Here is a 127492-nt window from a genome sequence, read left to right as displayed (position 1 = left end):
ACTCTTCATTGAACCAGGGTTGGTCCCCCGGCTTGATTGTAATGGTAGAGTGGGGGATATGCTGGGCCATGAGGTTACAGATTGTGGTTAAATAAGATTCTGCTGCTGCTGATGGCCCACAGTGTCTCATGGACGCCCAGTTTTGAGATGCTAGATCTGTTCGAAATCTCATTTAGCACAGTGTAGTCATAGAGTCATACAGCACAGAAACAGGCCCTTCAGCCCATCGTGTCCCTGCTAGCCATCAAGCACCTATCTATTCTAATCCCATTTTCCAGCACTTGGCCCATAGCCTTGTATGCTATGGTGTTTCGAGTGCTCATTCTAAATACTTCTTCAATGTTGTGAGGGTTCCTGCCTCTACCACCCCTTCAGATAGCGGGTTCCAGATTCCAACCACCCTCCGGGTGAAATTTTGTTTCCTCAAATCCCCTCTAAACCTCCTGCCCCTTACCTTAAATTTATGCCCCCTGGTTATTGACACCTCCGCTAAGGGAAAACATTTCTTCTTATCTATCCTATGTATGTCCCTCATAATTTTGTATACCTCTGTCAGGTCTCCCCTCAGCCTTCTCTGCTCTAAGGAAAACAACCCTACCCTTTTCAGTCTCTCTTCATAGCTGAAATGCTCCAGCCCAGGCAACATCCTGGTGAATCTCCTCGGCACCCTCTCCAGTGCAATCACATCCTTCCTATCGTGTGGCAAACAGAACTGTACAGAGTACTCCAGCTGTGGCCTAACTAGCGTTTTATATCACTCCATCATAACCTCCCTGCTCTTATGTTCGATGCCTCGGCTAATAAAGGCAAGTATCCCGTATGACTTCCTAATCACCCTATCTACTTGTGCTGCTGCCTTCAGTGATCTACGGACAAGTACACCAAGGTCCCCCTGTACTTATTCCCTTGCCTTGTTAGTCCTCCCAAAATGCATCACACCTCACCATTCCCAGGATTAAATTCCATTTGCCACTGCTCTGCCCATCTTACCAGCCCATCTATATCAACCTGTAATCTAAGGCTTTCCTCCTATTTATGGCACCACCAATTTTTGTGTCATCTGCGAACTTACTGATCATACCTCCTACTTTCACATCTAAATCATTAATGTACACCACAAACAGCAGGGTCCCAGCACCGATCCCCGCGGTACACCACTGGTTACAGGCTTCTAATCGCAAAAACAACCCTTGACCATCACTCTCTGCCTCCTGCCACTAAGCCAATTTTGAATCCAATTTTCCAAATTGCCCTGGATCCCATGGGCTCTTACCTTCTTGACCAAATTCCCATCCGGGACCTTATCAAAAGCCTTACTGAAGTCCATGTCGACTATATCAACTGCTTTACCCTCAGCTACACATCCAGTCACCACCTCGAAAAATTCAATCAAGTTTGTTAGACATGATCTCCCCTGACAAAGCTATGCTGACTATCCTTGATTAATCACTGCCTCTCCAAATGGAGATTAATCCTGTCCCTCAGAATTTTTTCCAATAGTTTCCTTACCACTGACGTTAGACTCACCAGCCTGTAATTCCCTGGTTTATTCCTGCTACTCTTCTTGAATAATGGTACCACATTTTCTGTCCTCCAATTCTCTGGCACCTCTCCTGTGGCCAGAGAGGATTTGAAAATTTGTGTCAGTAGTGTAGTATTACATAACACACTGTTGGGTATCCTCAATGTGAAGACAGGACTTGATCTCCACAAGGACTGTGCGGTGGTTACTCCTACCAATACTGTCATGGACAGATGCCTCGGCGACAGGCAGATTGGTGAGGACGAGGTCAAGTAGGTTTTTCCCTCTTATTGGTTCCCTCACCAGCTGTCGCAGTCCCAGTCTCGCAGCTAAAATTGCTGGAGTTTCTGTCTAGCTAGCAATGAAATAATTCTCAGCTGTATAATCTCGAACTTTGTCTGGTCAGTCAGACACTAATCCACTCTGGGGAGCAGGGACCTGAAGGTTGTTTAACAGAGCAGCACATTTGCAAACACTGGACTTTGAATGATTGATTTATCGTTCTCCGATATTCAAACTAAAGTATCTGCTCATGTGTAATCAACCACAGCTTGTGAACCAGAAACAAAAAGCAAAGTACAATTCAAGTTTGAAGAATTGTGCATATCACATGCTTGTGGTTTGCATCAAAAATTATATTTAAATGAATTTTTAGTGGGCATTGAGGACACCATGAAGTCTCATGGCATCAGGTCAAATATGGGCAAGGAAACCTCCTGCGGATTATCACTTACCTCCCTCTTTCAGCTGATGAATCAGTACTCCTCTATCTTGAACGCTACTTGGAGGGAGGCAAGAGCACAGAATGTACACTGGGTGGGGGACTTCAATGTCCATCGGTAGCACCACTACTGGCCGAGTCCTAAAGGACATTGCTGCTAGACTAGGTCTGCTGCAGGTGGTGACGGAACCAACAAGAGGGAAAAACATACTTGACCTCGTCCTCATCTATCTGTCTGCCGCAGATGCACCTGTCCATGACAGTATTGGTAGGAGTGACCACCGCACAGTCCTTGTGGAGATGAAGTCCCGCCTTCACATTGAGGATACCACCCATCATGTTGTGTGTTACTACCACCGTGCTAAATGAGATAGATTTTGAACAGATCTAACAATGAAAAACTGGACATTCATGAGGCACTATGGTACTCAAACACAATCTGTAACCTCATGGCTCGGCATATCCCCCACTCTACCATTACCATCAAGCTGGGAGACCAACCCTGGCACAATGAAGAGTGCAGGAGGGCATGCCAGGAGCAGCACCAGGCTTACCTAAAAATGAGGTGTCAACCTGGTGAAGTTACAACCCAGGAATACTTGCATGCCAAACTGCATAAGCAGCATGCAATTGACAGAGCTAAGTGATCCCATAAGCAACAGATCAAATCTAAGCTCTGCAGTCCTGCCACGTCCAGCTGTGAATGGTGGTGGACAATTAAACAACTAACTGGAGGAGGTGGCTCCACAAATATCTCATCCTCAATGATGGGGGAGCCCAGCACATCAGTTCCAAAGGTAAGGCTGAAGCATTTGCAACGATCTTCAGCCAAGAGTGCTGAGTTGATGATCCATCTCAGCCTCCTCCTGAGGTCCCCAGCATCACAGATGTCAGTCTTCAGCCAATTCGATTCACTCCATGTGATATCAAGAAATGACAGAAGGCATTGGATACTGCAAAGGCTATGGGCCCTGACAATATTCCAGCAATAGTACTGAAGACCTGTGCTCCAGAACTTGCCGTGCCCCTAGCCAAGCTGTTCCAGTACAGCTACAACACTGGCATCTACACAGCAATGTGGAAAATTGCCCAGGTATGTCCTGTACACAAAAAGCAGGACAAGTCCAACCGGGCCAATTTCTGCCCCATCAGTCTACTCTCAATCATCAGTAAACTGATGGAAAGTGTCATTGACAGTGCCATCAAGCAGCACTTGCTCAGTGATGCTCAGTTTGGGTTCCACCAGGGCCACTCAGCTCCTGACCCCATTACAGCCTGAGTTCAAACATGGACAAAACTTGAACTCAAGAGGCAAGGTGAGGTGAGTGTGACTGCCTTTGACATCAAGGCAGCATTTGACCGAGTATGGCATCAAGGAGCCCTAGCAAAACTGAAGTCAATGGAAATCAGGGGGAAAACTCTCTGTTGTTGGAGGTCAATCATCTCCGTTCCAGGACATCACTACAGGAGTTCCTCAGGGTAGCATCCTAGGCCCAACCATCTTCAGCTGCTTCATCAATGACCTTCCTTCAATCACAATGTCAGAAGTGGGGATGTTCGCTGATGATTGCACAATGTTCAGCACAATTCGCAACTCCTCAGATACTGAAGCAGTCTTTATTGAAATGCAGCAAGACCTGGGCAATATCCAGCTTAGGCAGATAAGTGGCAAGTAACATCCACACCACACAAGTGCCAGGCAATGACTATCTCCAACAAGAGAGAATCTAACCATCTCCCCTTGATATTCAACGGCATTACCATCGCTGAATCCCCCATTATCAACATGTTGGGGGCTTACCATTGACCAGAAACTGAACTGGAGTAGCCATATAAATACCATGGCTACAAAAGCAGGTCAGAGTCTAGGAATCCTGCAGCGAGTAACTCACCTCCTGACTCTCCAAAGCATGTCCACCATCTACAAGGCACAAGTCAGGAGTGTGATGGAATACTTTCCACTTGCCTGGATCGGTGCAGCTCCAACAACACTCAAGAAGCTTGACAACATCCAGGACAAAGCAGTCCGCTTGATTGGCACCCCATCTACAAACATTCACTCCCTCTCCCACCAACGCACAGTGGCAGCAGTGTGTACCACCTACAAGATGCACTGCAGCAATGCAACAAGGCTCTTTGGACAGCACCTTCCAAACCTGTGACCTCTACCAACTAGAAGGACAAGGGAAGCATATGCATGGGAACACCATCACCTGTAAGTTCCCCTCCAAGCCACACACCATCCTGACTTGGAACTATATTGCCGTTCCTTTACTGTCGCTGGGTCAAAATCCTGGAACTCCCTTCCTAACAGCACTATGAGTGTACCTACCTCACATGGACAGCAGCGGTTCAAGAAGGCAGCTCACCACCGCCTTCCCAAGGGCAATTAGGGATGGGCAACAAATGCTGGCCTGGTCAGTGACACCCACATCCCATGAATGAATGAAAAAAAGCAGCTTGCTCATTATAGCATTGTTGAAGCTTGGGCCAAAGTGACACCAGCAGTGGTCCTCGGCTAAAAGAAGGTGGTGGAGGGAGTGGCATTGGGCAACTGATGGCCAGGGTGGCAGAGGAGGAATAGGTGGGAGGAAATCGCTAGTCAGTGGGATGGTGACATTGGTCAGGGGGAGCGATCAGTGGCTGGTCAGTATGGGGGAGGTAGCCAGTGGTGGAGGATGGGGAAACTTTTAATGTGGGGTTGGGATAAGCACTCCTGCTTTTCCCAGTTTCACATTCGGGTAAACAAATTCTACCTTGACCATTGCTGAAAACAGACATTTTGTCGAAGCTTTTCGTCTTGCCCTCATCAGGACAATTTGCAAGAATACCAATGTAAGGGAAGCAACAAATTTATACTGTATGAGAAGAGAGTTCTGTTTGGTAGAGGCGTTGCCATGGAGAATGCACCAGTTTATGGTGACTGACCGTTAACTGCCAAGCTTTGTTTGAAATTTAAACCAGGCAGCTTGTCTCTGGTCAAGGCATTGCCTTGAGGAATGAACCAGTGAATGGCTGTCACACATTTGATTTAGCTGAAACAGGTGCTATGTACGTGATCTTTCTGTCTGCAAAGAACAGGGCCCTGTATATTAATATATGTATGTTCCAGTACGTGCACATGTGCCACACTGCGAGCCCAACTGACTACCTTTAATTGGTTGTCAATGTAGTTCTTAGCACATTGAGGATTATTTAGCAAATGTTGTCCAATTGCAGAATCACATCTAATATTGGGCACTGTGTTTTGAGATTTGCAAGCATGGACTGGTTGGGCATGGCCAAAAGACACACAAAAGTGATGTCCCTCTATGCCCTATCTTATCGATGACTGGTTGTGTACAACATGAATTGGCCAAGTGGTTGGGTGAATTGTTACAACCAGTTTTGAGCAAGTTCTCCACATACACGGTGAAGGATTCCTTCACATTTGCAAAGACCATACAGGACTTGCATATCGATAGAAATGCCATGCCCATGTGCTCATTGAAATTACTAGTCTTTTAACTAATGTACCACTTAAGGAAGCCATAGATATTTGTGCTGAAGCACTATATCATGGCAATCCAGACCCACCACCATTGCCTGAATCAGTATTCATTGAAATTATGAACTCAGCAATTCACGCAGTTGAGTTCCATTTTAACAACACCATGAATGCCCAAATAGATGGTGCTGCCATGGGATCCCCTCTAGGCCCAGCTCTCACAAACATCTTTGTGGGGTTCCATGAGAAATGGGTCTTTGAGGGAATGACACTTAACCTACCCCCTCTTGCATATTTCCAATATGTCGATGATACGTTTGCTATATTTGAATCTGCAGCTGCATGTAATAATTTCCTTACACGTCTTAATGGGCTCCATCCTGCACTCAAATTCACCTTTGAAATGGAGCAGTCAAATGAGCTCCCTTTCCTTGACGTACTAGTTGAGAAGTCTGCTAAGGGGTTCTCTACCATGGCCTACCGCAAGCCCAACTTTACTGATCAATACACGCGTTGGGATTCTTACAGTTCCACGTGATATAAGATTGGCCTTATTGGCAACCTCGTAAATAGGGTCTGAGCCATTTGCTCACCATGCAAGCTTGATGCTGAAATAGGGCGAATCAAAGGCATCCTGTGTGACAACGGCTACCCTGATCAGATCATTTCTCGCTGTATATCGCGCAAACTTATGTACTGGCCTCAGGCCATAATTTTCAGCTAATGATCCTCAGTGAGCTAAGAACTACGCTGACAACCAATTTAAGATTGCCAGTCGGGCTCGCAGTCTGGCGCATTTGTGTATACTGGAAGCTACATATATTAATACACAGGGCGCTGTTCTTTGCAGACAGAAAGAACATGTACACACATTGCACCTGTTTCAGCTAAACAAAATAAGTGACAGCCATTCTCTGGTTCATTCCTCAGGTCAATGCCTTGACCAATCAGAGTCAAGCTACCTGGTTTAAATTTCAAACAAAGCTCGGCAGTTAACTGTCAGTCACCATAAACTGATGTATTCTCCATGGCACTGCCTCTACCAGAGTCCACTTGCCAACCAATCAGCACTCTCTTCTCATACAGTATAAATCTGTTGCTTCCCTTACATTGGTATTCTTTCGAATTGTCCTGATGAGTGAAAGATGAAAAGCTTTGACAAAAGGTCTCTGTTTTCATGTTATGTACTACCAAATGATTGTTTGTTTATAATTTATCTTGTTGGTTGTGGTCTTTAAGATCCTTTTAATGACTGACTGTTAGTGTTGTAATACACCTTTATTTGGATGTGGTTACATTTTAAGTGTACCTTGCTAGAGAGGAAATGATGTAACATACCATGTGACTGAGTCTCACTCTCAGTCTGCTGCTGATCATCAAACAGACCAGATGTGTACAGATCTTCTCTTGCAATGTAATGCCATGCTACTACCCTCAATAAAGGAACCCACTATTTAACTGACCCCTGAAGCATGGTTAGTACCTTGATGTCCAAAGTTTTAAAGGAAAAGAAAACACAATAGGTAGTTCTGGTTTTTCTGAGTGCAGTCAGTACTGGTGCTGGTGCAGCTGCCTCAGTGCAAACCAGACTTGCAGTGGGGGGCCCTTCAAACTGGGGTTAGGGCTCTTGTACGCAAATGCAAAGGCCATTCTCAGTGGTGCCAACTTTTGGCTTAGATCTTTAACGGAGGCCCTGAGTGCTTGTTTGACCGGATGTATAAGATCCCACGGCACTATTAAAAGAAGAGGGAGGTCTCCCAATGTGTTGGCCAATATTTCTTCCTTAAGTAACATCAGCAAAGTCAGATTATTTACTTAGGCATACAGGAAATCAAAGAATGAATAACAGGCCTGTGCACGAATTAGCAGCTGCGGTTTTCTACATAACAGGGACTACAAAAAGTTAACCCATTGATAGCAAAGCAATAGAATACAAGGGGAGGAAGCTATGCTTCAGTTGTATAGAGCCTTGATCAGACCCCACTTAGAAATCTGTTTTATGGACACAAGGCAATGATCTTCTTATATCCATCTTATGATGACCACCAAAAGATAGGAGTTAAAATCTGTGCAAATGACTATCATTGTGTAATTTAATATGTAGAATGGGCACATTCAAAGACAAGCTTTGTTCAGAAAATTACAACTACAATATTAAATATGCATAAAATTAGTGACTTATTATATTATAGAAAATGCCCCAAAATTAGGGCTGAGGGGAATGTTTACTTTAGTGCACAATATGCAAATGCTAGTTTCCTTTTTTGCTTGGTCACATTATGATACGTTACAATGTTTGGTCCTAAAACAGTAGACCATAACTGCTCACCTATTGACACAATAGAAAGGCCATAGAAGCATCGAACATTTAGGGTACATAAGGAGGCCATTCAGCCCATTGTAGTAGGAGACATAGGGTCAAAGTGGGTAAATATTGCTAAACTAAACTTATTACTGTCCCCAAGGTAGTTGGAAAGGGTCACGCCAAACTTACTTTGAGATTTTCTTTCTTTTTCCCCTGGCACGTCTCCTTAAAACACGGCCCTGTTCTGGAGTCAGTGAGCCTGAACAAAGAGTGTCAGGCAGGAGGCTATCGTGACAGCACTCAGTCCCTCTCTCGTCAGACGTCCACACGCACATGCCTTTTCCAGGATTGGCTGAGTAGCAATCAGGAATGGCTGATTCTTTTTCCTCTCCCTAACATCTCGGCACTGGGGCCAACTGCTGCACCTCTGCTGGGGTCACCTGACTTAGCGTTGGCTGAGAATCAAACCTGGCATATTCCTGCTCTGCAAGGTACAGTTCTACACGGATAATAGCAACGGAACCATTGGAAGAGCAAGGATATTAAAATGACTTCCAATTAAACCTGATCACTTGCAAGTTTCAATATTTACAACAGAAAATAGAAGTCAACCACAAAGCAGGTTCAGATTGTATTGCTGTTGACTCTCTAACATGTGTCTTGTATTAAAGGAATTCACACCTTACAGTACTCAATGTTATACTTGGCTTGCCAAGGCCTTTCCTTATATTTGGCTCTCTCCAATGCATATCTCTCCTTCGCTGCTGTCGGACACACTAGTCCGGGTGAACTGTTCCAGTGGAATGGCTTTGTGTGCTTGCAGCTCTGTCATGGGCGCTGTGCTCAGTTGCATGCTAGAAGTTCTGGTATCGCTGTAGTAGGAGCTACTGCTGTAAATATAACTGTTGGACCTGGGTTTGGAGCATTCTCCCAGGTATTTGAAGTGCTTGCCAAAGACGCATCCGGTACATTCAAAGTGATTTGCCAACAGCCAGCACCTCCACCGCATTTTCAATTCTGCTTGGACCTGCCAGAAAAATCAAGAAAAAAAACAAGCGCTTGTTTTGAGATTCTGGACATAATTAATTATGCAGGGCATCAATTAAAATAAAAATAATTTATTAAACATGAATGATAAGATTATTGATGAAATTTAAATACATAATGGCTTTCTGCTTCTGCATTTACCAGTCCACAATTTCTACATATTAACAGAAGCAAGAAACTCTAGCTGGATTCTGTAGTAGGAATAATGATGCTATCAGCACTCACTGTTATTAAAACGTAAATGAGGCAGCAGCTTCCAATGACTGCACATATACAGCTAAACACAGAAATCTGGAAGTTGCTGTCCGAGTTGCTCTGCTCCTCCAGAAGCTTCACTATTAACAGTGCCTCGCCGACAGACGCGGCACTGAAATACATGCAATGGTGTAAAGTTGCAGTACGTACCTACTAGATACCCACTAAACATGCCAGAAAAGGATAGAGCAGGTCCATTCCAGTGTAAGTAAATTTTTAACAGCATGGTACGTTTTAACTGTTCCAGCTGGTGAAGGATAGAACTGGAGCCAACCTTTATATGCTTTTATAAGAATTTATTTACAGAGGTATACATTACAGACATGCAATTCCTGATCCAACAACCAGTTTCAGTCTGTTCCTAATTATAGCAGCAGAAGTGAAGCCCCAGTTAATCCCTACCACCTGCATATAATTAAATACAATTAATATAGAAATAGCATTAACCTCTCTGGCACTGAAAATTAACTTTAATAAGTGTGAAGTCCCATTCCTTCAGATTTTGATTCTTATTGCAGATTTTGAAAAAATAAAAACGTAAGTTTTTCTTTTTCTTTGTTTATTTTCTCTTAATCCCATCTTTCTTTCCTTACCTTCATTTTGCTTTTTGTACATGATTTTACATTGAATTAAATATTCTAATTTACACTTCCTAGTTCAAACTGTGCTCCCCAGTAACCATTCTTCAATCTGATTGGTTAAGGAGCACGCAGTTCTCACAGATCCCAGATCTTCTGTAGAGGGTGCAAGTTAAAGAGATAGCTTTTAAGGAGAGCCTTAAAGAAAAAAAAAAAGGAGAGGAAGAGAAATGAAGAGCTTAAAGGAGGGAATTCCAGAGCTTAAGGCCTTGACAACTGAAGGTATGACCAATGATGGAATGATTAAAATCGGGGACACTCAAGAGGCTAGAATTAGGGGACCACAGATATCTTGGAGGGTTGTGGGGCTTGATGAGATTACAGAGATAGGGAGGGGCGAGGCCACGGAAGGATTTGAAAACAAGGATGATAATTTTAAAGTTGAAGTGTTGCTTAACTGGGAGCCATTATAGGTCAGAGAGCACAGGGGTGACAAGTGAACTGACTTGGTGCAAGTTAGGACACAAACAGCAGAGTTTTGGTTGACCTCATGTTTACTAAGGGTAGAAAGTGGGAGTCTGGCCAGTAGTGCATTGTAATGGTCAAGTCTAGAGATAACAAAGGTATGGATGAGGACTTAAGCAGCAGATGAGCTAAAGCAAAGGCAGAGTCAGGCGATGTTACACACAGAGGAAGAAATAGGTGGTCTGAGTGATGGTGCAGATATGTGATTGGAAGTTTATCTCCGGGTCAAATATGACACTAAGGTTACAAACAATCTGGTTCAATTTCAGACAGTTGCCAGGGAGAAGGATAGAGTCAGTGGCTAAGGAACAGTGTTTATGACAGGAACTGAAGACAATGGCTTTAGTCTTCTCAATATTTAGATGGAGAAAATTTCTGCTCATCCAGTACTGGATGTCAGTCAAGCAGTCTGACAATTTAGAGACAGTGTCAGGGTCGAGACAGGTGGTGGTGATGAAGTAGAGCTGGGTGTCATCAGCCTGCATGTGAAAGCTGATGCTGTGTTTTCGGATGATGTTCTCTAAGGGCAGTATGTAGTTGACCAATAGGAAGGGGCCAAGGATAGACCCTTGGGAGACACCAGAGGTAATAAAGTGACAGTGGAAGAGAAACCATTGCAAGTGATTCTCTGGCTATGATTAGATAGATAAGAATTGAACCAGGTGAGAGCAGTCCCGCCCAGTTGGACGACAGTGAAGAGGCATTAGGGGAGGATGGCGAGGTCAACCGTGTCAAAGGCTGCAGACGGGTCAGGTGTGATGAGGGGGGATAGTTTACCTTTGTCACAGTCACATTGGATTCATTTGTGACTTTGATAGCTGTTTTGCTGTTGTGGTAGGGGCAGAAACCTGATTGCAGGGACTCAAATATGGAGCTCCGGGAAAGAGGGACATGGACTTAGGAGGCGGCAACACATTCAAGGACTTTGGGGAGGAAAGAGAGGTTGGCGTTGAGGTAGTAGTTTGCAAGGACAGAGGGATCAAGGGTTGGTTTTTTGAAGAGACGAGTGATGACAGCAGATTTGCAAGAGAGTGTACAATACCTGAAGAGACAGAACAATTAATAGTATCAGCTAACATTGGAATTGGAAGGGAAATTGGGTGATCAGTAGTTTAGTGGGATGAGGGACGAGGGTCAAGGGAGCAGGAGATGGGTCTCATGAACAAGATGAAGGCATGAGAGGAGGTAGGCGAGAAGCTAAGAAAGATGCAAGTTCAGGGCCAGAGCAGGGGGAAATCTTAGAGGAAGTTTGGCCAGGTGGGATAGGGAAAGGGAGGGAAGCGGCAGTGGCAGCTAATTGGATGGTCTCAATCTTAGTGCAAGGAAGTCCATGAGCTCTCCTTGGATTTCTTGTTGAAGGTGAGGATGGAAGTGGCAGGGGAGAGGGTTTAAGAAGATGGTTTGGAGTAGAGAAAAGAAGCCAGGGATTGCTTCTGCATTCCAGGATTATCCTGGAATAGTGAGCAGTGTTGGCAGAGTAAGAACTTTTTTTTTAAATCATACTTGGGTGGGTGGTAGAGAAAAAGGATTTACATTGAGAGGCAAGGGGATGGAACACTGAGATGCTCAAAGGAGCTGAAAGTGCCAGCGGAGTAGGGGAGACAGACCAAGGTGTGATTTCATGATAAGAGCCATCACAGTGGTCTTGGTGGGGCAAGTGGTGGACAGCATTGCCAGCCGGGGAGCCTTCATTTAAGGAGGTGTCATCATCCCTCAGCCAGGTTTCTGTCTGGGCCATGATGTTGATGCAATCATCCACAGTGAGCTCATAGATGGCAAGGGTCTTATTCACAATTGAATGGACATTCTGGAGGGAGAGGCGGAGAGGGGCAGTGACAGCTGTTCTGCTGGTGGCCCACAGTGGCAGCAGTGGGAGGACTGAGTTAGACTGGAAGGAGATTGGCAAGATTAGGCCCTAGTTGGTGCATTGGATGGGAAGGTCAGCAAGAGAGTACCATGGGGCAGTTGGGGGTGCTGCTGGTAGAGAGGCAGCAATGAGTCCCTTGATGGGCCCTTCAAAGGATGCCAAGAGAGGTGCAGAGACTAATCTAAGAGGGTGTCTGGCCTGGGATTGGGGCAGAAGAGTAGGAAGGTCAAGGAGTATTGAAGGATTGGATTAGGAATTTGGGAGGGAAGAGTACTCGAGAGGGGAAAAGTGAAAAGGAGCATTATGATAGGAGAAAGGGGTCAAGGAAGGATAAAGAGAAAAAAGGGCAAAAAAAAGGGGTAGCAAAATAGTGGAAATAGAAATGATGGGCTCAGGTCCTGATTGGCAGCTAAAACCCACACATTAATGGAAACAGGGAAAATTCAACTTACATAGGCCTGGCTATGTAGTAATTATTTGGATACATATATCCTGGTAATAAATGGGGAAGAGAGAGGAGATAATAGGATGGATTCCAGAGGTCCCATGGTGGCATAAAGTTGACCTCGGTAGGGTGGAGTCAGCATGGAGCACCTGTCTCCAAACTTATCCAAGTTTGGAGACAGGCGTCGTGAGCAAATGAAGTTCTGAAGCTATTTGAAGGGTAGAATATTGGAGGGCACACTGATCTCAATCCCATAGAAAGTCCATGGGCAAGTGTAACTATAGTGAACAGCTGGCGAAGTTTGTCCGCTGCTGAGAGCAAAACATCACCTATTAAAAGGCACAGGTATATGGGACATAATGAGCCGAGTCCTCTAGAGGGAGTTCTTGCACAGGACATGAAGATATACACAAAGAAAGAGAGAAAGGAATAGGATTATAGAGACAGGGGTTACAGAAGCAGGCAGACACACTATTATTTTTCTTAGAAATCACTGACAGTAAAATACTTTAAAATGTATTAGGAGGCTTGAATTAAAATCAGTAAATAAATACACTTATGAACCAAATAGAACCATACTGATAATGCATTTATGTTTTTGTGTTGTCATGAAGACCCCACCTGCCAAGAATGTGGCATATTGATTTCATCATTTGAACATTAATTTTAAACTGTTGCTGGAGTGAAGAAATGACTTGTTTAAAGAGATAACCAGACAATTGGCTGGAGGACATTTGCATACTAAGAGACAGTTGCCTAGGAAAAGACAATGGCAGTGCTCACTGATTCAATTAACAAAGGTTGGTCTGGGCAATGGTGATCTACATCTTGTCGGTGTAAGAGACAGCACTACACCCGCTCCACCGAGAACTTTGAAATCAACAAACCGCAGGAGTGGTTGTTCCCAAATCAGGGGTTAGTCACATGACGAACCTGCTGGCCAACTTGGAGTTTTGAATTGTGCTCACAGGACAGTTTGAAGACAGAGACTGCCAATTGCAACTGAACCTGGAACAAGAGAGCCTCTCTCCTGACTGACTCTCTCACTTTCTCACAAAAATCCGGACCCACTGAAGTTGCTTAAACTTCAAGAGAGAAAAGACTCTTACATTGGAACAAGTTAAAGCGCGCACTGGGCCCCAACGAACAGCAAGACTCACCGGCAACCAAAGACTCCACATCGAACTTAAAGAACTCTAATTACAACCCAGCTATTGTCTCAAACTTTTCCTCTTTATTCTTTCTACTTTTTCTTTCTCTATCCGTGTGTGTGTTTATCGCGTATGCATGTCAGCGTGGTTGTGTCATTTATTTGTAGTCGTTAACTGAATTAGAGTTTAAGATTAATAAACTTCCACCTTTCTTGTTTAAATCTAAGAAAACCTGTCTGATTTCTGTGCCTTACAATTGGAGAGCAGTGAACAAGGATTCACTGAGGTTGGGGTGTGGGGGGGGGGGGGGAGGGAGCTAAAGAGTGTTTTTAAAATTAAACCATGTTATGGCTAAACCAGGCAAAGGCTGAGAGGGAACTCCTAGACCCTTTTTCACCTGGTCGTAACAGTGCTATTTGGTCCATGTTAAGGCAACTTCTGGTCTATCTACAGCATGTCCTAAAATTGTTCCAAAAACTTGGAAGAAGATCTCAGTTCTGCTAAATGTTAATACAGATCCTGGCGTATGAGGCCCTCACATCTTGAGCATGTTGTTCTAACTGTTTTACTGACTCATCTCCCTATGTCTAACCCACAATACTGAGAACAGTTGCAGCACCTCTGCTGAAGTCAACTGATTGAAGCCACAAAAAACATTCCACTATCATGGAGACTTTCTTACAAGACTTTATTTGATCAGTTCCTCACCTCTCCATTGGCGAAACAGTAGAGCAAAGCCACCAGAAAACCCTGTGGAGGAAGAAAGGAGTATTGTTGAACTTTGAATTATTGACATAGATTCTCATTATGGTGCGCTAAAGCTGCAGTGAATATAGCACAGATTAGCCAATTAGGTGCAGATATTGTGCAGGCTCATGGGTAAATTAAACAAAACTAGTTTTCCTCAAACCAAATATATTAACAGTAATATATATTTGCTCCGTCACAGCCCACCAATACTTTCTCAGGGCACCCAGGGATGGGTAATGAATTTAGCTATGGCTGTGCACCCAACATCCCATGATTAATTTTTTAAAAATTGGTCTAGCAGGAATCAATCTGTTGTAATAGGCTTGCGTTGTAATTACAATCCAACCTTCTCTTTTTTAAAATCAGCCATAATAAAGGAATTGTCCCCCATCCTTTGGCTTTTCTTACATTAATATTGCAGTAAATATAATGTTCAATTTCCTGCAATCTGCAAATATAAAGCACAGTGTCATCTATCCCTACTTTCTGACTGACATGGTCTCCCGTTTAGGTGGGATGAGCCATCAACCGCAGATGTAATACATATCAGTCAGCAGCTGGCAGCATTTCTGACCCACTCGGAAGAGCTCAATGACGATGCACAAGATGTGAGGAACAAATTTGCCCCCAATCTTCATAATTCTAAGACAGTGATCAAACAGATACTGCAAAGGTATAATAAAAGCAAAATACTGTGGATGCTGGAAATCTGAAATAAAAACAAAGTGCTGGAAAAACTCAGCAGGTCTGGCAGCATCTGTGGAGAGAGAAGCAGAGTTAACATTTCAGGTCAGTGACCCTTCTTCAGAACTGGCAGATATCCACAAGGCACAAGTCAGGAGTGTGATGGAATATTCTCCACTTGCCTGGATGGGTGCAGTTCCAACAATACTCAAGAAGCTTGATACCATCCAGGACAAAGCAGCCCACTTGATGGGCACCCCATCTACCACCTTCAATATTCACTCCCTCCACCGCCGACGCACAATGGCAGCAGTATGTATCATCTACAAGATGCACTGCAGCAACTTCTTCGACAGCCACCTTCCAAACCCGTGACTTCTACCACCTAGAAGGACAAGGGCAGCTGATGCATGGGAACACCACCACCTGAAAGTTCCCTTCCAAGCCACACACCATCCTGACTTGGAACTATATCGCCGTTCCTTCACTGGGTCAAAATCCTGGAACTCCCTTCTTAACAGCACTGTTGGTGTATCTACACCCCAAGGACTGCAGTGGTACAAGGTGGCAGCTCACCACCACCTTCTCCAGAGCAATTAGGGATGGGCAATAAATGCTATCTTAGCCAGTGACACCCACATGCCAGGAATAAATGAAAAAAAAGGTTGCTTAAGGGACTGAAAGCACTTCCAGTTATTGTATGCTGTGGAACTGCTGAGATTTCACTGAAATAGCAATAAAGTTAAGGTACAATTGATACTTCACTCACATCTTAAAGACCTTCGTAAGTTGGCATAAGTTCTGATTGCAATGTCAACTTAATGTCAATGTTGATGTGTCAACCTTGGCTCAGTTGGTAACTCTCGCCTCTGACTCAGGAGGTTTTTGATTCAAACCAAACTCCAGTGATTTAACTAAATAGTCCAGCTGACATTTTGGTGCTGTACTGAGGTCGTGCTGCAATATTGGAAGTGCTGTCTTTAAACTGAGGCCCAATCTGCCTGATCAAATGGATGTAAAAGATCCCAAAGCACAATTCAAAAGAGAAGCAGTGGAGTTCACCAGTGTCCAACAATTATCCTCAACCAACACGACTAAAGCCGAATTTCAAATCACTTGTCTCATTGTTGTTTGCGAGACATTTTGCTGTTTGCAAGTTGGCTGCTGTGGTTACAACAGTGACTACACTTCAAAAAGTACCTCTTTGGCTGTGGGGCCCTTTAGGACATCCCGCAGATGTGAATAGTTCCATTTAAATGCAAGTCCTATCTTACAGAGTGAGCTGTGGCCAAAGAATGCATTAATCCCTTGTTTTACCTTTAACTACCAAAGGAGGGCAATATTAACTGATAACTATCCCTGCATCTCTTTACTTTGTCTAATAGGTTCCAAAATTACTCAGGATTTTGATGAGGGAAGTCAGCAGAGAGCCAGGTGTTTGTAACATGGTCACTCCGGGTCAAAAAAAAATCTCTAACTAATGCCTTTCATTTAAAAACTGTTTTTGACACTTTGAATTGTGACATCCGAACTGAGATGGACACTGTGAAAATGTTTATTTAAAGGGATGGATTATCACTACCCACTGAGACACTAGTTTCCATGGAGTACGTGTATTTTCTCAATGCTTTCCCACATGTCAGCACTGTTTGGCTGAGGCAAGAATCTCAATTTACCCACCTGAAATTATGGACTATAAGAGGACACTGTCCATTTATTCAATTGTCTCGATACAGTGGCAGCTGATTTCAGTGATTTATTTTTTAACTATGATTTTTTTTTGATTTTTCTCCAATCCCTCTGGATTTCCTTATCTCACAAGCACTCTGTGACTGACCCCATTTCAACGTGCTCCTTCACTATTTTTCAATTTATTTTCATACAGAGGATAATAATCATGTACCATCGAGGAACTTTGTGTCAGAATTAAAAGAAACTACAGCTACAGTCACTTGATCTAATTTTTAATGAGTTACTCCTTGCCCAACATTGCTTGCTTTGCCATTAAGATTGCAAGCCTCGTGGTTATCCCATCATCACTTGGTACTGTACCACAGCAACAACATGCAGGAAGAATATGATCTATCGAATAAATATTCCAGTGCTAATGCATTTCTTCAGTACTGGATCCCATAAGTAAACAAAGCTAAAGCATGAACATTCCACCAATTTAGTTAGGTTGCATCGAGCATGCTGTTCCATTTACATTCCTTTCCCTGCTGATGCTCAGAGATGATTGCAGAGGGTTTTAAAAAATACTTGTTCTTGGGATGTGGGCATTGCTAGCAAGGCTGCACCCCTAGCTGCATTGAAAGTGTGGTAACTATTGTATATTTGTCTGGTACAGTGCCACCTTAATATGCTTAGTTAGTCTAGCTTAGAGAGATTCCTTAGTCTGAAGTAATTAGAACATTAATCTTTATTACATTATAACTATGTAGAGCTTCACACCACTCTGTGTGACTCCTCTAAAGCCACGCTGCATCTTTCTTCAAGTCTTTCTCATGCATGATCTCTTACAGCATCATGGTAGGAAGTATTCTTTACACTCTCTCAACATTAGCCCTTTCAGATCATAATACTATAGTGACCTCTTTTATGTTTTAAAGCAGCTTGCTAGGCTACTTTAAAGGGCATGAAGAAACAACCAGTGTGTGAAACTGGCAGCATATATAGGCCAGACCAGGTAGGGGTTGCAGCTTTCTTCCCTAATGGACACGCGTGAACCAGTTGTGTTTTAACAAATTTTGTGGTCATTATTTTCCTGGTGCAAGCCTATAAATTACCAAATTTTATTGCATTTGGTTTCATTATTTGCCCTGGTTGTATTTGAACTTATGATCTCTAAGTTGCTGGTGCAGTACCATAGCTGCAGAACTACTGCACATCTGCAGTTTAGTCCCTCATTTAAGAATGGGCGGAGCAGTGGTTAGCACCGCAGCCTCACAGCTCCAGGGACCCGGGTTCGATTCGGGGTACTGCCTGTGTGGAGTTTGCAAGTTCTCCCTGTGACCGCGTGGGTTTTCGCCAGGTGCTCCGGTTTCCTCCCACAGCCAAAGACTTGCAGGTGATAGGTAAATTGGCTGTTGTAAATTGCCCCTAAGTGTAGGTAGGTGGTAGGGAATATGGGATTACTGTAGGGTTAATATAAATGTGTTGTTGTTGGTCGGCACAGACTCAGTGGGCCGAAGGGCCTGTTTCAGTACTGTATCTCTAAATAAATAAATAAAGCTTAAACATCAACTCCCTCCATTGTACTGTGTACTATCTATATGATGCACAGCAGCAACTTGTCAAGGCTTCTTCAGCTGCACCTTCCAAGCCAGTGACCTCTATCACCTCGAAGGACAAGGCAGCAGGTGTATGGAAACATCATCACCTCCAAGTTCCCCTCCAAGTCACTTGGACATATATTACCATTCCTCCATTGTCGCTGAGTCAAAATCCGACAACTCCCTACCCAGGAACACTATGGGAATATCTTCACCACATAGACTGCAGTGGTTCAAGAAGAAGGTCCATGACTACAATCGCAAGGACAACTAGGAATGGGCAATAAGTGTCTTGCCAGTGAAGCTGACATCCCAAAAATGAGTAAAATAAATAAATCACCTTCACCCCTGATAATATATTAGCCGAGAAACTATTGTTTGAAATGTGAGCTCATGAACCCTGAACAGAAAGATAAAGAAACAGCTCATCGCCACTCCTAAAATGGTGGACAAGGAATGAACACCCATAATGTGCACAGAAACACCCAGGCTATTATTACAGAAGTCTTGCTTGTACCTGGAAGGAGCTGATTGCTAGCTGAAGAAAGAGTCGGATGTGTCGCACGAAACCCTGAACTTGGTCGTCTGTCAGGAAGATGAATACAAACTCGTGGATCCCAAGTAATGGTATCAGCACCAAAGTCGATCTGGCCAATCTAAAACATTGGGGGAAAAAAAGGTCTTGGTTTCGGGGATTTTTTAATTTATTTTGGAAGGCTTCAATTCTTCTGCAATAGCACATTCTGAAGAACTCTGACAACTGCCAGTTAGTGTTGGGGACATGCATCACTTGTGTCATTGTCCAACTCTATTTCCTGAGCTGGTGAGTTGGTAATATGAGATCCCAAGATAATGATAACAATCAAACACCAAACATAAAAACACAATACAGAGAGATATCCTGAAACTCAGTTGAAGTAATTTTCTCTATAATTCATGGTTCTCATTCTTACCAATCATTTCACTGTAAGCATATTCTGCAAAACGTCCTCTACATGTTTTCATGCTAAATTGCAGATTCCCCTTGTAGTTTAGACATAGATAATAAATAGCAAGATAGTAATGCTTTGAGAACATTCCTTTCCCTCCACTTCTCTCCTCAAGAGGTTGACTCACTCCTGGGGCATGGTTCCATGATGCTGTGGCTGTTTGGCATCTCACATGAGTGGCCATTCTTCATACATGATCTTGAACAATGAAGTAAGCTATGAGGGGTGTTACAGCAAAGCCTGAATATAAAGTCCTTAAGTGTTTCCCATTTGTGCAATGAAATGTGATGAGAAAAGGGAGGCTGGCTGAATTTGCCCTTCCCAAGATCTGGAGTGGCATTTGAATTTAGCATCTTTTGACTGCTAGCAACAGAGTTAAGCTGGCACTAAGGCTATACAAGGTTAAAATGGAGGAAAAACACAAACACTGGCTCTTGCAGCCTTCGCTTATAAAGTCTTTGGTATTTGGTTTCTGGCAGTGACTTCATCAAAACATCTCTAAATTGTCTCTGTCTTTACTCTATTCCCATAAGGAGAGAACATTGCTAAGAAGCAATAAATCATATCAGTACACATGGTACAGGACAATTGGTATATGAAGCAGAGACTGTGGGGGGCTTAAATTCGAAAGCCCTAAAACCAGGCATGGGAATCTTGAATGATTAACCCGGGTCCATTGACAGCAATGCAGGCAGCACACGTTGTGCGGCCTGCGGTTTTAAATGATTTCAGCAGTCTAGCCAGTCCTAACTACATTGTTGGTTGGTTGGACGCTGGAGCAGGGGGCCAATATTGTGAGTGACTAGCACCAGTTAAAGCTAACCGGCACTGCTTAAAACTAGTCTGGATCTCTTAAAAGGGAAGTTGCATTGTTGCTGGACCAGGTACTGGCATTCCTGTGGGAGTAGAATCCGACTTGGGAAAGATAGAAGAATGGGGCTAAGTGGGATCCATGCTTTTTGGACTCTGCACTGCAGGCCTTTGTGCAAAGGAGGAGAAATGTTTCACATGCACGGGGGGTCAGGAGGCCCTCCAGACATATGCTGAGCAGGTAGTGGGAGCAGATAGCCATGGAGGTCAATGCCAGGAGTCAAGCCGCGAGGACCTTGATGCAGTACCGCAAAAAGTTCAATGATCTCAAACGAGTGGTCAAGGTTAGTGAATGCATCTTCAAATGCTACATCCTACCAACTGCACCACTAGTCTCAAACAATGCTCGTTTCATCACACACCCATCACTCAACTACCAACAACGTCTATCAATCAGGACTCTTGCCTGACATTCATATGATACGCCGACCCTCACACATGTAGCTCTGCTACAAGCCTCACGCCCACATCGCACATGACAGCCACATCACCCAAACAGATTGCAAAACACACTGCCCTCTCTCTTGAAGGATAAGGTGGCACACAATTGGAGATAACAGGAGCTAACTGGAGGGAGTCAGGCACACCTACATATCCTGACCCCCATGGAGGAGACAGAGCTGGCCATTATTGGGATGCCAATTACAGAGGGTGTGGCCAGTGCAAGCACTGAAATGATTGAAGATGACAGTATCCTCATACCTAATCCTCTTTCTCACGTCTCACCTTCCTCTCATCTCACACTCGCTTCTGATTTACAAGCTGCAGATGGTGTAAGAATGCATCTCTTATTTCCCCGGCACCACCTCACCTCCCAACTGCATCACAACCTTAACCTTGCACCTTTCTCCTTTCAGAAACCCAAGAAGTGCAGGAACAGCAAGAAGGCAGTGATGATGAATGCATAGCACCATCACTTGATCAGCTCAGATACTGACACTGCGTGTAATTTAGAGGATAACCTAGAGGTGGGATCTGTACATAATGAGACACCAGATACAAATGGCCTGGAGCCAGGACAGGTGGCAAGTATAGTGTAGGTGTCAGCTCGCTGGAGGGCAAGATCGCACTTGAGTTCTGCTGCAAAGGACTCAGATGAGCACTTTGATGGGGCAGTGCACAGAAGAAGGCTGATGAGTGTACACAACAAAATTGGGAAGCCTGACAGAAAGTTCAATTTCAAGGAAGATGAGGGACTATGGAACCAGCTTGGTGCAGGGTTTTGTGCACAGCTTGTGGCCCATCTGTTCCAGGATGGATTTGGTGGCCATCTCCATCAGCACACTTGTGGACCCACCCACGATGCACCATCTGATGGCCGATGTTTCAGCTTCCATTACAGCACGAGCATCTTCCACTAGAACTCTGATTGTTGCAGTGGAGGGTCACACTGCAAGGTAAACTTGCTGCTAAGCAAGCTCAGACATGGCTGTGGATTACAGTGTGTAAAGGGGCTTGCAGGGTATCACAGCAGTCCAGCAATCTGTCCTCCAACTAGGTTTGCTGAGGTGCTGCCCCAGGGGAGAGGCAGTGGCTCCATGGAGCATGAACCTGCTGTCTTCACTGAGGATGACAGCATTCGTCCTCTAACTGCTGCCACTCAGCCAGTGCCCATGCTGTTGCCTGTCAGCCAGCCATCCCAGACTGCTGCTGCCCATACTGAGATGGTGTGATTTGATATATATAAATTTGGTTTGGAATATTTATTTTTTATTTCTGCATTGTGGTCAAGTGGATGCTATGATGAGCAGTGACAGAGGAAAGATAAGGGACTGGATTTTATGGGCCACCCAAGGTGGGGTCGGTGGTGGAGGCCCATGGAATCGCGATGAGTGGGCCCATTGCCAACAAGTAATTTTGGCCCAGAGGCCAATTGAGGCGCGTAAATCGCCATTTGACGGCCACTTAAGTGCCTCTTCCTGCTGTGGGGGTGTCTCTGCCACATGGGGAGAGTACCTTGTAAAACAGGGCTCACTCCCTGTGGACTTGCTGGTGGGGGGAGAGAGGGGGGAGGTCCCGCATTCGTGGGCAATCTGTGGCCCATAGAGGACGCCCACTGGCAAAACCTACAATACCATGGACCCCCCTCACCCTGGATCTCACGTTCACCCTCTCATCGGGGCCTTCCGGACTGGCCCCGGCGATCCCTCCTCACTTACTTGAGGTCCGGGGTTCCAGTGCTGGGCCTGGGTCCAAGGCCTCTGCAGTACCAGCAATGGCCACTACTTCTGATGGCGCTGCCGATACTGCTGAGCTGCCGGCCCTGTGATTGGCTGACAGCGCTTGGAGGCAGGATCCCCATCCTTAAGGGTATGGGGATCCCGGCGCGGGACATTTAGCCTTGAAAACACTGGCGGATAGCTCCGGGGTGGGAGGGGGGGCACAAAAAGGTTTGGCCTGGTGCTGGGAGCCCCGCCTCCTCCACAAAACCAGCCCAAGGTGGGGGACTGTTGTTGAATGGAGAATTGGAGTTGCAGTTACTGGTGTCACACTCGGATGAGTTCTTCACAGACAGCCCAGGCTCAAAGGTGCTGTTAAGGTGGCCTTCTCTCTTTCTCTTCCTCCTCTTGCTCCTACTCCTGCCCCTGAGCTGTTCATCATATTGCTGGTGGCAAGGGCTGTCCCCTCATGAGGGCGTGATTATACAGCATGCAGCAAACCGTAACAAATCTTGACACCCGCTCTACAGAGTATGCAGGGCTGCTCCAGAGCAGTCTAGGCAGCAGAAGTATTGATTCAGTACACCAATGGTCTGCTCTATCACATTTTACACACTTCCATCGTATGCCTGTTGACCATGTGTTGCATACTGGAATTAACAGCCATGTGGTCAGTGGATGGCCCTTTTCTGTCCAGTTAGCTACCCTTTGGTTTGCTGTGGTGGCTCAAATCCAGAGTTTAGTGAGAGGGAGGAACTGTATGAAATCATTAGTAGTAGAGAATTGGTGTTGGGGAAATTGTTGGGATTGAAGGCTGATAAATCTCCAGGGCCTGATAATCTACATCCCAGAGTACTTAAGGAAGTGGCCCTAGAAATAGTGGATGCATCGGTGGTCATCTTCCAAGATTCTATAGACTCTGGAACAGTTCCTACAGATTGGAGGGTAGCTAATGTAACCCCACTATTTCAAAAGGGAGGTCGAGAGAAAACAGGGAATTATAGACCAGTCACCCTGACGTTGGTAGTGGAGAAAATTCTAGAGTCCATTATCAAAGATTTTGTAGCAGAAAACTTGGAGAACAGTGGTAGAATTGGACAGAGTCAGCATGGATTTACGAAAGGGAAATCATGTTTGACAAATCTACTAGAATTCTTCGATGATGTAACTAGTAGAGTTGATGAGGGGGAGCCAGTGGATGTGGTATATTTGGACTTTCAGAAGGCTTTCAATAAAGTCCCACATAAGAGATTAGCATGTAAAATTAAAGAGCATGGGATTGGGGGTAGTCTATTGCAATCGATAGAAAATTGGCTGGCGGACAGGAAACAAAGAGTAGGAATAAATGGGTCTTTTTCTGAATGGCAGGCAGTGACTAGTGGGGTACCGCAGGGATCGCTGCTAGGACCCCGGCTATTCACAATATATATTAATGATTTAGATGAGGGAACTAAATGTAATATCTCCAAATTTGCAGATGACACAAAACTGAGTGGGAGGGTGAGTTGTGAGAAGGATGCAGAGAGGCTTCAGGGTGATTTGGACAAGTTGAGTGAGTAGGCAAATGCATGGCAGATGCAGCATAATGTGGATCAATGTGAGGTTATCCACTTTGGTAACAAAAACAGGAAGGCAGATTATCTGAGCGGCTATAAACTGAGAGACGGGAATATGCAGCGAGACCTGGGTGTTCTCATACACCAGTTGCTGAAGGTAAGCATGCAGGTGCAACAGGCGGTAAAAAAGGCAAATGTATGTTGGCTTTCATAGCGAGAGGATTAGAGTACAGGAGCAGGGATGTCTTGATGCAATTATACAGGGCCTTGGTGAGGCCACACCTGGAATATTGTGTGCAGTTTTGGTCTCCTTATCTGAGGGAGGATGCTCTTGCTATAGAGGGAGTGCAGGAAAGGTTTACCAGACTGATTCCTGGGATGGCGGGACTGACATATGAGGAGAGATTGAGTCGGTTAGGATTATATTCCTTGGAGTTTAGAAGACTGAGGGGGAATCTCATAGAAACCTACAAAATTCTAACAGGACTTGACAGGGTAAATGCAGGAAGGATGTTTCCGATGGTGGGGGAGTCCAGAACCAGCGGTCATAGTCTAAAGGGTAAGGGGTAAACCTTTCAGGACTGAGATGAGGAGAAATTACTTCACCCAGAGAGTGGTGAGCCTGTGGAATTCGCTACCAGAGAAAGCAGTTGAGGCCAAAACATTGTATGTTTTAAAGAAGGAGTTAGATATAGCTCTTGAGGTGAAAGGGATCAAAGGATATGGGGCGAAAGCAGGAACAGATTACTGAGTTGGATGATCAGCTATGATCATAATGAATGGTGGAGCAGGCTCGAAGGGCCGAATGGCCTACTCCTGCTCCTATTTTCTATGTTTCTATTGTTTCTATGGCACAGCGGGCTGCCACAGAATTAAGGTATTATGACTGCTGCTGGGATACTGGGCATTAACCTGTATGATTCTCTGCATATGGTCGTACACCAGCTGGATGTTGAAGTAGTAGAATCCCTTTCAGTTGTGATCGAGGGCAGAGTTGACATGCGGTGTCTGCAGTGCATGCAGTGAATTGTACCCTGCGCCATGTGGAAGCCTGCAAACCTAGCAAGGCCATATGCTTACTCCACCCACTTCTCTTTGGCAAGAGAGAATAAAATGTAGCAGATTTTGATGCGGACATCCTTACTGAAGTGCAGATGTTGCACACACTGTTCCTTGCTGAGATTCAGTCAAGAGAATTGCTCCCTGTTTTCCTATTCCTTTGGCACTGATTTACTCCCTTTCTCCCTCCCCACCTTTGGAAGGCGTTGGCTTGTTTTTGGATTCCGTTCCACAGATACTGGTCAACCTTCAATATTAGGTCCAAAGGGTCTATATGAGCTAGGCAGTGAGTGTTGCCAGGCAACGCGCCCTCAAAGGGCATCACAGCTGAGCCTGGTTCCTCACCCAAACCTCAAACATATGCATTTCTACTGGATCATGGTCAATGATCAAGGCACAAAATCTGATCAATATTCCTCTCCTTAATCTAAGGATGCAGAGTACAATTACAGCATTCTTTCTGCCACCTCATTTAACTTGATAAACTGGGTCTCAGTTCCTCACTGCAGTGACCAGCTGAGCTTAGGATAGCCATATCCTTCTATTCTTATTACCAGACAAGGAGTGACTGGGTTGATAGAACAGCATGAATAACCTCGCAACATCAACCACCAAATTAAACAATTATGAGAAGCCATGAAACACTTAAAAGGACGAGAAAGAGCTGTTGATAAGTATAGTATCCATATAGGGCAGGAGGGTCTCAGTTTTGAACCCTGGTCTATGCTGAGTTAGCTGACCCCAGCCAGGGTCACTCAGCATTTGGGGTTAGAAAGGGAAGGAAAAAATCAGGGCAGATTGCTGCCCTGATTGTTATCCAGTAACCCCTTCTGGAAGATGCACCAAGAGGCATCTAGTGAGGGCAGGAATGGCGGAGATGCTCCCTCATCCACCCGTGATTTAACAGTTTACGAACACAGGGCGGCACAGTGGCGCAGTGGTTAGCACCGCAGCCTCACAGCTCCAGCGACCCGGGTTCAATTCTGGGTACCGCCTGTGCGGAGTTTGCAAGTTCTCCCTGTGTCTGTGTGGGTTTTCGCCGGGTGCTCCGGTTTCCTCCCACAGCCAAAGACTTGCAGGTGATAGGTAAATTGGCCATTATAAATTGCCCCTAGTATAGGTAGGTGGTAGGGGAATATAGGGAAGGTGGGGAAGGTGGGGAAGTGGTAGGAAAATGGGATTAGTGTAGGATTAGTATAAATGGGTGGTTGATGGTCGGCATAGACTCAGTGGGCCGAAGGGCCTGTTTCAGTGCTGTATCTCTAAATAAATAGAATAAATAAATAAATAAAGGATGGGCTGTTGGGCAAGATAATGGAGGGTAGCTAGTGCCTGAGGAACTATAACCCAGTAAAAGTTAGCATCTTAGAAAGTCAAGGAGGAGGTTCTTTGAGATTTAATTTATTGTACTGATGTAAGAATATCATAGTTTCTATTATAAAGACAGTAAACTACATAAAACCCTTTCGTTTAGATGAAGCCACCTACCTGTATTTGTAGTCACTGAATCGCATTTGTTGGGCTTTAAGTTTGGAAAGCAACATTTTTAAAATTTTTATGAAGATGTAGAAATTCATCTGCAGGAAAGAATAAAACACTCATCAAAATACAATTAATTGCTTGTAACTACAATTACTATTATTGTGCATGCAAATGAAGCAGCTACCATAAATAACTTGAGTAAATGGTGAGGGAGAAATATTGGTCAGGATATCAGGAGAACATTCTCCTCTTTCAGTAGCGTCATGGAATCTTTAATATTCACCTGACACATTGGAACGGATAAATGGTGCTTTGGTGTAACGTCTTATCCAAAGTAGGGATGTACCATCAATGCAACCCCTAATATTGGAGTAAGGCTCGAGGCCACAGTATTTGTCTCAGAGGTGATGGTGCTCACTCTGTCAAGTTGACACAGCTAATGTAAGGAAATAGTGCAAATATTTTGAGCTTTGTTTGTTAAATGCTAGATTCATTTGCTAAACTGCCAACAGTTTTTCTTTAATGGCACCTACAAGTTGTCACAAATTTGAATATATACATTATTTATGATAAAGTGGCAGAGCATTCTGATACACTAGCAACTGTGTAAAAGCAGAGTGCGATGCAAACTCAGGTTGGATCCAGTATTTTTTTTTTTTAGATTAGAGATACAGCACTGAAACAGGCCCTTTCGGCCCACCGAGTCTGTGCCGAACATCAACCACCCATTTATACTAATCCTACACTAATCCCATATTCCTACCAAACATCCCCACCTGTCCCTATATTTCCCTACCACCTACCTATACTAGTGACAATTTATAATGGCCAATTTACCTATCAACCTGCAAGTCTTTTGGCTTGTGGGAGGAAACCGGAGCACCCGGAGAAAACCCACGCAGACACAGGGAGAATTTGCAAACTCCACACAGGCAGTACCCGGAATCGAACCCGGGTCCCTGGAGCTGTGAGGCTGCGGTGCTAACCACTGCGCCACTGTGCCGCTCTGGATTTTCAAAAGAACCTTGCTTAACCTGTATCATGACAATGACACTTTCTCTGAACAGTAAGAGTAGAATAGTAAGTATATTTGGAATGATAATGGAGACTCAAACTTTAATTTAAAACTACTGCCAATGTTATGTGAGGGGAGAGAAAATCATACAGTGAGTGAATACACCATTTATGTACTTTACATTGGTGACTAACAAACAGGTCACCTCACTGCCCCTCCTGGTCATAGTTTGTGTCACTGAGGGTGGTTTATTGCAGGGGTTCACAAACAGTGGTCTGTGACCCCCCTAGAGGATTGACAGTAGATTTCAAAGGGTCCGCTACATTGTCTCATCAGAAGGACAAAGTTCACCACCAATTAAAACAGAAATACTTAAACCGAATGAGCAAGTTCTGAGCGTGAGCCTCTAACAACTGAAATAATCTTCATAAATGCTGCTGTTCAGTGGCATTGGTTGGTCAGTTTCCAGCCCGTTGAAGAGCTGCTGGGGAAGCAGATTGGCCAGAACACCTGTTACTCAGAGTGAAGGAGGTGGGTTCCTGTTAAGGTGCTCCTGGGGAATTAGATTGGAACAAAATGACAGGCTGCCATTTCTGAATGTGAGGGATTATATTGCAGATTAACTCAGTGAAACTTCACACTGTTTTAAACAACTGAGTATATACCTGCTGAATAATTTGCAAATGATGTAAAATAAAGTAAACTGGCAAATTAGGATAAGGGATAGGTCAGTAGAGATATTTTAGAATATTCAGAAAAGATACATTCCAATGAGAAAGAAAGACTCTGAGGGAAGGACACTCCAGCCATGGCTAACTAAGGAAGTTAAAGATAGTATCAAATTAAAAGAAAAAGCATATAATTCCTCAAAGATGAATGGCAGGTCAGAAGATTGGGTGGAATATAAAGAACAGCAAAGAATGACTAAAAGAGTAATAAGGAGGGAGAAGTTAGAGTATGAGAGAAAGCTAGCTAGAAATATAAAAACAGAAAGTAAGAGTTTCTACAGGTATTTCAAAATGAAAAAAGTAGTGAGCATTGGTCCTCTAGAAAGTTAGTCTGGGAAATTAATAATGGAAAATAAGGAGATGGTGGATGAATTGAACAGATATTTTGCATGTAGAGGATACAAATAACATCCCAGACATACTTATGAATCAGGAGGTGAAAGGGAGGGAGGAACTTAAAACAATTAAAATCACCAGGGAAAAAGGTACTGAAAAAATTATTATAACTAAAAGCTAACAAGTCTCCAGGTCCTGATGGACTTCATCCTAGGGTCTTAAAAGAAGTGGCTGCTGAGATAGTAGATGCATGTATTTTAATTTTCCAAAATTCCCTAGATTCTGGAAAGGTCCCATCTGATTGGAAAATAATGAATGTGACTCCTCTATTCAAGAAAGGAGGGAGACAGAAAGCAGGAAACTACAGGCCAGTTAGCTTAACATCAGTCATAGGGAAAATACTGGAATCTATTATCAAGCAGGGCACTTAGAAAATCTCAATGTAATCAGGCAGAGTCAAGATGATTTTATGAAAGGGAAGTCATATTTGACTAATTTGTTGGAGTTCTTTGATGAAGTAACAAATAACGCGGATAAAGGGGAACCTGTGGATGTGGTGTACTTGGATTTCCAGAATGCATTTGACAACATCAAATGTCACTAAGCAAAATAAGAGCTCACGGTGTAGGCATGGATAAAGGACTGGTTAGCTAACAGGAAGCAGAGGGTAGGGATAAATGGCCCTTTTTTGTGTTGGCAAGCTGTAACTAGAGGAGAGCCACAGTGCTGGAGCATCAACTATTTACAATTTATATCAATGACTTGGATGAAAGGACCAAATGTATGGTTGCTAAATTTACTGATGACAGGTAGGAAAGTAAGTTGTGAAGAGGACATAAGGAATCTGCAAGGGAATATAGATAGGTTAAGTGAGTGGACAAACATTTGGCAAATTTAGTATTTTGTGGGAAAATGTGAAGTTAACCACTTTGGCAGGAAGAATATTGAAGCAGCATATTATTTAAGTGGAAAGAGATTGCAGAACTCTAAGGTACAGAGGGATCTGGGTGTCCTAGTACATAAATCACAAAAGGTTGGTATGTAGATACAGCAAGTGATTAGGAAGGTAAATGGAATGTTGTTGTTTATTGCAAAGGAAATGGATTATAAAAGTAGGGATGTTTTGCTTTAGTTGTATAGGATATAGGCGAGACCACATCTGGAGTACTGTGTACAGTTTTGACCTTATTTGAGAAAGTATATAAATACGTTAGAGGCATTGCAGAGAAGGTTTATACCAATAAGGTCGCCCATTCAACATGGAGATGAGGGGAATTTTTTTCTCTGAGGCTTGTGAGTCTTTGAAACTCTCTTCCCCAGACATTGGTGAAGGCAGAGTCATTGAATATTTTTAAGGCAGAGGTAGATAGATTCTTGACCAGCAAGGGAGTCAAAGGGTATCGGGCGTCGGTGGTAAAGTGGAGTGGAGGCCACAATCAGATCAGCCATGATCTTATTAAATGGCAGAGCAGGCACGAAGACGCCAAATGGCTTACTCCTGCTCGTATGTTCGTATGTATGTTCAGTTCTGCTATTGTCACCAAACAAATCTTCTCCTACACTGTCTGCAGAATCCTGGGAATCCCCACAGCCTCAACAACAATAACTTGCATTTATATAGCACCTTTAACACAGTAAAACATCTAGAAAAGCTTCACATGAGCATCAAACAAAATGTGACACCAAGCCACGTAAGGAGATATTAGTACAGGTAATTAAAAGATTAATCAAATAAGTTTTTAAGGAGCATTTAAGGGAGAAAATAGAGAGAGCTCGAGCGGCAGAGAAGTTTAGGGAGGGAATTCCAGAGTTTTGGAACTAGCCAATTAAAGGCAAGGCTGCCAATGATGGCACAATGAAAATTCAGGATGCACAAGAGGCCAGAATTGTAGGACTGCAGAGATCTTGGATGGTTATAGGGCTGGAGGAGGTTACAGAGGTAGGAAGGTGTAAGGCCATGGAGAGACTTGCAAACAAGCAATAAGTTTCACATTGGTTTATTGTATCCAATATTCAACAGAAATCTCCTTTAATTAAATATTTGGAAGACTGTAGCTATTGTCTCTGTCACAAACTCCGTTCCCTACAATCTCCCTCCCTGGCAACTGTATGAGGCTGAACGAGTGAATGAGACCGTTAGCAATGTTGCCATTCTATTTGACTGAGTTTCTGACCCCATATCCTCTCCATCACTGTCTGTTTCCACCTCTGTAACTTGGCCCCTCTCTACCCCTGCCACCGCCTACCTGCTGCTGAAACCTTCATTGATGCATTTGTTACCACCAGATTGACTATTTCAATGCTCACCTAGCCATCCTCCCACCTATCACCCTCCATAAACATAAGCTGATCCAAAACTCTACTGCTAGTACCCTTTTGTCTACTATTGGCACCTGTATTTTCAGCTGCCTTGGCCCTAAGCTCTGTAATTCTCTCTCTGCACCTCCCCACCTTTCTACTTCTCTCTTCCTTTAAGTCACTCCTAAAAATCTACCTCTTTGACCAATAGTTTGGTTATCTGCCTTAGCATCTCTTAATGTGGCTCAGTGTCAGGTGTGAAGTGCCTCCGGATGTTTTATTGCATTAAAGATGCTAAATTACTACAAGTTGTTGTTTATGACTTCCAACCCAGAATTCATCATATAAATAGTTCATTCCCTTGGACACTAATCTCCCTCTGAAGTATGCATTTGTAGTTACATACTATAGTCTCAACCAGACCCCACCATAGATGGTAGGAAGCGATTGCATCAAGTCAATAACACACGATTGTTACACATTATAGATTCCCGCCAAATCACACACCATCCTGATTTGGAACTATATCATCATTCCTTCACTGTCACTGGGTAAAAATTCTGGAACTCTCTTCCTAACAGCACTGTGGGTGTACCTGCACCACATGGACTGCAGCGCTTCAAGAAGGCAGCTCATTACCACCTTCCCAAGGGCAATTGGAAATGGGCAATAAATGCTGGCCTTGCCAGTGACGCTCACATCACATGAACAAATTAAATAACAATTGGATGATTCCCAGCTAAAGTGAGTGACAGCACATTAAGGAGTCTCCTCAGCAAAGGGGCTGAAACATTCTGCAAAAACAATTTCATAACCAGAACAGAGAGGTCAGGTGATACTGGCACTTAAGATACACAAGTGACACTGTCCATCAATCAGAACATGAAATTATAGGATGGGTGATGATGAAAGTGTTTAAAAATTATTTTACTTCTGTATATACCAACAAAAGAATGTTTCAATACTTACTATAATCGCAAATATCACTGGTCCCCTGATGATCCACCAGATGCCCATGTGCCTGTTTATTCCCCAGCACCTAATACACAAAAGTATTCGTAATGAATATAGTCATTATTTCTTTTTAAATATTACATCTTAGGAATTAAAAAAAAATTCACTGTTTCATTATTGTTAATTTATTCAAATTTTCTCCCCATGCCTTTTAATCTCTGATGGTGAATTAGGTCAGTACTTTTTACATTGCTTTTCTTTCACTCTTTGGACCCTCAAGAAGGTGGAGTTGGGGTAGATCAGTTATGATCGTATTGAATGGCGGGGTAGGCTCGAAGGGCCAATGACCTACTCTAGCTCCTATTTCCTATGTTCTTTGTGTACACCCTTGTGTGTACTTTGGTGTGTGATGCCTACATGCCACAGCCAAGTTCACATGTTGTTTGGTACTTAGTACACCAATTTCACTGTCAATAATGTGAAAGAAGAATATTACTTTGTGAAGCACTGTAAACAACACCTTATACTCAAAAGTTTAGAAGGTCACTGTTGCATTCAACGGAAAACAGCTGGAAACATCTCATGTTTGGCATGTCAACTTGACGATTTAAGTTATTAAAAAAAAGTGCTGGAAATACTCAGCAGGTCTGTCAGCATCTGTGGAGAGAGAGAGAGTTAATGCTTCGGGGTCTGTGACCTTTCATCAGAACTGTCATCAATGTACTGGAAAAAAAGAGGTGAGGGAGGGGGCCTGAGTACAGCAGGAACAAAGAATGTTCCACATATCCCACAAAAGGAAACCAGAGCTAGGACACACATGGGCACTCATAGCAACACTTTTTATTTGGAGGAAGCGAATGGAGTTAATGGGAAAGTTGTTCAATGGGAGAACAGGTGTAGCCAGGCAGAGGAGGGTAATAGTGAATGGGGACTGGTTGAGCCTCCATTCAAGGAAGAAGTGGAGAGCTGTCAGAATGTCTTGGTGTGGATGGAGCTGCAGAGGGATTGGACATCTTGTTTCCTTCACTTTGTGTCCGGATGGCTGCTATGTTGCCATTCACACCTCTAGGCACATCTTTTGTTTCTTTACTTGTCCCATTATAAATCCCTTGGGCCTTGCCCCCTGAAACCTTTTGACATTTAATCTCTCCTGCCCTCCGCCATATCACAGACTTTCCCTTTTGTTCTTCTTCCCCCCTCCCCCCTTTCACTTACTGAAAACCTATTACATCTTTAACTTCTCCCAGTTCTGGTGAAAGGTCACAGACCTGAAACGTTAACTCGGTTTCTCTCTCCACTGCCTGACCTGCTGAGTACTTGCAGCATTTTCTGTTTTTATTTCAAGATTTCCAGCATCTGCAGCATTTTGCTTTTGTATCTGTGTTGCTGTTTAAGTTCCCTGGCAGGAGGCTGGGGTATCATCCCAAAACGTATCTTCCAGCTGTCATTGTGATCATGGCGCAGCTAGAAACCTTTTGGGAGTTGTCATTCTCCTGAAGAAAGTCATCAGCAACATCATTCAAAAGATGAAGGCAATTAGCCAACTGACTAACAGTGACAGGTCAGCATGTAAATATAACCGTGCTCTGCAAAACCTTGATCATTTCTTAAATTGAGGAAGATTAAAGGCTAAAACCCATAGAGTACATCATCACTAAGGTTGGAAAGAGTGGAATGTAAGGCTGGGTAAATCAGTGACTCGGCAATGTCAAACTTGAATTTCAAAATATGAAGATCATAGTATGAACAGAAGCCTCAAGGAGGTGAAGAGCTCTAGAATTTCAGAGGCTCTGGAAAATAATGAGACTGTCCAATGAATTTTGATTTCAACAGAGGGTGCGGGGGAAGAGGAAGACATGAGACAAGCCATTTTCAGTTGGATGTAATTGTGACCTTCAAAACTTTAAGTAAAAGGTCAGCAGGAACAAGAAAGAAATGCACAGAACAATACTGACCACAAGAATATTTATAACATTAAAGGAGTCAACAACATTTGTGATGGGGCGAGAAAGAGAGAGAGCAAAACAGAGAAAGTCTCAGTGTGAGAGAGGGATCACTGATCAGATTAGAAACCTTTTTTTGAGTCCTATTCAAGAGCCTGAGAGAATGTTAGAAGGTTGGAGTGTGTTTCAAGGATACAAAACAATACATTAGTCCAATGATTAACAGTGTTAAAAAGGAAAACAATTTCTTTTCAGTAAATCTTACCATTCGTTCTCATAGATAACCTTTGATATTGTCCAAGGTATAACAAACAATAGTGGGCACACTGAAAGAGAAAGAAGTTCACCTGTGAGTTGTGTCAAGACTTGCGACTGAGGTGTGGAAGCACACTACCCTACGACCACTTGGTGCTGGTGTGGAGATTCCGCTGTAGTGCACACCTAGGCAACTGTGACAATTTTATTCAATGGGTACATTTAAGGTTTATTTCTTAAGACTGGAGAACTCAAAGCAACAGCTTCAAGTGAAACTAGAAATTCCAACCCCAGGGGTTAGGGGTACAGAATCTCCATCAGTGTGGCACCAGGTTGCCAATCTAAGTTACTGGTAGCCAAGCATCTCTGCTGCGCCTTCAGAGGTGATTGGACAGCAACCCACCACTGTCACCCGCGCCCCCGCCCGGCCACCAACATCCTCCAATCGGGATTTGTGACAAGGTCATGGGAAGGCCAAAGCAGCATGCCTTGCTACACCTCCGCCACTCTGACAACACCTTATCTCCTTAGACAGCACCTTCCAAACCCACAACCTCTACCCCTAGAAGGACAAGGGCAGCAGATGCATGGAAACACCATGATCTGCAAGTTCCCCTCCAAGCCACACAACATCCTGACATGGAACTATATCACTGTTCCTTCACTGTTACTGGGTCAAAATCCTGGCACTCCCTTCCTAACAGCACTGTGGGTGTACCTACCCAACATGGACTGCAGTGGTTCAAGAAGGCAGCTCACCACCACCTTCTCAAGGACAATTAGGGATGGGCAATAAATGCTGGCTTAGCCAGCGATGCAGACATCCCGTGAATGAATTTTAAAAATCTCTGAATGGCTTTATGGCGTTTTCAGCCGAGCATCTCTAATTCTGCTGTTACTACTCTGGAGAAGTCTTATAAATGGAGGATATGATATAGGTTGAAGATCCTCCAATGTATCAGTATTCAAGGTCATCCTAACCTCCAAAATGGATTATATCATTGAAACACACAGCAGCCCATGTTAATCTATATAATACAAGTAGATGTCCTCTGTCATTGCTCAGAAGTCATCGGGCAATTTTCCTCTCTAGGCCCATGCTGAATGCTGTATAAGCACAGCACACTGCAGGGCAGGAATACAAAAACAGTCTGCATTTATACAACAACAACAACTTATATTTATACAGCACCCTTAACTTAATAAAACACCCCAAAACGTTTTCTTGAGTGTTATACAACAAAGTATGACACTGAGCCACAAAAGGAGATATTGGCGGGAACTTTATGGCCCCCTCAGTGAGCGGGCTGGTGGTGGGGGAGGGGGGATGGTGGGGTGGTGGCGGCATAAAATTGAGTTGGGGGGGGAAGGGTTTGTTCCCGACACCTCCGCTGCAACTTAATGCGGGGCAGCAGTGGCGAGATATGGCCTGCCCGCCCCAGGACAATCAAGACCCTGAAATGGCCAATTAACTGCCACTTAAGGGCCTCCTCCCGTTGGATGATTGCTTCTCATTACACCTCCTGCCACCACGGGTATTTCACCCTCGGCAGGTGGATGGCAAAGGCCCCAGGAACACAGCCAGGTAAAAGGTTTGGAGAGTTAAACACAAAAATGTGAATTTTATATTTGAGGCGGTGGGAGACTGGAATCCAATGTAGATCGGAGTTGGACTTGATAAGGAACAATAAGGATAACAGGTATCTGAAATTTGAAGCGAATGAAGGGATTATGGAAGTTGTGCATATTTTCTTAGAAGAAGAAACTTCCGGATAACCTAATTACATACGTCATGAAATATACTGGCTTCTGTAACAGATCAATTTCCATCCCCATCCCCAGTGAATTGACCTAACACAGAGGGAAGGATTTTTAAGCCTTTTCTAAAACCGGCAATGCCTGGAATAAAGAGTAGCTTGGTATCAGACAAGCAGAGAGTGCAAGCAAGGACAAAGAGCTAAAAAATGCCACTGAGGTAGTGTGGGTTGAAGCTGTGGAGACATTTGAAAGTGAGTGTTAGAGTCCTGAAATAGATTTGGAGTGGACCATGCAGCCCAGTGAGAATTGGTGTAATGGAAGTGCGGGGCTGTAAGTGAGTGAAGAGGGTAGTAATCCAGCAGTAATCTACATTAGTGGCAATTCACGCAAATAGAAGCAGGAAGCCAGCCAGAAGAGCATTGGAGATGTTGAATGTTGAGGTGCCAAAGGCATGGATTACAGCACGAGTGTCCAGTGTTTCTGTCTTCATCGGTTGTATGCTATATATTATTGTGCCTCAGACTCCAGATTAAAGTTTCTGGTGTCTCAATTGGTAGCTCACTTGCCTCTGAGTCAGAAGGTCGTGGGTTCAAATTCCACTCCAGGACTTGAGCACATAAGACCAGTGCAGTACCGAGGGAGTGCTTCACTAGCTGAGGTGCTGTCTTTGGGATAAGATGTTAAAGCGAGGCCCCGTAAGCATAAACGAACTGATGGCACTATTTAGAAGAGCAGGGAAGTCCTAGCCAATGTTTATCCCTCAACCAGCATCACAAAAAGAGATTATCTGGTCATTATTACGCTTGTGGGACATAGCTGATTGCAAGTTGGCTGCTGCGTTGCCTACATTCCAACAGGGACTACACTTCAAAAGTATTTCATTGGCTATATAGCACTTTGGGACACCCCATAAATGCAGTTCTTTTGTTCTTTTCTTACCCTGTTTTTTGGCTGTGGGGGTCAGGGGTTGCGACCCGCCCACCCTCAGTTCTGTTGAACATGTGGAGCAAGTAAATTTGGTGCTGCCACCTCATTACCATGAATGTAGCATTGGATCGAACATCTACTGCACTGCTGGCTGCCTCTGTGCTCCGCAGGGGGCCAAGCAGCATTGTACTAGTGGCATATGGGGTAGTCAGCCTTCTGCTCTTAAAGGCGGTCTATCCCTCATAAAAGGAATCTGCACAGAATATTGCTGCAATTTAAAAAAATGGAAAATGGAACATCAGGGCAGAAAGAGGGTTCCAGAGTACAGATACAGTGCTGGAGGCATTAGTGGTGGAGGTGGGCAGGAGGAGATATATTGTGGTTCTGGAAGCCCTCAAGGACAACCCTCAGAAGGGATTAGGAGCAGCTGACCAGGGAGGTGAATCCCCGGCATCTGGCCCCAAAGATCTGGCAGCAGTACCACAAGAAGCCTAATGACCACATGTGGGTGGTCAAGGTCAGTAAATGCATCTTCACATGACAACCCCTACCCAACACACCATCAACCACTCACACTGCTCAATGCACCACAGTCCCATCACTCACCCATGAGCAATCCCCAACACTCAGGACTCATACCTAACATTCAGGTACTCCGCCTCACCCACATACACATTCCAATGCTGCCAACCTCATACATACCTCTCGCTGCCTTTACATACCTCCAGCTAGTCAGCTGTGGCAGGCACATCACTGAAACACATTGCACCACAATCACTGACATACTGCCCTCTCTCATGCAGGACGAGGTGGTACACAGTAGAAAGGAGCAGAACCATCAGGAGCCTGCATCTTCTGAGCGCTATAGAGCAGATGACTCTCAGGGCCAGCTACGACAGAGCCCGTGTCATCCAGCGTCACTTGAGAACATCAAGGATGATGGTATGTTCCTGCCTTATGCCCCTTCACAAATCCCAGCTCATCCTTATCCTGCTATCTGGCATGATCAGCAAACTGCTGATGGTGTGGCCATGGACATTCTGCTTCTCACCTCACACCTGCTTCCCTCACACTAACCTTCTCCTTCTCATTTTCTGCTTTCAGACACCCAAGAAATACCACCTCCTCGAACACAGCAACTCCAGGAGAAAGGGAGAAAGCAACAGCACAGCACTGGTGAAGAGGCCCCATCACTTAGTCTGACACTCACAGCCACCAGCTAAGGACTGGCACCGCGAGTACCTTATCCGACAGTATAGAGATGAGATCAGCACGTGATGAATCACTGGGAATGAGTGGGCTACAGCCATGCTGGGGTAAAGTATAGTACCTTTGCCAGATATTCGGAGAGTAGACGATTTCTGCTACAGGGGACTCAGATGAGGACCTCCATGGAATGGCATACAGCACAGCACTGAGGGACATACTGACCAGAATTCTGGGTGCATTGTCTGGTCTGCCAGGCAGCCTTCAGTCAGTGTCAAGGAAAATGGAGGAGTCTGACTCCAGTTTGGCAGAGGGCATCGCATAGAGCTTTCCCTCTCTGCAGCCTGTGCTCCATCTCCTTGTCGTGCTGCAGAACCAGAGCCACTGTCACCCCACACCTGTTGCAGCCTTTGTCGGAACAGGTCACCCAATCCTCAGGCCTCCCTGTGAGGATGCAAGAACAGCATCTGCCAAATCCAGGAACAAACTACAAACGCTCTAAAAACGCTCCACAGTACTTCCAGACACTTTGCAATAGCAGAAGTTTTCCAAAATCAACTTAGCTCTAATTAACACTGGTGCAGGGCCCATCTTGCAGCTCAGCAACTGATCATTGGAGAGTGATGAGTGAATGCATTCGATGGACCTGTGTGGGCCAAATTAGGAAGTCTGGCATCACATCAGCCTGTCGGGCTGTGTGATGTCAGGATAGTGCCAAAACATTTGCTTCTGGTGCATGCAGGAGACACTTGCATGAATGCCCTTTTCTAGAATGTGCGCCAGCAAAGGGTGCAAGGCTTCCTCACCACCATCTCCAGTAGCTCCATAGAAACTCCAAATTCATGCACTTTGTCCATGTTAAGATCAATCTGCATCTATCTCAAATTGCTGTTACTAACAGACCTTGCTGCCCTGATGTAGCTTCAATCCACCAATGAGGCATCAGTATTAAGACCAACCCTTTTCAAACATTCAAAATTAAAACAAGAAAAAAACAGCAAAGAAGAAATATAACTGCAAATGGGTCTGAGTTGCCTGGTCTTTCAGGTCACCTATGTTCTATGACCTGTAGCTTTGACCTCCTGAATTAGAGTCTTGCTGGTAGGTGACAGGCAGTGTTGTGAAGGTGGGAAAATTGCAGACTTGGCGACTGAGCAGATATGGGGAAGGAAACAGAGAGATGCAAAATGCTCTTTTTCTAATCTTGCAACATCCAATTGTAAATGCAAAATAGACAAATTTGGCAACTTTCTAATAAGATCAAAAACCAGGACCAGGAATATCCAATATGACAAGAATCAGAACAGAGTCTTAGCCTACTTTAGCACTTGAGTAGGAATGAGCTTCTTAACGTATTAAGGTGGCCAAGCAAGTTTCTCTAGGGATGGAGGGATAATCAAATGGTATGTTAGAAAAAATGTTAAAGAACGTTAATTGATATAGCGTCTTTCACGACCTTTATAACCAATTCAGTACTTCTTTAAAAAATGTAGTCAGTTATACTGTGGGTAAAGGTGGTTGGCAATTTATGTACAACAAGCACCCATAAACAACAATGAAAAAATGACCAGGTAATTTGATTCAGTGCAGTTAGTTGAGAGATAAATATTGGTCAGGACACTGGGGAGAACTCTCCTGCATTTCTTCAAAATAATGCCATGGTTTCTTTTGTGTTGACCACAGGAGTTCTCATTTGCGAGAGGGCAAACGGGGCTTCATCCGACAAATGGCATCCCCAACACTTTAGCACGTCCTCAGAGCTGCAGTGTCAGCCTAGATTATATGCTCCAGTCTCTGGAGTGGGCCTTGGACATGCAATTATCTGACCCAGAGATGAGAGAGCTACCACTGAGCCAAAGCTAACACTTAGCCATTTCTCTTTGAGAAGCACCCGTATTGTTTTCAGCAGTGCTATTAATTTCCCCGTTGTCAAGAAATTAGAGTTGTATGATGAGAGGCCTCGGAAGGGGGTCACGTGCCTCAACTTGAACACTCAGGAGTGGTAACAAATATGCGTGGACACCACCAAAAGCAAGAAAAATAATTTTTAAACAGTGAATACGGGGAAGTTTTGAACTTAAGCTTCACTTACCCCATCCTATCAGGATGTACTGTTTCAATAGTCTTTTCTCTGAAAGGACAGCCAAGACTATCATTTTATGAAGATAAATTCCTTCCACCAAAAGCCAGAAGAAGTTGGCTCCAACAAAGTAGTGCATGAAAACCTGGGCCATCTTACATCCATTGGAAACCTGCAAGAGAGAAAGTGCAAACTTCATTACCAGCTGTTTCAATGAGACTTTAAAATAGGCAGTAAAGACATTTAGGTTGGTGATGTACCAGTACTTGCCAGTTTTACTTTTGAGGGTACTACTAGTTTGGGTGGACTAATTCCAGAAACTCAGTGGTTGTGCTGCAATGTTGATATGAGCTCGTCATACTGCAGCAGAATTTTAACATGGCTCAATATCATAGTAGGCACTGCGATTGTATCCTTCTTATAATCTAAGTCAAAACTTGAGTATTGCTGAAAATAGAGACACGTTGTCGAAGCTTTTCATCTTGCACTCATCAAGACAATCGCAATGTCCAACGTTAGATGTGATTCCGCAATTGGAGAACATTTGCTAAATAATCCGAAGTGTGCTAAGAATTACACTGAACCAATTTAAGATAGTCAGTAGGGCTGGCAGTGTGGCGCATTTGCGTGTACTGGAAGCTACATATATTAATATGCAGGGCCCTGTTCCTTGCAAACAGAAAGAATATGTACAAACATTGCACCTGTTTCAGCTGAGCAAAATAAGTGACAGCCACTTGATGGTTCATTCCTCAGGGCAATGCCTTGACCAATCAGAGTCAAGCTGCCTGGTTCTAATTTTAAACAAAGCTTGGCAGTTAACTGTCAATCACTGTAAACTGGTGCATTCACCATGACAATGCCTCTACCAGAGTTCACTTGCCAACCAATCAGCACTCATAAGTTGTTGTTTTCCTTTACATTGGTTAGTCTTGCAGTTGTCCTGATGAGTGCAAGATGAAAAGCTTCAACAATATGTCTCTATTTTCAGCAATGCACAAGACAAAACCATACAGAAAATATATTGTGCTACAAAGAGATGCTAGAAGAGTTTATTGCTAGTGAGGGAGCAACAGTTGCTGCATTAGAAGGTTTGGACCATCAGATAGCCTTATGGTGGGAGAATGGAATCCTTTGTATAACTGATTCCTGTATTATGATCAATAATGAACTAAATTTTACTCATTGGCTGTAGACTCTTCCCTTTAAAAGTCAGCATTGTACTTGGGACATTGAACAATCATAAAAGAGACAGTTGTACAAACAGAAAGAGAAGGAGAAATAGAGAGAGGGAGAGGAGAGAGGCAGATAAAAAAAATTGTGACTGATGGAGCAAAAGAGCGACAGACATGTATGATCATAATTTTATTGCTCTCGGATGGTTAAAACTCTGTCCCAGAAGACAAGGATATCAAGCAGACATCTGTCACTTACGTCAGTGTTGAAAAATGTCTTCCATCCCGTTTCATCATCTGGACGTTTTGAGTAAGTGTTATTCAGGAAAATATCTTTTATGAGGACTGCGAGTGCTCTCAAAATAAAGGAAGCAAATAAATTCATATGGATGTAGTTTCGAGTACAATGCAGCTTTCTAGAGAAAATGAGGAAAGAAACTAAGGTTATCAGAGCTCTCATTGGATTGCAACTAAAGTAGAGAAAAATGTAGCTTCCATAGAGACACACAAAACAAGGATTCTCTTAGAAATTCTTCCAATGTACTTGTTCCCACATTTTCCTATATGCTCTATTTTAATAGGTTAATTAACATAGACATACAGAGGAAGTCATTGCCTTGGCTGCTAATTTATGCAATAATCATAGCATTTGTTGGAGTGTCTGTACAGCTTGAACAGCTGTTATAAGGACATATTTGAGACTGTTCACTTCCCTCAGTTACATGTCATAACTTGGAGGCAAAGTGCACAAGTAGGATACAATTCTGTTTCAGTGGTGCGAACAGGAGGAATGTTTGTATTATAGGGAGCACTCTATACCTCCCTGAGATCCAAATGGGGAATATTATTTTAGAACATATCCAAGATTGGTTCCTAGATCAAAATATTTCTTATCCAACAAGGAAAACAAGCATTGCTTTATCTAGTCCAGAGAAATGAAATTGGACAAATAACTGTTAAGAGATTAGAACAAATGGAAACAACTAGCAACCAAAACATAGTTAAGTTCAATGCAAAAGCGGTAAAGCTTAATAAAGAATCAAAAGTAAGGACACTGACTGGGAAAAGGCCAAGATTAAAGAGGTACGAAGTTATCGGACTCTAACTGGGCAAAAAAATTTGAAAATGTGCAAGGGATCAGCAGTGGGGACTGTTCAAAATGAGCTGCTAGATTACAAAATAGATAAAATATTACAGAAAAAGATGGATCATCAAAGATTAGAGCTCCGCAGATAAATTAATAGATTAAAACTAAACAAACAAAAAACACTAAAGAAAATTGGTGAGGAATATCGAAAGTGGTGGTGAGGGCAAAAATGAGCTTAAGAGGGCAAAACAAATAAGGAACAAGGCCAGCAGATAACTAAATGGAAATAGTAAGAAATATTTACATTTATAAAGCAAAGGAACAATTAAAGAGAAGGTAGAACTGCTCAGTGATGAAAGGGGGATCTAGTTGCAGATGAAGAAGCTCTGGCAGAGATAGAACATAAATATTTGGCATCAGATTTTACAAGCGGAAGTGGAAGGTGGACCTGCAACAATTGTTTGAGGCAACTCTAAAAAAAGGACTGGTCTGAAAATATTAGCAGGTATGTCACTGGGTCCTGATGGCACAAACACTGCCCAGTTGATGTAAGTCAGAGAGGAGATAACAGAATCAATTACCACAATCTTTCAATCCTTCTTAGGTATACATAGTAGGACTGAAAGGTTAACCATTGTAACATCTTTGTTCACAAAGGACTGAGGCATAATTTGGGTAGACTAGCTAGTCTGAAGTCAGTTATGGCAAACTGTTAGAATCAATAATTCAAAATCAAGTCATTGAGCATTTAAAGATACATCAGCAGTCAGCAGAGATTGGCTAAACAAACTTTTGTTGGACAAATTTAGTAGATTTTGGAAGAAATGGAAAATTGGATAGTTGAAGGAATTCAGTAGATGCCATGTATGTGGATTTTTAGGAGTTTGATAAGGTATCTCACAGGAAGCTTATTGTAAAAAATTAGCTGTATGGTTTCCTCTGGTCCACTCCTCAATCATCCCCAACACTTCCCCCCCCCCCTTTCCTACTGCATCTTCCCATGCAAGCGCAGGAGATGCAACACCTGCCCTTTTACCTTCTCCTTTCTCACTGTCCAGGGCCTCAAACACTCCTTCCAAGTGAAACAGTGATTTACTGGTACTTCTTTCAATTTAGTATATTGTATTCACAATGTGGTGTCCTTAACTTTGAGGAGACTAAACGCAGAGTAGATGACCGCCTTGCGGAACACTTCCATTCAGTCCGCAAGCTCGACCCCAAGCTTCTTGTTGCTTGCCATTTCAATTCCCCACCATGCTCCCATTCTGACCTCTCTGTCCTCAGCCTGCTACAGTGTTCCAATGAAGCTCAACATAAGCTTGAGGAACAGCAGCTCATCTTACAACTGGGCACTTTACAACCTTTAGGACTCAAAAGAGAGTTCAATTTTAGATCATAACCTTTGCCCCCATTTTTTTATTTCATTTTTTTTGCTAGTTTGCTCCCACCTCCCCCCACCCCCCAGCCTTGTTTCTTTCCTTGTGCTTGGATGGCTGCTATTCGGCCATTTACACCTGACATCTTTTGTTTCTTCACTTGCTTTTGTACCATTAAACCATTTGTCATTTAATCTTTCCTGCCCTCCACCCTATCACAGACCTTCCCTTTTGATTTTCTCCACCACCCCCCCACCCCGATTATTTGAATCAGAAGAAGATGGAGCCATGGGAGAGAGCAACACAGAGGGATTAGTTTTGCAAAGCTCCAGCAAAGACGTGCATAGATTTGATGGACAAAAAGGTTCTAGATTGGTCATTGCAATTGGTATTTTTTGTGCTCATCAAGAACAGGAATGCCACTGCTGGACAATAGAACTCAGATTCCCAATTCATGTTGAAGAAATAAATTAAATTTATATGACACCTTTCACACGTAACACATTAGCACATTGCCATAAACAATATAAGTGCGCTACAAGCACTTTAACAATATTACCCAGACCCCGAAATGTGCCTTGTTGCACTGTGGAGTTTCACCTTTATAATAGCAGAACAAGTTACGGCTTTGTACCATTTCTTCATTTTTCTTGTTTCTCATCTCTGTTGCCATGCCAATTGGTCTGTCATGACGGACACAACAGACATTTGGTTCCTTTGTACAACACATTGTTAGGGTAGAAGTGATATTATCCATGTGATACTGTCAGAATCGGCAGTGGGGTTTATGCCACTGGCTGATGCATGGGATATCATATAGAGTCATAAAGTTATACAGCACAGAAACAGGCCCTTCAGCCCAATGTGTTTGCACCGACCATCAAGCACCCATCCAATTGAATCCCATTTTCCCACACTTGGCCCGCAGCTTTGTATGCCATGGCGTTAAGTGCTCATCCAAATACCTCGTAAATGTTGTGAGGGTTCCTCCTCTACCACCTCTTCAGATAGTGCATTCCAGATTCCAACCTCCCTCTGGGAGAAATTATTTTTCCTCAAATCCCCTCTAAACCTCCTGCCCCTTACCTTAAATCTATGCCCCCTGGTTATCAACACCTCCGCTAAGGGAAAAAGTTTCTTCCTATCTATGCCCCTCATAATTTTGTATACCTCAATCAGGTCCCCCCTCAGCCTTCTCTGCTCTAAGGAAAACAACCCTAGTCTTTTCAGTCCCTCTTCATAGCTGAAATGCTCCAGCCCAGGCAACATCCTGGTGAATCTCCTCTGCACCTCTCCAGTGCAATCACATCCTTCCTATAGCGTAATACTAATCATTTTGCAGTACAATGATTTCATTATACCCTGACTTCTTATGAAACAAAATCAAGAGATAGGACAGTAAAGCTATGACATTATTAAATTATTAAATATAACTAATTAAAGCTATAATAGTAACCAAAGCACACTCTAAGAATGTTCAACAAGTAATACAAGCAGAGAACAGACCTAAGCCACAGCAGTATCAGCACGGCCAGTGAAAGTGAAGCCAACGAGAGTGAGTAACCCACTGTGTAGAACAATTGCAGGGCTTTCAGTAACCCGTGCTGATTTTTCTGTAAAGAAACAACATGACAAAACAAAACAACATGTTATTATTAAGAACAGTACGAGTTGTGCTTCCCCGTAGTCCTGAATAGCTGATCCAACAAATGCAGTTTCATAGTTACAGAAGAGTAGACTTTTTCTTCTAAATAAAAACAAGAAATGCTGGAACCACTCAGCAGGTCTGGTAGCATCTGTGGAAAGAGAAGCAGAGTTAACGTTTCGGGTCAGTGACCCTTCATTGGAACTGACAAATATTAGAAAAGTCACAGGTTATAAGCAAGTGAGGTGGGGGTGGGGCAAGAGATAACAAAGGAGGTCTAGATTGGACCAGGCCACTTTTCTAATCTAGACCTCCTTTGTTATCTCTTGCCCCACCCCCACCTCACTTGCTTATAACCTGTGACTTTTCTAATATTTGTCAGTTCCGATGAAGGGTCACTGACCCGAAACGTTAACTCTGCTTCTCTTTCCACAGATGCTGCCAGACCTGCTGAGTGGTTCCAGCATTTCTTGTTTTTATTTCAGATTTCCAGCATCCGCAGTATTTTGCTTTTATTTTTCTTCTAAATGTTTATAGAGCAATCTAGGTGAGGGGACAAGACTCATGATTGTTTACATTAATGAGCATCCCTGGCAAAATTGGCATCTATTACCCATCCTGGAAGTGGTGCTGGTGGTCCTCCTTCTTGAACCACTGCAGTCTTTGTGCTGAAGGTATTCCTATAACGCTGTTAAGTAGTGAGTTCCAAAGTTTTGACACTGTGACAATGAAGGAATGGCAACATATGTCAAAATTGGGATGGTGTGTGACTTGGAGGAGAACTTGGAGGTGATGGTGTTCCCATGCAACTCCTGCCCTTGTCCTTCTAAGTAGTGGAGGTCGCATGTTTAGGGAGTCAGGAGGTGAGGCACTCTATGCAGAATACCCAAACCCTGACCTACCTTAGTAGCCAAGGTATTTATGTAGTTGGTCCTGCTCAGTTTCTGGTCAGTGGTAACCGCTCCAGGATGTTGGTAGTGGGGAATTTGGCAAGGGTAATGCCACTGAAAGTCAAGGAGATGAGATTAGACCCATTCTTGATGGGCATGATCATTGTCTGGCACTTGTGTAGTGCAGCATGCCAGCAAGGTTGAAAAGAGTGAGAGAGAAGATGAGGGGAATCAAGAAATAGTCAGGTGACATGAAGGTTAACTTTTAAAAGTAAATTGTAGGCAGGAATTACACTGTTCTAAGGCCATGAGAAAGAAAGATTTGGAATAGAAGACAATAAGTTTTAACTATTTTACTTAAGGGAATATATCTTCATGAAAAGGTGTTTAGGAACCTTTTCTTGTGTGGGACAGAGAATGATGGAGTATTTTCTTGCTGGTAATGTCCTGAGTAACTTTTAGAAAAGGTAATGGTGGCAGGGAATCTGCCTCCGTGCCCGCACATATCAAAAAACCTTGTGTCCCTGATGTTCCAAAGTACACTGGAGGTTGGCGAGGGTCTGTTCCATCAACACACACTCAGAAAATTACATCCACTGTATGCAAATAACTCAATAATAATATGCTGATATGAATTATCCCCTTTCATTTTGCAATTTTACAAACATATCATCAAGATACTGCTCGTTAGTAGATCAGTATGCATTTGTACAGTAAAATCCTTACACCTTTAAACATTAAAAGAAATCCTGAATCTCAGTCATGTTGGTGATAGGAATTACAAAATCACCATCACTGTGCTTGATAAATTCCCGCTCTTAATTGTTTTCTAGTGGCTCCTTGTGGAAAGTGTAGTCACAGGATTAAGTTAACACCAGTCAAATAACTTGCTGGCTCTCACTACTTTGACTAACACAAAAAAAAGGCCAATTTGTACTGAAGGGACATAGGAACATATGAACAGGAGCAAGCCCTTTAGCCCCTGGAACCTGCTTTGTCATTCAATGAGATCATGGCTGATCTGTGACCTAACTCAATGCCCGCCTTTTGCCCATATCCCTTTAAACCTTTGGCTAACAAAAATCTATCAACCTCAGTTTTAAAATTAACAATTGATCGAGCATTGTTTGTCATTTGTGGAAGAGAGTTCCAAACTTCTATTACCCTTTACGCCTGCCAACATCCTTAAACAGTACAGCAGTGGAACGGTACAGCAATACAGGAATGCAATAGAAGCATGTGCCAGCCAAACTGTACAGCAATGGAACTGTATAGCAACAGAACTGCACTTAGGATGTGTCAGCAATTTCATGACAGACTGAAAACAAATCTCAACAGATTTTTTCTGACAATAGAAGACTTCAGCAGATGTGGCTGAAATTCCACAGTCTGTCTGAACATAAGTGCTGGAACAAAGTTAACATTTTCAGAAGTCTTGGCAGGATGAAGTGCGGATAGAATTGTAGATTTTCTGGATCTGTAATACGGTTATCCTGAACTAACTAATGGCATTGGCCAGACATGCTCAGACTAACTCTGTATGCAGAACTGTTTTCATTTCTTGATGACTAAGCACAGTTGCAAAACAAATTTCCAAACATCCCGATGGTTAACCTTTTGCTGGACATCCTGGCCGTCTTCAGAGCATTCAGAATGATCCCGCCAGATAAAAGTAGAGTTTGTGAGTGTCATCCAACTACCATTGTCCAGGCAATACCTGTGTACCTTTCTTGTACTTCCTGCAAGGAAGGAAAATGAAGTGAGCTAAAAAGCAGTTTGGAGACACCAAGAATGAACTTTAAAAGTTTGTAGATTACAGGCAGAAGATTGATGAAGGTGAGGAATCACAATTCTAAGGTCCTGAGGAAGAGTTATCTCCTGGAATAGTTTTGATTACCTGAGGGGGTTGGATAGGAATTTTCCAGAGCATTTTTTTCCCTTACTAGATCTGGGATCTTTCCCTGTCTTCCCAGGAGATTACATGGCTCATAGCTGTGAGAGGAGGGGAAGGGGTTAGAAAGTGTCTAGTCCTAATGCTCCAGCCATCATTAGGGGTAAGGCAGGCTTGATGGACCCAGAGGAAATTAATCTGGGGTCGGCGTGGTGGGTGTGGGGTGATGTAGATGTCCATGGTTGCCTTATTTCTTGTTAATGCATGTGCAGAATGAATGTATTTTACACCAATATGTACAGACTAATTGTAGAGCTGCCTTTTCTTGTAATAAATTCTGCAATCAGACAATTGCTGATACAAAATGTATGAGCACTCCTACGGAGGATTCTGCATAATCTGAACATTAAATTGACAGCAAAACATATTTTGGAAATAATGACATTTTAATGCTGCAAAGTATTCTAAACTCAAACAGGCTGATGATGCAACTTATTGGAGTACCTATACATTGTGTCGTGTTGGGGGAAAGATGGGCTTGGTTTGTTACTCTACTGAGTTCATGATCTGAGTGGAATTTCTGAGGGTTAGCATTAAGGGAGGCCAGAGCCTTCTGACTGGGAGGGGAGGAAATCAAATGGACAGTAATCAGCCTGTTGCTTTATGTTTCCTGCCTGAGTGATATCGGTATGCAGTTTGTTGCCTCAAGGTGCATTGCCTGCAATTGGCAGAGAGCTCATTGGAAAACAAAGGAGAATAAAAGTGAGAAATACATTTTTCCTCAGATCCAGATGTGAGACTAAGAGATTTGTAGAAATAAAGTGAAAATTACTTGAAGATTACCTGGTTTAATCCAAGGGAGATACCAGGGGCAGGGTTCTGACACATTTCCTGGGTATGATTCTGGCCAGCAGACAAACTGGTCAAAACTTTGGTTGCAAAATATTCCTATGTATAAGCAAATATATGTCAATCATTCAAGCTGTTGCAGACAAGCTATTTCCAAAAATATAATTTAAAAGAGAAGAAATAAATTAAAATGTTTTATGACTAATAAGCTCCAAGATCTCACACTAGATTTTCTAACAGGTCTTTTATTGATCAGTCATTTTAGATTTCAAGTGAGGTATATTTGAACAGTCTCAGTCCAACTATAGAAGTGGCAAATCAACAGCATAAACTGCACTAACTGGTAGCAATAACACAGAAAACCCATGAGGTTGGCTATGGTAGGAAATGGAAAACTAGAGGGTGCTCTTCTGAAGTTGAAGCTAAGCTACATTGCGGGGGATATAGTAGAGCATGGCTACCTGACCCTGAAGAGACCTGATGACATGCGTCGGGTTCGAGTTGGGTTGGGTCGCTCTTCCGGGTCCAGGTTGGGCCAGGTCAGACACACTCTGTCATCACCTCCGGTACGTGGCGCCAATGTTAATGTACTTTTTGGACTTGAAAGGTTGTTTAGTTTCAGTTTTTTAAGCTTATGCAGATAAGCAACAAAGTGAAAAACGGAAGCTGATGGTCAGGTCGGGACGGGCGCTGGAAAAAATGAAAGCACTCGGGCCGGGTTGGGCTCAGGTTGGATGTGGTTCTGTCGGGCTGGGGTCAGGTTTCATTTGCAGACCTGAGCTGGCCTTTAGGACATAGTCGAGAAAGCTTTACGCTGCATTCCCTGTACCACAGTATACTGCAGTGTTTAACACTGAATTAATGCTTATATTTCTTCTGCTCATTAAGTTGATGGATATCAGTTTTGGGGATTGGAAGAGCTTTCATATTAAATATTCATTCTATATGGCCTTAGCTGGAGTATCAGGGAGTTGGATGTGGATACATTGATGAGTTGAACATAAAAAGCACCATACAGCACGACTATAAGTGAAGGAAAGCACAACGTAAATAGAACATAAGGAATAAATATTTCAGACGTGGATTTGTTAACTCATTGAATAGACTATTTACCAGTTTGACTTATATGAACATATTTTTAATGTTAGTGAAAGGTTCATCTATAGACCTTGAGATTTTGTTTAAATCTATTTATGTCTTCAGATGAAATACAGGGCTGGATTTTGTGTAGGAGGCAGGGCTCCTGGCACTGGCTGAAAAGGCAGGGGGGGGACCCCGCCTCTGCATTTTCATGGGGCCCACACCCCCCCACCTGCCCCTGGAGCGATCTCCCGGTGTTTATCAATGAAAGATTAACGAGCTGGGATTCCCATCACTTTAAATATGGGAATCCCACCTCCGTGAGCTGCTGGCCAATCGGGGCTGGCAGTTCAGCAATATTGGCAATGCCAACGGGAATGGTGACCACTGCCGGTACAGCAGAGGCCTCAGACCCAGGACCCCAGACAAGAGGCAGGTGAGGCGGGGTCGCCGGGGCCAGTCCGGAATGCCCCAGTGAATGGGAAGGAGTGGGGGGGGGGGGGGTGGTGGGTGTGAGGTCCAGGGGGAGGGAGTGGCCTGGGATAAACTTGTTCTCGGTGGGGTGCTCCATGGGCTACAAATTGCCTATGGAGGAGGTGCCCCCCCCCCCCCACCCCCCCAAGCCCACAGGGACGGCATTTCATGTTGCAAGGTGTCCTCCCCGTATGGCAGAGGCACCCCCCGTTGCTCGGTAACATCCCAGCGGCAGTGGGATCAGGCCCTTAATTGACTATTAATAGGGAACTTAAGGGCCTCAATTGGCCTCTGGGTGCGAAGGCCATCATCAGCCTATCCCGCCCCCGGGAAGATTTCTTGGTGACGGGAAGGTGATGGGCCCGTCACCCTGCCACCATCATCGCGATTCCCCGTGCTCCCCTGCCTCCTACCTCGCTTCAGGGGGGCCCATAAAATCCTGGCCGTAGTCCTAATTTTAGTTTATTGTTTTGTTCTCCAATTTAAGTTTTATTTAATTTTTAACCTGCAAGAAAGGTTTAGTCAATATTTTAGTTTTTCCTCTCCATACCTTTGCTCTAACCTTTTGAATAATTTGACACAGAATGGTGTCGAGCTTCTTGAGTGTTGTTGGAGCTGCACCCATCCAGGCAAGTGGAGAGTGTTCCATCACACTCCTGACTTGTGCCTTGTAGATGGTGGACAGGCTTTGGGCCGTCAGGAGGTGAGTTACTTGCCTCAAGATTCCTAGCCTCTGACCTGCTCTTGTAGCCACGGTATTTATATGGCTACTCCAGTTCAGTTTCTGGTCAATGGTAGCTCCTAGGATGTTGATAGTGGGGGATTCAGCGATGGTAATGCCGTTGAATGTCAAGGGGAGATGGTTAGATTCTCTCTTGTTGGAGATGGTCATTGCCTAGCACTTGTGTGGCACGAATGTTACTTGCCACTTATCAGTCCAAGCTTGGATATTGTCCAGGTCTTGCTGCATTTCTACACGGACTGCTTCAGTATCTGAGGAGTCGCGAATGGTGCTGAATATTGTGCAATCATCAGCGAACATCTCCACTTCTGACCATATGATTGAAGGAAGGTCATTGACGAAGCAGCTGAAGATGGTTCGGCCTAGGACACTACCCTGAGGAACTCCTGCAGTGATGTCCTGGAGCTCAGATGATTGACCTCCAACAACCACAACCATCGTCCTTTGTGCTAGGTATGACTCCAACCAGCAGAGGGTTTTCCCCCTGATTCCCATTGACCTCAGTTTTGCTAGGACTCCTTGATGCCATACTCGGTCAAATGCTGCCTTGATGTCAAGGGCAGTCACTCTCATCTCACCTCTTGAGTTCAGCTCCTTTGTCCATGTTTGAACCAAGGCTGTAATGAGGTCAGGAGCTGAGTGGCCCTGTCGGAACCCAAACTGAGCGTCACTGAGCAGGTTATTGCTAAGCAAGTGCTGCTTGATGGCACTGTTGATGACACCTTCCACCACTTTACTGATGATTGAGAGTAGGTTGATGGGGTGGTAATTGGCCGGGTTGGACTTGTCCTGCTTTTTGTGTACAGGACATACCTGGGCAGTTTTCCACATTGCAGGGTAGATGCCAGTGTTGTAGCTGTACTGGAACAGCTTGGCGAGGGGCGCGGCAAGTTCTGGAGCACAGGTCTTCAGTACTATTGCCAGAATATTGTCAGGGCCCATAGCTTTTGCAGTATCCAGTGCCTTCAGTCGTTCCTTGATATTACGTGGAGTGAATCGAATTGGCTGAAGTCTGGCATCTGTGATGCTGGGGACTTCAGGAGGAGGCCGAGATGGATCATCAACTCGGCACTTCTGGCTGAAGATTGTTGCAAATGCTTCTGCCTTATCTTTTGCACTGATGTGCTGGGCTCCCCTATCATTGAGGATGGGGATATTTGTGGAGCCACCTCCTCCAGTTGGTTGTTTAATTGTCCACCACCATTCACGGCTGGATGTGGCAGGTCTGCAGAGCTTGGATCTGATCCGTTGGTTATGGGATCGCTTAGCTCTGTCTATCGCATGCTGCTTACACAGTTTGGCACGCAGATAGTCCTGTGTTGTTACTTCACCAGGTTGACCCTTCATTTTGAGGTATGCCTGGTGCTGCTCCTGGCATGCCCTCCTGCACTCTTCATTGAACCAGGGTTGGTCTCCTGGCTTGATGGTAATGGTAGAGTGGGGGATATGCCAGGCCATGAGGGTACAGACTGTGGTTGAGTACAATTCTGCTGCTGCTGATGGCCCACAGCGCCTCATGGATGCCCAGTTTTGCATTGAGAGATCTGTTCGAAATCTATCCCATTTAGCACGGTGATAGTGCCACACAACACGATGGATGGTCTCCTCAATGTGAAGGCGGGACTTTGTCTCCACAAGGACTGTGCGGTGGTCACTCTTACCAATACAGTCATGGACGGAAGCATCTGCGGAAGGCAGATTGGTGAGGACGAGGTCAAGTATGATTTTCCCTCGTGTTGGTTCCCCCACCACCTGCCGCAGACCCAGTCTAGCAGCTATGTCCTTTAGGACTCGGCCAGCTCAGTCAGTAGTGGAGCTACTGAGCCGCTCTTGGTGGTGCATATTGAAGTCCCCCACCCAGAGTACATTTTGTGCCCTTGCCACCCTCAGTGCTTCCTCCAAGTGATGTTCAACATGGAGGAGTACTGAGTCATCGGCTGAGGGAGGGCAGTAGGTGGTAATCAGTAGGAGGTTACCTTACCCATGTTTGACCTGATGCCATGAAACTTCATGGGGTCCGGAGTCGATGTTGAGGACTCCCAGGGCAACTCCCTCCCTACTGTATAATACTGTGCCACCACCTCTGGTGGGTCTGTCCTGCCGGTGGGACAGGACATACCCGGGTATGGTGATGGCAGTGTTAGGGACATTGTCTGTAAGGTATATTTCCATGAGTATGACTATGTCAGGCTGTTGCTTGACTAGTCTGTGGGACAGCTCTCCCAACTTTGGCACAAGCCCCCAGATGTTAGTAAGGAGGACTTTGCAGGGTCGACAGGGCTGGGTTTGCCATTGTCGTTTCCAGTGCCTCGGTCGATGCCGGGTGGTCCAACAAGTGTAGAGGGTTACAGTTTGATGTCAAGATCGGAGGGAGATGAAACTTGTTAATAAGATCTTGAAGTTGAACCAGTGAAAAGTGGCATCATATGGGTTGAGTGACTTTTTCTAGCTGTCATGTTCTTGTAATCTTCATATCACTGATTTGTCGATTAGTCAATGTCAGGACATCCTAGACAACTAAGATTATTTTTAAATGATTTATTTTAAATCAAGAGTACAAGTATTACATTGTTCTGGCACCACATGATTAATCATGTTAACCCATTTATTTTAGGGAGCCAACAGTAGATATCAAGTTAAGTAGATTAAACATTTCAAGATTAGTGCCAAGGGTGGCATGTTCCTGTTCCTTAATTCCTATAAAGGATCAGACTAATTTTTATCTGAAATGGATTACAATTTCATGGGGAGGAAAAAGCCTTTGGAAAAAAAATCTATTTGATTTATTTATTGGATTGTTCTGTCTGAGGTAAATGAGAAAACCAAAAGATAAGACAGAGCCTAAATGTTTTTCAAAGCATCTCTGAGACATCACCAGTCAGCCAATTGTGACATTAAGAAAACATTTGAAAACATTATCTGTTTCTGTAAAATTTAACTACTCACATAAACTCCAGGATAAATACTCGAGATTTAAACCAAAAGGTTTTTCAAAAAATCTAAATCTTTCTGTTGCCAATAATTTCAGAACACAAAATCCAGAAGGAGAAAATGCCATTCAGATCATGAAGCTGTACTCCATCCAGAGTCCATCTATCATTATTCTGTTATGGGCTCCCACTTTGGGGAATACTGAGGGCTAGATTTTCAACTTGCAACCCAGGCATAAGGCTAGCGCTGAAGATTAGTTGCCTATTATATCAAAGGCCTGATTTTTATTTCCATTGATTTCTGCGAGGCAGGCTCTATAATGCGTGGCTGAACCACAACACTAGTTTTACAACCAAGAAGGAAGTTGAAACTCTGGCCCAAAGTTCCTTCCCACACCGTATCTGAAAAAGCAGTACTTTTAATAGGCTGAATTCTCCCAGCCCCACGGAGCTGGGTTCGGAGGCGGGGTTGGGGGGGGGGGGGGCGTTGGTGGTGCCAGGAAACTAGCGGGAAACCTGCCGGGGTGGCTCCACAACACTTGTCACGCTTCCGGGCAACTTTCCTGGGGGGAGCTGCCATGGGAATTGACAACCCACTTCACTGAGGCGGGTAGATGATGAAAACAATTAAGGCCCTAATCAAGGGCCAATTTCCCCCAGCACTGCAACTATCTCGATGTTGCATGGCCCACACCCCCAGCCCCCAATGTGTTGGGAGCCAGAAAATGCTGCGGAAGTGGCCTCTCACTTGGAGGTCAGAGGGCCATGGGTGGCTGAATTAATTGGTACCATCAGGGGTTCAGGAGTGGCTGCAGGAACTCTTCTGGAGGGCTCAACCTGTGATCTTTTTCACCATTGAAGAAGGAGGCCTTCACGAGTGTCTGCATGCTGAAACCTCCCCAGGACCCTCTCTTCTCTAGCAGCGCTCACCTCTCCGGTGGGGCTGCTCACATGACATCACTGCGGGCTCTCCTATTGGGCCTCCCCCTTCCCTGGTCCACCTGCCATCTTTAATTGGACACCAAATGCGAAGGTGGCCAATTAGCAGGCCACCTCACAAAGTTACTCTGGCAGCTGCGTTGCAGACATGCACAGGCTTGGGATCCACTTATGGTCCTGGATTCAAGGTCCTGACTTCTAAGGGAAAGTTCAGCCCAATATCTCTATAACCTTTGATCATGCTTCTCAAGAGCCATTGATCGAGCTCATTATAAAGAAGTCAATTGAGCCCAAATCAATTACATTCTCTGTGACCTTCGACTCTTCAGGGACAGACATAACTTATTACTATAGGATTGGTAACTAAGGTAATTACAGACTAAAATGAGGTGTAATTATTGCACATACTTGCAGGGAGGTCTGATGATTGGTGTTTGCTGGGATCATGTTAATCATTTCTGGTTTACCAGGCTTTTGATTATCAACAATCAGTCTTGCAGCTCAACACAGAAGCCAAGAACCAGGTGTTTTCTCATGTGCTTCTGATCATAATATTTAGTCTGTTCAATATTGCAGTATTTTCCCGAGCACAGGATCATCTCTGCAGCCACAAGGCGGCACTGACAGTTGTGATTAATTTCATAATTACACTATTAGTTCAGAAAATTACCTTTAGTAATACATTGTAGTTCTATAATAATGCAATCAATTCAGAATGCATGATAATATTTCAATACACATTTGGTACACATTTACACTGCCTCATGTATCAGACAGAGACTAGCTGCCAATCATATAGACACTGTGCTTTAGTACATGTAATTAACCACTATCGACCCTGTTCACTCTACTGAAGAAAAGCAACTAACTGCAGATGGAACTATCAGGGATACTAGACAAGTGAATAAAATCTACCATCATTATCACAGCCTATTCAATTCTAAATAGTAAAGAACTGGCACAAATCCTGCCCAAAAATTCACGTGCAAAAGTCATTCCATTCAACCATTTAATCTTATTTGTATATCTCTTCCTAACAGCCTCAGACTGGTCTAGGGAGGACGTTAATGGTGGAAGAGGAAAATTGAGAGTGTCAAATTTAAAGGGACGGGGACAACTAAAGGGGGGCTAAAGGGAAGCGTAATAATGGGACAAAAATTCAGGAAGTCTTGGGAGTGTCTCAAAAAGCAGCTCAACCTATTAGCAGCCTGATGTAAAGTGGAAGAGGCAGGGATTGAGAAAATTGACAGGCTAGGTGTTAGTATGAGTCTGCAGACAAGTGACAGAGCAGCCTTTAAAACCTGAGCCCCCATTCAATGACTGGTGAAATGGAGGTGGTCCTGCAAGAGGTGCCTCCCATGGTATCACACTCCTATATTACATCATGTCTGAACCACGGGGAGGGGGTTGAAAAGACAAATGAAGGAAAATGGATACAAACCCTTATGGCAACATAAGTACCAGGCAGGTTAAAAATAAATTAACCAAATGACCCAAACTGATTCAAGTCCTTTTAAATTACCATCCAGCTGAAGGTCCACCCCTGGAAAGCCTTTAGAGTAGGTTTTCTGGGCAACCAGAAGGCACATAAAATGGAGTAGGAGATTTCTAAGTGCCCTTTTAAAATGTAAATAAAGTTCTCCTAGTTTCAGGTGGAATGGTCCAATGGGAGAATAAAGCGTAGCCCAAAATAGACAGTAATCAGATCAAACCTGATAATTCCACTGATCATTATGCCCTATAATGTGTCCATTTTGGGTGTAATGGGCACCAAAAAAGACTCCCTGGAGAGCTTTGTTAAGATGATTACATAACTCTTGTAGTTCACAGCATCAAATAAACATGCAAAAAAGTATATAGAGGGATTTTGTCTTTTATCTGCCATGGATTGTGCAACTAATTCAAATGCTACAAAAGTGTTAATACCTGACCACAATTAAGAACTTATTACATGTGAATTATTTATTGGCTGTGGAACATAAACAAACCATTGCATTTTCTACTACAAGGTACATGCAAAATTCTGTAACTCCACGCACCGACCGGAATTTTACTGAGCTCCCGACATCAGGCTCCATGGCCAGGGGAGGGAGGGGGTCGCTGGAACATCGTTCCGGCAGTGGCCCGCCAAGGAGCCCGACACGGGCAGTGCTGGGCCCGACCTTCCAGTGATGGTGAGGCTCAATGGTGGCCCACCAACACTACCCACCACCGCCACTGGGCGACGGGACCCAGATTAACATATTTAAATTAATGAAACGAATGAATTTAAATAAAATCAACAGTGATCTTACCTTCGGGCCACGATCTTCCAAGCGGCGGCCGGCACTCATGCACTTTCGCTTTCCCTTCCAGGGAAAGCAGGCACCACCGTGGTGGGGAAGGGGGAGAACTTATGATTTTTAGTGCAGTAGGGGGTGGGCGGGAACAAGGCTCTGATGCAAATTACTAGTGTAGGGGAGGGTGGGAAGGGGAGACCTCTGCACTTTGATCGGTTTGGGGGGCTGGTGGGGGAAGGTCAAGTGTTGAAGATGTGTTTTGGGGTGGGGCAGAGGACAAATGTTGAATTTGTTATTGGGTGGCGAGGGGCAAGGGCGATAGATTTATCGGCGGTACATTGGGGGGAGGGGTGTTAACCCTTTAAAAATTTAAATGGCCCAGCAGGGCAGTGATGCCATTACTGACGTCAGAGAGCCCATCCTCACCATGTGATTGGGTGTGGGGGCGGCCTGACTGGCTCATTATCCTGGGTTGCCGTCAGGAGGAGGGCAGTGGGCCACCATTATTTTTGCCCGCCACCACTCCCTGCGGCGGGAGAATAAAATTCAGTCCACTGTGTACTTGGTTCTATTTGCTAGTATAAGAAAGTGATAAGGAGCAATTTCCTGGCTGGTCATTTATCTAATTCCTGTACTTGCAATTGGTTATTTTATTCAGAATTTTAGACAATTTTGAACACAACTAAATCTTTTCACTCTTTGCAAAGCATGGACATTATGAAATTACACAAGAAGGCAAGGCAGCTATATTGACAAAGTAGACAGGGATATTTTCTGGATAGGTTTCGACACAAATTATAGCAGATCAAGTGTTTGATGAGTGTGAATACTTTGAAGGTGTTGTTCATGGCACTTATCAAATCATGGCTATTTAACATTGAATTCCAACAATAAATGAATTAACAGTTTTGAACTGAACTCTTAATGGGAGAACTCAACCAACAATATTCTTATTGCACGCTTTTTCTTTCTCTTAATTCAGCCGTTTTGTTCAAAATAAATCTCAGAGCTGCATTGCAACTTCAGGACACAGTAGCTGCATTTCAGTGATGTTTCTGTTTTCTCACCATTCATTTTCCATTTTAAAATAAAATAAAAGCAGTTCCACCCTGATTTACGTCCCCCCATTTTAAATCAGCTTTCCTCTTCCATTTTTGGTATATCTCTACCCCCTCCAAACCATTAGGGCAGATGAGGAAATGATCCCTGCTTACGCTGCTCATGAGCTGGTTTCTAAGTGATTTCATTTCCCATTAGCGCACTTACTGGGCTGGATTTTAAGAGCCCGTCCATGCAGGCCCCATGCCAAAGAGCTGCCGCAATCGCAAGCACGGTGGCTCATTTCAACAGCTGGGACAGTTCGCAGCCCCGCAGCACCCCTCAAATCTCGTGGAGGGAGTGGGCTGTCTGTCCCCGGCAATGGCATCAGCTGCCTGTGCGAAGATTGTGCCAGGCCCTCAACATCGCAGGTAGGTCGATTTAAATTGAATAATTTTATTCATTTGAATATTTAAATTATGGTCCCGTTGCCCAGGGGCAGGGGGACGTTGCCACAGAGCCTCGCCATCGCTGGGAGGATCGAGCCGGGCCCTCATAGCATCGAGGTCCATGGTGGGCCTCATCTGGAGCTATTTTCAGGCCCCCTGCCTCCCACCAAAGAACCAGATGCCTGGGGGAGAACAAAATCCAGCCCACAGTGTTTAAATCAGAATTGATTCTTTTTCTGGGTTTCTTTTTGCATAGCTTTACTCATTACACATCCTTGGAGCTGGGAGGCATTGCAACTAATGGAACACTGAGCAAACGAAACATTGGCATTAATGATTGTGAACCACGTATTAACCCCATCTATCAGCATGGGCCAACTACTGTGACAGTTTCATTTGACCTTTCTCCATGCCTCTTTATTCAGTCGGGCAGTCTATCATTGAGATGATATCTCATTGCTGTAGCAGACCAAAACGCCAATGTATAACACCAGGTCATGAAGGTTCAATTCTCCCACAGTGTTGAGCTTTCAAGCTCAGTTGCACTGCCAAGGGAATAAACCAAGCAGAAGCCAAGCAGCTTCCAAGATAGAAGTTGTTGTGATGCTCATGTAAAGTGCAGCTATTGAAACAAGAACTCAACCTGAATTTTAAAAATGGACTTTTCTTTTTAAAAAATGGACAATGTGCTTAAAAATGGCAGCCAAAGACCTTGTCGGTCATCATAAGGAGAAAAATCTCAGTCTCCCAACAGAGGCGAGATGTGAGAAACTTCTAGCTTTAAAAGTAGCTCTCTGAAGAGAGAGGGTAACCAAGGAAAAAGCATCACCAAGGCTTGTCTAGCTGAGAGCTGTGAGAAAATCCAACAAACCAAGAAGGAAGGCACCCTGCTGTGAATTCTACATTTCAACCTGTGCAGCAGAGAATTGGAAGTGATCCTCTGTCTCCAAACTGAACATAGGAATATCGGAGCAGGAGTAGGCCATTCAGCCCACCATGCCTGCTCCACCATTCAATTAGATCATGGCTGATCATCTATCTCAACGCTACTTTCCTGTGCTTTCCCCGTTAACCTTGATGTCATTAGTATCCAGATATCCATTGATTTCTGTCTTGAACATGCTCAATGATTGAACTTCCACAGCCCTCAGGGGTAGAGAATTCCAAAGATCCACCACCCTCTCAGTGAAGAAATTCCTCCTCATCTCAGTCTTAAATGGCCGACCACTTATTCTGAGACCAACTCCCCTGGTTCCGGACCCACCAGCCAGGGGAAACATCCTATTTACGTCCATCCTGTCATGCCCTGCAAGGATTTTGTAAGTTTCAATGAGATCACCTCATTCTTTGAAACTCTAGAGAATACAGGCCCAGTTTCCTCAATCTTTTCTCAAAAGACAATCCCGCAATCCCAGGGATTAGTCTCGTGAATCTCCTTTTCACTTCCTCTATGGCAAGTATATCCTTCCATAGATGAGGAGATCAAAACTGTACACAATAGTTCATTTGCAGTCTCACTAAGGCTCTGCACAATTGCAGCAAGACTTCTTTACTCCTGTACTCAAAACCTCTTGTGATAAAGGCCAGCATACCATTTGCCTTCCTAATTGCTTGCTGCACCTGAATGCTAGATTTTGGTGACTCATGAACAAGGACACCCAGGTCCCTTTGGACATCAACACTTCTCAACCTCTCACCATTTAAGAAATACTCTGTCTTTCTACCAAAGTAGATAACTTCACACCTATTCACATTATATCCCATCTGCCATGTTCTTGCTCATTCACTTAGCCTGTCCAAGTCCCCTTGAAACCTCCTTGCATTCTCCTGACAACTTACATTACCAACTAGTTTTGTGCCATCAGCAAATTTGGAAATACTACATTTGGTCCCCACATCCAAATATAGATTGTGAACAGCTGTAGCCCTAGCACTGATCCTTGCGGTACTCCACTAGTAACAGCCTGCCACCCTGAGAATGACCAGTTTATTCCTACTTTCTATTTTCTGTCTGATAACCAATTTTCAATCCAGACCACTATATTACCACCAATCCCATGTGTTCTAATTTTGTTTACTAACTTGTGTGGACCTTACCAAATGCGTTCTGAAAATCCAAATACGTCACATTCACTGTTTTTCTTTTACCTATGCTACAAGTAACATCCTCAAAACACTCCAGGTTTGTCAAACATGATTTCCCTTTCATAAATCCATGTTGACTCTGTCCAATCATATCATTATTTTCTAAGAGTATAGTTATCACATCCTTTATAATAGATTCTAACATTTTCCCTATTACTGACATCAAACTAACAGGTCTGTAGTTCTCCATTTTCTTAAATAGTGGGGTTAAGTTTGCCAGAACTTTTCCAGAATCTATAGAATTTTGAAAGATAACTACCAATGCATCTCTATAGCCACCTCCTTCAACACTCTGAGATGTAGCTCATCTGGTCCAGGGGATTTATCAACCTTCAATCCAGTGAAATTTTCAAGTACTGTCTTTCCCGAGTATTTCTGGGAGATTTTCTATATCGTCGTCCGTGAAAACAGACAAAGTAAATGTTTAGTTTCTCCACCATTTCCTTATTCTCTATTATAAATTCTCCTGTCTCCTCCTGTAATGGACACACATTTGCCCTCGCTAATCTTTTCCTTTTCAAATACCTAAAGAAGCTTTTGCCATCTGCATTTATGTTTCTCGTTGACTTGCATTCATATTCTCTTTTCCCTTTCTTGCTCAGTTTCTTGGTCATCCTGTGCTGGATTCAAAATTGCTCCCAATCCTCGGGCTTACAACTTTTTCTGGCAAACTTTATAAGCCACTTTCTTTGATCTAATGCTATTTTTAATTTCTTTTGCTAGCTATGGTTGATTCATCTTTCCCGTTGGGTTTTTGTTTCTTAGAGGAATGTATATTGTTGTAGACCATGTAATACTTCTTTAAATAGTAGCCACTGCCTGTCTACTGTCAAATCTTATAGTGTATTTACCCAATCCACCATAGCCAACTTGCCCCTCATACCTTCATAGTTTCCTTTGTTCAGATTTAAGACCCCAGTTTCAGTATGAACTATATCACTTTCAAACTTAACACAACATTCTATCATATTAAGGTCACTATTTCCCAAAGGCTCCTTTACAGCAAGGTTATTAATTAGCCCTTTCTCATTACATAATAAATCTAAAATAGCCTGATCCCTAGTTGGTTCTTCAACGTACTGCTCCAGAAACCCATCTCATACACAATCCAGGAATTCATCGTCCACAGCATTAGTGCTGATTAGGTTTACCCAGTGTATATGTAAACTGAAATCACCCATTATTATTGTATTACCCATGTTACAGGCACCTCTAATTTCCTCATTTATATTGTGCCCAACATTAACACTACTATTTGGTGACCTATGAACAACTCCCAATTTTGCTCCCCCTTGCTGTTTCTTAGCTCCACCCAAACTAATTTTACATCTTAATCCTTCAATTTTAGATCCTCTCTCACTAATGTACTGATCTCATCCCTTATTAAGAGCGCTACCCCATCTCCTTTTCCTTTTTGCCAATCCTTCCTAAATTTCGGATATCCTTGAATATTCAGTTCCCAGTCTTGATCACCCTGTAATCACATTTCTGTAATGGCAATTAAATCATACCTATTTACCTCTATTTGTGCCTTGTTGCAAATTTTGCATGCATTTTTTAAAAAACATTATTCTGCATTCTGATCATATTTGGAGCTTGCCTTCACTTTGTCTGTCTTCTAATTTCGCTTACTACTTTTCTACTTCCCGTTACCAGTTTTGCTTCCCTCCAATCTTCCCTTCCTGCCACATTCAGATTATCAATTCCCTCATTGCTACCTTGCTCACTTGCCTTATCCTCTCTATCTAAATTATCAGATCTTCCCTCAATTGATCCCTTCCTCCCATTATTTAGTTTAAAGCCCTCTCTACTGCCTTAGTTATATGATTCACCAGAACATTGGTCCCAGCATGGTCCAGGTGAAGACCATCCCAACAGTACAGCTCCCACTTTCCCCAGTACTGGTACCACTGCCCCATGAAGCGTAACCCATTTCTCCCACATCAATCTTTGAGCCACGCACTTAACTCTCCAGTCTTATTTACCCTACTCCAATTTGCTCATGGCTCAGGTAATAATCCAGAGATTATTACCTTTGAGGTTCATCTTTTTAATTTAGCCACAAGCTGCTCATACTATCTATATAAAACCTCCTTCCTAGTCCGACCTATGTTATTGGTACCCACGTGGACCTCAACAACTGGATCCTCCCCCTCTCACTGCAACTTCCTCTCCAGCCCTGAACTTTCAGCCAACAGAGAAATCTACAAACACCTCAGGGCTGCAACTAAACAGAAATTGACCTCAGAGAATTCAACAGGTTTACCAGGAACCCCGAAACCCTACCTCACTTCAAACCACTTACCCTTTTTCCTCTCTGTCCGTCTCTTTGTGTGTGTGTGTGTGTGTAGTTGCAACATTCTCGAGTAAGGCATATTGCTCAATAAATTATTAATCTTCTGTTTTCAACCTACAAGAAACCTGACACTGTCTATTTGACAAATAAAACAGAAAGGGGTTCAACCCCAATAACAAAAAACACTTGCTGCGGTCAGGTGGGAGTTGAACAGTGGGAATTACACACACCCCTCACCACGTGGCCTTAACAGTGCAGACACACTCCCTGAGCAGGGTTGCAGCCACACTGTCTGAGCAGGTTTGCTGCATGTTGTTGCTGGCCAGCACCATCCAACTTTGGCAGAGCCTTGGCAGCAAGTCAACTTCCCATTCTCTGGAATTCAGGTGGCACATCCATCCATACTAGAGATCAGTTTTTACTAGGGATGGGCAATAAATGCCAGCCTTGCCAGCAATGCAAATATCCCTAGAAAGAAAATAAAAATCTGGTGGACTTGTGAGAAATAAAAAAAAAAGGATCAAATGACATGTCTAATCACACCATTTGTTTTCAGTGTCCTTGGATCTATGGGAAATGTTCTGCTCTTGTGCTTGATCCCATACAGATCCAATCTTTGCTTAAAAACTCGTTTAAATCCTTGATCAAGTCTACAGTGATCTTTATACAAAGCATAGGTCTGCTGCACAGAATTCCTGAGTGTGAATGCACCTAGCATTGTGAAAAACTGGTGCCATAAAAATGTCAGCCCTTGGGTGGTTATCTGAAATAATTATTAACAATCAGACCCACTTGAAGCATGCAGCTTTTATTCCTCCCAATATCAAAAACAACTCACTTCAATATTATTGTTACTATTAAACAGCCATAAAAGCTCAATGCTGCAAAGCATATGGTCATTTTCTGATTTCACATTTCTAATGGGCACCTCACCCACCAGGAAATACATTGCAGACACACGCTGTACCTGATTTTCTTAGCATTTAAATTCATTGCGGGTGACACATGCACAAATTTGCAATATGTGCTCCTGCTGGCTGGGGCTACTCTCTGCGAGAGTGAGGATAGAAACCTCACCCTATGAACCAGCAATACGGTTCTTTCAGTCTGTAACAAATCAGGAATGGAAAAAATTCTGCTTTGAACCTCCTGTTTCTGTCCTAACTTAATTGCTGATGCAACCTTTTTTTTAATTCATTCCTCTCATCTCCAAACGTTGCTAAGTCATGGTAAGGTATGGTTCTACGGACTTCAACCACCATCTAGCATCTTATCGTATTCGTGTGGGAGGTCAATGCAGACAGACGTTTTTGCATTGTTAGTAGGCTAATTCCCCACAAGAGCCATCATGACCAAACCAGGTTCTGCCCTCACGTGACACCCAGAAAAGTGAACTAGAGTCATTGGAGAGCCATCAGGAGAAGAAACCTTAACTTTTATTTCTTGCCCTTGCCTAGTCCATGAGTGTTCCAGTCAGTTGTGATGCTCCTACAACCACCCAGTTGAGAGCAGTGAATGCAGCACAGGTCAGGGACTGAACCTGGGATACTTATATTTTTTTCCACACTCGGCAATGCATTCAGCAACTGAGCATTCAGGACAGCCAATGTTTTCTCTTATAACTGAGGAAGGTGGGAGATTGAGAGAAATAGACTTTTCCATGGTTGCATGGGATAAGACAGGTCTTTGGTGTTTGTTTCGGAGATAAAGCACCAGTAGGTTGCCTAGTTATATTTTGTTGAGGTTTATTAACAGATAAACACTTGCTTCTATGATGGTCTTCTTTCTGTTATTTTAACTGAGATATTAATTATTTAAAATAACTCAATGAACAAATAAATATCAGAAGACTGCTAATCATTCAGCTGATTTTATCACCAATAGTAATTTCGAGCCTTTAGGAACAAGTCACATTGGACACTAGTGTTTGAGACAATGGGCTGAATTTTGTGGGCCCCCCCAAGGCAGGGTCGGAGGCAGGGTGGGCATGGAGAATCGTGAAGGGTGGCATGGGGGCGGAGGGTCCATCGCCTCCCCATCGCCACGAGATCTTACCGGGGATAGTATAGGCCAACGATGGCCTTCCCGCCCAGAGCCCAATTGAGGCCATTAAGTGGCATATTAATGCCCAATTAAGGACCTCTTCCCGCTGCTGCTGGCATTTTACTAGCGGTGGGGGTTGCCTCTGCCATGCGGGGAGGGTGCCTTGTTACACAAGGGCTTGGGCTGGGGTTTTGCGGGGGGTGGGTTCCTCCTCAGTGGGAATTCTGTGACTTATGGAGGAACCCTGCATGGAACCAATTCACCAACACCTCCACTCCCTCCCCCCCCCCACCGGGATCCCCGACTACCCCCCCACTCCCCATCGCCTCACTTACCTGAGGTCCGGGGTTCCAGCGCTGAACCTGTGTCAAAGGCCTCTGCAGTACCGGCAATGGCCACCGCTCCCGGCGGTATTGCCGATACTGCTGAGCTGCCAGCCCTCTGGTTGGCCAGTAGCTCTTCGAGGCGGGATCCCCAGCTCATGAAACTCAGATTTAAAAGGACTGGAGGATCACGCCGGGGAGTCACGAAAAGGCAGAGGTGGGCTCTCCCCAACCTTTTCGGTCTGGCACCAGGAACCCTGCCTCCAAAACAAAATCCCAAGCAAAATAAAGTAAGAACATGTCAAACTAAGATAAGGTCATCGCAGTTCCTGCTTAAATGCTATTGGAATCTTGTCAAACTCAGGGAAAGGGTCCTGAAACCTGGACTTAGAGGGTAGCCATCCAGTGATTCCGCCCATCTTCTAGTGGCCCTACAGGGAACTTCGGAAACTCATCCCATGAAGGCAGACAGATTTGAACAATATTTCAATTTGGGATAGTCATAGACTCAGAGTCATATAGCACAGAAACAGGACCTTCGGCCCATCGTGTCTGTGCTGGCTATCAAGCACCTCTCTCTTCTAATCCCATTTTCCAGCACTTGACCCATTGCCTTGTATGCTGTGGCGTTTCAAGTGCTCATCTAAATACTTCTTAAATGTTGTGAGGGTTCCTGCCTGTACCAACATTTCAGGTAGTGCGTTCCAGATTCTAACCACCCTCTGGGTGAAAAGAAATTTCCTCAAATCCCCTCTATACCTCCGGCCCTTACCTTAAATCTGTGCCCCCTGGTTATTGACACCTCCGCTATGGGAAAAGGTTTCTTCCTATCTAACTTTTCAATGCCCCTCATAATTTTGTATACCTCAATCTAGTCCCCCCTCAGCCTTCTCTACTCTAAAGCAACCCTGGCCTATCCAGCCTCTCTTCATAGCTGAAATGCTCCAGCCCAGGCAACACTCTGGTGAATCTTCTCTGCAGCCTCTCCAATGCAGTCACATCCTTCTTAAAGTGTGGCAACCAGAACTGTACACAGTACTCCAGCTGTGGCCTAATTAGTGTTTTATACAACTACATCATAACTTCCCTGCTCTTATATTGTATGCCTCAGCTAATAAAGGCAAGTATCCCATATGCCTTCCTAACCACCTTAACTGCCTGTGCTGCTGCCTTCAGTGATCTATGGACAAGTACACCAAGGTATCTCTGACCTTCTGTACTTCCTAGGGGTCCTACCATCCTTTGTATATTCCCGTGCCTTGTTAGTCCTCCGAAAATGCATCACCTCACACTTTTCAGGATTAAATTCCATTTGCCACTGCTCTGACCATCTTACCAGCCCATCTATATCATCCTGTAATCTAAGGCTTTTCTCCTCACTATTTATTTATACCACCAATTTTCATGTCATCTGCGAACTTACTGCTCATACCTCCTATATTTACGTCTAAATCATTAATGTACCCTACTAACAGCAAGGGTCCCGGCACCAATCTCTGCAGTGCACCACTGGTTACAGGCTTCTAATTGCAAAAACAACTCTTGACCATCACCCTCTGCCTCCTGCCACTAAGCCAATTTTGGATCCAATTTGCCAAATTGCCCTGGATTCCATGGGCTCTTACCTTCTTGATCAATCTCTCATGCGGGACCTTATCAAAAGCTTTACTGAAGTCCATGTAGACTACGTCAACTGCTTTACCCTCATCTACACACCTAGTCACCTCCTCAAAAAATTTAATCAAATTTGCTAGACATGATCTCCCCCTGACAAAGCCATGCTGACTATTCTTGATTAATCCCTGCCTCTCTAAATGGAGATTAATCCTGTCCCTCAGAATTTTTAAAATTGTTTCTCTACCACTGTTGTCAGACTCATTGGCCTGTAATTACCTGGTTTATCCCTATTCCCCTTCTTGAATAATGGTACCACATTCGCTGTCCTCTGGTACCTCTCCTGTGGCCAGAGAGGATTTGAAAATTCATGTCAGAACTCCTGCAATCTCCTCCCTTGCCTCACATAGCAGCCTGGGAATTTATCCACTTTTAAGCCTGCTAAAACCGCTAATACCTCCTCCCTCACAAAGCTAATTTGTTCAAGTATAGTACAATCCCTCTCCCTGATCTCTACACCTACATTGTCCTTCTCCATAGTGAACACCGATGAAAAGTAATCATTTAAAACCTCACCTACGTCCTCCAGCTCCACACACAGATTGCCACTTTGATCCCTAATGGGCCCTACTCTTTCCCTGGTTATCCTCTTGCCATTAATATACTTACAAAATGCCTTGGGATTTTCCTGTATCTTGCCTGCAGTGTTTTTTCATGCCCCCTCTTCGCTCTCCTAATTACTTTTTTTTTTTTTAAGTACCCCCCTACACTTTCTATATTCCTCTAGTGCCTCTGCTGTTTTCAGCCCTGTGAATCTGACATAAGCCTGCTTTTTTTTCCCTTATCCAATCCTCTGTATCCCTTAATATCCAGGGTTCCCTGGACTTGTTGGTCTTACCCTTTACTTTTACGGGAAAACATTGGCCCTGAACTCTCACTATTTCCTCTTTGAATGACTCCCACTGGTCTGATGTAGACTTTCCTACAAGTAGCTGCTCCCAGTCCACTTTGGCCAGATCCTGTTTTATCATATTGAAATTGGCCTTCCCCCTTATTTCCGGTCCATCTTTGTCCTTTTCCATAACTACCTTAAATCTTAGAGTTATGGCCACTATCCCCGAAATGCTCCCCCACTGACACTTCTACCACTTCATTCCCTAAGATTAGCTCCAGTAATATCCCCTCTCTTGAAGGACTTTCTGCGTGCTGGCTCAAAAAACTCTCCTGTATACACCTTAAGAATTCCGCCCCCTTTCCGTCTTTTGCACTAAGACTATCCCAGTTAATATTGGGGAAGTTAAAATCCCCTACTGTTATTACCCTATTACTTTTACAGCTCTGAAATTTACCTACATATCTGCTCCTCCATCTCTCCCTGACTGTTTGGAGGCCTGTAGTCCACTCCCAGCAAAGTGATTGCCCCCTTTTTGTTTTTAAGTTCTACCCATATGCCCTCATTTGAGGAACCTTCTAAGATATCATCCCTCTTTACTGCAGTAATTGCCTCCTTGATCAATAGTGCAATGCCACCTCCTCTTTTACACCCCCCTCCCCACCTCTCCCCCGCCATGCCTGAAGATTCTACACCCTGGAATATTGAGCTGCCAGTCCTGCCCTTCCCTCAACCATGTTTCTGTGATAGCAATAATACCCAAAACCCTCCAAGATGGAAGTCTACCAGTTTAAATTGCAAATACTCGGTTACCTGTGCAAACTCTTGCTAAGGTTATAAATTAAATATTGTAGTTACAATAGTGGTTGAGGTAAATAATGGCCTTGTAACCCAAACAACTAAAAAACATGACTCCCAACTAGAAAGCCATAAATTTTAAGCCCCAATATTGCCAATTATTCAAACGGAGTTAACTCAATCTAAGGAGTTTAGTCTGAGCATTGGATAAAGAGACTTTTACATTTCTGGAAAAAGGGAAAGATTGAAAGGACCTGATTTGCCTGGTTGAGAGTATGCCTCTGATCATGGAAAATTTGTGGTCTAATGTGTGCCAGTTTGTCTATTTCTGGAACAGTCTGGTGGTGTGAGGAAAGGGATGACACACAAGGAAGAAATGTCAGGGTAAGCAGGAGAAAAATCAATAGTTGAGATGGAAGGCCTTTGCTTGCATTCAGAAGCACTGTGCTACTAGATATTTGTATTATCAAAATGTTTGAACAAATTTGTACCATGGAGATGCACATGGGACAGATCCAAAATAACCTGAGCATGATCCTTTTGAATGTTTTTGTTGTTCTTTCCAGGCCAGGTAAAATTCCACACAGAAGAGAACAGCATTCCGTTTGTTTTGGTGGGCAAGTGGGAGTAGCATTGCCTCCTCTTCCCTGCTGGAATTTTATTCCTACTAGTCAATGAGTGGTTACAGAGAAGTCCAAGGCTAAGACCGTGCCATCTTCCTAAAGGAGGAGCATGCTTGGTGAGCAGTATTCCGGGAGACAATCGAGGATGCAACATCAAATAAAGCATACGAAAGAATTTGCATAGATTAGTGTTCCCGTGTCTATGTTAAAATAACAGAAAGGCATTCACCTCAACAGAAGCTTTCCCCAAGAAGGCAATGAGTAAAAATGCTTAAACAGAATGACTTTCCTATAAATAAACCTTACTATCAAGTTAGGTTGCTCACCAGTTTTAGTGCTGGCCTTGGTTTGGTTTTGCAAACACTCATCTTTATACAAGGACCAGTTACTGATCGTGTCCTCTAGCATCGAGCCACTGACCTGCAGAATAAACAGAATGGGACATGTAAACAAGTCCCTGTAAGAAAGTTAAACAAGCCAAATTCTTTAAGAATTACCAAAGAAGATTACTGCCATAAAGTTGATTTGTGTGCAAAGCAATGCAGTCAATGTCAACTGAAATGAATACCTAGAAATGTTCCTTGATTTATTTCTCCTTCTAGACTTCAACCGTTGCAGTGTCATGCACTCTATCTTTGACCCTTATCTACGTTCCTCAAAAAAATGTACCAGTTATGTTAAAGGAACAATACAGCATAATAAAAACTGTTGAAACTTTAGTTTCAAGGTCCTGGTTGAACAATCTGCTTGATAAAATTAAGGCCAGTTGATTTTATTGATCTATTATCTAGCTAGAAATATTTCCATTTCCCAGGTTACTAGACTAACCGAGCATGCAATTAATATAGTCCCAGTAACCTAAACCTTTACTTATTTTTTTTTAAAAAAAGCTTCTCAACAATGTTATGGATAAACTTTTAAACAATTCTATCAGTTGAAAAGTTAACCTACAATGAAGGCTTATAAAGACAAAAATCAAAAAAGTTATTACAAGCACACATGATATTTATTTCAGAACATTACCTCATCTCACCTCCCTGTTAAACTGATTTGTTTGCGATGTTTAATTGCAAATCTTAACCAGCACCACTAGGTTAATATGTCAAATTCCATTTTTAAAACATGAGGTTCCATAAATGTCACTAATGTTTGAGTTGCCAGCTGTGGCTCAGTTGATTACACTCTTGGCTCTAAGTTCAAGTTCTCATTCACTTACTTACAGAGTGATGGAGGCTTGTAGTCACATGACTGCATCCTGTACTTCACTCATTAGCATACTAAGATCTTAAAGGGACATCACTCTTAAAGGCAATCATACAACAACCCTTTCTTTCCAAAGATAAGTCTTGTATGCTAAAAGTAAAAACACATAAAATTAGATAACTTCAAAATTAGTTATATGGTATATAGATCATAAAATTTACAAGTATGGAAGCTTAAGAGTCCATATATCGTTTTGGTGGTTTGACAACTCTTCCAGATCTGGTTATGGTATAACTTTCTGGGGATGTGAATTTTACCCTTGGTTGTTTTGGGTTTGCAGACATGTTGTCAATGTGTTGGCTGTTGTCCTGTTTTCCATCACACCCTCATCTTTGGAGTGTGTTCTTTCGAATCCGCTGTTGCACACTTCTCTTAGTTGGCTTCGGTTTCATCTCATCACCGCTCTGCTAGATGTTGTAATCTCATAGGACCTAGGCTTACTGCCTACTTTGGATACCTCTGCGGGTAACCATGCTCTCATTGTGGGGTGTATGACCCTGACCTTTTGTCCTACATGTTGCTGAGGTAGCTCTGCCCCTGCGTGTCAGTCATGCATCATCTTCATTTTCCACCGTTTTTCGAGCAGTGTCTCCTGCATCTCAGAGAATTTGGACAGATGATGTCTTGGCAGAGTCATTCGCACTTGTCTGCCAAACATGATCTCTGCTGGTGATGGTAAGTCCATATCCATAGATGTAGCTCTGAGGTGGAGCATAGCAATGTGAAGAACTTGTTTCGTTGTCCTACACTTCAGGATAAGTGATTTAACCATGTGAACCATTCGCTCGGCAAGACCATTACACCTTGGGTAATGTGAGAATGCCACATGGTTAATGCCCCAGATGGCACACATATCCCTGAAAGGTCTGCACGTATACTGTGGCCCATTGTCAGAAATGATTTCTTCAGGTGCATCAATTAGACTGAATATGGCACTCAATGAGCTGAATTTTATTCAGGCACCACTGCGCAGCGCGGCGCCCTTTGAACTGGGTGGGGTGCCCGCATTCAGCGGCTGCCGAGGAGCTCCCGCGATATTTTGTGCGGGGGCTCATTTAAATAGTGGGGGCGGAGCGCCCGATCCCGATGACGTGTAGGGGCGGCTCCGCATCTCTCACAATGGCATCTGGCGCCACCGTGCAGACACCGGCTCTATTTTTAAAGGGCTTTAAGCCCTTAGAATTACTTAAAATTTGTAAACAGCCAGCAGTATTAAATTTTTATTAAACAATATGAAATATGTGGATGGCCCTTCCCCAACCCCCCCAATGATCATTTCAGTGCCCAAAATGACCAACACATTCCTTTTTCCCTACCTGAACTTTACCCCCTAAACTTATAACATTTGGCCTATAACCCCTTCCCATCATCCCCACATCCAATAAAAATTGATTTCCCCGCTTCTCCACCCTTCTAGCCCTGAAATTTTTATTACTCCCCTTTCCCAACCAGATTCTTGCCTTGGAACTCCATACGGAGTTTCGAAGGTGCACGAAGGCCAAATGGAGGCTGTAAAATTGGCGTGGGACAGTAGGTATTTCATTTGAATATAATTACCGTCAATTTAAATATGCAGATGAAGGGCCCGCCATCAGGCAGTGGGGGGGCCGCACCGAGGTACCCCACAGCCGGCAATATGCGGCGGGCTCTTCTCGACGTCCTCTTTTGAGGCGGGCCTCTCCGCAACATTTTACCAGCCCCCACACTGTAATCGACGGCATCAAGGGGCTGGTAAAATTCAGCCCAATGTGTTTGCGATGACCATGCTTGAAGTCGTTTACCTGTCTGACAATTGGAAATTTGGTGAAATAACTGATGACTAAGATAAAGTCATCTCCATTAATGGAAAATAGATCAGTGGCGATTTCGGTCCAAGGAACTGACGGAATCTCTTTACGTTCTTTACGTTGTTCTTTATGTTGTTGTGGCTAGTGGCTCTGGCATGCTTCGCACATCCTCACTCACCTTTCGATGTCACTGTTGATCCCTGGCCAATAAACAGTGTCTCATGCCAGTCGTCTTGTTCGCTCTATGCTCATGTGGCCTTGGTGAAGTTGTGACAAGATGTCCTGTCGGAGAGCCTTGGGCACAATCACTTGTTTTCCCTTGAAGGTGACGCCCTCGAGATACCAAGTTCATCTCTTATAAGGTCAAAATCATCTGAGGGTTTCTGGCACCTCTTTTACCATATCAGGCCAACCTTCTATGATGACTCTCCACAGAGCCTTCAGTTGTGGATCATTGGCTGTTTCTGATTGTAGTTGGTCACATTTGTGCTGACCAAAATGTAATAAATTAATTTTGAGCACATCTTCCACCTTGATGTCCATGCTGTCTACTTGTAGATCCAGTGGAACTTCTTCATTCTTGTTCGGATTTGGCAATCTGCTCAGCGTATCCGAGGTGACCATTTGGGTACCCAGTTTGTAGCAGACTTCAAAGTTGTACTCCTGTACTTTCACTAAGAGTAGCTGTGGTCGAGGTGGTGCGCTTGTCAATGGCTTGCGCTAGATCATCTCCGGTGGTTTGTGGTCAGTTTCCACTGTGAACTGCTGACTGAACAGGTAGGTGTGGAACCTTGTGATCCCAAACACCAGAGCAAGTGTTTCATGCTCTATGTTTGACTAATTGGATTGTGCTGGGGATAAACGTTCGGACCCAAGTGCAATTGGTTTGCCATCCTGTAGGATGCACACTCCTAGCCCTTTCTGTGAGGCATCGACTTCCAGGATTGTCTTCTTCCTTGGATCATAGTACTGCCGGGTACAGGTTTCTGCTGACAATGCTTGTTTGAGAGAATCAAACCATTTGCTGATGGTCCTCCTGCTGTACATATGGTACTTCTTTCTTTAACAGCTCTCTCAGTGATGATGCTCTGTCATAAAAATTTGGACTGTATGGTGCCAAGAATTTGAAAATCCAAGACACCTCTGGAGGTTTTCCTTGTCTTGTGGAGTAGGCATATGTCTTACATCTTTGATTTTGCCAGGGTCAAGACAGATTCCACAACGGGAATAGATGGAGCCAAAGAAATTGATCTGAATTACACTCACCTGGCACTTCTTGCTGTTAAAATGAGCCCTTCATGACGAGCTACTGCCATCACTGAATAAAGATTTTTATCATGCTCTTCTATGCCTTTGCCCATTACTGCAATGTCATCAGCAATGCATATACATTCAGGCACGTTTTCTGTAATTCTGTCCATATGCTGCTAAAACAGATCTTGACTGACAGACAATCCGAAGGGTAATCTCCGAAAGCAATATCTCCCAAATGGTGTCCTGAAGGTGATGACTTCCTGAGATTCCTTAGCTAGGTGCACTGACCAATATCCATGTTTAGCATCCAACTTGGAGAAGAATTTGCCTCCTGTGAACTTGGGATTCTACTCCTCTAGTGTCAAAATCTTGTGGGGGCATCTCTTTAGGGAGAGGTTTAGACGCTTTGGATCTAGACATATCCTGATTGCTCCATCCTTCTTCAGTACACATGTGATTGAGCTGCACCAGTCTGTGTGATGATACACACAATGGATGATGCCATTGCATTCCATGTCATTCAACTCATGCATAAGCTTTCCTTGTATGTGCACGCTGTATTTTCTGGGAGGGTCGATTGATTGAATTGCATCCTCTCTGAGGTGCAGTACAGCATCGCCTTTGAAATCTCCTATGGCATCGAACCTGGCTGGGTACATTTGTTGTAGGTTGTGGACTGACACATTGGTGTCTTCTGCTGTAATCGGTACCTTAATGACCTCGTGGATGGTCATGATGTTGAGGTCCTTACACGCTGGTCCACTCGTGTCTACCAGGTAAAATATTTGTGATTTCCATGCCAACTTGCCATAGCTGCATTGCATTGTTAGTGTGCCACTGCAAGGAATGGATGACCCGTTGTAGGCAGATAACTTGGCAGCTGTCGGTTGCAAGATTGATTTCCAACGAATCTGGTACATATCCTTCAGGATTCGGACTGGTAGAATATTTGCACTAGCTCCGGTTTCAATCACAGTGTGTTTGCCAGCTTTCTTTGGGCACGTGATATTAACAGTAATGAAAGCTTCCAGTTGTTTGACTTCATCAACACAATGTATCAGGTTCACAATGTGAAACGCCTGCTCATCTTCTAGCTGAGAATTGCTCCACTCTGAGTCTTGTCTCAGGTCTGTTTCGCTGTGCACCTTGTGTATCAGCTTGTGTTTACTCAGGTCTCTGGTGCTTTCCTTGCTGCTGTTACCCTGTTGCTGTGCCTGTCATCTGTTTGTTTGTGTCCTACTGTGACATCTGGCTGTGTCTTTGGAGCTAGATTTCTTGCATAGGTGGGCCCAGTGTCCTTTTGCACTGCATACCTTGCACAGGTCTTGAAATGCAGGACAATTTCACTGTCAGTGGGACAAACCACACTTACCACACAGCTTGGCTGTTCTTTTCAATCTGGTCGTTTTGCCAATACTGTTGGTTGCACCTAGTCCTTGCAGGTGCTGTTGCCCAGCTCCAATCTTTGTGTGTTTCCTACCATCTTTGAGCAGTGTATCAATGCAGTGACCTTTCTTATTCCCGAAGAGGTCTTTCTGAAATGCTTCAATGGATGTTGATATCATCACCAACTTCATTATTCAGTCCTACAGCTTAGTGTCTGAAACATCGCATTCATTGCCCTTACTATGGCATTAACTGATGAACTGATCTATTGATTCCTGTGACTGTTGCTTCTAGGACATCAATTCCATGTGGTGAATTCTAAAATTCACTTGCAATCAGAGCTAATCTTCTAGCACTTTCCATATCTTAGTGGGATCTTCAGATCAGAGGTATTGATTTTGTGTAATCCCTCATTTCAAACTGCTATCTCAGTATTTATAGAGCTTGCTTCTCTGGTTCTACAATTACTTGATCTGTGAAGCATAACTGTATTCTCTGTTTGAAAAGTTGGAACTTGGATAGGATATCCATGGCCTTCCAGTTCATGCTGGGACATTTGGTATCCATCTTCCTGTTGTTCTTTTGTTTAAAATCTGCTTTAAGACTTGTTCTATGACTCTGCACTGTTTCCCTTGAAGAAACTCTCAGTTATTTAAACAAGCTGCTTGGATTGAGAGGCGCAGGTGCGTGACAGTGCTCTGTGTTTATCTTGCTTGAAGCACTTAAGCTTGTCTGTTTACACAGCTGTTCAATAGGCAGTTCAATTGCTTTTTTGTTAAGGTTTGTTTATGTTGTTTACACTCGAGTGGTTTAATGTTCTTTTTAACTTTGGCTTTGTGAATGGAAGCTCTTCTTCACGCTCGAGTGGTTTAGTGATTTTTTTTAACTTTGGCTGCGTGGATAGATGCTCTGCAGTGATCGGGGTTTTCCAATGCTTTTTGCAATCGGACGCCTCCTGTAATGGTGCCAACCTCGATCAGCCTGGGATGCCCCGAAATATCTTCAATCTCTTGCCAGCTACAGGTGGTCAGCCACCATTTACATTCGTGTAGTGATGGTTCAGTCAACTTCAATTAACTACTATTCAGAAAAATTTGCTATCAAGGATATTATGTTGCACACTTCAATTAAATATAAAAAATATAGGATAGCACCAGAATCAGATCATGACAGGTAAGGTCTGTACACTGACTCACAACAAGGTTCAAAACACTGTTGGTTTTTCTCTTCATTTATGTTGCAATTTAATTAATTTCAGTACAAATCTTATCAAAGGTAAACTCAGATAAATACAAGAACAAGTCAGAACAGGTAATTAATGGTTGATATCCTTTTATATCTAAATCATTCTCGGTAACAGTGAAATCATTGACCGTTTGGCTCCAAATAATAGGAAGCCTTAACTACTTTCAGTTCTTAGCACAATGCTGTACAAGTATCTCCAGGGCTGGAATTAATTATATCAGGTCGATAACCAACTGGCAGGGTGATGATGAAATGGGACCTGTCCATTTTGTCTTCTCTCCTTTTGGTCAAATGCCTCAACGCATCTTGGTAATGTCAAGATATCCAATTCACTCTCTATGGTGTAGGGGGCAGGTTGGAATGCTAGGCACAACTGAACAAGCTCCATCAATCTTGTTTGAGGAGTATTTTGGCAAAGTCAGCTCCTGAAACAGTTCTGAGATATCTGTTTCCACAATTGCCACTGGGATGCCACAGCCAAGGTGATATCTGAGCAGTATGGATAGTACAATGAAAATTGTGCAATCGTGTTAATTCTTTCGCTTTTTAAAAAAAATTAAATTTGTTGTGCAGAACAATGCCATTACTGCTCATCTCTATGAGTAGCTGATACTAAGGGTGCTTGTCACTTTACTAGGACAATCATGTCTCTTTAAATGGAATCGCATCTGTTACTCACCCAATCATATTTACTAATGCTAATGTACAAAGTGTAATGTGTAACAACCAGAGCGAGTTCAGGGTTCTGACTGATATTCAGCAGACTTAGCTCTAATCAAAGAACTATGCACAGCCCATATGGTTATTGTAAATAAACGCCAGAAGTCCTGTCACTCCATACACAATTAATCTGACTGAATTCACAGAGAACAGAATTTAAGGGATAACAAACCATAACTTCACACATTGTACATCAGCTATTTTTACATTGCTGACTGACACTTTACTATAACAGTGTCACTCAATAAAATTCAGCAGGTGGTTGCTGCTAGTTGTTTCTCAGTGCAGCTTCCACTCCTTAGGTGGCAGTGATATTCCGCAATAACAAACTGTTCCAACTTTCCATTTTCCTCAAACTGTCTCTGGAGCTCATTTCCCTGCTGCCTGTTCTTCTGATGGCCCATAATATAAAACAGGATGTTCAGCTCCCCTCTAATATTCCTTCCTTTTCACAATAGGTATAAGACTGCAAAGCCATCTGCAGTTTTCACCGTACTGCTGATTTCTCTCTGCATTAACTAACATTGGGCCAGATTTTGTTGTAGCAGGGCACCTAATATCATTTGCTATCAGACTTGCCCCTGCACCCTTCAGCTCAATTTTATTTCCCCACTAAGTTGCTGAAAGTGTGAGCTAATAATAATGCAGAGAGGGAAACGAGGCATCTGGGAGCTGAGTGAACAGGGAAACCAACTGATACCTCCTTAACCAATGAGATTTACAGATTGGGAAATAAACAGTGGAAGGACTGAGAAGGAAGGTGAATTCAATGCCAAATCAGGGAAATAAAAAGGTGGCAGAAAGATTGTACTAGAAAAGAGAGGAAAAAAAGAGACATCAAGAAAAATTAAGAAAAAATGTAAAAATATTAAAATTACATTTTTAAAATCTCCTAAATCAATTCACATTCTAAAGGAATGAGACTCCACACCTATAATAGTTAATTTTTTGTGCCAGAGAGGTTGATTGGCTGTCATTAACACTTATTGGACTGAATTTTATCAGTGTGTTGCGCTCCTCGGTGGTGCGCAGTGATGTCGGTAGCCTTCCGACACGGAAGTGCCAGCGTACAGACCCCGCGATATTATGCGCGGGGGCTGATTTAAATGGAGGGGGCGGACCGATCGCCCCCGATGATGTAGAGGGGGAGGCCGCTGTGTCCCCAGCAATGGCGTCTGATGCCACCACACAGGCGCTGTGCCATTTTTAAAGGGCTTCAAGCCCTTCAGGATATATTTAAATATTTCAAGGTGCTGGTGAGCTTAAAAACATTAAGAAACCTTTAGTGTAACACTGAATTCCCAATCCCACCCCCTCTACTGAGTCCTAAACACACAAATAGACCTATTCCCCCCAAAAATACACTTTTGGAAATTCTGAACTCCGCGCCCCCCCCCACCCACCCCACCAAATCTTTGACCCTCAACCCCTTCCCACCATCCCCACAACCAATAGGATTAGTTTTCCCTGGAGTTCCAAAAGCATGTGAGCCGCGGCCGATTGGCCGTAAAATCGGCGAGGGATGGCTACCATCGGCAGGTAAGTTAATTTGAATTTTATTAATGCTCATTTAAATATTTTAATGAAGGCCTCGTCACCACCGCTAATATCTTGTGGGGCCTTCTCGGCATCGTGGGTCAAGGCGGGACGTGCCCGCTAGCATTTTATGGGCCTCCCCGCCACGACCTACGGCGTCGAGGGGCTGGTAAAATTCAGCCCATTATGTCATTATGCATGCCATCACTAGCCCTAAATATCTATGGTGGATTAGTTTGTATCGACCGTGCAAATACAGCAACTTCTCAACATTTCACTGATGAGGCAGACAGCGAGATGCTGTTTTCAGGAAGCTAACAGCGGAGTGGGGCAACTCAGACAGCAACATTAGGGCATTTGCATGTAACTATGCATCTGCTCCTCGCCTGACATTGCTGCACCATTTATGCATAAATAATGGTGAGCGCCATTTGCCTCACTGTTATTTTGGCAGTAAAATCTGTCCCAATGTCTTTCAATTCTATGAAGTAAGAAATATTTTAGTCCGTAAAGTAGATATTTCAAAAATCATTTTTTTCTGGGATCAATTCCGATAAAGTCCAAATGGAACAGAAAATGTATTTGACTGTATATACCTGGGTCCCATGAAACACAAAAAGCCTTGTAATCTGATTAGATAACCTTGACTACCACTAATACATGCAAATTATTTTAAAAGAACTGAAAGATACAATCCTTTTAAGAACTGCGGTAATGTCTTTTGCACCATTATTCTGTATCAAACTCAAAGACATTTTGACTTTCAAAATTATCTAGCAACTTTAAAACTGAACTTTGCGAACATTCCTAAACTATAACAGCACAAAGGTAATGACATTTCATACGTTATAGAATTGGTGGAATTTGTTTAATGGATGCAAAAAGACATTACCGCAGTTCTTAAAAGGATTAATGGAACTCACAGGATGAATACAGAGGAGGGAGGTCACTACACCTATATTAACTCATTTAGCCACAATAAAAAATGGCAACACTTCCCTCCCTCTTGACATCACAATAGGCTCTTGAATAAGTCTTAAGGCTTTTGCCTCCACTCCTCTGGCTGGGAGTCTGTTTTAGATGATGTTACACTTTATTGTTTCTGACATCAGACCTAAATTAACCCTTCATTGGTTTGAAGCTATGCCCACATCCTATGGTCTTAATTTACCTTTAAATAATCCTTCAGATTTGCCTTTTCTATATTGTTGCATGTCATACACTTCTGGGAGGTCTCTCTGACACCTTCCAACAATGCTAAAGGATCTCAGTTTCTCTAATCTACTTTAATCTACGATAGAACTTGAATTTACATAGCACCTTTCATGACCACAGCATGTCTCAAAGCAGTTTACCACCAATGAAGTACTTTTGAAATATTGGCCGGAATTTTACCCTAGGTTGACGGGAGCCGACCACCGACCGAAAAGTTGGTGGCGAACCCATATCCGCCTCGCCTGGGGATCCGACCGTATTTTGCGAATTCCCGGGCTTCAATTGGTATGAGGTGGGCCTTCCACCCGCTTGAGGTAGGAAGTCCCGCCTAACAGATCCGACGGCCAATCAGCAGGCCAGCAGCTCTTAGTCCCAGCAGCGCCACCTTAAGCGGTGGCCACTGCTGGGACTGCAGCCCAGCATGACTGGAAGATGTTTGGGAGCCAGGAAGGAAAGTAAATTTTGGTTGCCTCGCTGGAAGTAATTGGTCAGGCCCTGGCGAGGCAAGGGTGTTTGATTGGGGAGAAGGGGAGGTGTTGGTCTTGGGAGTGGTTGGGGTAGCGGGGGCGGCCCTCCATCGGGCACAGGGTACTTGACCGTGAGGGCTACCCCGGGATGCGCAGAAGCTGCCTGGTTTTGTTAGGCGGCTTTTCCCAGCTCCAGGACGCCCGCTTGCCATGTATAAAATCCTCGTGGATGCGTCAAAGGCCCTTAAGTGGCCAGTTAATGGCCACTTATGGGCCTTGATTGGCCTGGGGTGGGCAGGCCGTTTTTTGGTGCCAACACCCTGCATAAAGTGTCGTCGGAGGTGGGAATGGGTCGGGAAGGTCTCCTGTTGCCTCCTGCTCCATCTTACGCCACCCAACCCCCGCCACCATCCCGCTCGTCGGGGTGGCGTAAAATTCCGGCCATTGTAACCTAGGGAATAGGACAGCCAATTTGCAAAGAGTAAGATACTAAAAACATCAATGAGATAGTGATCAGATCATCTGTTTTGGTGTTGTTGGTTGAGGAATAAATATGGGCCAGGACAAGCCACACACAATCCTGCCTTGGAACTATATTGCCGTTCCTTCACTGTTGCTGGGTCAAAATCCTGGAACTCCCTTCCTAGCAGCACTGTGGGTGTACCTACCCCACATGGACTGCAGTGGTTCAAGGAGGCAGCTCACCACCACCTTCTCAAGGGCAATTAGGGATGGGCAATAAATGCTGGCATAGCCAGCGATGCCTACATCCATGAATGAATTTTTTAAAAAAAACCTTTTTTTTCAAATATCACCATAGAATTATTGACATTCACCTGAGGGGCCTCAGTTGAACTCTGTCTCACCCGAAAGATGGCATCTCCAAAAGTGCAGCACTGCCTCCAGACTACACTGACGTATCAGCCTAAATCATGCGCTTAAATCAATGCGGTGGGACTCAAACCCATAACTTTCTAACCCAGAAGTGAGAGAACTACTGCTGAGCCAAGGGTCCAATGGCATAGGGAGAAACATATCCAGAGAGGAACTCACTGTAGTACCATCAAAGTGTATTTCCTCACCACTTTGGACAAGTGTCTTACCGTGGCTTCATGTCAAATCAGCAGTGCTCTCTTATAGGAGACTGTATTCTACCCAAGGGATGAACAAAGCTATGTATTACTTGGCAGCCTGCCATTATCTCTTCTGCATGTCTGCTGAAACATGGCACATGCGTAGGGGCGACAACGTGCAAATGGGCAGTGAATCCACAAGCTTTTGAACAAACGGTGTGAGGAGTGCAGAGGCCTGGTCACAGAAAATGTAGACAGTTGATGGCTGTGCCCAGTTGCAAAGCATTGCCTAAACTGAAACAATTGCCAATCTGCGCTATTTCTTCTTGATTTACCTGGGTCAGATCAATCCAGACGCCATATTGAGTATTCCACATTAGCACAGATTATAATAGCAAGAGCTCTGAGCTATCTCATAGAATGATACAGCATAGAAGAAGGCTATTCAGCCTATCATGTCTTTAGTCCCAATTAGTCCCACTCACCTGCTCTTTTCCCATAGTCCTGCAGATTATTCCTTTTCACGTTTTTATCCAATTCCTTTGGAAAGTTACTGCTGAATCTGATTCCACCATCCTTTCAGTCAGTACATTCCAGATCACAACAACTCACTGCAAAAAAAAGGTCTCATCATCTACCCCCGATTCCTTTGCCATTTAATGTAGATCTATGTCCTCTGTTTACCAACCCTGCTCGTTGAAATAGTTTCTCCCTATCTACTCCATCAAAATCCGTCATAATTTTGAACGCTTCTGTTAAATCTCCCCTAACCTTCCCTGCTCTAAGGACAAAAACCTTAGCTACAAAACTACAATTCAGTATTTCTGGAAAAATACCAAGAGCATGATGTGGATGTTGGTTCAAACAGTACTGTGGGAATGGAATTGTTATGTAGCGATTCCTAATGTAGTGCCATCTGGTGTATGGGCTGAGCAATGTGATTAACAAGCACCAGCCATTGTCAGAGCTAAGTGCTGTATTTAAGGCTTTCTGTTTGGAAATACAACCTTGGAGCTCTCCCTGCTATTATTAAAAAAAAAGCTAAACACATGCTTTTTTATTCCTATCACAGGGGAGTCATTATCAGAAAGCTATCTGGTCCATGAATTGAAAGATAACCAGAATCTCTCTGCTGAACGCTCACATTTTTTGAAGTTGTGTATTGCTTTTAGGAAGCGGATTGATGTCGTGACCCAAAGCAATGTGAAATGTTTACAATGTTATAAAGGATCGAAAAACAAATGGGGAAAGAAACAGGTTCAGTGTGAATTATGGAAAAAGCTAAAAGATGAGAAAATTATTGAATTGGGTTATTTTATTTAAAGAAATGTCTTGTGGCATGGGACTTTTAGTTGCCCAAGCAAATAACCATTACAATATAATAGTTTACATGTTACATTTCTTACATCAGTGTCAATTGCATTTAATAAAGCAATCAATTTAATGAGGGGAGAGAAATAAAGAGAGGAATGATGGAAAGAAGAAACAGAGCGAGAAAGAGTGCATGAGTGAGACAAGGAAAAGACAGCAAGAGACAGAAAGAGACAATGAGAGAGAAAGAACAAGTGAAAAAGAGATAGAGAGGTTATTTTTCTTTTCATTCTGACTTAATGCTCAGTATTGTCCTGATCTGTTCTTGCATCACTGAGGGAGCAGACACACATATCTCACATTTGTTACCATTTAAAAATTGCTCAAAAAGACCAGGGGGTAGATGTTGACTTAGTATGATCATGTATAACGTGTGACAACAAATTGGCAGCTCGTTTAAATATCCCTCTCACGGGGAAATGGTGGCATAGTGATAATGTCACGGAACTAGCAATCTAGGGGCCCAGGCTAATGGCCTCGGGACACCGGTTCAAATCTCACCACAGCAGCTGATGGAATTTAAATTCAATTAATTAATAAAACAAAATCTGGAATTGAAAGCTAGTTTTACTTTCACGACACCATTACTATCAGTGATTGTCGTAAAAGCCCATCTGGTTCACTAATGTCCTTTAGGGAAGGAAATCTGCTGTCCTTACCCGGTCTGACCTACATGTGGCTCCAGACTCACAGCAATGTGGTTGACTCTTAACTGCCCTCTGAAATGGCCTAGCAAGCCACTCAGTTGTGAAGGGCAATTGGGGATGGGCAACATATGCTGGCCTTCCCATTGTCCCCACATCCCATGAAAGGATAAAAAAAATTGACTTCACTGGAAATAAAAATCCGGAGATATATAAAATGGTCTGCTGACTTGCTATCACTCATTTATCGTTACTGCACCAAATCAACATGTACCCCATAAAGTTTAAAAATCTTTTTTTCCCTCATTTATTTGTAATCAATTACTACAGACTGATCCTTCAAGTTGTTCGACAGAAACAATACAAAAAAAAAACTAACTTTCATTTCAACTTCTCAAAAAAAGACATCAGGAAATTATAGAATTTCAAACGATGATAATAATCTCATCTTATTGACATAGAAGATTTATTTAAATCAAAAAATTAATTTGGTTACATTATTTACAAAAAATTCTATCTTTTTAATAAATCAATGAAGAGTATCAGAGAACTTGCACTTAAATTATTTATACGTCCTGCCTTTTTAATGTTATTTTTGACACTGGATGAAATATTTCCTTCATGTGAGGTCTGTCGAAAATTGATATTTAAATTGAATTTGTTTTGATAATTTGTTATTCTAAATGTTTTTCTCATCTTTACATCTGCTCCATGGTGAAAAATGAAGGTTGTCAGTAATGTAGAACCACTAGATTAAATTGTGTATCTAACTTACTCTGATGATCTATTTACTTACAATCTCTGAAATCAAGATCACCGAAGTTGGTTGCATTTTATGCAATGAAATTTACATGCAAGTCATGTAACTTCCCGTTGAAGAGACAGTACATCCAGATATTTCGTAGGAGCTGAAACCAGCTGCTTACAATGTGGAAATATTCCCAGTATCAACCAGTAGCAAGATATTCAAGTTTCAAAACAGCAATCCATCTCAAGAATGAATGATTTTTGTGCTTGTGCCACTGACCTCAATTCTCCATTTAATGCATTTAATGGGAACAGTAGTGTACTGGTTGTTTTAGTAGACCAGTAACCCTGGACTAATAATCTAGAGCTCAAATCCTCGCATTCACTTTAATTTGTAAGTGCTGGGTTCTCTGATTAGAAATTGTTTGTCTTTTGTTGAAGATTTTTGAGAAAAGAATAGATTTCAAGAAGGATTTAGGTAGTTCAGTTGGCAGAACACCAGCCTTTTAATCTTGAGGGTTCAATTCCCTCTACTGCTGCTGTTCATAGATCTCCCTCTCCTAATTCCCGAGGTTCTTGCCTTGCTAGCAACTTCATAAAAAAGAGGGCAACACATTTGCTTTATAACTCACTCGTGCCTAAAAAGACTTCTGCTGTTTGAAACACAAGATATGTTCCAAAGAGGAAATATCAGGGAAAGCATACATAAAAAGCCAAGCTTTGAGCTTTTAATTTTTCCCCTTGCTCTGTTTTTAATGCACTACTTAAATTCCCATGGTATGTTAAAACAGATGCTCATCTGTTTAAATGGATTAAGGACTTAGTCAAAAAGTGCAAGCAAGCAATTAATGCAAATATGTTAACAAGCATGCTGAAAATAAAGCACATAGAAAATTAAAACCTTGTATGTTAGAGGGAAAAATTACTGCAAAATCCTGTGGTGCTCACTCTGCCTTTAAACTGACAAGTAGATCATCAGAAAACTAGGTTAAACTATTCACTGTGCTAATATTTTTTGTGTGGTTTTGCTTGTAAAAGCACTTTTTCTTCCTCGTGATGGTCACTTTGCATATACACAGATACACTCACCTGCATTATTTGTAGCAATGTCACAAAGAGAACTGAAGTTTGTAAACGATGCAGCCACCAGTTCGAACTTAATCCCTCATCCCTGCCTCTGCTGAAGATTCTCATTGCAGTTTCCTTCAGAATAATCGGTCATCAAATTGTCAAAGAACTTGCAATGCTCTACACGGCCCAAAACTTTCTGCACTTTTTCCAAATACTATCTATTTGAATCATTCAGGTAGCAGCAGTTTCCTTTAGATAGCTCCCCTTTCTTTATATCAGTCAGATGTTTTGAGACCTCTAGACCCTAACGTGATGAAATAGTTGAATTTTTCATTCATATCCAACCCAGTTTCAAAGCTAATGTGTTGAGGCAGAATATCCAATAACTGTTTTGGGATGCCTGTGAAGTCTCTAATCCCTAGAGAGAAAAGTCCAGCCTCTATCTTTGCACTATGTGTGTTGCCAGAATCTGCTGTCTGTGTCATACCCTCCCCGATTCCTAAACTTGTCTCTACCAATCATAGTCAAAAAAAAGCAGTTACCATAGAAACATATCTACACAATCACCATTGCATTTGCATATAAAGTAACAATCTCTGTCACTCACTGGTGTCCTGATTGATCCATAGAAGACGCAGGCACCTTTAAAATCAAGCTTTACTCATCTCCGCTGAAGAATTCCTGAATTTTATTTGGTTGGGAAATTGATAAAAACTGATAATTTTCCTGCATCACATCTTAAAGAAAGAACATGCATTTATATAGAGTCCTCATGACATTAGAACATTCCAATGCACTTCATTGTTAATGAAGAGCTTTAAAAGGTAGTCACTGATGTAATGCAGTGAAACATGGCAGCTAATTTGTGCACAGAAAGCTCCCACAAACTGCAACTAGATAAATAACCAGATAATCTGTTTTTAGTCAGTAACATCAGGATACATACTGATGAGTCTTGATATTGACTGCAGTGATAGTGTTAAAATGGATACATCACATACATTGAGCGCAAGATACTGTTCATAGTACATACTGCAGAAAGACATTTTAACATCAAAAAGTTCATATTTCCACTAGACTGGAAACATTTGTGCTTCACAATACTATGGTAGGAATATGCAAACATATGGTTTAGCAGCTAGAATTTTACAGCTCACCATCCCTTGAAATATATTATTAATGGCCCATATTTTGCTGCATTAGGGCATTATACACGCGCCCTGTTAGTTAAGACTTTTCCCTCAGTCTTCAGCTGAAAAATGTCGTGCTTTGCAAGTTGCTGGAAGTGTGAGCTGGTAACAGCCCGCTGAGGGCAATGGACACCTGGGACCTTGGTGAATAACGGGATCAACAATCTATTTCCTGAACAAATGAAATTTAAAGATTGAGAAAGAAACAAAGGAATGACAGAGAAGGAAATAGGAAGGATTAGAGTCAAACCAGATATGGAAAGAGAAATAAGGAGACAGAAAAAATATTGGATTATGAGAGAAAAAAAGAGACAGAAAGGAAAAGTGAGAACAAAAATTAAATTTAAAAATCCCTAACAACAATTTACTACATGTAGGAGTGAGACTCCACAGTTTAAATGGTTCTCTTTTTGAGCTAGAGAGGTTGAGTGGCATTGCAGAAAGATAAATCTTCTTATTAAAAGGGACTTACCCAGCTAAGTACTAGCCCTAACTTTCTGCGGCACATTTAATTGACATAGCGAACAAATGCAGCAATTTCTTGAAATCCATGGGGCAGTTAAGGGTGAACTACCACGTTGTCAAATCCAATGGTGGAGTGGTGCAAATTGTCCAGCAACTTATGACAATTCATAATTCACTGGGTATTTCTTCCTTGCCACAAATTTCTTGATGATTTACACAGTAATACCGGGGTGCACATTAAACTCGCAGTTATTTTGGCAGCAAAATCTGGACCAATGTATTGTCATGAACACATGCTAAGCGGAATGTTTTTTTTAATCCATTGGTTGGAAACCTGAATAAAAAATTTTAAAATGGTGATTGCTAGCAGCTAAAATGCCCACTGAAATTTGCATCAAAATCCTTTGCATTCCCCTGCATTGAGAGGGAGTTGGGATGTCTGGCCAGTCTCCTCCAGAACAATGACTTTAGAAGTTTGGAGTGCCTCACCTGACCAGTCTCCATTAACAAGATATTAAAGGCAATCTTAGGACATTAAAGTAGTGAAGACAGACCACACGAAGTTAATCACTTGAACAATGGGACCCTGTTGGAGAGAAGGGAAGTCCTAGACATGAGCTAATTAAGTTGCAAGAGGAAATACACATTGAGCCATCATGTGACAGGCCCACCATCTGTATATTTTAAGCTGGTGTTACAACCAGGTGAGAAATGTGTCTAGGGGTCTTTTGCGGTCTTTACCTGGTCTTATTGTAACAGGGTTTTATTTTTAAATACACTGTGTGTTTTGAGCTCCCCCTTTTGTGAATCCTTGTTCACAGCTTTCCAATTATAAGGCAAAGGAATGAGCACACCAGGTTGTCTTAAGTTTAAAGAAGAAAGAGTAAAATTTATTAAACCTTAAACTTAAACTCTAATATGGTTAAGGCCCACGGATATACGACGTGCCCATGCTAGCATGCACACATGATACACACATGCAAATAGGGACAGAAAAGAGCAGAAGAAAAAATAAAATGGGGAATTTCCAGCTCACTGTAGTCCTTTTGTAGGTAGTTCTTGCTTGTAGGTAATTCTTGCTTTTCGTTGGGGCCCTGTATTCTTCTTAAACCTTGTTCACTGTAGGAGATTTTTCTCTCTTGGGGTTCCTGTGTCTTCAATTGATTCCAAAGCTGGTGAAAAATGAGATGAAAGCAGACAGGAGAGGAGGTTCTGCTTCAGTTCCAGGAGCACACGGCTTTCTGACTTCGAACGTTGTTTTCTCCAATTTAAAACTTTCTCCGTTCCAACCTTTGCAACAGCCTGTTAGTCATGTGACTAAAACTGGTTTGATCACTTCTTCTGTGTATTGGGGAAGCAATGGCTGGGCCCCCATTGTTCCAACACTGTCGATTACTATGCAAATGTCTTTCCATTCAGGGGCTTGCAATTTTAAGTTTTACTGTTCATGTGGCGAAATAATGTGTTCCTCAGTCTTGGCAGGTAGCTGGGGGGGGCGGTGGGGTGGTGGGGAGGGGGGAAATGGCTTGCCTGACACTGGCGTTTTTTCTCTCTGCAGCAGACAAGCAACTGACACTGATCAGAAGAGACCCAAGTGGAGTTCCCTCTCTCTCTCTCCCCAGTCCACCTGGCAAGTTTTGAACGCTGCCTGCTGGCTGTAACCACCTAAGCATCACTGTGACAGACAGAGACCCCGTGAAGGAACTCATCCACATCGCTGTTTTCCAGGAGGACCACTGAATCTGCTGTCCGCATCTACAAGCTGGAAGCCTCAGGATCACTGAGTCCAGGTGGAAGGCAACGGAGTTACCAAACTCCACAGACTGTGTACCCCTTTTTATTCCTCTGGACTCTAATCCAACCACTCTGTAACCTGTTTGTGTGTACGGGTGACCCTCGAGTGTGTGCGTGTGTGAAAGTTGGAGTGTAGTTTATTATTTTACTCAACAGAGAGTTACTCTGGCTGCACAAAGAGGTGCTTGGCATGTTGAACTGACATGTCTCTGTCTGCTGTTTTAGTGATGAAGTTATCCATTTAAGCATTCATGAGGCAATGCTGCCAGCTATTTTAATGGAGTGTTTAACCCGTTTAGTTCAAATTAGGTGATGCCACTCTCAACAATGCGGAGGAATGTCATATGATTACCTGTTTGTAAGTGTTCATACACTAACATCACTAACAGCCATTCTGAATTTACAAAATATAGCTACTGAACATAAACTGATTTGAAACATTCATGGCATCCTAACAAGCCCTTCATGCCCCATGCCGTACCTCATGCCACCTCTTTGTGCAGCCAGAGCAACTCTCTGTTCAGAATCCTCTCCCACTGCCTCCTTTTCCTCCTCCTCTCTCACCTCCTGCTCCTGTTCTTCCTCCGATGAGCTATCTGCCTCCAGGGCCTCATCATCCTCAAGATCCACATCTCTCTGGAGGGCCATGTTATGGAGAGTACAGCAGATCACTACAATGCCAGAGACTCTTGCAGGAGGGTATTCCAGGTCGCCACACAACCAGTCCAGGCACCAGAAGCACATCTCCAGAAGCCCGATGGCCTGCTCAATTATTATCCTAGTGAGCAGGTGACATTGGTTATATTGCCTCTGTCTGGGGTTCCTGAGGCATGGGTAGCCTCTCTTCATCCCTAGCCATCCCTTGTCCCCGAGGATCCAGCCATGAACTTTGGGGGTTGGAGTGAAGAGCTGAGGCAGCCTGGATTGGCAGAGGATTAAACAGTCATGGCAGCTGCCAGGAAAGTGAGTGCACACATGGAGGAAGCTCTTGTTGTGGTCACACACCAGCTAAATGTTTAAGGGGTGGAGGCCCTTCCTGTTGATGAATCTGATTGGTCGGTTGCTGGGTGCCCTGATGGCCACATGGGTGCAATCGATGATGCCCCACACCTGGGAGAATCCAGCGATGGTGGCAAAACCCACTACCCTCTGTCCCTTTCGAGGTCGCGTCCATCATGAAATGAATGTGCTGTCCAGCTCTGGCAGTGACCTGTGAGATGTAGTAGTGTACAGCTGTTTCGGAGGTGCCACTAAGGTTTGCAGCTGATCCTTGGAAGGAGCCAGAAGTGAAGAAATTCAAGGCCATGTGAATTTGACGGTTACTGGCAGCGTATGGTGACTAGTGCTGAGAGATGCAAGGTCTTCAGTGACAAGGGCACAGATTTCTGTGACCACCTGCCTGGAGAGTCGCAGTCTCTTGCAGCACTGGTCTCGTTCATCTCCAGGTAACTCCATCATTCCTCTATTTCCTCTCCTGTACCTACCTACTGCTCTCAGGCTTCCACCCTTCCTGCAGAGGGTGTTGCTGCTCATTGCACTGGGCCCAAAATCTGAGAGTAGTGCCACCATTGCCAGCTGCAGCCTTCCTGTGCTCAGCTGTTGCCCAGTTCTCATTGGCTGCCTTGCCCCTGCTCTTCTGCCCCCAAAATGTCAGGAAGGCGATGCCCCCCTGCACTGCCCACTCTCGCCATCACCTGCGCTGTGTCAAGGGCATCTGTTTCCCAAAGGCCGGGTTTCCCACTGTGCCATTGACCCTTTTATGGGGCTGAGGTGATTCCCTGGGGTGGTCATAATTGTCTCCCCACTCTGTACCCAGGTGCCTTCAGCTGGTCAGTTCCAGGCAGCGTGTGCAACCTGTGTGTCCCTGTGAAAATTTCAACAACCCCCTTTAACAAGTTCAGAATGACTTCTTTAGTTACTTTAATTGGCCTTAATCGAGGAGCAGGTGGGATCGCAATCCCGATCCTGCCCTCCCCCAGCCCTGGTGAACATTGTCGGCACCAGGAAACCGACACTCCGGTCAGCGTCTCTATTTTCAGGCCCTGTCACTTCTGTTCCTGTCCCCAGCGGGGCCTGAAAATTCACCCCAATATCTTGCTCTAGCTCATTGACTACTGTTCAATTACAAGCTATTCCTGTTAACTCAGTCTTACAACTGAGCTCAAGTAGTGTAAATATGCTATATGCAGACACTCTATAGCAATGGTATCCCAGTTATGGTTTTCAGTGTTCCTGACAGGATCTCGACAGCAGCAAGCATTTGAATGGTGATATTCCCAGCATGACAATCAAGCTGCACATTCTTTCTTACTGCAGTGAGTGAATTGCCTCAATGATATGTTGCATTGTATCTGGAATCACGAGGATACTAGCAGTGATCAACAACCTCTTGCTTTGTTTGCTCTTGCTGCTCCTGCGTCACAGGGAAACAAATTTAATGACTTGCTTAATTGAACAATGCATTAGTAACATAAATAGTTGTCAAGGCCAAGATACACCTCTTAATTTGCCCCACATAAATCTCATCTCTTAAAAGGTAATGATGCACACTACCGTGTGGCTACTCATGATTTGGCAGCTCTCCAGTACTTCTGTCCTCTGAATTCACAGAGGAAGACTTCATTACGGCTCCAAACTAGGGTAGACAGAAAATTAGAGGTTTAGGCCATAAAATTTGACTCCTTAGCACCCATTTTTGGCACTCTAAGTGCTGTTCTGGCTCCAAAGTGGCATCTGTGGCAAACATGCACACTTCTGATGTGAGCCGTGCAGAAGCCATTTTGGTGAGGGTGTTAGTACGTGTACAGAGGACATGTGCTGGAAGAGTGCAGGGTAGGCAGATCGTGACGTCAATTAGCGTGAAATGCTGATTTGACACTAGCACTGCTGTTTTAGAGTTCAACACTCAAGCCAATGCTCTCTCCTAACCTCTCACAGCTGAATACACATCAAGTGGCAGGCAGGACCACACCCACCCCCCCACCCCCCCACCACTTAAAGGGATCATCAACTTCTTACAAGATACTTGTTGATTTGCTGTGATTGGAGGATAGTTTGAAGGTTTCTAGAGCTCTGTAAAGTTGCGAAAGTCTGCAAGGAATGGTGTGGCATGTGCTGAAGGACTTTGAAGTATTCCATATAAACCACTTGCTCCCAGACATGCGACTACAGCATGAAAAGAAGAATGAGCAGTGCCGAGACAAAGCAGGACAAGTCGCTGGAAGAGGGAGGAGGAGGGGCAGAAGGGCTCTCAGCAGGTGGCCATTTGTGCCTGGGATGTTCAAGGAGCAATTCACCTGCCTGAACCAGAGTGAGGAATACTGTGTCAGACATCTGCGCTTCAGTGAGGCCAGCATAACTGAAATCTGCCACCTGCTGCAGCCAGAACTGCAACCTCAAAGCAAGCTGAAGACAGCATTGCCAGTGGCTGTGAAGGTGATCATGGCCATGAACATTTATGCATTGGGCTCTTTCCAGGCTGCATCGGGCAATATTCGCAACTTATCCCAGTTTGCCATTTACTGTTGCATAAGTCACTGCATTCCAAAATAGCTGAATACATTTCCTTATCTCTTGCCAGAGAGAAAGCATGTGGCTTTGAGAGAATTTCAGGCTTCCCCATGGCAGGTTTCCATTGACTGAATACATATCACTTTTTGGGCATTGCAGGTCAACTCTGAGATGTATCGCAACCGAAGGAGATCCCACTCCCTCAACATGAAGCTGGTGTGCAACCATACGCAGCGTATCATGCAGATCAATGTCTGGTATCCTGATAACAGTCATGATGCCTTCATTCTGTGGCAGCCTGCTGTGTCACCTGCATTTGAGCCACCATGACAAACCAGAGAGTGGCCATTGGGTGACATGGGCTCTCTGCTGACCACATGGCTCATGACTCCAGTGCACAGCCCATGCACACATGGGTACCATGAATATAATGAAAGGCATGCTCCCACAGGATAAAGCAGACCATTGGCATGCTGAAACAAAGCTTTCGCTGCCTGGCTCCTCTGGAGGAGCCCTGCAGTACTTGATAGAGTGCATGTTGTTCCGACTGTGGCAGGAGCAATGCACTGTTAATTCAGTCCCATCACTCCACAGATCACAGCATATTATTTAAAGCTTTCCACCCAACCAGAAAATCAGCCAAATTAGAGACTCTAGTAACCCCAAACAAGACCAAACAAGGTATCTTCAGACAACAACAAATTAACTATTTATTAAAACTAAATCTTAAACATAATTAAGATAAACCTGTGTCTAGAGACCTTATAACTTCTTATTTTAACCTAACATCCCCATTCACACACATAACCTCAAAACTAACAGTTAACTGGTTTTAAAAAGTGATTTAAAAAAAAATATTCGCTGTTTCTTAAGGATAAATAAATAAGCAAGTCTTTGTGGGGTATATTCCTGATGGATGAGATATTCTAATGTGGAAATAAACAAATGCTTCTCGAAGTCTTGACGTGGATTTGATGAAATTGTACATTCTTAATCGGCATTCAAAACACTTCGACTGCAGCAGGCATCAAACACCGACGAAGTCCATAAAATACAATCAGTCAAGAGAGGTTCAATCTTGAAGCAAATACTTCCTGGCTTGGAAATAAAGAAAAGGAGTTTAACTACCTTCAGCAATACAAACGGTCTCTTAAAAGAAAGGGCTTTTTTTCCTCCTCAACAGGCAAGCAACTCGGCCTGTAGCTCCCTATAAAAATTTTGCTGACAGAATATAGTCAGCTCTATTAAAGCACGCCTCGCTGGAGAGTCTCTCAAAACAAACTGTTTCAGACCAGTTTTTGCCAGTTTTACACACAGTCAAATTAAAACATTATACCATGTGACCTCTCTCTCTCCTGCTGTTGCCTAGGTAACAAAATGCAGCTGTGGCACACTGTTTTCACAAGAGTTTTAAAGGCACAATGTTTTAATCTGAGGAGAAAAATAATTACAGTTCCATGACAATGTCCATGCGATAAGTTACACGGCAACCGGAAGCAGGAAGCGAAGGAAGAGGAGGAGAAAGAGAGGAGGAAACCTAAGTGCCTTTTTGTGCACCTTCACTTTTGTGAAGAGCTAGTTTGAGTGCTATAGCAGTAAACACAACCCCAGTTCCTCCTTCACTAACTGTCTTAGAATTTACCTTCCCTCTGTCACTATCACAGTGTACACTTGGCCACAACGCAAAAATAAAAGCAACACAAAATTCTAACATTCCAAACCAAATTTAGAAATTAAACTACGCCTATTGCATACAAAAGTCACTAATCACTCTTGTGCATTCCCTTAGGGCCAGTCTTGCGGGTGCCTTTGTCTGTCCTAGTGCTCTAAGCAGTGCTACCCCAGTGGCTGCAGCAGGGCTGATGGCTTCTGACTTCCGTGGGGCAAGAGTGTTGATGGCCTTGAAGGACGAGCTTGAGCAGCTCTGTGCCGAGAAGGCCCAGCTTCAGACTGCACCATCTGGGCATGGGCAGCAGCAGTCTTGCCTGGGCTGGCAGACAGACAACAGCAAGGGCACTGGCAGAATGGCAGGAGTGTGAGGACAATTGCTGTCATCCTGAGAGAGGTTTGTGCTCCAGGGAGCCACTGCCACTCCCCCAGAATGGTCCTCAGAAATCCTAGTAATTTGTTGGAGGACAAGTTGCTGGACTGCTGTGACACCCTGGAAGCCCCTTTTGAATATCGTTATCTGCAGCCATGATGGCAGAAATTTGAGCTTGTGTGACAGCAATCTAGCCATCCATGGCAGCAAGCTTAACTTGCATTACAGAAATCTGAGCTTCCCTTGCAGCACCCAGACATTGGGTGGCTTCTGCTTGTGTTGCAGTGGAAGCTGAGACATCAGCCATCCGACGTTGCATTATGATTGCATCCGCAGGTGAATGGAGTTGGCCACCACTTCTGCATTGAAAAGGATGTGCTCCAAGCTCTGAGCAAAGCCCTGTGCCAAGTTGGTACCAGACTCCTCCATGCTCCTTGACCTTGCACTGAAGCTTTCTGGCAGACCTGCCAATGCACCAAGTGTTTCATTGTGCATATCCATCAGCCTTTTTCTGTAGGTCGCCTCATCAACATCCTGATCTGAGTCCTCTGCAGTAGAATGCATGTACGACTTCACCCTCCGCTGAGCTGGCACCTGTGCTGGCTGCAAACCATTTGCACCCAGTATTTCATGATATGCAGATACCGGCTCTATGCTATCCTCTAGAATATGCATGGTGTCAGTATCTGAGCTTGTGGCTGTGCCTGTGAGAACAAGTAACAGCATTTCTTCCTCATCACTGTCTTCCTGATCTTCCACTTCTTGCGATGTCACCACTGCTTCTCTCTCCTCAGATGCTTCCAGCGTCTTCTGTTTTTGTCACTGAATAGATCTTTTGGACATCTCGACACAATAGGCTGAATTTTTCTAGCCCATTGGAGACGGGCTGGGAGGCAGGAGAGCTGGCAGTATGGCGTGGGAGAGGAGCCCAATGTCTTCCCACTGCCATGGCGTATTGCCAGCAGTGGGAACCTTAGCGGTGTGGCTGCTTGCTGGGCAGCCAATTGAGCAACTTAATGAACCAAGTAAGGACCATTTCCTGCCCCCGCAGCCAAGTGCTTCTTTAAATATTTAAATTGAACGTAAGGGCTCAAAGCCGTTTAAAAATGGCCTCAGTGCCTGTGCACAGGCAGATGACACCATTGCCGGGGACAGACAGTCTGCCCCCTCCACATCATCGGCAGGGGCGGTCAAATGAGCTGCCGCGCTTTGGATCACGGTGGCTCTGCGACATGTGGCCTACATGGGCGGACCGCCATTGTTTTTGCGGGCCGCCAATTTCAGCAGCGGGAGTATAAATTTCAGCCCAGGGAGTGACGAGGCCATGGTGGCATTTGAAAACAAGGATGAGAATTTTAAAATCAAGATGTTACTTCACAAGGAGCCAATGGAGGTCAGTGAGAACAGAGGTGATAGGGGAACGGGAGTTGGTGCTCGTGAAAACACGGGCAGTAGAGTTTTGGATGACCTCAAGTTTACAGAGGGTAGAATATGGGAGACCAGCCAGTGGTGCATTGGTATAGTCAAGGGAGTGAAGGTATAAATGAGTGTTTCAGCAGCAGATGAGCTGAGACAGGGGTGAGGTCGGTCAATGTTACAGAGGTGGAAATTGGCGGTCTTACTGATGACACGAGTATGTGGTCAGAAGCTCATCTCGAGGTCAAATGTAACACCAAGATTGCAAACAGACTGGCTTAATCTCTAACAGTGGAAAGGAGAGGGATGGAGTCAATAGCTAGGGAACAGAGTTTGGAGCAGGGACCAAAAACGATGGCTTCAGTCTTCCCAATATTTAATTGGAGGAAATTTCTGCTCATCCAGTACTGGATGTTAGATACGCAGTCTGATAGTTTAGACTCATTTGAACATTCAGACAATGTCACTGAGGGACAGCATGTAGATGAGAAATAAGAGGGAGCCAAGGATAGATCCCTGGGGGACACCAGAGGTAACGGTGTGGGAGCAGGAAGAGAAGTCATTGCAAATGATGCTCTGGTGACAGATAAGACTGGAACCAGGTGAGAGCAATCCTACTGAGCTGGACAACAGTGGAGAGGCATTGGAGAAGGATTTTGTGGTCAACCGTGTCAAAGGTTGCAGACAGGTTGAGAGGGACAAGGAGGGAAAATTTACCACAGTCGCAGTCACATAGATATCATTTGTGACTTTGATAAAACCTGTTTTGACGTTGTAGCAGGGGCAGAAACCTGATTGGAGGGATTCAAACATGGAGTTCCAGAAAAGATGGGAACGGATTTGGAAGGTGATAACACATTCAACGACTTTAGAGAGGAAACAGAGATTGAGGTGGAATGGTAGTTTGCAAGGGAGGTGGGGGGGTGAAGGGTTTTTTGTGAGGCGAGAGGTGATGACGGCAGGTTTAAAGGAGAGAGGGACAATACCTGAACAGAGAGAACCATTAATAATATCCGCTAACGTGGGGACCAGGAGGGGAGGTTGGGTGCTCAGCAGTTTAGTGGGAACAGGATCAACAAGAGAGTACTGTCACTATCAAGGTTTACAATTCAGGCTGTTCTCTGCAGTTTTTTTATTTGTGTTCATGGCAGATTGCAGTTTCCATCAACAAACCTGCATTCCCTATGAGCTCAACCTTATTATTTAAAGCATATGGTGAATTGGGGTAACATGCCTTAGGATATGCAAGGGCAGTCATGTAGGTTGCCTACCATGTATTCTTGATCTTCAACAAGTAGCATCATGCTGTTAGACCATATGAATCCAGGTTAAAACTGCACAAATGGTTTACCACAATAAATAGGTTTACATTGAAGTAAAATAAACTAGCAGACAAATAATATGCAACTTATATCCATCCCATAAAATAACAAAGTGCTTGAATCCTTTGAGTTTTAATGGACCATTGCATGCTGCACCACCAAGATGGCAATATTGCCCCATCAAGGTGACAATATCATATATCCCACCAGGCAGTAAAGGATGTTGGCTGCCTCTTGTCTGCCGAGCAATTGTATAAATGTGGGGAGGAAGGTTAGGAGGGCAAAGGGCAAGGAGACAACTGTTGGCCAGAAATCTGGCATTTTTACCCATGTTGCACACCATTTGGGAAGATAACCAATAAGCAATGACCAAGGAGGTAAAGCACATGCAACAAGCAATAAAAACTCCCACATTCTGCTTTTTGTTTTAGCATTTTACCAAACAACACACAAGGTTGAGCTTACATACACTGTGTGCATATGGGCATTGAGGTCACAAGCTCAATGTTGGTGCTTTTTACTCATTTTTTATTTACTGATCAGAAATGCAATTAGCTACACTTGGATTCCCAATTATCCACATGTGGCTTGTGGCTAATGTATTGGACAACATTAGTCCACATGACAAATATATGTCTCAGTGGCAAATTGTTTTCATTGCTCCAGTGTCACAGATATGCACAGGAGCTGTACAGACATCATAAATATCAATGCCAGCTTTTCTCTGGTACCTACTTGAGCAATGATGACCCTCCCACAATGTCCACTGCACATTTGTTGGTTCTGAAACAAATTTGAAACAGATTTTAAATACACACATATGGTAATTGCATTGATGTGAGTTAGCATTCCAATTTTACCTAGGAACAGAACTTTCCAGTACCAAGCTTGCCCTTAATGAATCACTCCCAGGTTACTAATTCAGCCAGAAATGGTACATTAGTAGCAAACTGTAATTAGGTCACTTTTACTGAGGTTTTTTTGTTGTCACTGAGATGAAGGCTATCAGTGTTGAGGAATGGAATACTTTTCTGCTTTTATGTGCACAATTCTGACATTAAATTTCCCAGATCAGACCTAGCTTGGACCAGTGCATCACAGTAGAACTGAGTGTCAGAGCAATACTGCTCGGAGCTCTGAGAGAGATACAAACTAGGTTCAACACAACTTGTTCAGCCCCTGATCTGACTGGGACCAAGACAAATACTGAATAGAAGTCTATACTCGAAGAGTGTGACCATCTCCATTAATGGCCCTCACTGCAATAGGGGTCACGGCACACTAGAGCAGAGTCAAGGCATCTTTAATTTACCTCTATCAGTGTGGGGAATGGGGATATCAGAAGGCAGCATCAGGTCTATATGGTCTTTCATGGTTTAAGGTGACATAATGGCAGACACACACACACAGACCCAACTGTCCATGTGGCACCTACTGATGAACATATTCCTATTGAAAATTTTCCAGAAATTTCATCTTGAATTGACGAACATAAATGGGAATAAACAAATGAAGGAAAAATAGCATTATAAAAAAGTATAACGTGGACCAGTGGTAAGGTAAAGCTATCTCAATAGGTTGGATTTTCCCGCCAATGTTGGGAACCTGATGTCGGGACCATTTCTGGGGCCTGCCCCCGCTGGTGTTTGACGTCTCACCCGGTGAGACCTTATGCGAGGCAGACAATTAAGAGGCAGACTGTCTCTGTGTTCGTTGTACGAATAACAATGTGAGTGGCCCAATCAGAGGGCCCACAGCACTAGACGGCTGGTAGCCCCACCGGGAGAATTGGGCGCTGCTGAGGAAGATGGAGGTGCTCTTGGATACCTGCAGAGAACTTAAAAATAAATAAGGTCCACAATTGTTCGTGCCATCAGTGTGGAGGGGAACCCCTCGACAGGATTGATGGTAGCCACGGCTGTGGCCTTTTCATCCTTGCAGCTTCTTCATTGGGGCATTGAGAGGAGGCTCCAAAGGACCTACGGCCTGCCACTGGGAGTTCACCTCCAGACTCAGCAGGGAGTGGGGGTGGGGTTGCCTAAAGCCAGGAAAATGTTGGCAGATTCAGGAAATTGGCCCCTATGTTGGGCCTTAATTGACCTAATTGGCTACCTGCCTCTGTGGAGCGGGCAGCTAGTTCCCATGGTACCAGAGGGTACCAGATCACTGGGCTATAAAGTGCTGCTGAAAACAAATGGAATCCAAGTGAAACAGTCTACTTCACTGAGATGCACATAATGTTTAGTTTTCACTGGGTAGATTGATCAAACTCACTATTATATAGTTACTGCTTTAATTTGAAGACTTCTGCTGCCTTGGTTCCTATCTTCTCTCTAGCAATGCCAGGGAAGTTTTCTTTCCTGTATTCTCTTCACAGTAGCCTTGTATTTTCACCCTTTGTGCCAACAAACATTTCAACATGTCAACAAAACGATGAAAAGCAACAAATTGTTCAGCGAAATGTCATTCCAATGTAAAACAGCACAAAAGTTGCAGTAACTTGCCTGTGTTCGACCTAAAGTGCACCTTCCCGAGTAAGCCCCAGGCATTGAAAACAGCAGGGCTTCTTACTTTCTTTTTCAGGATGAATGTATCGGCAGTTTAAGAATCTTCTAATTGTGATTTTTAAAACCACTACAATTAGTTGATGGAATACCAGGGCTTTCTCTCCATTGAAATCAGGGCCAGAGTAATGTGAAGGAAGTGGAGTGGAACTATAATGATTGATTCCACTTCATCTTACGTAAACAGAGACTATTTTGCTGCATCACTGGTCCTGGAGGCATTCAAAGAACATATTAACTGTGAAATTTTTGAATGGCTGAACCTTCTTATCTGCATCAATCTAGTGATCTGAACATTTACTTGAAAATGTAAAGACTCAAGGTGAGCAAATAAATCGCACTACAATGGCAGACAAGAATCACTGGAAATACGGCCATGCCAATGTAAGGTTTATGGGATAGATTGTCATCTTCATTGCCAGGGTGACGACGTGGTGGGAGACATCGCTCACCCCTTACAAAATCCTGCTGGTTTTCATTCCATTCATTTCTGCCTTGCCAGATTACTGCCCATGTAATGAGGATGAAAATGTCTCCCCTGCTTTACCTCTTTCTAACATAGATCACAGGTAATAATCTCATGCATCTGTTATTATTATTATTTCCCACTGGTATTCTGAAATCAGACACTAGAGTCTTAATGAGCCAAGACACTCCAAGATCTGATTAAACTGGAAACTCTCTTATTATTCATTTTTTTTGGGTGAACTTTTCATGTTCTTTCAGCTGGTAGATTACCCCATAAGCCTTACATTGGCGGTGGTGTTGCAGAATGGAATCTCTTTCCATTTTGGCACGGATGAACTCCAGGTCAGATACAGTCCAGTTAGATATTAGAAAGTACATTCTCCTCCTCAATGTCATAGCCTCTTCTGAACTCAATTAGCTTTCGAGAGGAAGACAATTAAACACCGTTCACTCTATGAAGACAACACTGTGACTTTTCGGGATTTGCTTCTCCTCCATCGCAGCAACACTTGATGCTCACAATACCAAGAAGTGGGAAAAGATTCCAATCCCTCACATTTATCAGCACAATAAAAAACCCTTCTTTAAAAAGTTGTCAGATCTATCCGATCCATTTAGCATTTATTTAAGTAGGCTGCTTCTCAGCTGTAATGATGATAAAGTATAGTTCTCTTTAGTGTGCAGATATGTTTAAATGATCTTTGCTAGTACATAGAAAGAGCTGCCAACTAACGACTCAGTATAATTAGCTCAGGTGGTTTCTGCCTCAACTTACATGCCACCTTTATAAAACATAGAAAATTGAAAAAAATGCTTCAATACATTTCTTATACAGTGGCATAGCACCTTTTGGTTCCCTTTTGGAATGTAGTTATGTGATAGATCAAACGGAAGTACATTTCAAACAGCCTTGAATGTTAAAGGACAGCTGCATCATTACTTTTTACTTCTTCACCCAGCGAGTGATTAGAATGTGAAACTCACGACCACAAGGAGTAGATGAGGTGAATAGCAGAGATGCATTTAAGGGGAAGCTGAATAAGCACGAGGGAGAAAGGAATAAGAGGTTGTGCTATTCGATGAAGAGGGGTGGGAGGAGGCTCGTGTGGAGCAGAAACATGACCAGATACAACAACAACTCACATTTATACAGCATATTTAACTTGGCAAAACATTACAAGGTGCTTAACATTAGTGATATCAATAAAAAACATTTTGGGCATTTTTTGACACTGATGCCACTGAAGGAGCAATCAGGACACATGACGATAAGCTTGATCAAAGAGGTAGGTTTTTAGGAGCATTTTAAAAGATGAGATAAAGGGAGAGAAGTGCAGAGGTTTAGGGAGGGAATTCCAGAGTTTAGGGTCAAGGCAACTGAAAGCACAGCTGCCAATGGTGAAGCAATTCAAATCAGGAATGTGCGTGAGGCCAGAATTGGAGGACAGCAGAGACCTTGAAGACTTGCAGGGCTGGAGGATGCTGTACAGATATAGAGGTGAGGCCATAGCGGGATTTGAAAACAGTGATGAGGATTTTAAATTTGATGTGTTGTTTGATGGGGAGCCAGTGAACGTTGACAAGCTCACAAGTGATAGGTGAATGTGACTTGGAGTGAGTTAAGCTACAACAAAAACAACTATATTTATATCGCGCTTTTAACGTAAGAAAAAAATCCCAAGGAGCTTCACAGGAGCATTCTAAAAGAAAATATGACACCAAGCTAGAAAATGAGATATTAGGTCAGGTGACCAAAAGCTTGGTCAAAAAGGGAGGATTTAAGGAGTGTCTGAAAGGAGGAAAGTGAGGTAGAGAGTCAGAGAGATGTAGGGAAGGTATTCTAGAGCTTTGGGCCAAGGCAACTGAAGGCACGGCCACCAATGGTGGAGTGATTAAAATCAGGATGCACAAGAGGCCAGAATTTGAGGAGCACAGATCTCTTGGAGGGTTGTGCGGGCTGGAGGAGATTACAGAGAGAGGGAGTGGCAAGGCTATGGAGGGAATTGAAAACAAGGATGAGAATTTTAAGATCAAGACGTTGCTTGACTGTGAGTCAATGTAGGTCAGCGAGCATGGGACTGATAGGTGAATGGGACTTGGTGCGAGTTAAGACATGAGCAGCAGAGTATTGAATGACCGCAAGCTGCAGTGAGTAGAATGTGGGACTAGGAGTGGGCTGGAACAGTCAAGTCTAGATGTAACGAAGTCACAAATGAGGGTTTCAGCAGCAGATGAGCTGAGACAGGGACGAAGTCGGGCGATGTTAAGGAGATGGAAATAGGTGGCACGAATGTGAGTCAGAAGCACATCTCAGGGTCAAATGGAACACCAATGTTGTGAACAGACTGGCTTAATCTCAGACTGTTGTCGGGGACAGGGATGGAGTCAGCAGGTAGAAAATGTAGTTTGGATAGGGGACCGAAAACAATGGGCTGAATTTTACTAGCCCTCCAGCATCAGGGTCATGGGGGGCCCGGAAAATTCTTCCGGGAGAGGCCCGCCATGACCCACAAAGCCAAGAAGGCCCCGTCGCATTTTACGGGGCAGAGCCTTCATTTTAATATTTAAATTAAATTAAAATCATTCAAATTAACCTACCTATATTCCAGCTGCCAGACAAACTCCCGTGCCTTCGGATCTCCGTTCGGAGTTCTGAGGCATGACTCTGGTGGGGAGGGGGGAGGAGTGAAATCTCCAGGTCAGGAGGAGGCTGGAGCGGGGAAACCCATTCCGATTAGGTGTGGGGATGGTGGGAAGAGATTGAGGGTCAAATGTTCTGAAGGTGGGGGTGAAGGTTCGGCACATTCAAAAGTGTTTTTTTGGGGGAATAATTCAATTTATTAAATGAGAACTCAGTGGTGGGAGTAGAGAGGAATCAAAGATAAACTAACATTTTTTGTATGAAAATGGCACCTTTAAAAATGTAAATAAAAGCGAAGGGCCTGAAGCCCTTTATAAGTGGCGCCGGCGCCTGCGTGGTGGTACCGGACGCTGTTGCTTCAGACGGAGCAGCTGCCCCCTCTACGTCATCCAGGGCGTTTGCTCTGCCCCCTCCATTTAAATGAGGCCCTGCGCAAAATATCGCAGGGGCTCAACAGCGGCTGCTCCACGCCGACGGACTGCCGACTTCAAAGCGCGCCACTGGGATTTGCGTCGTGCTATTAAAATCCAGCCCAATGGCTTCAGTCTTCCCAATACTTAGTTGGAGGAATAAAAATTGCGATTCACAGTTGGTGAAACAGTCAATCCCAATGTTAATAATTATAGGAAAAGTTAGAAAGTACCATCTTATTTCTAGTAGAAAATCCAATTTTTAAATCTAAATATTGTTCCGGTAAAATATTTAAGTTGGATATCCATCAATTATTGAAGTGACATTTACCTTAAATCCTCGAGTAGGAGACTACAGAGTTAGTGTGATACCACTGTCTCAGGTTAGAGGAGAATTATTATCACCTCACTCCAATAGTCAGACCTTTACCGTGAGAGATGTTGGAGTGAGTCCAACGAATCTAAAAATCCAATGTGTGCTTCCAATATTTATACTGTTTTTCAAGTTGCATAACTAATTTCTTACGTATGGGGTTTATCATCACCTCATTCCATGACAATATAAAAGGCACAATTCAGCATAGTGGCGCCTCATCAGACCCCTTTCCTATCCTGAGTGGCGTGAAACAGGGCTGTGTTCTCACACCTACACTGTTTGGGATCTTCCTCTCACTGCTGCTCTCACAAGCGTTCAAGTCTTCAGAAGAAGGAATTGTCCTCCACACAAGATCAAATGGCAGGTTGGTCAACCTTGCCCGTCTAAGAGCGAAGACCAAAGTACGGAAAGTCCTCATCAGGGAACTCCTCTTTGCTGACGATGCTGCATTAACATCCCACACAGAAGAGTGTCTGCAGAGACTCATCGACAGGATTGCGGCTGCCTGCAATGAATCTAGCCTAACCATCAGCCTCAAGAAAACGAACATCATGGGACAGAACGTCAGAAATGCTCCATCCATCAATATCGGTGACCACGCTCTGGAAGTGGTTCAAGAGTTCACCTACCTTAGCTCAACTATCACCAGTAACCTGTCTCTTGATGCAGAAATCAACAAGCGCATGGGAAAGGCTTCCACTGCTATGTCCAGACTGGCCAAGCGAGTGTGAGAAAATGGCGCACTGACACGGAACACAAAAGTCCGAGTGTATCAAGCCTGTGTCCTCAGTACCTTGCTCTACGGCAGCGAGGCCTGGACAACGTATGTCAGCCAACAGCGACGTCTCAATTCATTCCATCTTCGCTGCCTCCGGAGAATCCTTGGCATCAGGTGGCAGGACCGTATCTCCAACACAGAAGTCCTCGAGGCGGCCAACATCCCCAGCATACACACCCTACTAAGCCAGCGGCGCCTGAGATGGCTTGGCCATGTGAGCCGCATGGAAGATGGCAGGATCCCCAAGGAAACTTTGTACAGCGAGCTTGTCACTGGTATCAGACCCACCGGCCGTCCATGTCTCCGCTTTAAAGACGTCTGCAAACGCAACATGAAGTCCTGTGACATTGATCACAAGTCGTGGGAGTCAGTTGCCAGCGATCGCCAGAGCTGGCGGGCAGCCATAAAGGCGGGGCTAAAGTGTGGCGAGTCGAAGAGACTTAGCAATTGGCAGGAAAAAAGACAGAAGCGCAAGGGGAGAGCCAACTGTGTAACAGCCGCGACAACCAATTTTATCTGTAGCACCTGTGGAAGAGTCTGTCACTCTAGAATTGGCCTTTATAGCCACTCCAGGCACTGCTTCACAATCCACTGCCACCTCTAGGTGCTTACCCATTGTTTCTCGAGACAAGGAGGCCAAAGAAGAAGAAGAAGAAGAAGTAAGTTTGTCCCCCTTTGTTTCCCAAATAAGGCTGTATAACTGTTAATTTCTAGGTAGGGTCCATCCTTTTTGATTCCTAAGAAAGACTGTATAACTATTAATTTCTAGGTAAGGTATGAGCTCTTCGATTTCTAAGAAAGCCAAGCTGTGAGCCTCGTGATGGTCAATTTTTCATTAGTCATCTGTGTTTCAAGATTATAATTCAGTTTTAGGGTTTGGTTAGCTTTGTCAAAAATTCAGTTGACTGTTGTTCAGAGCTATCACCCTAAAACCATATTATCAACTATTACATTGTAGTAGCTTTCATGACAGTTTGCAAAACTATGTTATCAATGTTTTACCATGTGGTGAGGTTTGTGACATAAGGGAGTGAATTCTCCTTATCAGAAGTTGCCTTTATGGTTCTAGTAAGTAAAGTAGTAAATAGTTGTTTTTCAGACTGGTGGGTGGTGGACAGTGGTGTTTCACAAGAGTCAGTGCTGGGGCCAGTGCTTTTTTTGCTCTATATAAGTGACTTGGATCTTGGAATTCAGAGTAGAATCTCAAAATTTGCCGATGACACCAAACTTGAAGGTGCAGCCAACAGTGAGCATGATATGAATCGCTTGCAACAGGACATAGATAGGCCAGCGGAGTGGACAGACAGATGGTAGATGGACTTTGATACTGAGAAGTGTGAGGTGATACATTTTGGCAGAAGGAATAGGGAGAGGCAATACAGCCTTAATGGAACAGTTCTAAAGAGTGTGCAGGAACAGAGGGATCTGGGGGTGCATGTGCATCAATCAACTGGCAGGACATATTGATAGAGTGATTAGGAAAGCATATGGGCTTCATAAATAGAGGCATTGAGTACAAAAGCAGGGAAGTGATGCTGAATCTTTATTAAGTTCTGGTTAGACCCAACTGGAATATTGTGTCCAGCTCTGGTCACCACACTTCAGAAAGGATGTGAGGGTCCTTGAGAGAGTGCAGAGGAGATTTACCAGAATGGTTAAAGGATGGAGGATTTTAGTTGCAAAGTTAGGTTGGAAAAGCTGGGTTTGTTCTTCTTAGAACGAGGAGATTGAGGGGAGATTTAATAAAAGTGTACAAGATTATGACAGGCTTAGTTACGTTAGATAAGGAAAACCTGTTCCCATTAATTAATGGTGCAAGGACTTGGGGGCACAGATTGAAAGTTTTGGGCAAAAGATTCAGGGGGAATATGAGGAAGCACTTTTTTACGCAGCAGGTGGTAATGACCTAGCATTCGCTGCCCACAACAGTGGTGGAGTCAATGACTTCAAGAGAAAGTTGGATGGCCACTTGACGGAAATAGACTTGCAGGGATACGGTGATCGAGCGGTGGAGTGGGACTTACTGGATAGCTCTGTAGATAGCCGGCATGGGCTTGATGGTCCAAATGGCCTCCTTCTGTGCCGTAAATGGCTCTACGACTGTATAAAATGAGACAAGCTTTTTCACTGAGGCTTATGTCCATTAGGTATTATAGAGATGATTTTTTCAACCTATTGGACGATGAACCCCTTTTAAGATTTTTTAATCCCTCATTCATAGGAAAATAATTATTTTAACCTTATAATCCCTCATTATGGCTGGATTCCTTAACACTGCCATGTCCAGTCATGAATAATGAAGGAAAATTAAACAACCAAAAGGAGAAGGACGAGGCTCCACAAATATCCTATCCTCGATGTGATGGAGCCCAGCTCATCAGTGCAAAAGACAAGTCTGAAGCATTTGTAACCATTTTCAGTCATATGTGCTGAGTGGATGATCCATTTCGGCCTCCACCGGAGGTCCCCACCATCACAGATGACACTCTTCAGCCAATTCGATTCACTCTACGTGATATCAAGGAACAGCAGAAGACACTGGATACAGCGAAGGCTATGGACTGTTGAAGGGTATTCCCAAGCGCAGAGGCACCTGCAGTAAATATCATACTGTTTAAATGTTATTTGAGTAAGTAGATTCATATAATCCTAGTGAATATATATATATATATATATATATGTATATATATGCACTCATATACAAGTTGAAAGTATAGCCACATATTGGTACAAAATGGAGTACTTATCCAAGGCACTGTGGGAAGAAGATTGGCTAAGTCATATCCCTGAGAATGGTACTGTGAGACACAGACAGTTAGGCTGACCAAGCAGGGCCCCTCATATCAGTGTATAAGACAGCTGCTTTGTGTAACTACAGACAGCACGAAGCAATCAGGAATGCAAGCTTGATAAAGGTAAAAGGATTCATTGTGAAGACTCAAGGATAGTTGATAAGGGGGTCTAGGAAACATCACAAAATGATCAGGGGGCTTGTATGAGCTGATCACGTAGCCACATGATGCCTAATGAGTAATCTAATTGGTAATATGTGTAATGTATGTAATCAATAACCGTTATGATTGGATTATGCCCAGCTGGGATGAGCTGAGTAACTGTATATCCGTTGTGGATTTTCCTTTGTTCGGTGGAGAGGCATCTGGACAGCCCAGTGACCTGCTCCCTGCTGGCGTAAATAAACTGTTTGACATTGGAGCAGACCTGAGTGTCGAGTGATTCTTCTAGATTCATTCCCGCTAACAGGACCATGTCAACATCCCAGCTGTAGTACTGAAGACTTATGGTTCAGAACTAGCCACGCTGCTAGCCAAGCTGTTCCAGTACAGCTACAACACTGGCATCTTCCTGACAATATGGAAAATTGCCAAGGTATATCCTGTCCAGAAAAAGGAGGACAAATCCAATCCAGCCAATTACCACCCCATCAGTCTACTCTCAATCATCAGCAAAGTGATGGAAGATGTCATTGACAGTGCTATCAAGCACACTTACTCAGCAGTAACCTGCTCACCGATGCTCAGTTTGGGTTTTGCCGGGGCCACTCAGCTGAGACCTCATTACAGCCTTGGTCCAAATATTGATAAAAGAGCTGAATTTAAGGTGAGGTGAGAGTGACTGCCCTTGACATTAAGGCAACATTTGACCGAGTGTGGCATCAAGGAACCCTAGCAAAACTGGAGTCAATGGGAATCAGGGGGGAAACTCTCTGCTGGTTGGAATTGCACCTAGCCCAAAGGAGTATTGTTGTGGTTGTTGAACGCCAATCATCTCAGCTTCAGCACATTGCTGCAGGAGTTCCTCATGGTACTGGCATAGGCACAACCATCTTCAGCTGCTTCATCAATGACATTCCCTCCATCATAAGGTCAGAAGTGGGGATGTTCACTGATGATTGCGCAATGTTCAGTACCATCAGCACCTCCTCAGATACCGAAGCAGGCCTGCATGCAGCAAGACCTGGATAAGTTTCTAGCTTGTGTATTGCTGAACAAACAGATATGCTGCCGAAGCTTTTCGTCTTGCACTCCTCAGGACAAATGCAAGAATGACAAATTTCAAAGGGAGCAGCAATTTATACTACTTCCCCACTGACTGCAAACTCCAGCCCGTTACAGATGAAGAGCATTTATGGAGGATCCAAAGAAGGGAAAAGGGAAAAGAGTGGAGGTGGTGAGAGGGGAGAGAACACACTACACACACACACACAAGCACGCACACGCACACGCACACACATAATGACCACACATGGAGGTAAAGACATAGAATGACTTGTAAAATGCTAAGGGGGCATCAGGAAATGATTAAAGGGTAGAGGTGATATGCATGGGGGACAAAAGGAGGCACATTGTTAAACATCAAATAAATGAAAGACATACAAGACATGAAGGGACAAACTTTGACTTTGGACAATAGTTGAGAATGAGCAATATTTGATCAGCCACAATGGAAAAGAAACTCAGGAGAGGCGTTCATTGTCCAAAGTCAAAACTACCCCATAAGAGTGTGGGGGAAGCTAAAAAGGATAGGCATTTGGACTGTGAAGCATGAAAAACTAGCAAAGTAAAGCCAACTCCAGCAGCCCCACGGGTTTGCTGGAAGAAAAAAATGGTCAACAGCAAGAGTGTAGTGCATGGTGTTCCAGCAGAAAGGGGGGGGGGGAGGGGAGTGGGGCGGGGTTGTTGGTGAGGGGCCTAACCCTTAGCACCAGCCAGCTCACCTTCTCTGCCCACAGAAATACTGGTACACCCATCCTACACTGCTGTCACCTTCTGATAAAGAGAAGATGGGAGCATTAGTTATGGTCTGAAGTTGTTAGGTCAACAGTAAAGCTGCAGGGCTAACATGAAATTTGTACTCAGTTGTTATGTTTGGAGCAGCTCTCCATAAGCATAAATCTACATGAATTTGACTTACATTGGACAGTACTGAGCTAATATTGTGGTTATTTTTAAAAATGAAATTGTACAGCAAGTTCCAAGTAATACATTTGACTACTGCATGTGTATACTATTACAGTGTGCATCCAAAATAAATTTTCCTTAATACTTTCTACAATCAGTCAAAAATGTCAACACATTTTCCATGGGTTCCTGCCCAGAATCTTCAGGATTCCAGTCCAGCGTATTATCCATTATGCTACACTTTCTTTTATGCACAAGTGTGATGTTAAAAAGCGACATCAGGGTTTACTTTTGCTTGTCTACTGCTCAGTTTGCACTGAAAAATGGAGGTGTAGGCAGAGCAAAACCTTAAAAAAAAATCTCCTGCTCTCTGACCATCAGAAACTCAGCCAACTGAATTTTAGAGATGGCCTTGATGGAACAGGATTAGTCCATTCAGCCCACAAACAGATGTGAGCCTTACCTCATTATTTAAATCAGAGCTGTAAGACTCCAATGTTATTTGCCAGAAAGCCATTTGGTAAAGGATAGAGCTGGAGCTAATCTTTACACACTTTTACATTTATTTAGAGTTACACATTACAAGAATACACTTCCTAACCCAACAACCACAGTTTCAGTCTGTGTCTATTCATAAGGATTCAAGAGAATCACCAGTTAATGCCCATTATCTGCATACAATTAATATACAATTAACATCTGATGCAATTTACATGTACCAATATGCGAAGCATGCACTGTGCACACTCCACCCATTGGTATTGGACATGGAGTGGCTTACCCAGCATGTTCTTAAAAAATAAAGATTCTAGGTGACTTTTGTGGAATCAGAAAGAGCAATAAGATGTTCTCTATCGTTCTGCCAGTCCTTTTTGCAGTAAGTTGGACAACGTTTGTTCAACTGAACTCTTTTTCAATTCTTTCATGGAATGTTGGCATCACAGGCAAGGCCAGCATTTGTTGCTCATCCCGAATTGCCCTTGACAACTGAGTGGCTTGCTAAGCCATTTCAGAGGGCAGTTAAGTGTCAACTACATTGTTTTGGGTCTGGAGTCACATGTAAGCTAGACCAGGTAAGGACAGCAGATTTCCTTTCCAACAATCGACAATTGATGATAGTTTCACGGTATCATAACCAAGACTAGCTTTCAATTCCAGAATTTTTTATTGGTTAATTGAATCTAAATTTCATCAGCTGTCATGGTGGGATTCGAACCTGAGTTAGCCTGAGTCTCTGGATTACTAGTTTAGTGCCACAATCACTATGCCACCATCACGCAAACAAAAGCAAAATATGGTGGATGCTGGAAGTCTGAAATAAAAAGAGAAAACGCGAGAAACACTTAACAGGTCTGACAGCCTCTGTGGAGAGAGAAACAGAGATAACGTTTCAGGTCAATGACTTTTTATCACAAGTATAAGTGTGCCTCAATGAAGAGAAACAAGAGTCAAATTTTACCCTTCTGGTTGCAACGCCCGTGCGTGCCAGATTCCCTTGATTTGGCAAACTCCTGGGTTGTTTGTAAAATATTTACTGAATTCCAACATTCCTCATTGAATCTAACCTGCTGCATAGGATCAGTCAGTGGTAAAAGTGAGTTACGGGGTTTCTTTCTTCAGTATAAATATAGAACAGGCAACTGGCAGTGAGTTCCAAGGCTGTAATTTAACGAAAGGATGATAATAAACCATGACAACCCAGGCTTGATTGTCTTCTGAACCTCAGCAGAACCCAGGGATTGGATTTTAACCTTAAACCTGCAGCCAGCAACCTGTTCCTCTAGATTTTAATGACAATCTTTGGGCGGCACAGTGGCGCAATGGTTAGTACTGCAGCCTCACAGTTCTAGCGACCCGGGTTCAGTTCTGGGTACTGCCTGTGCGGAGTTTGCAAGTTCTCCCGGTGACCACGTGGGTTTCCGCCGGGTGCTCCGGTTTCCTCCCACAGCCAAAGACTTGCAGGTTGATAGGTAAATTGGCCATTGTAAATTGCCCCTAGTGTAGGTAGGTGGTAGGAGAAAGGTAGGGAATATGGAGTTAATGTAGGATTAGTACAAATGGGTGGCTGTTGGTCGGCACAGACTCAGTGGGCCGAAGGGCCTGTTTCAGTGCTGTATCTCTAAATAAATAAATAACACATTCACCACTCTGAATTGCTTTCAGTTCAATGAACCTCCCTGTATTACTTTGAGTACTGTGGCCCAGAATCACTCTTATCTTCTCTGGTGCTCAGAATTACAGACAGTGAGCTGGATTTTATGCTCTCCCCCATGGCAAGTTTGAAGGTGGGAAGGGAATTTAATTGGGTGGGATGGTGGCGGGTGGTGACCCCACCACTTTCCTGCCTCTACCCCGATTAAGCCTGTGGCAGGAGGGTGGGCCTGTTGCCACGCGGGGAGAACGACATGCCAACCTGTATAGGTTGCTTGCCAGCTCCCGGAGGAAGTCTCTCGTTCAAAAGCACTCACTGCCTTTTCGAGGGACCCAGCATCGGGAGCTGACCCGTCTACACCACCCCACCTCCCCACCAACCCCGTGACCCCCACCCCATGAAACCCCTCCTGCCAAGACTCAGCTGAGTCTGGAATCCAGCTCCAACCTGGTCCTTGGGTGGGTGTCCTTCTTGCAGCGGTCACTGCCTGCCCTGTGGCGCTGCTGAGCAAAAGAGCTGCCGGCCAGAAGCTCTTGGCTGGAAGGACTTCCACCCACGGGGCCCTAATCCTGTGAAAGGCCTGCTGGTGACCTCTCAACTGCCTGATTGGCACGTAATTCTGGCAGGTCTTCCCAGAGGTGGCAGCGTGGGTCTCTCGCTGGCTCTCCAGCCCGCAGCTGAAACACCTGTCGCCTCCGTAAAATTCCCCCCAGTATTTCAAATTTGGTCTCACCAGTGTTTTCTACAAGATAAACTTTAAAAAAAAACTAGCTTGGCTTCGAATTAAATACTTTTGAGCTGTATCCTAAAGCAAAAAAAAAACATTGTTGATATCATCATACTGTTTTTTGTTGTTTTTGTATCTTCACGGCTTTCCTATGGAGAACAGTGTGATGCCATGGAAGGATTTGCAGGATGATTAACAGCCTGACAAGCTGTCATAACATGAACACTCCTTCCATGCTGTGACCATCATTACAGCAGCTGATTGGTTGGCTCACCCTATATCATGGGAAGATTTTATGGGGCCCCACAGCCCATACAACGAAGAGAGCCACTCACACCCACTGGACATGAATATCCTGCAGGATATCAACCTCAAATTCAGAACCAGAGCTTAGATACTCTCTGGGACTGTAGGGAGGGGGCTTGAACTCTATACCTTCTGACTTAGAGGAGGGAATACTATTACTCAACCAAAGACTGCCCCAGGGATAAAAGGACAACATGCTAAAAAGCATAGCATGCTAACCCAATATGTCACCCAAGCTCAACAGCATTTGAAATTGACATAGTTCTTTCTCTGAGAATCTCAGCTACCATTTCAAATTAAATACTAAATTAATGGGAGTGAAATACAGTCAAGAAACACTGAAATAAACACAAAAGTGAAAATCTTTTCTCTATTTCTCAGGCTGTCAGCACTCTAAAAGGACAGACCGCTTCACCATTGGTCACATACAAAGAGATCTTATTTGCTGTACCATGAATACTCTTCATAGAATGACCCTTCTTCAGACTTTCTTACTATTTGCTCCGCCAGTTCAATAACAATACTTTTGCAAGCTTTTGGCTCAATCCTTAAATAAAAAAGGAAACAAGTTGCATTGATACAGTGTCTTATACGACCACAAGATGTCTAAATGTGCTTCACAGCCAATGAAGTACCTTTGAATTGTATAGAGATAAATACTGGACAGGACAAAGGGACAACTACCCTGCTTATCAAACAGTACTGCGGCATGTTTTACATCCATCTGAGAGGGCATGGGGGGCCATGCTTTAATGTCACATCTGTTTTTCATTCTTTTCATTGGATGTGAGCGTCACTGGCAAGGACAACATTTGTTGCCCATCCCTAATTGCCCTTGAGAAGGTGGTGGTGAGCTATCTTCTTGAACCGCTGCTGTCCATCTGGTGCAGGTGCACCCACAGTGTCGTTAGTAAGGGAGTTCCTGGATTTTGACCCAGCCACAGTGAAGGAACGGCGATATAGTTCCTAGTTAGGATGGTGTGTGGCTTGGAGGGGAACTTGCAGATGGTGATGTTCCCACACGTCTGCTGCCATTGTTCTTCTAGATGGAAGAGGTCGCGGGTTTGAAAGGTGCTGTGGAAGGAGGCATGGTGCATTGCTGCAGTGTATCTTGTGTATGGTACACACTGTAGCCACTGTGCGTCGAAGGTGGAGGGATTGCATGTTTAAGGTGGTGCTTGGGGTGCCAATCAAGCGGGCTGCTTTGTCCTGGATGGTGACGAGCCTCCTGAGTGTTGTTGGATCAGCATTCATTCTGGCAAGCGGAGAGTATTCCATCACACTCATAATCATGCCATTAATGATATAATGGGCAGCACAGTGGTTAGCACCGCAACCTCACAGCTCCAGTGACTCGGGTTCGGTTCTAGATACTGTCTGTGCGGAGTTTGCAAGTTCTACCTGTGACCACGTGGGTTTCCGCTGGGTGCTCCGGTTTCCTCCCACAGCCAAAGATTTGCAGGGTGATAGGTAAATTGGCCATTGTAAATTGCCCCTAGTGTAGGTAGGTGGTAGGAGAATGGTGGGGATGTGGTAAGGAATATGGGATTAATGTAGGATTAGTATAAATGTGTGGTTGTTGGTCAGCACAGACTCGGTGGGCCGAAGGGCCTGTTTCAGTGCTGTATGACTCTCTCTACTCCTGATTGTGATTTGTAGATGGTGGACAAGATATGGGGAGTTAGGCGATGAGTTACTCGCTGCAGAATTCCTCGCATCCGACCTGCTCTTTTAGCCACAGTATTTATGTGGCTACCCCAGTTCAGTTTCTGGTCAATTATATACCCCAGGATGTTGATAGACAGCACCTTTAACAGTGCAACACTCCCTCAATACCACACTGAGTGATAGCTTAGATTAAGAGCTCAAGTCTCTGAAGTGGGCCTTGAACCTATGACCTTTGACTCAGAGGTGAGAGTACTATTGCTCAGTCAAGGCTGGCCTCTACTCCCTACATAGATGTTTCCTATTCTTTTTTGTATATAGATTCTTGATAAGCAGGGGGTAAAAGGTTATCGGGGTAGACGGGAATGTGGAGTGGAGGTTACAATCAGATCAGCCATGATCTTATTGATTGGCGGAGCAGACTTGAGGGGCCGAGTGGCCTACTCCTGCTCCTAATTCGTATGTTTGTATGTACGTATGTTTTCCAATTTTCTAAATTATCGCCATTGCCTATCACAGAGCACTATGGGAACCAGTGGTCCCCAAAGTGATTCAATTTGTAATAAGCTCTGAATTTCAAAGTACTGCTGGTCATTAATTGGGGTCATGAGCCCTTTTAAGTTACTGTTTGACAAAATCACTGATGCAACACTGAGCGGATCAGCATCTTTACAAAGAGAAGCAACAAGACCAGTTATAAAGCGCAGGATATTAAATTGATCTTGGATGGCAAGCTGAATGTGCAGTTGGGCCCTTCTTTATGAACTGAGTGATAGTGGGGTGGAATAAACTCACAATGCTCTCGGGCAGGTTCAGTTATCTTTTCACTTTTAATGAACAATTACAACATAAGAATTAATAATTATGAAATGCTTTATGTTGGGCATAATCTTTTGAACTTTGGGGCTACCATAAAGAGGTCCATCATTTTCCATTAAGTTTATTTTCCAGAAAATCAATCACAGCCCGTTAAGGGTCACTGACCTGAAATGTTAACTCTGCTTCTCTCTCCACAGATGCTGCCAGACCTGCTGAGTATTTCCAGTATTTCTTGTTTTTATTTCAGATTTCTAGCATCCGCAGTATTTTGTTTTATTTTAGTGCTATCTTTATTCGTTTCCATGCCCTTCCTTGTTGATGAACTGGCTGTTGATCCGCTCAGTGTTGCATCAGTGATTTTGTCAAACAGTAACTTAAAAGGGCTCATGACCCCAATTAATGACCAGCAGTACTTTGAAATTCAGAGCTTATTACAAATTGAATCACTTTGGGGATCACTGGTTCCCATAGTGCTCTGTGATAGGCAATGGCGATAATTTAGAAAATTGGAAAACATACGTACATACAAACATACGAATTAGGAGTAGGAGTAGGCCACTCGGCCCCTCAAGCCTGCTCTGCGATTCAATAGGATCATGGCTGATTTGATTGTAACCTCCACTCCACATTCCTGCTTACTGCTGATAACCTTTCACCCCCTGCTTATCAAGAGTCTATATACGAACAAGAATAGGAAACATCGATGTAGGGAGTAGATATCAGCCTTGACTGAACAATAGTACTCTGATCTCTGAGTCAAAGGCCATAAGATCAAAGCCCACTTCAGAGACTTGAGCTCTTAATCTAAGTTATCACTCAGTGTGCTATTGCGGGAGTGTTGCACTGTTAAAGGTGCTGTCTATCAACATCCTGGGGTATACAATTGACCAGAAACTGAACTGGGGCGGCCACATAAATACTGCGGCTTCAAGAGCAGGTCAGCGGCTAGGAATTTTGCAGCGAGTAACTCAATGGGAGACCAGAAACCCTGCCCCACCCCAGTTGCAACATTGGATTTCCAGACCCAGAATTTCACTACCTAGGAATTAAGCAGAGCGCAGTCTATTTCTGTTTCATGCCTGACTATATCTTGCTGGTTAATGTAGCATTCCATTATATTGTCAACTAGACATTTACAGTTTTCATACTAAGTCTCTTCGAATTGCTTTGGTGTATATTCCTTGCAAAGTGCATCTTTCCAGACATTATGAGCATCTAGCACTGGCATTGTTAATGCTTGTTAAATGTAAGATTTTGGCATAACTTGCAACCTTTGTTACTGCGGGAGCAAATCGCTCTATCTATGGATAGGACAGCTTGTGAGAGAACATTTTAAAGCAGACACCTGGCCATGGATCACATTGCGTGCACAATGAAATTTACCAGGCATCCGATAATCTTCATTCCTTAATCCATGCGGCCAATTTGCACAGCCATATATTTATGTAGAGAGATGAAATGAATTTGAAATTAGTGACCATGGATGGCAACTTGGATCATACATTTATATCAGACATTACAAGAATATAAAAGAAATTAGAGATGAAAACAAGCTCTAATCAGTCCATTGAATCTCATCTCTCTAGTACCTTAGCTATGATCCAACTGTATATTGAACCCCAATGTTGCTGCCTCTGGTGCCCTGCCAGCTGATTAGTCCAAATGTTTATCATTTTTAAGTAAATAAATTATTCTTGATCTGTCTGCTTTAAATAGGCATTTCACAAATTTCTATGGATGTTCTTCATCCTACTTCCCTCAGTTACTGTGAAGTAATAATTTGGATTTATTTTATCTCCAGCATTTAATGTTGTATATACTCCTATAAGTCCCCCTTATACATCTTATTTCTGGGATTCAAAGCTTAAACTCCTCTCATCTTTCTTCAGAAACGCCAGTGTGATCAACTATGTAACACCCACCCACCTTGTGAGGAATCTTCTTGAATTCTGACCTTTTAAAGAAGAAAAATGAAATATGAATGCATTTTAGGAAGTAAGGTTAGGGAAAGGAATTACACCTTAAATGGTAAGATTCTAAATGGAGCAGAGGGACCTTGGTGTGCAGACACACAGATCATTAATTGTGACAGCACAAGTAGATAAGACTCTAAAAAAGGCGAATGGAATCCTTGGTTTTGTATCTAGAAGCACAAAATACAAAAGGAAGGAGCTAATGTTGAACTCTTCAACCAGAGTTACAGTCACGGAACAGGAGCAGCTCCGCAGAAATTCTGGGCCTGTGTTTTTCTTTGATATTGAAGTGCCTGTGATGTGTTGGACTCTTAAGGGGCTTCCAGAAAGGGACATTTAACTTTGTGGCGATCCTTCAGCCAAGAGCTAGTAACAGGAGGTAGGAACAAACGGACTTTCAGTTCCAGGGAGATCAGACAGGAGGAGGAATGGTTGCAAAATCTTTCCCTCCCAAATCAAGTGTCTAGAATGAGGATGTTGTATCAGGGACTGTTACGAGTGGGTCAGGAAGGGGTCTCAGGCTCCCCTCTAGCCCCTTTCCTGGTTTGGCTACAACCGGATTTAACATTTAAAACACAATGTTTTAGCTTTAACACCTCAGCGAATCCTTAATCACTGTTCTCTAAGTGTAATCGTAAATGAACCAACCTGACAGGCTTTCTTAGGTTTAAACAAGAAAGATGCAAGTTTATTAATCTTAACACTCTAACTTGGTTAATATTACTAAAATACGTGGCACAACCATGCTAGCATGCATACGAGAGAAACAGACACACAAATAGATACAGAGGGGGAGAAAGAAAAAAGGGGAGGTGGTTGGAGTAGTAAATGTAATTCAGTTACTGTCTTTAGTTTGGATGTTAAGTCCTTAATTGGAGTTAAGTCTTGCAGTTCCCACTGGGCCCAGTGCATGCTTTTAAACTTGTTTCGCTGGTACCAGAATGTTGAAGAGGTCCTCTGTCTTGAGACTTAAGTTGCTTCCCTGGAACTTTGCTTGAGAGAAAGACAGAGAGAAGGGTACTTTCTTCTTGAAGTTCAATTGCAGTCTGCCCCTTTCTATGTGGCACAATTTAAAAGATCCCCAGATTGGCCAGCAGGTTAATCATTTGACCAAATCTTTGTTTGAAACAGCATCATCTGTGAGGATTGTTGATTTCAAAAGTTCTCCAGTCACACTCAGTGGGGAGTGGAGTGCTGGCTCTTTTACTGACAATGGTTCTCAATGTCTTTTGATCATTACTATTGACAAAGCCCATCTCGCTGATTGAATCAGGGAGCACTCCCATTGTCTCTCTATGCAAATGTCTCTCAGAATGCAAATGTGCAGCCATGTTTTAGCTGTTCAGCTCTGTGGTCCTTTTAAACAAGTTATGTTCAATGTCCAGTAAAAAGTTCAAGTAGTGTTCTATATGATGAAATTAATATGTTTCCATTTGGTCTGTGTGGTTTCCGTCACAGAGACCAGCAGCAGAGATATGATTGGAGCTAGCCTGGATGAGGGTGCTGTCTCTCTGGACAGTTTCACATCTGAACTATCCCATTCCTCCTTCCATTGACCGCACATGTGACAATGTATGTTCAGAATCAGGCAGCTATGCTGTTGGAGCCAATCCAAGGAAGTAGAAGCCAGTCCCAAGAGGCTCTAATTAACTCTACCATAAAGCCACCTCCAATGAGAGAGCACATAGACAGAGCAGTAGAGTAGCTTCAAGATCACGTAAATCATATAGGTGGGAAATTTCCTCAAAGTTGCTTCCGCTCTGTCATTGCAACTTCACTGGTGCGACGTAAAAACCTGGTTGATAAAACTCTAGCCAATAGTTTCAGAACAGAGCAGTACAGTGATGCACAATGTTATGGCTCCATATACAAGACACTCATTGGGAATAAATAGGTGTAGCACTTAATTTGTTATCCTTTCAGAGAGTGTTATTGCTATTGCCTTGAGAAATTGTTCATCAGAGAGGAGCAAGGGGGGGATCATTGGGACATCAGGTGCAGCATTGACCAATATTGGGTAGACTGTAGCTAACCAGTGTATGGGGCCCATGGCTGTTTATGAATTGAGGTACCTAATTGCAGGTTTGAGAGAATCTACGCAGTGTGCTAAGGTTCTTCTGCAGTCATTTCTAATGTCTTTTGCATATGGGATGTTCTTCATGTGGTTGTGGTGAGCCCATGTGACTGCATGTGGATGCCTCTCTGCAGGGGGGGAATACTGTATGTCACACAGCATGATGCTGCATGAGACTTTCACAGGACTACATTGCAGCCCCGGACAACTAAATTGGAAAAGAAACTGCAGCGTTGCTCATGAGAAGTTAAAAACAGGATGAAGACAGACAAGAAGGAGAGATTCCCATGGAATTAAAGCCAAATTTTATGGGCATTGAAGATGCTTATCCTGATCTAGACTTCATAAGTCATTCTTGCCTTTTTGTCAGATACCTATGCACATTTTGTGAACTAGACTTTTCTTCAAGTGCGCTTCTGGGCTGTCCCACTATAGCAGGGTTATAGTAGCCCTAGAGAAAATGCAACACAGATTTACCATGATATCAGGAATGAGGGATCTGATTTACACGCATGGGCTGTGGCGACCAAGGCTTTATTCCTTCAAGCCAAAGGAGATTGAGGGGGATTGGATCGAAGTGTTCAAAATGACCAAAAACATTAGGCAAGGTAAACTTAAGTCAGATTATTTTCATTGGTATGTGAAGGGAAGACACCAGGTCATAATGTCAAGGGAAGCATTACAGACATAAAGAGGGAGATTCGGAAAATCCTTTACGTATGAAGAGTTAACAGACTGTAGAATGCAATGTCCCAAGTGCTGAGAGATGTTAAAGGCAATACAGTGTTTAAAAAGGCACAGAGTATTTACTTAAAGAAAATTGTGAAAAGGTATCAGGAGAACAGGAAAATTAGAGTGTTCGGAATCAGTCCCTGAGAGCCAAGGAGGGCAAAGTGGTCATGTCCTATGCCAAAATCTCCACTTCTAAGTAATATATAAAGACAGCTTAGTAGAGTTCACCTTTCTAATGTAACCAAAGATTCTCTTACTCTTGACTTAAAGTTCAGATTTAGTTAAGAATGGAAAATAAACTGACCCTCTCAAAATCAACATCCTGGTTGCTAGTAATGTTGCCATTATATTTTCATGTACTGATTATATAAACATAAAGATGAACTTCTGAGCTCAAGCTTTAATATACAAGATTTCATTCCTGGATTTATATATGCTGCATATCTGGAAGATTGTTTGCATCTGCACTATTTACAATGTCCTATTTCAATGAGTTTGTTGATTCTTTTATTAAGTGGGCACATTCCAGAGGTAAAAAGGCAAATTGGAATCTCTTACATTTTCCTCTAGCACCATCACTTTACACTTCTATAGCTCCCTTAGCAAAGAAAACTTCCCTACATGGTTTACATGGGGTAAGAGGGGAGGAAACAAATAAAAACAGAATAAAGAGTGTTCAGCAAATCACAGATGACTGAAACCTTGGTCGGAAGGATGAGATAACAGGGAAGAATACAACTCTCATAGTATGCAGCTTTATTTGCAACCAGTAGATCACCATGCAAGTGGCCTGAAAATAGCATCGGGCCACCCACAGCCCTGCTTACGCTGGTGCTCTGATTACTGTTATATTGGGTAGCGTCCGATAAAGGGTGGACAGAGTACCCACTTGTTTCAGGTGGAAGGCCACTTTTAATATGCAAGTCAGTGGAATTTTAAGATGCAAATGGGTAGAGTGTGCCCTGCATAGGCTCTGCCCATTTCCATTGGCATTGCGCAGCCTAACAAACAGTCTCGATAGTAACCACCGGAGGCTAATGAGTAAAGTCCGAAGAAATGATGAATTTTTATTTTTGTCGGGTCATCCTGGCCCACAGTGCCTGCTGCTGGCCATGTGCAGGCATCCTCACCTGGCTGGAATCACCATTCCACGTAGCCCCCACCCCCACCTCCGCAGATTCTGACTGTTTGCCAGCTCCACATAGGACCCAGTTGATCTCCCGTCCTCCCCAACCAGTGGCCTTCCCTCCTTTTGTGTGTGCAGCTCCTCGGCTACATATTTTACCAGGAATGGCTACTGAGGCAGAGATTACACCACTGTTTAAAAAGGAATTGGATAAGCATTTGCAAAAGAAGACTATTTACTGAACTTCAGACAGAGAAATTGCATCAAACAGAATTGGCAATGGAGTGATAAATAATGGAAAATGAAGGATATGAAAGGGTAAAAAGAAATGGAATTTAAGTGGATAGTGCCAGTGGAAGAGTTTCCTTTTATGCTTTAAATTCTACAAATCAACTTGATAAAGCACAAAATTATTATTAACTATTATTACAACCTGGCCTAACTTGCACCACCGGCTTTTTAATATTGTTACATAAGCGCACAAGCTAAACTGTTGGCTATAAAGTAATATTAAAAAGGTAACAGCAGATAGCAGGAGGAGGACTATTCAAGGAATGAGATGAGAAGCAATTTCTGTGATAGAGGGAGATATGTAGTGTGGTTTCATTGATCAGAATGAGAGATTACATACAAGGATAGTGTCAATACTCCAACTAGTAATGAACAGATAGAACAAATAGAAATAAAATACTGTAACTATTGTCAGGTTGATAATATAACGGATATTACTCATTGAAGCTTCTCAGCACCGAACTTCCTTTCCCATAAGCACCTGATTTTCTCTATCCCTATATATCATAATTAACATTTGTAAAGCAATCAAGAAAGATCCAGGGAGTCAGCCATTTCAGACACATTTCTGCTAACTTTGGTCCAGCTTTATGTATCTCTCTTTACTCAGCTACAATGGTGAAGCAGAGGGACTAGGGTGCAAAGATAGCTCAAGTCTCTGAGGATCAGAAGGTATGGTCTGGGACATATTGCCGGAAGATCACTCAGGTGGGGAGTGGGTGAGGCCACAGAGTAATTGGAGGAAGAAGAGGAGAGCATTGAAGACAACTTACGAAGCATTAGGAGCAAATGGAGTTCAACAAGGCCAGGTTAGATTAGCTGGTAAAACCTTCTTCAGGAGAGAGAACAGGCAACAAAAGTTTGGACGAGCTGAAGTTGTGAAGGATGGAGGTGCAGAGAATGGGAAGGGGAGTATCTCAGAAGTCGTTCTACAAAATGAAGTGAGCACAGGTTAGGAATTCAGCAGCGAAGAGGAAATATTAAGGAAGTAATTGCATTTATTTTGAACAGCTTCATTGAGTTTAAGGAAATGTTGACTTATCTAGGTTTGCTAGGTTTGATAGTGGGCAAGTTAGATTGGGAAAACTGAATTTGAGCCAATGGTGATGGCAAAGATTTAACATTATTATCATGAGCAGACTTGTGAAGGCTGATTCTTCATTTGTGATCAGATCAACAAGAACAAATTGTATTTATATAGCATTTTTCATGTAATAAAACATCCCAAGGTCTTCACATGAGCATTGCAGTACAAAATTTAACATCAAGCCAAATAAAGAGATATTGCAACAGATGACCATAAGCTTGGTCAAAGTGGTGGCTTTTAAGGAACATCTTAAATGAGCAGAGTAAGGTACAGAGGCAGAGAGGTTTAGTGAGGCAATTCCAGAGATTCGGGCCTTAGCAGCTGAAAGGAACAGTCAATGGTGAGGTGATTAAAATTGGGGATGCTCTAGAGGACAGAATTAGAGGAGTGCAGAAAGCTTAGAGGGTTGTTGGGCTGGAGGAGATTACAGAGATAGAGAGGGGCAAGGCCATGGAAAGATTTGAAAACAAAGCTGCGAATTTTCAAATCAAGGCAATGCTTAACTGGGAACCAATGTAGGTCCACGGGCTTAGGGGTGATGGGTGAACGAGACTTGGCCTGGAATTTTACGCCCCCCACAGGAGCGGGCTGGAGGGGAGGGGCGGGTGCTAAAATTGAGTGGGATACTGGGGGTGCCGTTCCCATTGCCTTCCCGCCCCTGCTGCAATTTTACCAGCAGTGGGGGAGTTGACAAATGACCCGCCCACCCCAGGCCAATTAAGCCCCTTGATTGACCAATTAATTGCCACTTAAGGGCCTCCTCCTACCTCTGCTGGCATATTACCAGTGGCAGGCAGGCTGTTCAGTAGCTCAGAAGGCCACCCAGTAAAACCTGACGGCCTCCTTGCGATCTGTGGTGCTGGGGTGTGTGGCCCTCCTGATCAGGCACTGTGTGCCTGACGGACAGCCCCCCCCATGGCACAAGCAATCCCCACTGGAACACCTCCCTCCCCGTCTCTCGAATGAACCCCCGCCCCCGACCCCACCCCACCCACCACCTCGCTGAGGCCAGCCGATTGTCCCTGGTGAAGCCCCACACAGTCACCTGCATTCCGGAGTCTCGACAATCTTGCCAGTCCTGGCAGGGTGCAGTCCCAGCAGTGGCCACTACTCCCAGTGGCGCTGCTGGGACTGAAGAGCTACCAGCCCACTGATTGGCTGGCAGCTTTGTAGACCAGACTTGCTGCCTCAGAGGGACAGAAGTGCTGCCCGAGGCCAATTACGGGCCTGGATCACATAAAATTACGATGTGGCCTCCAGGCTCGGTGGAGGCGGACTCTCCACTGACGTTTTTGATGGTGGGCAGGATCTCTGGGCTGCTGTAAAATTCAGAACTTGGTGTGAGTTAGGACACAGGAAGCAAAGTTTTGGATGACCTCAAGTTTACAGTGGGTAGAATAAGGGAGGCCAGCCAGGAGTGTATTGGAACAGTTAGGTCTAAAATTAACAAGGGTCGGGCAATGTTTCGGAGGTGGAAATAGGCTGTCTTAGTGATGGCACTGATATGTTGCTGGAAGCTTATCGTGGGGTCAAATACGACAATAAGGTTGCGAATAGTCTGGTTCAGCTTCAGGCAGTTGCCAGGGAGAGGGATGAAATCGGTGGCTGGGGAATGGTGTTTGTGGTGAGGACCGAAGACAATGGCTTCAGCCTTCCCAATATTGAGTTAGAATAAGTTTTTTCTCATCCAGTTCTGGATGTTGGACAAACAGCCTGATAATTTGGAGACAGTGGAGGGGTAGAGGGAGGCGGAGGTGAGGTAGGACTGTGTGTTGTCACTGTACATGTAGAAACGGACGCTGTGTTTTCAGTTGATGTCGCCGAGGGCCAGTATGTAGGTGAGAAATGGAAGGGGGCCCAGGATAGATCCTTGTGGGACACCAGAGGTAATGATGGAGGAGCAGGAAGATCCCAAGAGATAGCATGAAAATAATGAAAAGAGAGCAAGGGTGGAGCTTTGGACCATTTTGGAGGTAGCCTTGCCGGCTAAGAAAAAGAAACCATTAAGGAGCTTTAGTGGCCATGTTCAGGTAAATAAGAGTGGAACCAAGGAGGAATAGTGCCATGGAGGTGTACCAGAAATGTACAGTGTGTCAGCTGTGGCTCAGTTGGTAGCAGTTGGGGAGACAGTGACATAGTGATAATGTCACTGAACTAGAAATCCAGAAGCCCAGGCTAATGCCCTGGGGTCATGGGTTCAAATCCCACCATGGCAGCTGGTGGCATTTAAATGAAATGAATTAATAAATTCAACTAATTAATTCAAAAATCTAGAATTGAATGCTAGTCTCAGTAATGGTGCCATGAAACCAGTCATGGTTTCACGAATGTCCTTTAGGGAAGGATATCTGCTGTCCTTACCTGGTCTGGCCTACATGTGACTTCAGACCCACAGCAATCTAGTTGATTCTTAACTGCCCTCTGAAATGACCTAGCAAGCCACTCAGTGCAAGGGCAGTTAGGGATGGGCAACAAATGCTGGCCTTGCCACTGAAGCTCACATCCCATGAAAGAATTAAAAAAAAAGCTCTCATCTCTAAGGACCAACGTTCCACATTCAAGTCCCACTCTAGGGCTCGAGCACAAAAATCAAGGCTGACACTCCTGTCTGACATGCTGTCTTTTGAATAAGGGGTTAAACCGAGGCCCCATCTACTTGCTCGGTTGGACGTGAAAGATCCCATGGCACTATTTCGAAGAACAGCAGGGTAGTTATCCCTGGTGTCCTGGCCAATATCTATCCCTCCATCAACATCACAAAAACAAATTCCCTGGTCATTATATCATTGCTGTTTGTGGAACCTTTCTGTGTGCAAATTGGTTGCTGCATTTCCTACATTACAACAGAGACTACACCTCAAAAGTACTTCATTAGCAGTAAAGTGCTTTGAGATGCCCAGTGCTCATGAAAATCACTACAGAAATTCAAGTCTTTCTTTCTTTCACAGTAAAAGATGGTGGGGGTGAGTGAAACAGAGTGAAAGATGGAGGAGATGTCTGAACTATGAGATGAAATTACCACTTGGAATTCACTTGCAGATATCCAAGGGATTCATCTCCTCTGCAAAATGAGTAGAGTGAGCTCGAATTTAGACTTGGTAACCGTGTGTGAAACATAAGACACAGAGAAATTAAACTCATGGTACATTAAGTGAATGTTAATCTAATCTTTTTAAACAACAGGTGGGTCTTGACCAAGTCTTCAGACATTGGAATGTTTTGGATAGTGAATTATAGAAGATTTTACCATCCTTATCGCAACAGAACAGAACCATGCATTCAGGTTCGTTCAGAACGACTGAGCTATGGTTTTCTATTTTATCTTCCATTTATTGCACGATGCACATCCCCACAGATAAGGTTAAACAGATCAAGAACAGAACACACATCTGCTTATTACTTTTTTTTTATTATCAAGCATTTTAATATCAAATTTAAAATAATCCATTTTGGGTTAATGATTCCAAGAGTTATCAGGTCACCTAAGTGGCAGGGCTTAAGATAACAGATGAACTTATTTAGATTGTTTATTGAACCTCAAGGGGAGCGGAAGATTTTACTGATAATAAATGGCATCAAGTAAATGACATGACTGCAAACACAACATGAACAATTGCCAGGGGCTCTCTAATGTCATTCAGAAACCTTGCAGCTTTGCAATCTTTGAAGAGTTGATCTTACTAAAAGTCACCATTTTTGTTGGTTACAGTTTAAGGAGGGCATAAAGAGAATAAAAAATGAAATAACTGCATCCTGCATCGATACAGTCCCTTTCATGATCTCAGAACATCTCGAAATGCTTTACAGCCAACAAAGTACGTTCTGAAGTCATTGTTGTAATTTAGGGAAATGCAACAACGAAATTGCACACAGCAAGGTCCCACGAAGAACAATGTAATAATAATCAGATAATCTGTTTTAGAGATGTTGGTTGAGGGATTAATATTGGAAAGGACACCAGGGAGAACTTCCCTGATTTTCTTCGAATACTGCCATGTGATCTTTCACGTTCACCTGAGATGGGAAGGTGATTTAATGCCTCATTCAAAAGATTGCACCTCCTTCAGTGCTGCATTGGAGCATCAACTTAGATTAAGTCTCTGGAGTGGCACTTGAACCCAACATTCTGAATCAGAGGCGAGAGTGCTATCACTGAGCCATGGATGACATGCAATGCAAATCGCAATGCAACTGTTAAATACAAAGCCCCTTTTCTTTCCTCGTTAAGTCCTTTTATGATTTGGGTTCTTAGTTACTGATTTTTCTTTCAATTATTGTACAGTCCTTTCTATGAACAGATCTCCAACAGATAGCATGACTTTTGCATGCTTTACCCTTGCTGAGATTATACTGCCCACGTCTCGCAACTAAACCAAGTGAGTAAATAATGTACTGGGCTTTATATAGATTTGCAGTTTCATTTATGAATGGCACATCAAATGCAAGATTAGAGTAGTATAGTCTAAAATAACTTCAGTACTTATTTACGATTTGAACACAATGAACCATGAGGAATAGATAATAACCACAGAGTAGCGTAATCAAACATAAAAATAATTCATAATGTTTGCAAAATTCCTTTCTGTTTAAACATGTTGAGCATGTTGCTTGGTCCACAAAGTTTTTGTTTGTTTCTTGGGATGTGAGCAAAAACTGGCAAAGCAGTATTCATTGACCATTAAGTGTCACTTGTAGGCCAAAATGGGCAGGGTAATAGGTTGTTTTTCCTGTAGGACATTAATAAACCAGCTTTTATTGTGTTATGACCAAGGTGGGAGTAATGCACTGTTAATTCAGTCCCCCTACTCCACAAGTCACAATATATCAAGAAAGTTTTTCACCTACCAAAGAATAGCCAAATTAGACACTCTATTTGTCCTCCAGAATAAAGCACAACAAACCAGGTTCCTCTGAACAACAACATTAACTATTTATTAGAAAAGAAATGATAGATCTTAACTACTAACAAGATAAATCTATATATATGAAAAACACCTTAATTCCTTCACCCTCACGGACACACACATACATTCAAAAAAACCCAGCTAACTAGGAAAAAGGATTT

General features: G+C 43.5%; 1 protein-coding gene across 1 annotated transcript; it reads right to left on the bottom strand.

Annotated features, from left to right (window-relative positions):
- Positions 1-7912: 7912 nt before the first annotated feature.
- Positions 7913-85939, bottom strand: LOC137384540 (glucagon-like peptide 2 receptor). Its single transcript, XM_068058682.1, has 13 exons — positions 85600-85939; positions 70129-70222; positions 49132-49236; positions 48012-48136; positions 45369-45475; positions 41659-41815; positions 40237-40396; positions 34264-34324; positions 32071-32140; positions 26731-26819; positions 19127-19265; positions 14612-14653; positions 7913-9062 (listed from the first exon to the last, which is right to left on the bottom strand). Exons 1-13 carry the CDS (start codon positions 85702-85704, stop codon positions 8760-8762), a joined length of 1557 nt encoding a protein of 518 aa, XP_067914783.1. The 5' UTR covers positions 85705-85939; the 3' UTR covers positions 7913-8759.
- Between the last annotated feature and the right edge of the window lie 41553 nt (positions 85940-127492).

This window comes from Heterodontus francisci, chromosome 26 (assembly GCF_036365525.1).
Source record: "Heterodontus francisci isolate sHetFra1 chromosome 26, sHetFra1.hap1, whole genome shotgun sequence".
Lineage (NCBI taxonomy): Eukaryota > Metazoa > Chordata > Chondrichthyes > Heterodontiformes > Heterodontidae > Heterodontus > Heterodontus francisci.
This window is presented reverse-complemented; position numbering and strand designations above follow the sequence as displayed.

What these genes read in the sequence shown, in the direction of transcription:
- LOC137384540 (XM_068058682.1), bottom strand. Translation starts at nt 85,704, where the DNA reads ATGAGAATCTTCAGCAGAGGCAGGGATGAGGGATTAAGTTCGAACTGG. An exon ending in TCTCCCTTGGATTAAACCAG is followed by an intron (nt 48,137 to 49,131) that starts GTAATCTTCAAG and finishes CCTTCCTTGCAG; the next exon opens with GAAGTACAAGAAAGGTACAC. An exon ending in TTCAGTGACTACAAATACAG is followed by an intron (nt 19,266 to 26,730) that starts GTAGGTGGCTTC and finishes CCAATGTTTTAG; the next exon opens with ATTGGCCAGATCGACTTTGG.